The sequence below is a fragment of the Oncorhynchus gorbuscha genome, linkage group LG13 (genome assembly GCF_021184085.1).
Source record: "Oncorhynchus gorbuscha isolate QuinsamMale2020 ecotype Even-year linkage group LG13, OgorEven_v1.0, whole genome shotgun sequence".
NCBI classification, from domain to species: domain Eukaryota; kingdom Metazoa; phylum Chordata; class Actinopteri; order Salmoniformes; family Salmonidae; genus Oncorhynchus; species Oncorhynchus gorbuscha.
In genome coordinates, this window is record NC_060185.1 from 69,364,562 (window position 1) to 69,477,165 (window position 112,604).

Below are 112,604 nucleotides of genomic sequence, written 5' to 3' on the forward strand. Positions count from 1 at the left end.
CATGTTGAAAGACCCAGCCACGTTTCATCTTCAATGAGGTTGCTGATGGATGGAGGTTTTCACTCAAAATCTCACGATATAGGGCCCCATTCATTCTTTCCTTTACACGGATCCGTCATCCTGGTCCCTTTGCAGAAAAACAGCCCCAAAGCATGATGTTTCCACCCCATGCTTCACAGTAGGTATGATGTTCTTTGGATGCAACTCAGCATTCTTTGTCCTCCAAACACGACGAGTTGAGTTTTTACCAAAATGTTATATTTTGGTTTCATCTGACCATATGACATTCTCCGAATCTTCTTCTGGATCATCCAAATGCTCTTTAGCAAACTTCAGACGGGCCTGGACATGTACTGGCTTAAGCAGGGGGACACGTCTGGCACTGCAGGATTTGAGTCCCTGGCGGCGTAGTGTGTTACTGATGGTAGGCTTTGTTACTTTGGTCCCAGCTCTCTGCAGGTCATTCACTAGGTCCCCCCGTGTGGTTCTGGGATTTTTGCTCACCGTTCTTGTGTTCATTTTGACCCCACGGGCTGAGATCTTGCGTGGAGCCCCAGATTGAGGGAGATTATCAGTGGTCTTGTATGTCTTCCATTTCCTAATAATTGCTCCCACAGTTGATTTCTTCAAACCAAGCTGCTTACCTATTGCAGATTCAGTCTTCCCAGCCTGGTGCAGGTCTACAATTTTGTTTCTGGTGTCCTTTGACAGCTCTTTGGTCTTGGCCATAGTGGAGCTTGGAGTGTGACTGTTTGAGGTTGTGGACAGGTGTCTTTTATACTGATAACAACTTCAAACAGGTGCCATTAATACAGGTAATGAGTGGAGGACAGAGGAACCTCTTAAATAATAAGTTACAGGTCTGTGAGAGCCATAAATCTTGCTTGTTTGTAGGTGACCAAATACTTATTTTCCACCATAATTTGCAAATAAATTCATAAAAATCCTACAATGTGATTTTCTGGATTTTTTTCTAATTTTGTCTGTCATAGTTGAAGTGTACCTATGATGAAAATTACAGGCCCCTCTCATATTTTTAAGTGGGAGAACTTGCACAATTGGTGGCTGACTAAATACTTTTTTGCCCCACTGTAATCCAGGTTGTATCAGGAAATTGTAAATTGTATAATGGCCTTAATTTTGCTGGACCCCAGGAAGCGGCAGGGTAGCCTAGTGGGTAGAGCGTTGGACTAGCAACCAAAAGGTTGCAAGTTCATATCCCCGAGCTGACAAGGTTAAAATCTGTCGTTCTGCACCTGAACAGGCAGTTAACCCACTGTTCCTAGGCCGTTATTGAAAATAAGAATTTGTTCTTATCTGACTTGCCTTGTCAAATAAATAAAAAATAGTAGCTGCGGTCTTTGTCGTATGATCTAAAATAAGGACACGCGACAACTAGGTTATATCTCCAGCCTGTTTATTAACCTAACCCCTGCATGTCATACATAGGTACGGATACCCCCTACTACAGTCTTGGCAGCAGCTAATGGAGATCCATACTAAATATTGTTTTGTCAGAGGACAAACCATTCACAGAGACAAACTGATATCTTTCCGACATATAAGATCTAAACCAGGCCAGAACTTGTCCGGGTAGACCAATTTGGGTTTCCAATCTCTCCAAAAGAATGTGGTGATCGATGGTATCAAAAGCAACACTAAGGCGTAGGAGCACTAGGACAGATGCAGAGCCTCGGTCTGATGCCATTAAAAGGTAATTTACCACCTTCACAAGTGCAGTCTCAGTGCTATGATGGTGTCTAAAATCAGACTGAAGCATTTCGTATACATTGTTTGTCTTCAGGAAGGCAGTGAGTTGCTGCGCAACAGCCTTTTTTGACGACACGCTCTTCAAAACGCCTGCCATGCGGCATACTCCTAGCCAACATCTCTCTCCGATATCCCTCCTCAAACTGCTGCATCAAATCCCAGATGGTTTCTGGCTCTCGCCTCTGCCGACCGCCCCTTGTACCCCCCCTCTAAGGTCAGGGCGTGACATTCTCCTAATTTCGTCAGAACTTTCATTCATTTTACAGCAGGTTTGCAAGTCACACAAATAAATACAATTACATTGTAGTATGGATAAATCCTTCCTTCACTCTTTCCCAAGCCAAGCTTGTCCCAACCTCCCATTCGAGATTTTTATTCATATTATTATTATTTTTATTTTTTAATATTCATAAATAAATTGGAGGTCTTCGGGGGGCCAAATATCACCAAATTAATTATGAATATTTTTTTCATAATTTTAAAAATATTAATAATAACAATCTCAAACCCGTCGGACTCACATATGATGTACGTGAACGAAGGAGAATGGATGAGTAAGCCGATGTATGGCTGGGTGTAAATGTGTCTGAGAAGAAGTTAGGGTGCCAAAAGATGGGAGGTTGGGACAAGCTTGGCTTCGGTGGGAAAGGATGGGAGATTGGGACAAGCTTGGCATGCTGTAGTCTTCAAATCTGTCTCGCCTACAATATTGTTTGACCCACAAATTAATTTTGAATATATTTTCATAAAAAAACAATATATTCATAATAAAATATCGGACCCGAGATGAAAAACTCCCAAATCCAATGTCCCAAGAAGGAAGTTATCCTACCTAAATAATGCAAAAGTTATATTTGAATTTCATTCATGAGGAAAGAGAATGCAGGAGACAGTCAACTAATAATGCAGGCAGCGGACTATTTTGTGGTGCTGAAACATGAAGCTGCAATCACATCGCAATCAATAGGAGGTGAACAGCGCCTGGTGCTGAAAATATAGCTAACTTGTTATGCAGGTGTTGCACAGCAACAGATGGAGAACACCTACAGCAGTCGAGTAAATCATTTCAACAATACTTTTCAATTTTTAATTTGACTTTACAAACAACAGGAGGACTTAATTGGAGTCTATTTATTCCTAGGTCTACTGTATATAAAATAACAACTGGCTGAGCTAGGTTATAAGGCTTAACAGCATCTTTCACAATAAAAAAATATGTCCGGAGTCTATATTGCGTTCATATAGGAAAATGATGAATCACAGGTGTAAGTCGATCCAAACATTGTTAGCACATAAAATGCATGTTTCTTTATTGTGATGTATTTCTCTGAGCATGACACCCACAACGTACACAAGGACTCAGCACTCCTGAGCGCATCCCTGATTTGTCTCGATGTCTGGAATTCAAATCAGCTCAGTTTGAATTGCGGCCTCATCCAGCGTGGGTATAGTTTTCTCAGCAAGGAGGGAGAACTCTCCACCTGGGCATCTGTGAGAGGATCACGTACAAATGCAATGATATCACTGGGCATTCTGTAGTCTTCAAATCTGGTTGAAAAGTTGTCCCTCAGCTGCTTGATGAAATCTTCCATGCTGCGGCCTGGTCCCTCTGCCTGTCGTTTCTTCAGTGTGCCGAAGTACAGTAGATGTCAAGTCCAAATCGAACAACTCAAGCTTCCCAGTAAAGGCCTTAGGTTTTTCCACCATGTCCACCACTGTTTTCCCTCTTTCTTGTAACTGGAGATTTCACCCGAATATGTCAGCAAAAAAATCTGTGTGTGTGGATTGCAGTTAACGCTTAGTATTTATTCATTTCTTTGGCACATTTTTAGCAGTTTTATTTGAGTGCCTTATTGCAAACAGGATGCATGTTTTGGAATATTTTTGTTCTGTACAGGCTTTCTTCTATTCATTCAATTAGGTTAGTATTAGGTTCATATTGTGGAGTAACTGCAATGTTGTTGATCCTTCCTCAGTTTTCTTCTATCATAGTAATTTAACTCTGTAACTGGTTTAACTCTCCTGTTGAGTTCGTTTAAAAAATGACTGCCCCATTATAGCTGATATAGCTGATCCATAATAATACCATAATAATACATGTATTATCACCACACAATCTTGTGTTCTGTTTCGTTGTGTTCTTGAACATAGCCCTGTTTCTTTGTGTTCTTGAACATAGCCCTGTCTTTCATTTTTGTTCATTGATTTCACCTGCGTTAGTTACTCACCTGGTCTCATCAGCTCCTTTTGTAAAATCTATCATACATAAATCCAGTGTCTTCCCTCAGATAAGAGCACCATACACAAATCCAGTGTCTTCCCTCAGGTAAGAGCACCATACACAAATCCAGTGTCTTCCCTCAGGTAAGAGCACTATACACAAATCCAGTGTCTTCCCTCAGGTAAGAGCACCATACACAAAACCAGTGTCTTCCCTCAGGTAAGAACACCATACACAAATCCAGTGTCTTCCCTCAGGTAAGAACACCATACATAAATCCAGTGTCTTCCCTCAGGTAAGAACACCATACACAAATCCAGTGTCTTCCCTCAGGTAAGAACACCATACACAAATCCAGTGTCTTCCCTCAGGTAAGAACACCATACACAAATCCAGTGTCTTCCCTCGGGTAAGAGCACCATACACAAAACCAGTGTCTTCCCTCGGGTAAGAGCACCATACACAAATCCAGTGTCTTCCCTCAGGTAAGAGCACCATACACAAATCCAGTGTCTTCCCTCAGGTAAGAACACCATGCGCATAAAACACTTTCAATCACTTGTCACCCAGTACCTCAGTACTGACTTGGTTCATCCTAATCTATAACCAAGTTCCTCACACAAGGTTCCATTAGACCCTCAGGAATTTCTAACTATTACACCTGGGGTTCTGTGTCATTTATCACATATACACCGTACAGAGTTTCACATACAGAGTACCTCAGTAGTCTATAATAAAGATCTGTGTGGCGAAACAGGAGACAATGCTCCTTATACTAGTGGGTGTAGGCAACCTACCGTCAATCATACCTTAACATTGTTGCAATGGATTAGATACAAAGTATCAAAGATGAGAAAAACATGTCTAGACTGTGGTTTCTCACTCTGCTATATCAGCCTTGAGCCTGTGTGACTATCAGCAGGTGCAGACAATTCTCAGCCTGAGAACTAAAGCACTACATCTCCATTTACCCAGTACCTTCCCATCATTGCACTTTGCAAGCATACATTACATTACATTTACATTTAAGTCATTTAGCAGACGCTCTTATCCAGAGCGACTTACAAATTGGTGCATTCACCTTATGACATCCAGTGGAACAGTCACTTTACAATAGTGCATCTAAATCTTAAAGGGGGGTGAGAGGGAATACTTATCCTATCCTAGGTATTCCTTAAAGAGGTGGGGTTTCAGGTGTCTCCGGAAGGTGGTGATTGACTCCGCTGTCCTGGCGTCGTGAGGGAGTTTGTTCCACCATTGGGGGGCCAGAGCAGCGAACAGTTTTGACTGGGCTGAGCGGGAGCTGTACTTCCTCAGTGGTAGGGAGGCGAGCAGGCCAGAGGTGGATGAACGCAGTGCCCTTGTTTGGGTGTAGGGCCTGATCAGAGCCTGGAGGTACTGAGGTGCCGTTCCCCTCACAGCTCCGTAGGCAAGCACCATGGTCTTGTAGCGGATGCGAGCTTCAACTGGAAGCCAGTGGAGAGAACGGAGGAGCGGGGTGACGTGAGAGAACTTGGGAAGGTTGAACACCAGACGGGCTGCGGCGTTCTGGATGAGTTGAAGGGGTTTAATGGCACAGGCAGGGAGCCCAGCCAACAGCGAGTTGCAGTAATCCAGACGGGAGATGACAAGTGCCTGGATTAGGACCTGCGCCGCTTCCTGTGTGAGGCAGGGTCGTACTCTGCGGATGTTGTAGAGCATGAACCTACAGGAACGGGCCACCGCCTTGATGTTGGTTGAGAACGACAGGGTGTTGCTCAGGATCATGCCAAGGTTCTTAGCGCTCTGGGAGGAGGACACAATGAGTTGTCAACCGTGATGGCGAGATCATGGAACGGGCAGTCCTTCCCCGGGAGGAAGAGCAGCTCTGTCTTGCCGAGGTTCAGCTTGAGGTGGTGATCCGTCATCCACACTGATATGTCTGCCAGACATGCAGAGATGCGATTCGCCACCTGGTCATCAGAAGGGGGAAAGGAGAAGATTAGTTGTGTGTCGTCTGCATAGCAATGATAGGAGAGACCATCTGAGGTTATGACAGAGCCAAGTGACTTGGTGTATAGCGAGAATAGCAGAGGGCCTAGAACAGAGCCCTGGGGGACACCAGTGGTGAGAACCGCGTGGTGAGGAGACAGATTCTCGCCACGCCACTTGGTAGGAGCGACCTGTCAGGTAGGACGCAATCCAAGCGTGGGCCGCGCTGGAGATGCCCAACTCGGAGAGGGTGGAGAGGAGGATCTGATGGTTCACAGTATCGAAGGCAGCCGATAGATCTAGAAGGATGAGAGCAGAGGAGAGAGAGTTAGCTTTAGCAGTGCGGAGCGCCTCCGTGATACAGAGGAGAGCAGTCTCAGTTGAATGACTAGTCTTGAAACCTGACTGATTTGGATCAAGAAGGTCATTCAGAGAGAGATAGCGGGACAGCTGGCCAAGGACGGCACGTTCAAGAGTTTTGGAGAGAAAAGAAAGAAGGGATACTGGTCTGTAATTGTTGACATCGGAGGGATCGAGTGTAGGTTTTTTCAGAAGGGGTGCAACTCTCGCTCTCTTGAAGACGGAAGGGACGTAGCCAGCGGTCAGGGATGAGTTGATGAGCGAGGTGAGGTAAGGGAGAAGGTCTCCGGAAATGGTCTGGAGAAGAGGGGAGGGGATAGGGTCAAGCGGGCAGGTTGTTGGGCGGCCGGCCGTCACAAGACGCGAGATTTCATCTGGAGAGAGAGGGGAGAAAGAGGTCAGAGCACAGGGTAGGGCAGTGTGAGCAGAACCAGCGGTGTCGTTTGACTTAGCAAACGAGGATCGGATGTCGTCGACCTTCTTTTCAAAATGGTTGACGAAGTCGTCTGCAGAGAGGGAGGAGGGGGGGGGGGGAGGAGGATTCAGGAGGGAGGAGAAGGTGGCAAAGAGCTTCCTAGGGTTAGAGGCAGATGCTTGGAATTTAGCGTGGTAGAAAGTGGCTTTAGCAGCAGAGACAGAGGAGGAAAATGTAGAGAGGAGGGAGTGAAAGGATGCCAGGTCCGCAGGGAGGCGAGTTTTCCTCCATTTCCGCTCGGTTGCCCGGAGCCCTGTTCTGTGAGCTCGCAATGAGTCATCGAGCCACGGAGCGGGAGGGGAGGACCGAGCCGGCCTGGAGGATAGGGGACATAGAGAGTCAAAGGATGCAGAGAGGGTGGAGAGGAGGGTTGAGGAGGCAGAATCAGGAGATAGGTTGGAGAAGGTTTGAGCGGAGGGAAGAGATGATAGGATGGAAGAGGAGAGAGTAGCGGGGGAGAGAGAGCGAAGGTTGGGACGGCGCGATACCATCCGAGTAGGGGCAGTGTGGGAGGTGTTGGATGAGAGCGAGAGGGAAAAGGATACAAGGTAGTGGTCGGAGACTTGGAGGGGAGTTGCAATGAGGTTAGTGGAAGAACAGCATCTAGTAAAGATGAGGTCGAGCGTATTGCCTGCCTTGTGAGTAGGGGGGAAGGTGAGAGGGTGAGGTCAAAAGAGGAGAGGAGTGGAAAGAAGGGGCAGAGAGGAATGAGTCAAAGGTAGACGTGGGGAGGTTAAAGTCGCCCAGAACTGTGAGAGGTGAGCCGTCCTCAGGAAAGGAGCTTATCAAGGCATCAAGCTCATTGATGAACTCTCCGGGGGAACCTGGAGGGCGATAAATGATAAGGATGTTAAGCTTGAAAGGGCTGGTAACTGTGACAGCATGGAATTCAAAGGAGGCGATAGACAGATGGGTAAGGGGAGAAAGAGAGAATGACCACTTGGGAGAGATGAGGATCCCGGTGCCACCACCCCGCTGACCAGAAGCTCTCGGGGTGTGCGAGAACACGTGGGCGGACGAAGAGAGAGCAGTAGGAGTAGCAGTGTTGTCTGTGGTGATCCATGTTTCCGTTAGTGCCAAGAAGTCGAGGGACTGGAGGGAGGCATAGGCTGAGATGAACTCAGCCTTGTTGACCGCAGATCGGCAGTTCCAGAGGCTACCGGAGACCTGGAACTCCACGTGGGTCGTGCGCGCTGGGACCACCAGATTAGGTGGCCGCGGCCACGCGGTGTGGAGCGTTTGTATGGTCTGTGCAGAGAGGAGAGAACAGGGATAAACAGACACATAGTTGACAGGCTACAGAAGAGGCTACGCTAATGCAAAGGAGATTGGAATGACAAGTGGACTACACGTCTCGAATGTTCAGAAAGTTAAGCTACGTAGCAAGAATATTATTGACTAAAATGATTAAAATGATACAGTACTGCTGAAGTAGGCTAGCTGGCAGTGGGTGCGTTGTTGACACTACACTAATCAAGTCGTTCCGTTGAGTGTAATAGTTTCTGCAGTGCTGCTATTCGGGGGCTAGCTGGCTAGCTAGTAGTGTTGTTTACGTTACGTTGCGTTAAAAGATCGACAATAGCTGGCTAGCTAACCTAGAAAATCGCTCTAGACTACACAATTATCTTTGATACAAAGACGGCTATGTAGCTAGCTATGTAGCTAGCTACGATCAAACAAAGCATACAAAGGTCATCACATATATACAGTAATCATGGCATTGATGTAGCCCTACACTCGACACCCAGGGTAACCCCCAACACAGGCAGTGATGCAACTGGTCAGGATGCTCTCGATGGTGCAGCTATAGATCTTTTTAAGGATCTGGGGACCCATGCCAAATCTTTTCAGTCTCCTGCGGGGGAAAAGCTGTTGTCATGCCCTCTTTACGACTGTCTTGGTGTGTTTGGACCATGATAGTTTGTTGGTGATGTGGACACCAAAGAACTTGAAACTCTCGACCCGCTCCACTACAGCCCTGTCGATGTTTCCACTGCTGTTGTGGTTAAAGCACAATAGCGATACCATGTTCCTCAAAAACAGATAGGCTTTTCCTCGGCTGTAGATCACAGCTGAAGAACAATCAGTTACTATAGTGCATGTAGGTGAGGACCTCCATGCTGTTGAAGAGACTTATAGAGCTCGCCAGCTTGTAGTCCTAAAAACCAGACATGAGTTACTCCTGGTTCATTCGGCCATTCCTATGGGGGAAATGAATGGGGAAAGAATTGGGTTTTGGGATAAACACCGAAAATAAAGTCTGAGGTTAAAACAGGCTAAGGATATCTTATACGTTTTGTTATATGAGATATCAGTCAGTTAACATGACCTTTATGAATTATGATTCCTTTATGCACTTTATGTTCCTATTTTGATAACATAAATGCTTCAAATTCACAAAAGGTGACATGAGCTGGTGTAGACTCTCATGGAACACGTTCATTTTCCCATACGCTTTGGCCAGCAACGAGCCATGGCGGAGTGCCTACAAAAAGACACCATTACCGAAGATTTTTATAGCTAACCCAAGATAGACCACAACCTGTAGTTTCCAATGGGAGCAAATTAATCATAGTGGGCTGATCAAGCACGAGTTAGCGAGGTCCTATTGGTGTGTTCTAGCATGTATTTGCATATTTCCATTAGGGAACTGTCACGCCTTGGTCATTGTATCTTGTGTTTTTGTTATATGTTTGGGTAGGCCAGGGTGTGACATGGGTTTATATGTTGTATTTCGTATTGGGGTTTGTATTAATTAGGAGTGTGTATTAGTAGGGGTGTGTCTAGTTAGGCTTGGCTGCCTGAGGCGATTCCTAATTGGAGTCAGCTGATTCTCGTTGTCTCGGATTGGGAACCGTATTTAGGCAGCCTGAGTGCGCGTTGTATTTCGTGGGCGATTGTACCTGTCTTTGTGTTAGTCACCAGATAGGCTGTAAGTAGTTTCACTCGTTTGTTGTTTTGTATTCTCAGTTATTTCATGTACAGCATTTTCTTCATTAAAAGTCATGAGTAACCTACACGCTGCATTTCGGTCTGGATTCACAGACCGAGCAGCGTGTGAACTGGCAGGAGCTAAAGGAGGACGATATGGACGGCAGAAGCAGGGATTATAGGACGGATTATAGGACGTGGGAAGAAATCGACAGGTGGGCGGCAGACCCAGAGCGAGTGCAAGAGCCCGCCTGGGATTCCCTACAGCAATGCGAAGAGGGCTATACACGGATGGAATCGAAAAGGAAAGCACGGCTATACAGAGCGAAAACCGCAGGTAACGGGGAAAGCGCAGTGAGAGTGGCAGAGTCAGGAGTCAGACCTGAGCCTACTCTCCCTGTTAATTGTGAGGAGCAGCAATATGAGGACTTCTGGTCTTGGGAGATGATATTAGACGGAAAAGGACCCTGGGCGCAGCCGGGAGAATATCGCCGTCCCAAGGAGGAAATAGAAGTAGTAGCTAAAGCGGAGAGGCGTGAGTATGAGGAGGCAGCACTGCGATGCGGTTGGAAACCGGAAAGTCACCCCAAAAAATGTTATGGGGGGGGCTAAAAGGGAGAATAGTTATGCCAGGTAGGAAACCTGCGCATACTCCCTGTGCTCACCGTTGGGCTAGAGAGACCGGGCAGGCACTGTGTTATGCTATGGAGCGCACGGTGTTTCCAGTGCGGGTGCAGAGCCAGCTGCGACTCATACCAGCCCTTCCTATTGGCCGGGCTAGAGTGGGCATCGAGCCAGGTAAGCTTGGGCAGGCTCGGTGCTCAAGAGCTCCAGTGCGCCTGCACGGTCCGGTCTATCCAGAGCCACCTATACACACCAGTCCTCCGGTAGCAGCTCCCCGCACCAGGCTTCCTGTGCGTGTCCTCGCGCCAGTACCACCAGTTCCAGCACCACGCACCAGGCCTCCAGTGCGCCTCGCCTGTTCAGCGCAGCCAGTGCTTTTCTCCCCTCCTGCGCTGCCGGAGTCTCCCGCTTGTTTAGCGCAACCAGAGCTGTTCTCTTCTCCTGCGCTATCGGAGTCTCCCGCCTGTTTAGCGCAGCCAGAGCCTTTCTCCTCTCCTGCGCTGCCGGAGTCTCCTGTCTGTCCAGCGCCACCAGTGCTCCCAGTCGGCTCAGCGCGTCCAGTGCGCCTCGCCTGTTCAGCGCAGCCAGAGCCTTTCTCCTCTCCTGTGCTGCCGGAGTCTCCTGTCTGCCCAGCGCCGCCAGTCGGCCCAGCGTCACCAGTCTGCCAGGATCCGCCAGAAGTGCCAGTCTGCCAGGATCCGCCAGAAGTGCCAGTCTACCAAGATCTTCTAGATCGGCCAGACAAGCTTAATCATCCAGGTCCACCAGCCAGCCAGGATTTACCGGAGCCTACTACCTGCCTGAGCTTCCTCTCAGTACTGAGCTTCCTCTCAGTACTAGGCTCCCTCTCTGTACTGGGCTCCCTCTCAGTACCGAGCTTCCTCTCAGTACCGAGCTTCCTCTCAGTACTGAGCTTCCTCTCAGTACCGGGCTTCCCCTCAGTACCGGGCTTCCCCTCAGTACCGGGCTTCCCCTCAGTACCGGGCTGCTTCGGTCCCGGGCTGCCCCTCTGTCCCGGGCTGCCCCGCTGTCCCGGGCTGCCCCTCTATCCTGAGTTGCCCCTCTATCCTGAGTTGCCCCTCTATCCTGAGTTGCCCCTCTATCCCGAGTTGCCCCTCTGTCCCGAGCTGCCCCTCTGTCCCGAGCTGCCCCTCTGTCCCGTGCTGCCCCTCTGTCCCGAGCTGCCCCTCTGTCCCGAGCTGCCCCTCTGTCCCGAGCTGCCCCTCTGTCCCGAGCTGCCCCTCAGTTATGGTCGGCGGAGAAGGTGGATTATCCTAGGATGCGAAGGGGAGGAACTAGGACATTTATGGAGTGGGGTCCACGTCCCGAGCCAGAACCGCCACCATGGACAGACGCCCACCCGGACCCTCCCTATGCTCTTGAGGTGCGTCCCGGAGTCCGCACCTTAGGGGGGGGTTCTGTCACGCCTTGGTCATTGTATCTTGTGTTTTTGTTATATGTTTGGGTAGGCCAGGGTGTGACATGGGTTTATATGTTGTATTTCGTATTGGGGTTTGTATTAATTAGGAGTGTGTATTAGTAGGGGTGTGTCTAGTTAGGCTTGGCTGCCTGAGGCGATTCCTAATTGGAGTCAGCTGATTCTCGTTGTCTCGGATTGGGAACCGTATTTAGGCAGCCTGAGTGCGCGTTGTATTTCGTGGGCGATTGTACCTGTCTTTGTGTTAGTCACCAGATAGGCTGTAAGTAGTTTCACTCGTTTGTTGTTTTGTATTCTCAGTTATTTCATGTACAGCATTTTCTTCATTAAAAGTCATGAGTAACCTACACGCTGCATTTTGGTCTGACTCACTTCAAACAACAGACGAACTTCATTACAGGAACAGCCAACACTACAGATTCTAGTTTTGGGAACAGAAAATTGCATTGAGATAAAATGTTTCATCGATGAGGAAATTAGCAGTATAAAATACATCTCTCTCCATCTCCCACTTCGGGTCTGTCACGTCCTGACCTTTGTTCCTTTTTTATGTCTCTATTTTGGTTTGGTCAGGGTGTGAGTTGGGGTGGGCATTCTATGTTTTTTCATTCTATGTTTTGTTCTGTGTGTTGTATTTCTATGTGTTTGGCCTGGTATGGTTCCCAATAAGAGGCAGCTGTCAATTGTTGTCTCTGATTGAGAACCATACTTAGGTAGCCTGTTCCCACCTGTGTTTGTGGGTAGTTGTTTTCTGTTTTTGTATTTTGTACCAGACAGAACTGTTTCGGTTTCGTTCATTCTCTTTTGTTGTTTTTCCATTCAGTGTTCAATTGATAATTAAAGATGAACACGTACCACGCTGCACCTTGGTCCTCACCGTCTTCAATCCACGACAGCCGTTACAGGGTCACTGGGCTTCCTCTCATCAGCATATTTACTGGTGAGTGGAAACACCAACCGGATGCTTCAATTTATACGTCCAGTTTCACTTCTGGCTTATTGTTCTAGGTAGCTCATTACTATTGCTCTCTTTAAGTTCAGACATGCAGTTGTTGCAATACCATTTCTGGCTAGCAGGTGTCACCCAGGTCTCATGGACCAGGCCGCACAAATCTACACCATTTAATTGGAAGGGTACACAAAGAATGTTGTTAGTGATGTTAGGATATATAAGTTATCTTGTATAAGCTTTTGTGCTGTATACATTAAGCTGTTACAGGTGTGAAGCTTATGGGCATGTAGCAACAGTGTGTAGGAGGGATGTTCCTAGGTGTGATAAGTGTGCAGAAGGGCATGAGATAAAAGAATGTGGAGCATTGGGGAAAGTAGTGATATGTGTTAATTGTAGTGGTGTCAATGGGGCTGGGGATCAGAAATCCTGTGCGAGAGAGGCAGGTTGAGGTGTCCAGGGTTAGAGTAGTGCAGAAGTCATATGCTGGGGCACTGAAGAAAGTAAGGAAGATGGGTCAAGGGGGAGGGATCCTGAGAGGAGTGATGTGACTAGTAGATATGTACCAGTATATAGGGATAGGCCAACAATTGATATATTTGTTTCAGTAAGATTGGATTTTTAGCATTTATAGCAATGGTTATCAACTGTACTGCAGGGATGGAATGTAAGTTGCAGAAAATTGAGGTTGTGGTGGCAGCAGCAGAGAGGTATTTGTCTGTGTGTAACAGTATAACTTTAGACCGTCCCCTCGCCCATATCCGGGCAGTTTTTTTTTGTGAGTGTAGTGTTAGATAATCGATATTTGTCGATTTTTTTTTTCAAGCAACGTATAAGGGATTTATACTCCAGTCTACTAGGAGGCAGTAATGCAATATTTATTGGATGCCAACCGCCGTTAAACCTAATCGAAGTAGACCGAAGAATGTCGTGGCACCGGCAGTGGCAGTTGTTCAACATTGTAACATGACTCACAGATAGAGGTGAACATATGTGAAACGTAATGTGTTAATGAAACGTATTGAACCCATATCACCCATTCTAATATATGTATAGTTTTATTATTTTAATTTCGGGGGGTTCATGTCAAGAACTGAACATCGTCTTCCTCTCTCCTCACTCTCACCTTTTCATCATTGCCACTTTCCAGTAGGCTAACCTACAGGTAGCGCGGGTACCCAACGTTAGTCCTCGCTGGTAAAGCCATGACCCAAAGCAAAAATGTGACCAGGTGACAAAGGGGGCGGATGGTTAGGATTCTAGGAAGAGAAAATACTGAGGGAGCGAGTTACGAAGTCAATTTGGAGAGGGAGGGAGGAAAAGGAGAGAGGGAGTATACGAAAAAAGTGTACATTATACGGTGCAAGTAACTACACGCGAAGAACACGGGGTAGGCTTGATATAAATCAGTCGTAATTTGCTTTAGGAGGGGAAGAGAATAAATCGAAATCGTAGAGAAGTGTTTCTACAGCTACAAGAAACGTTCTGTCAACGTTGTGTCATTTATTTTTCAAAAGAAAAAGAGCTGAAGTAAGTCATATTTTTTTATTAGAAACTTCAACACATTTTTGTTGACTTTATCTAAAAATTACACTAAAAGCTAGTAAGTGCCAAATATACCCACAAAGGCAAGCACCAGATGACGAATGGATGGTGTTTTAGTTACTTTCAGAGATATATGTGCTTGTTAATGCGTTATTGCAATGATAATAATCGATTTGTTATGTTATATTTTCTTGTTGTTGTTTGTTTTGATGACAATAAATATGGCGGTTAATTAGGGCAGGACTATATTTTAGTAGTGATGTTCAGTTTGCGATTGATTCGTTCTTTTTGAATGACTCTTTTTACTGACACGAGGGTCATTATTCATTTTTCCGAGTGACTCGTTCATTTTCGTCGTTCGTTTGACCTGCTGGCCCTTTGGAATTTTAAACAATTCAAAATTCAACTATAGAATACACATTATATAAGGACAACGGGGTGCAAGTCACACATAGTATAATGAAAATTCGAAGTCTGAGTTCACAGTAACGAGCGTAACGACCACGGAGCGTTCTGACGCGCCAACGACGAGCTTGTCCTGTGGCTGAAAACCATTGTTTTTGCGAACGAATGGTTATTTTTGAACGGATCTTTTTGGCGCAAGTCGCGAATCGCATCGGTGAAAGATAAAATATAGCTGTTTTAAAGCTGATTTCCTGCAATTCTACACATTTAGCGATGGCATGTGCTTTCTGAGTGACACAAAATCAATGGGGGCCCCATGCATGACAAAACTCCTGAATGCATATTTTTTAAAATATTTTTTTATTTTTAGATTCTCCCCGACAGTTTGGCTTTTATTTTGGTAATAGTTCTGAAAGATGATCTTTTAAAAATATATATAGATCCATTATCTTTTCTATATTATTTAGGTCTGGTTTTAAAGCTGCAGTATGTAACTTTGGGGCTATGACCAAATTTACATAGAATGTGAGTTATAGATCTGTCATTCTCATTGAAAGTAAGTTCTATGTGCGCTACTTCTATGCTTCCCATCCTTAACTTTCGGTTTTCAAACAGTTTTACACCAATTTCAAACAGCTGAAAATACCATATTTCTGGAAATTAAAAATAATTTCACAGCGGTTTAAAAGGTAGAATGATTTTCTACAATTTACCTGCTAGTTTTAACCACATAAACGGAGATTAGGTGAACTATTAGAATTTCAGCAACCAGGAAATGGTGGAGCGATTTCTGCATATTTAAAACCAAAAATGTTGATTTATTTTTACTGTTTGGACATAGGCGGCACAAAATAAACCAATAATGTTCTATGCAGAAAAAAAACCCTGCATTTGAAAGAACAATAATATATGAATACATATATATACATATAGAGTCCCATAGGGCGGTGTGCAATTGGCCCAGCGTCGTTCAGGTTTGCCCGGGGTAGGCCGTCATTGCAAATAAGATTTTGTTCTTAACTGACTTGCCTAGTTAAATAAATAATAAAGGTCAGCAAGAGTGGACTTCCTAACAGTGGTGGAAAAAGTATCCAATTTTCATACTTGAGTAAAAGTAGAGACACCTTGTAACGATCGCTGTTGGAAGGATAGTCGGACCAAGATGCAGCGTGGGGTAGGTTAATCATTTTTATTTATGATAACCGACACAAAACAAGAAAGAGGAACAAACGAAACGTACAGCTTTGTGGGGCTAAAAAGCAACAATACAAAATCAAGATCCCACAAACAACAGGTGGGAAAAGGCTGCCTAAATATGATCCCCAATCAGAGACAACGATAGACAGCTGCCTCTGATTGGGAACCATACCAGGCCAACACAGAAAATAAAAAGCTAGACTACCCACCCTAGTCACACCCTGACCTAATCAAAATAGAGAACTAAAAGGTTCTCTAAGGTCAGGCGTGACACATCTTCATAGAAAATAACTCAAGTAAAAGTGAAAGTCACCCAGTGAAATACTACTTGAGTAAAAGTCTAAACATATTTGGTTATATATTATACTTAAGTATCAAAAGCAGAAGTACACATCATTTCACATTCCTTATATTAAGCAAACCACACGGCATGATTGTCTTGTTTTTTAAATGTATGGATAGCCAGGGGCACACTCCAAAACTCAGACATCATTTACAAACTAAGCATTTGTACTTACTGAGTGAGTCTGCCAGGTACAGTGCCGTTCCAAAGTATTCGGCCCCCTTGAACTACAAATAACTAAAGAGAATTAGTTTTAAAAATGCTATGTAATAATATCCATTTCATAACGCTTTGTAATAGGCTACCACACATTTTCAAACCTCTGACCTACACAGAGCTGAGTAATATCAGGTAGAAGTTAGTTACAGCATTGCATCATTCAGCTGTATCCTAGCTAGGATAGGGTTGTACAGTAGTCCCCACCCACTTTGCAAAAGCACATCCCCCAAACCAATAGAGGGTTATCAGCAGACCACCAACCTACTACCCAATTTAAAGGCAATGCTACCAAATACTAATTCAGTTTATGTCAACTTCTGAACCACTGGGAATGTGATGAAAGAAATAAAAGCTGAAATAAATCATTCTCTCTACTATTATTCTGACATTTCACATTCTTACAATAAAGTGGTGATCCTAACTAACCTAAAACAGGGAATTTTTACTAGGATTAAATGTCAGGAATTGTGAAAAACTAAGTTCAAATGTATTTGGCTAAGGTGTATGTAAACTTACGACTTCAGCTGTATGTATGGCAGGACCATTGTTGTTTGTGGAGTGTTATTGTCTCTGCCAGTCAATGTCTTCTATTCCCTTGTAATCACAGATAGAACACATTTGCAGACATATGTTGCTAAGTGCCTTTAAAGATGTTTCTCATTGTTGAGAGGGTTAAGGGAGCCGTGTGTGTCCAGCATGGGGTGTCAGTTACAAGAGAAATACCCCTCTTCAGATACTTTCTTGGCACAAAGGAGTGCGCTGGACTATGCCTAATCCCATTACACACAGTCACACACACTCCCTCTCTTTCTCCCCCCACACACACTTTTCTCTCTCAGCCATCTCTCAATAAAACACTCTCTGTATGTCCTTCAGACAAACATGCCCAGACTACACAGTCACAGACAGGACCCCCTCATAAAGTCTGTTGAATGGATATCCTGTTCACATCTGTCCCCCCCCCCCCCGATCATGACCGGACAGTTGGCTATTTGATATTGGCTTTTGGTCATGTCAGAGACTGAGGTCACCTGTCCTCTGTTGTGTGTGTATGTGTGTGGTAGAGGCAGACTGGTGTCTCCTCCTGGTTTGAACTAAAACTGCTATTTATTCTGAAAAAGGACCAGGGGGTTTGGTGGGTGACGTTCCATGACCTAGTTTGGTCAGAGCTGTTCTGTTTTTTGAACTCTTTCTGATTCCAGAGAGGTGACTCACTGGATCCTAGCCAGTGTCCCCTTGTCAAAGTGACATGCTGGCCTATTGCTGGAAATGTGTAGTCTAATACTGTACTGTTGGCTGTAACATCTACATGTATTGATTAAACTCTCTCTCTCCCTCTCTCCACTTTTCTACTTTCTCACACACTCTCTTTCTCTGCATTTTTTCTCTCTCCGAGCAGCAATGGCGCCCTCTCTCCTCCAGGCCTATAGTAGGCGCTGGTGGATGGCTGTGACGGCGGTGTTGGAGAACCTGCTGTGTTCTGCCGTGCTGCTGGGATGGGGCTCCCTCCTCCTCATGCTGAAGGGCGAGGGCTTCTACTCACACCTCTGCTCAGGTAGGATATACACCAGGGTTTCCGTTAGCCGGTAATAGCCGGCTTTTGGCCGATAAAAAAAAATGAAAAGCCAATAAATATAATTGCAGCCAGCCAATTGTCTGGGGAAAAAATCCCATTGAGAAATAATGCATTTTAGCCTATTAATTGATTGAGATAGCAGTGGGTGTAGCGCAAGATCTGCTGATACAGCTTAAACAGACGTTTGTTGCTGCTGTAGGGAAACGTGCTTTAATAAGCCCAATCATTGCGCAACGATTCTAAAGGCAATCACATGTATAACATTTTTTTTAAACAATGGCCATGATTAAAAAGAGCTACCTTTTCTTAGCTGGTAATTGAAGCGTGCTTCCTATTCACCATTCAAGTGCATGGGTGTCACGCCCTGACCATAGAAAGCTGTTTATTCTCTATGTTGGTTGGGGCGTGATAGTGACTAGGGTGGGTCATCTAGGTGAATTTGTATTTCTATGGTGGCCAGATATGGTTCCCAATCCGAGGCAGCTGTTTATCGTTGTCTCTGATTGGGGATCATATTTAGGTAGCCATTTCCTCATTTGTGATCTTGTCTACAGTTAGTTGCCTGTGTGCACACCAGTAGCGTCACGGTTCGGTTGTACTTGTTTGTTTGTTTGTTTTTTTTTTTTTTTGAGTTTCGGTTAATTAAAATATGTGGTACTCTACGCACGCTGCGCTGTGTTTACACACCACTTTGCAATGAACTACAGCTGGTATGTAGTTAGAAAACAAACTTAATTGTTTGAAACCTGAACATTTTACTTCAAAGTAACCTAGCCAAACTCCAACCAAACTGTGCAAGAACAATTATTTTATAGACTTAGTGGCCGGGGACTTTAATGCAGGGAAACTTAAATCTGTTTAACCTCATTTCTACCCGCATGTTAAATGTGCAACAAGAGGGAAAAAAACCCGAAAAAAAAGCTCTCCCTCACCCTCCATTTGGCAAATCTGACCATAATTCTATCCTCCTGATTCCTGCTTACAAACAAAAACAAAAGCAGGAAGCACCAGTGACTCTGTCAATAAAAAAGTGGTCAGATGAAGCAGATGCTAAGCTACAGGACTGTTTTGCTAGCACAGACTGGAATTTGTTACGGGATTCTTCCGATGGCATTGAGGAGTACACCACATCGGTCACTGGCTTTATCAATAAGTGCATCAATGACGTTGTCCCCACAGTGACTGTACGTACATACCCCGACCAGAAGCCATGGATTACAGGCAACATCCGCACTGAGCCAAACGGGTAGAACTGCTACTTTCAAGGTGCCGGACTCTAACCCGGAAGCTTATAAGAAATCCTGCTATGCCCTCAGACAAGCCATCAAACAGGCAAAGCATCAATACAGGACTAAGATCGAATCGTACTACACCAGCTACGACACTCATCGGATGTGGCAGGGCTTGCAAACTATTACAGACTAAAAAGGGAATCACAGCCGCGAACTGTCCAGTGACACGAGCCTGCCAGACAAGCTAAATTACTTCAAGTAACACTAAAACATGCATGAGAGCATCAGCTGTTCCGAACGACTGTGTGATTACACTCTCCGTAGCCGATGTGAGTAAGACCTTTAAACAGGTCAACATTCACAAGGCAGCAGGGCCAGACGGATTACCAGGACGTGTATTCCGAGCATGCGCTGACCAACTGGCAAGTGTCTTAACTGACATTTTCAACCTCTACCTGTCTGAGTCTGTAATACCAACATGTTTCAAGCAGAACACTATAGTCCATGTACCCAAGAACACTAAAGTAACCTGCCTAAATGACTGATGACCCGTAGCACTCAGGTCTGTAGCCATGAAGTGCTTTGAAAGGCTGGTCCACACCATTATCCCAGAAACCCTAGGCCTAGACACACTCCAATTAGCATACCGCCCCAACAGATCCACAGATGATGCAATCTCTACTGCACTCCATACTGCCCTTTCCCGCCTGTACAAAAAGGAACACCTATGTGAGAATGCTATTCATTGACTATAGCTCAGCGTTCAACACCATAGCGCCCTCAAAGCTTATCACAAAGCTCAGGAGCCTGGGACTAAACACTTCCCTCTGCAACTGGATCCTGGACTTCCTGACGGGCCGCCCCCAGGTGGTAAGGGTAGATAACAACACATCCACCACGCTGATCCTCAGCACGGTGGCCCCTCAGGGGTGCGTGCTCAGTCCCCTCTTGTACTCCCTGTTCACTCGTGACTGCATGGCCAGGGACGACTCCAACATCATCATTAAGTTTGCTGATGACAAAAGTGTTAGGCCTGATCACAGACTACAATGAGACGGCCTAAAGTGAGGAGGTCAGAGACCTGGCCGGGTGGTGCCAGGACAACAACCTCTCCCTCAATGTGATCAAGATAAAGGAGATGATTGTGGACTACAGGAAATAGTCCACAATAGTCCCCATTCTCATCTACGGGGCTGTAGTGGAGCAGGTTGAGAGATTCAAGTGCCTTGGTGTCCACATCACCAACAAACTATCATGGTCCAAGCACACCAAGACAGTAATGAAGAGGGCATGACAAAACATACTCCCCCTCAGGAGACTGAATTGATTTGGCATGGGTCCTCAGATGATCAAAAAGTTCTACAGCTGCACCATCGAGAGCATCACTGCCTGTTATGGCAACTGCTCGGCCTCCGACCGCAAGGCACTACACAGGCTAGTGCGTACGGCCGAGTACATCACTGGGGCCAAGCTTCCTGCCATCCAGGACCTCAATACCAGGCGGTGTCAGAGGAAGGCCCTTAAATTGTCAAAGACTCCAGCCACCCTAGTCATAGACTGTTCTCTCTGCCACTACATGGCAAGTGGTACCGGAGCGCCAAGTCTAGGTCCAAAAGGCTTCTCAACAGCTTTGACCCCCAAGCCATAAGACTCCCAAACAGGTAATTATTAAATGGCACCCAGACTGTTTGCACTGCTCCCCCCCTCTTTGACACTGCTGCTATTCTCTGTTTATTATCTATGCATAGTCACTTTAAATCTACCTACATGTACACATTACCTCAATTACCTCGCACATTGACACATTCACAGTGACCCCGCACATTGACTCTGTACCGGTACCCCCTGTATATAGCCTCGCTATTGTTATTTTACTGCTGCTCTTGAATAATTTTGAAACTTTTATTTCTTACACAAGCCTTATTTTTTACTTACCTATTAATCTATTTGGTATTTGCCACTCGTCCTGCCCAAATTGCGGACCCTTCCAACTCTAGGCTACGAGATTTAAAACAATCTACAGTGTTTTTTAAGAAGCTAATAATCCTCTTTGGCCAAATCATTCTTTCTGATCTAGTAGCCTATTTTAAGTTATTTATTTATGTATCAACAGGAGTAAGCGAATTAGGCTGTATAATTTTGGCTATTTCGTTCAATTTACTTCCTTATGGAAGTGCCGCCTATGTATTCTAACATCGGAATTCGGTAAGAATGACAAATGCTGTTGCATCCGAGTTGCATGTTCTGTTAAGATAATTTACCATAAACTAAATGTGATTTCTGTCATTCTGAGAACCGTGGGTGGACGCCCTAATCAGATTACGCAACCAATAGATACATTTCTTAAATGACGGGTAAATTAAAATGTTGCCAGTCAAATGTCCTGCGCAACATTTTCCTAATGGAAACCCAGATACACAAACATACACTATCAGAGGAGGAAGACTTACATACACAGAGGAGGAAGACTTACATACACAGAGGAGGAAGACTTACATACACAGAGGAGGAAGACTTACTTACATACACAGAGGAGGAAGACTTACATACACAGAGGAGGAAGACTTACATACACAGAGGAGGAAGACTTACATACACAGAGGAGGAAGACTTACATACACAGAGGAGGAAGACTTACATACACAGAGGAGGAAGACATCCAGTGCATTCAAAGTATTCAGACCCCTTGACTTTTTCCACATTTTGTTACGTTACAGCCTTATTTTAAAATTGATCAAATTGTTTTTTCCCCTTATCAATCTACACGCAATACCCCATAATGGCAAAGCAAAAATGGGTTTTTAGAAATGTTTGCAAATGTATTACAAAAATAAAACCGAAATATCACATCTACATAAGTATTCAGGCCCTTTACTCAGTGCTTTGTTGAAGCACCTTTGGAAGGGATTACAGCCTCAAGTCTTGGATAGATATTACAAGCTTGGCACACCTGTACTTGGGGAGTTTCTCCCATTCTTCTCTGTATATCCTCTCAAGCTCTGTCAGGTTGGACAGATATTTGGGTTCAAGTGCCTGGGCCACTCAAGGACATTCCCGAGGCTTGTCCCAAAGCCACGCCTGCGTTGACTTGGCTGTGTGCTTAGGGTTGTTGTCCTGTTGGAAGGTGAACCTTCGGCCAAGTCTGAGGTCCTGAGCGTTCTGGAGCAGGTTTTCATCAAGGATCTCTCTGTACTTTGCTCTGTTCATCTTTCCCTCGATCCTGTCTCCTAGTCTCCAGGTCCTTGCTGCTGAAGCATCATGATGCTGCCACCACCATGCTTCACGGTAGGGATGGTGCCAGGTTTCCTCCAGACTTGACGCTTGGCATTCAGGCCAAATAATTCAATCTTGGTTTTATCAAACCAGATAATCTTGTTTCTCATGGTCTGAGAGTCTTAAGGTGTCTTTTGGCAAACTCCAAGCGGGCTGTCATGTACCTTTTACTGAGGAGTGGCTTCCGTCTGGCCACTCTACCATAAAGGCCTGATTGGTGGAGTGCTGCAGAGATGGTTGTCCTTCTGGAATGTCCAATCAATTGAATTTACCACAGATGAACTCCGATCAATTTGCAGAAACATCTCAAGGATGATCAATGTAAATGGGATGCACCTGAGCTCAATTTCAAGTCTCATAGCAAAGGTCTGAAAACTCATGTAAGTAAGGTTTTTTATTTTTAATCTACACACAATACCCCATAATGACAAAGTGAAAACAGGTTTTTAGACATTTTTGTACATGTATTAATGAGAAGAAGAAAAAATGTATCCATTTTAGAATAAGTCTGTAACGTAACAAAATGTGGAAAAAGTCAAGGGGTCTGAATACTTTCCGAATGCACGCCACAGGATGTTGATGGCACCTCAATTGGGGAGGACGGGCTCGTGGTAATAGCTGGAGTGGAATGGTATCAAATACATCAAACACATGGTTTGATGCTGCTCTATTCCAGACATTATTATGAGCAGTCCTCCCCTCAGCAGCCTCCACTCATGCATGCTGTTCCTCATGGACGCATACACTCTTCCTCAGCATAAACTGCTATCAGGGATGAGCGGTAACCTTTCCATCTCTCCCATAGAGAACGACACGATGGCCCACTTGCTGGTGATGGGCAACCTGACTTCCTGGGAGAGTGGTATCTGGGTGAGCTGTGTGGACCAGGAGGAGATGCTCAACCTGGGCTTCACCATCGGCTCCTTCCTCCTCAGCGCTGCCACCCTGCCCCTGGGCATCTTCATGGACAAGTACGGCCCGCGCCCACTACGCCTTCTCGGCAGGTAATTCTATAACATTATAAACTGAGTGGTTCAAGCCCTGAATGCTGATTGGCTGACAACCGTGGTATATCAGACCGAATATCACAGGTATGGCAAAACACTTTGTTTTCCTGCTCTAATTACGTTGGTAACCAGTTTATAATAGCAATAAGGCACCTCTGGGGTTTGTGGTGTATCGCCAATATACCACAGCTAATGCTGTATCCATGTACTCTATGTTGCGTTGTTGCCTATGAACAGCCCTTAGCCATGGTATATTGGCCATTTACCACACCCCTTCGTGCCTTATTGGTTAATTAACTAGTGGTTAGTACCAATAGCGATAATTCAATATGATATGGATATAATTTGATATTCATATGAGCAAGGCATATCGGGATATCCGTTTATCCTTGGTGTTAACGTACACTATTCTGTAAAAGAGTACACGTTACTGGTGGAGCGGCGGAGGTCTCCGGAGGTCTAAACTACTGAACCAGTTTGAATACAATGGGGAGCCCGTTGATGCCCATCAGCAGGCAGTTAAGTATGCTTAAATGTAAAATGTCTCGAGTTTAGAGAAGCTGGCCAGTAACCAGAGGGTTGCCAACTCGAACCCTGAGTTGCCTGCTGTGTAATCTGCAGGGAGTGAGCCGCAGCCGGAGGATTACCGGGTTCAATATCTTGCATACTATCTAACGCTGTTGTGCTCTTGAGCAAGGCACTTTACCTCTAAGTGCTCCAGGGCTGCTGCTTGACAATAAAGCAAGTATTGTATGGTAATGTTCCTGCAAGCACAAGAGCCTTTCACAGGTTCTCAATTTAGCATACGTTTACTGCCTGCTGATGAGCCATCAACAGACTTCCCATTGTATTCAAACTGTTTGGGTAGGTTAGGACCCCGGAACATTCACACCTGGCCTAATGGGAAATCAGCAAGCAGTTGTCAGATCTTTGCAAAGCCATGAAAGTTATTCATTCAAACCGAGATTTTCCATATCAGTGGCCATCATGAATATTAACGATTGTCAAAACGAGTCATATAGCTCTAATTGAATAGTTTCTCCCACCAAAGTACTTTCGCTGTATCGACATTTTCACATTTACATTTGAGTAATTTAGCAGACGCTCTTATCCAGAGGAACAGGAGCAATTATGGTTAAGTGCCTTGCTCAAGGGCACATCGGCAGATTTTTCACCTGGTGAGCTCAATGATTAAAACCAGCAACCTTTTGGTTACTGGCTCAACACTCTTAACCGCTAGGCAGTCCCCCAAAAAATTGAAATGGGAAATAGTGGTAAAGCCCAAAAAGTTAATATCAGACTGCTTAAAGGCAGAGGAAGTCAGATTATGCCAGATCACATACCCAGGGCGGGTGGAGGGGCATTTAGTCTGTCTCCTCAGTGAACATGGGTGGGGCTGTGTGTGTGTGTGTTTGTCTTTTTGTGTGTGTGTGTGTGTTTGTCTTTGTGTGTGTGTGTGTGTGTTTAAGGGAGTGGTTCTCAACTGATTTTGCCTTGGGACCCAAATTGAACCAGGTTGTCTCAGTAGCGATCCAATATTCTCATTGTAATTCTTTGGGCCAAAAAGCAATCTGGAAAACTATTTTTAATGCTTTATTGATATTTATTGTACCAATTATATGACAAGGGAACAACAGTCGCACCTTTTTCATTGTCAATAATTCCATTTGGCCCATATTCTCAATGAAGAATGTTAAGCTCACTAAAATCAACAAAATCTGCTAAATGGCACTGCTAATAACTATATATTGAAAATACTGTGATTGAAAAAAAGGTTCATTATCATTTTTAAACACTTTATACCTGGTTTGAGTCATTTAAATTCAGACTGGAGTATTCGTCACCCATTCAAAACCTCCCACCAGGTGAGAATCGCTGGTTTAATGTACACGTGTCAATGTGTTCCCGTATGTGTGTTTTAGGTTTACCATAGGGGAGGTTTGAGTAATGAGGAACGTGTGACAGACAAAAGAGGTGTGTGAATGCTGTAATGACAGACACATGGCTCGAGGAGAACCTCTGCCTCGTTGGAATCTCTTCCGGCAAAAAAGGGAGAGAAAGAAGCTAATAGAGAGAGAGAGAGATTTGACTGGTACACCTCTCTCATCTCCCTCCTTGTCTTGAAATGTACCGTTGTTATCTGCTCATGAATGTATAATAATGTATTTTTTTTAGGTCTGGATGTCCATCTAAAAATGAAACTTCCTTTTTTGCAGTTTTTGTTTTGGTCTCTCTTGTGCCATGATGTCAATATCAGCGTACGATCCTCATCGTAAGTCACAGACATTATCACCAACACAGGCACGCACAAACACAGACTCACACACACACACACACACGCTGCCACTTGTCGATACCTGTAGACCAGGAGTCTCCAACAGGTCGAGCACAAGCTACCAGTAGCTCACAGCCCACCTATGAGTAGCTCGCCAATCAATTCTGAAAGTACGTGCATTTTTTTCACAAGTTCCATCGCAAACTGTCATAAACATAAAGCTCCCAGCTACTATCCAATCAAAGCATTATCCCAACCCCGGTTAGCCACAATGTCTGTCAATTAATTTCCGCCAATATTGCCCCTGTCTGTCTGTTTGGTGTGCGTAGCCAGCTATTTTGCGTGTAGCCAGTTAGTGATGCTAATGATAACCGTCTTGTGGGTAGACAGAAAGACATTCCCCCCAAAACATTTTCAATTAAAGGGAAAATCTACTCAAAAATGATATTTTGGTATTTTAGTCCACTGTTGATACTGTCCCAAAATGTTTTCAATTGAGTGGCGATTTGTTTGCAAACTCTGCCATGACGTGCTGCAGCAGTAGGCCTAACAGGAGAAATATCACTCGACTGACACATTCCTCTGTTGCTAGATGCACACTGAGGAATTACACAAAATAAATTCAATTTGCTCGTTTTTTCCCCAGACCTCACAAATAGTCTTCTGATGTGATTTAAGCATGGGCATGGACTCAGAAAAAGGAAAATAAAACAGAGAACTGAATTCAGGAAAATATAAAACATTATTTTACGTGGGCCCCTTAGTTTGTTTGTTAGCCATTATTTTACCAAGTATATTAACAGAAAACACCAAGGACCCAGGGAAGAGTAGCAGGGGTGAAGAGGAAAATAACTTGCCTATTTGAATGCTATAAAAAAAATGTGTAGCTTGCGACATGTTAGATTTTGTTAAAGTAGCTCTCATGCTAGAATAGATTGGAGACCCCTGCTGTGGACTATACACATATTTATACACCTAGTCAACAGTGTTTAAAGAAATAATTGACTCAAACTATATGTTGATATTTGTTTCATTAGTCCACATTTGCCCCAAAATGTTTTGCATGTCAGCAGTCAGGTTTTCAAGAAATGTGACTTTCAAGAAGCAAAGTGTAACTTGCAAAACACGTCATCATCATGATGTCCCATTACTTGAAAATGGTATATATTTAAAACACACTGACATGCGAAACATTTTGTGACTGTATCAACAGTGGACTAATGAAAAAATACCAAAATATCGGTTTTTTTGGATGATTTCTTTACCTCCTCTATCTCATTTCCTCTCTCCAGGGCTCTCTGCTCTCATCTTTCTGGCACTCTCCTTCAACGGCTTCGGAGGAATCTGCTTGACCTTCACCTCCCTCACGGTGAGACACACACACACACACACACACACACACACACACACACACACACACACACACACACACACACACACACACACACACACACACACACACACACACACACACACACACACACACACACACACACACACACACACACACACACACACACACACACACACACACACAGAGAGAGAGAGAGACTAGTGACACCTCTAGTCCATCTGGTCTAAGTTTGTCAAACACACCAGTCAATATTTGCTCTATTGAAGTGGTTGATAAAACAGCACATCCTCACATCTGTTTACCTCGGATCAAAAAAATCAGCAAACACGGTTGTCCTTGAAGACCTCGATTACTGGATGTTGGCTTCCCATGTCACTGAAAAACCAATATCATTCTGTTTTGTCCTGTTTGGCATATGACATGAGTTACCTTGCCTGTGTTAGTCTGGGGCCACCTGTGTGTGTGTTATAATTACTGTACAGTAGGCCTGTGTTACCATACACTACCTTTCAAATGTTTGAGGTCCCTTAGAAATGTCCTTGTTTTTGAAAGAAAAGCATATATTTTTTTACCAGTGAAATAACATAAAATTGATCAGAAATACAGTGTAGACATTGTTAATGTTGTAAATTATTGCAGCTGGAAACGGCTGCTTTTTAATGGAATATCTACATAGGCGTACAGAGGCCCATTATCAGCAACCATCACTCCTGTGTTCCAATAGCATGTTGTGTTAGCTAATCCAAGTTTATCATTTTAAAAGGCTAATTGATCATTAGAAAACCATTTTGCAATTGTTAGCACAGCTGAAAACTGTTGTTCTGATTAAAGAAGCAATAAAACTGGCCTTCTTTAGACTTGTTGAGTATCTGGAGCATCAGCATTTGTGGGTTCGATTACAGGCTCAAAATGGCCAGAAACAAAGAACTTTCTTCTGACACTCGTCAGTCTATTCTTGTTCTGAGAAAAGAAGGCTATTCCATGCGAGAAATTGCCAAGAAACTGAAGATCTCATACAACGCTGTGTACTACTCCCTTCACAGAACAGCGCAAACTGGCTCTAACCAGAATAGAAAGAGGACTGGGGGGCCTTGGTGCACAACTGAGCAAAAGGATAAGTACATTAGTGTCTAGTTTGAGAAACAGAGGCCTCACAAGTCCTCAACTGGCAGCATCATTAAATAGTACCTGCAAAACACCAGTCTCAGCGTCAACAGTGAAGAGGCGACTCCGGGAGGCTGGCCTTCTAGGCAAAGTTGCAAAGAAAAAGCCATATCTTAGACTGGCCAATAAAAATACAAGATTAATATGGGCAAAAGAACACAGACACTGGACAGATGAAGATTGGAAAAATGTGTTATGGACAGACGATTCTAAGTTTGAGGTGTTCGGATCACAAAGAAGAACATTTGTGAGACTCAGAGAAAAGGAAAAGATGCTGGAGAAGTGCTGGACGCCATCTGTCAAGCATGGTGGAGGCAATGTGATGGTCTGCGGGTGCTTTGGTGGTGGTAAAGTGGGGGATTTGTACAGGGTGAAAGGGATCTTGAAGAAGGAAGGCTATCACTCCATTTTGCAACACCATGCCATATCCTGTGGGATGGCACTTAATTGGAGCCAATTTCCTCCTACAACAGGACAATGACCCAAAGCACAGCTCCAAACAATGCAAGAACTATTTAGGGAAGAAGCAGTCAGCTGGTATTCTGTCTATAATGGAGTGGCCAGCACAGTCACCGGATCTCAACCCTATTGAGCTGTTGTAGGAGCAGCTTGACCGTATGGTACGTAAGAAGTGACCATCAAGCCAATCCAATTTGTGGGATGTGCTTCAGGAAGCATGGGATGAAATCTCTTCAGATTACCTCAACAAATTGACAACTAGAATGCCAAAGGTCTGCAATGCTGTAATTGCTGCAAATGTCGGATTCTTTGATGAAAGCAAAGTTTGAAGGACACAATTATTATTTAAATTAAAAATCATTATTTATAACCTTGTCAACGTCTTGACTATATTTCCTATTCATTTTGCAACTAATTTCATGTATGTTTTCATGGACAACAAGGACATTTCTAAGTGACCCCAAACGTTTGAAAGGTAGTGGATGTTAGTCACCAACAGGTTTTGTGGGAGGGTAGCTTTTAGTGTTTATGGATGTGAAATTGTTTACGTGGTGTGAGTGTGTGTGTGTGGGGGTATTTTGGCGCCTGAGTTGCACATGCCTTTTCCCAGATGGAAATTGTCCAGCTTGGGCCTCCACCAATCACAAGTCCTGACTCGTCACACACCCACCTTTACCCAAAACACACAAGGGCACACTCACCCTCTCTCTAACCCCCTTCCTCCCTCTCCTTCTTTCCGCAGTTCTTATCTTACTCTCTCTGTTCTAGCTGATATTAGTCAGCTGGAAAAATCCAAAAACAAACACGGAACTGCCTTGATCCCCATGTGTGTGTCCTCACACAGAAACCCCCAGAAACACTAGGGGAACACATAGACAAAATCACAATGCAGACTGAGAGAGGTCTAGTCAGCTACTGTTGACCTCAGGCAATCCTGTAACCTCTGACCTTTCTCCTGGCTTTAGACGACAGACCAGTTAAGCCACCTCTTCGTGAGGTATATTTACTGTAACACTCAATCCAAAACATTCACATACCCCTTCAATCACGCTCACAAATGAATGACCTGCTGCACGCTGTCACACACGTCAAACGACAGTTTGTCCTTTCGCTCTCTGTTGTACACACAACCCTAGTGCCTCCCACATAGTTTGCCACAAACTCTAATAAACCCAGGGAGAAGGCACACACTGTTCGGCATGTGTTGTGTCCTCCTGCCACCCCACCCCTTCTCAGTGGCATGGCTTTATAATAACACACACACTTAATTGACATTCACTACTCTCCATTTGTCTCTTAGAACTTATGTCAGCACTGGGGCACAAGGACACACGCAGACATAGACAGCCCTTCTCTTTGAGTGGTTGTAGTGGCAACACTGCCCATGTTGTTGTGGTTGTAATGTTTTAGTCCTGATTAGGGAGGTCACTTCAGTTTGGTTTGTTGAACAAACTCTTCATTCTATCCTGATGTCATTGTTTTTCTAGTCGAGCCCAGGGGATTGCCATTCAACATTTAACACTTAGCTCTGTTTTATTGTGAACTTTACAGACAAAACCTACATTGGATTCAGACCACATATTCTCAGCATTGTGGGTAGATAGATGTCATGCGGCTTGATTTAGGACATTCAATGTATTTAAAGACATTCAATTTATTTAGGGACATTAGATTTATTTGGGGACATTAGATTTATTTGGGGACATTAGATTTATTTAGGGACATTAGATTTATTTGGGGACATTAGATTTATTTAGGGACATTAGATTTATTTGGGGACATTAGATTTATTTAGGGACATTCAATTTATTTGGGGACATTAGATTTATTTAGGGACATTCAATTTATTTGGGGACATTAGATTTATTTGGGGACATTAGATTTATTTGGGGACATTAGATTTATTTGGGGACATTAGATTTATTTAGGGACATTAGATTTATTTGGGGACATTAGATTTATTTAGGGACATTAGATTTATTTGGGGACATTAGATTTATTTAGGGACATTCAATTTATTTGGGGACATTAGATTTATTTAGGGACATTAGATTTATTTAGGGACATTAGATTGTAAAGGTACACTGCTTGCTTGCTTGTAAAGTTTCACTTTTCTATTTCAAATGCAGACACCTTGTTCTACCAACCTCCGTCAGAGTTTTGGTTGACAGATACTGTAGATGTTGAAGGGGTGATATTGAGTTATGGTTAACCTTATAACCTTGTGGGAATGGGCTTTTATTGATAGGGTGAAATTGAAATGTTTTTCACAGAATAAATATGAAAAGCGCATGCCGGTCGGAAGCCGAGCAGTTGCCATACCAGGCGGTTGCATCACTGCCTGGTATGGCAACTGCTCGGCATCTGACTGCAAGGCGCTACAGAGGGTAATGTGCACGGCCCAGTACATCACTGGGTCCAAGCTTCCTGCCACCCAGGACCTATATACCAGGCGGTGTCAGAGGAAGGACCTAAAAATGTAACAGTTAATCAAATGGCTACCCAGACTATTTGCATTGACCCCAATCCCCCCCTGTTTTATTTTACGTTGCTGCTACTCTCTGTTTATCATCTATTCATAGTCATTTTATCCATACTTACATATACATATTACCTTGAAAAACCTGTACACCCACACATTGACTCAGTACCAGTACCCCCTGTATATTTTATTCTAAAATGGATTTAGTTTACATATACTTAGGTTGGAGTCATTAAAACTAATTTTTCAACCACTCCACAAATGTCTTGTTAACAAACTATAGTTTTGGCAAGTCGGTTAGGACATATAATTTGTGCATGACACAAGTAATTTTTCCAACAATTGTTTTCAGACAGATTATTTCACTTAAAATTCACTGTATCACAATTCCAGTGGGTCAGAAGTTTACATACACTAAGTTGACTGTGCCTTTGAACAGCTTGGAAAATTCTAAAGTCATGCCTTTAGAAGCTTCTGATAGGCTAATTGACATAATTCGAGTCAAATGGAGGAGTACCTGTGGATGTATTTCAAGGCCTACCTTCAAACTCAGTGCCTCTTTGCTTGACATCATGGGAAAATCAAAGTAAATCAGCCAAGACCTTGTAGATCTCCACAAGTCTGGTTCAACCTTGGGAGCAATTTCCAAACGCCTGAAGGTACCACGTTCATCTGTACAAACAATAGTACGCAAGTATAAACACCATGGGACCACGCAGCCGTCATACCGCTATATCGTCATAACCTGAAAGGCCGCTCAGCAAGGAAGAAGACACTGCTCCAAAACCACTATAAAAAAAGCCAGACTACGGTTTGCAACTGCACGTGGGTACAAAGATCATACTTTTTGGAGAAATGTCCTCTGGTCTGATGAAACAAAAATAGAACTGTTTGGCCATAATGACCATCGTTATGTTTGGAGGAAAAAGGTGGAGGCTTGCAAGCCGAAGAACACATTCCCAACCGTGAAGCACGGGGGTGGCAGCATCATGTTGTGGGGGTGCTTTGCTGCAGGAGGGACTGGTGCACTTCACAAAATAGATGGCATCATGAGGTAGGAAAAAGATGTGGATATATTGAAGCAACATCTCAAGACATCAGTCAGGAAGTTAAAGCTTGGTCGCAAATGGGTCTTCCAAATGGACAATGATCCCAAGCATACTTCCAAAGTTGTGGCAAAATGGCTTAAGGACAACAAAGTCAAGGTATTGGAGTGGCCATCACAAAGCCCTGACCTCAATCCTATAGAAAATGTGTGGGCAGAACTGAAAAGGCATGTGCGAGCAAGGAAGCCTACAAACCTGATTCAGTTACACCAGCTCTGTCAGGAGGAATTGGCCAAAATTCACCCAACTTATTGTGGGAAGCTTGTGGAAGGCTACCTGAAACGTTTGACCCAAGTTAAACATTTTAAAGAATGCTACGACAAGGAATTTTTACGAGGATAAAATGTCAGTAATTGTGGAAAAACTGAGTTTAAATGTATTTGGCTAAGGTTTATGTAAACTTCTGACTTCAATTGTATATAATAATTAATCAATCTACACACAAGCAAAAACAGGTTAAGAAATTGTATTAAAATAAAAAACAGAAATACCTTATTTACTTAAGTATTCAATTCCTTTGCTATGAGACACGAAATTGCACTCAGGTGCATCCTGTTTCCATTGGTCATCCTTGAGCTGTTTCTACAACTTGACTGGAGTCCACCTGTGTTAAATTAAATTGATTGGACATGATTTGGAAAGGCACACACCTGTCTATGTAAGGTCCCACAGTTGTCAGTGCATGTCAGAGAAAAAAAAACAAGTCGCAAGGTCAAAGGAATTGTCCGTAGAGTGCCGAGACAGGTTTGTATCGAGGCACAGAGCTGGTGAAAGGTACCCAAAGATTTCTGCAGAAGGTCCCCAAGAACACAGTGGTCTCCATCATTCTTAAATGGAAAAAGTTTGGAACCAACAAGACTGTGGAAAAAGTGAAAGGGTCTAAATACTTTCCGAATGCACTGTACACCATGATAACCATGGTAGCAATTGAAAGGGAACAGTTTGGCGATTATGTGAAATGATTAGACCAAAAGAGGAGGACACAACAGTTCACCTGACACAAGGCTGAATCGAAACATTGTTTATTTGATGTGCATTTTATATTTACAGGAAATCTGAAAGTACTCTGATACATTCAGTAACATGATAAGCATATTCTTGGAAAATGTGGGGTAGGTGAAACGAAAGTAATTTCGATGTACTTTTATGAGTCAAGGGGTCTTGAACGATAAGTTTGTTTTTTGAAACTTTTTTTAATTTTTAGCTCTCCTTGCTGTGTAGTTGAGGAACTAGAGCAAGCACACTTGCAGTAGTTTTGGTTTGAACAAAAACCTGCATCCCTGCCTTCACACAATTACTGTTGTTTTACGCAATCTCGGTCAGGTGGGAATCATTTGAAAGCTTGTTCTAAAGCCAACATGACTGGCTATGTTATAACATATGATATTACGGTGTTAGGCTTTCACAATGCCGGTCAGAGAAACAGATTGTAATTCTGGTGAGCAAAGAAAGGACTCGTGTGCATTCAGGTGCTTGTGCCGCGGCGAATCTTCTTCACAACAGACAAACATGTGCTCAGTCTGTTCAGAACAACCCAGGGTATGACGCCATGTCATCTTGTAACTGTACATCAAACACAGTGATCATAAATGTTGACACTGTATATGACATGAGTTTCAACTCTTCTGCCTTATTATTATTGGACCATGTTGGTCATTTATGAACATTTGAACATCTTGTCCATGTTCTGTTATAATCTCCACCCGGCACAGCCAGAAGAGGACTGGCCACCCCACATAGCCTGGTTCCTCTCTAGGTTTCTTCCTAGGTTTTGGCCTTTCTAGGGAGTTTTTCCTAGCCACCATGCTTCTACACCTGCATTGCTTGCTGTTTGGGGATTAGGCTGTGTTTCTGTACAGCACTTTGAGATATCAGCTGATGTACGAAGGGCAATATAAATACATTTGATTTGATTTTTATGATATGGACTCATCTTATCAAAATACATAGTCCCCTTAATCTACAGCATTTCCCTCACACAGACAACAAAACATTGGCAAAAGTGTCCTAATTATCACTAGCAGTAGTGTTGTCACTAAGCCAGGATCATGATACTAGGAAGCAAAGGAAACAAAACATGAAGCGGACAATTTGTTTTTAGGAAAACAGTCCTAATGTTGGAAAAAAACTGCCTTATATTGTCACCAAGAATAACATTTGTTTATTTTGCAAGCTATTGCACACACTATTTTATAAAAGTAGGTTTTAAAGGACCATAGACCATGTGTTTCCATTTTTGTGACGGAAAATCTGGTATCGTGACACCACTAATTAGCGGGAGGGATGGGGACAACTTTTGTCGCACGAGGTACCTAAGTTCAGAATGGCTGTCAGTCAAAACCCATACAGTGCTGTGAAGCGCAGAGACCGAGCTCTGATGTCATGTAAAGCATGTCGCTGTGTTCCAATTCAGGTGTTTATCCGTGCTCAAATCTGCCATTTTTTGTGCGATTCTACATGTAAGACCGGTTTGCTCAGTTCGCAAAGTACACTCCGCAGGCAAACACTATTGGTGTGTCTGAGCCCTTGGAGAGAAAGGATGAGACTACTAATCAGCCATGGTTCAGTGCTTCCTGTAAACTCTGGAGAGAGAGGAGGCCTACAGCTGTATATTCTCGTTTAGGAGCCTAACATCGCCTCAAGTACACGGTTTGTCTCTCACTCCATCTTTCTCCCCCCTCTCTTTCTCTTTGTTTCTCTCAGACACATTTGTTTTGTCTCTCCCTCCATCTTTCTCCCCCCTCTCTTTCTCTTTGTTTCTCTCAGACACATTTGTTTTGTCTCTCCCTCCATCTTTCTCCCCCCTCTCTTTCTCTTTGTTTCTCTCAGACACATTTGTTTTGTCTCTCCCTCCATCTTTCTCCCCCCTCTCTTTCTCTTTGTTTCTCTCAGACACATTTGTTTTGTCTCTCCCTCCATCTTTCTCCCCCCTCTCTTTCTCTTTGTTTCTCTCAGACACATTTGTTTTGTCTCTCCCTCCATCTTTCTCCCCCTTCTTTCTCTTTGTTTCTCTCAGACACATTTGTTTTGTCTCTCCCTCCATCTTTCTCCCCCTTCTTTCTCTTTGTTTCTCTCAGACACATTTGTTTTGTCTCTCCCTCCATCTTTCTCCCCCCTCTCTTTCTCTTTGTTTCTCTCAGACACATTTGTTTTGTCTCTCCCTCCATCTTTCTCCCCCCTCTCTTTCTCTTTGTTTCTCTCAGACACATTTGTTTTGTCTCTCCCTCCATCTTTCTCTTTGTTTCTCTCAGACACATTTGTTTTGTCTCTCCCTCCATCTTTCTCTTTGTTTCTCTCAGACACATTTGTTTTGTCTCCCCCTCCATCTTTCTCTTTGTTTCTCTCAGACACATTTGTTTTGTCTCTCCCTCCATCTTTCTCTTTGTTTCTCTCACACATTTGTTTTGTCTCTCCCTCCATCTTTCTCTTTGTTTCTCTCAGACACATTTGTTTTGTCTCTCCCTCCATCTTTCTCTTTGTTTCTCTCAGACACATTTGTTTTGTCTCTCCCTCCATCTTTCTCTTTGTTTCTCTCAGACACATTTGTTTTGTCTCTCCCTCCATCTTTCTCTTTGTTTCTCTCAGACACATTTGTTTTGTCTCTCCCTCCATCTTTCTCTTTGTTTCTCTCAGACACATTTGTTTTGTCTCCCTCCATATTTCTCCCCCCTCTCTTTCTCTTTGTTTCTCTCAGACACATTTGCTTTGTCACTTGTCATCACACACTTTTCACAGCTCTTCTACCCATTCTATAATGTCTTTTCATATCCGTGTAACATTTCCAGTAATTCCCATGTACCTGACAGTAAAACCAGCTGGGTCATTCCTCTCTCCTAAATTCACGTGTTTCCACGGACCCTGGCTGGCCAAAAAGGGAAGTCACATGTGCTTGAAGGACATGCGTTAAATGTGTGCTTTCTAGGCTCCTGTCAGAGAACCGATGGGAATATCGCCTCCTGCAGACACACACACACACACACACACACGGAAGCCAAGACGCTCTGTCTCACTGTGCTGTACAGTTACAGGCAAACGTCAAGGCGGGAATTTAACACGGCTATACTAACTTTACTTTGACATTTGTAAGAGATACAATCTTCTCTGTGTTTTTTTAGCATATGGCCCCTCTCACTGGCGTTCCCAAAAATCCGCCAGGGTTCATCCTGGTATACATGTTGTCTGCGCCAGAATGTGAAATATTTGCCTTCCAGGAACCAGGTTTCAGGTGTCTTTTTACTAGTCCAGTGTCATGTCGGAACACTGCCAGGAACATTTTTACCATGTGCTTGCCGGCAGTGGAGGCTGAGGGCAAGACGGCTCCTAATAATGGCCAGAGTGGAGCGAATGGAATGGCCTCAAACACATGGAAACCATTTGTTCGATGTGCACTACCGGTCAAAAGTTTTAGAACACCTACTCATTCAAGGGTTTTTCTTCATTTTTACTGTTTTCTACATTGTAGAATAATAGTGAAGACATCAAAACTATGAGAGAACACATATGATTCCAGAGCATGTACAGAGCATTGTCGATAATCACATGGCTGATGGATGGTGGACTAGTAGAGAAAGTCTGCTGAGAATGGCCCAGCTCATGAACAGTACTCTGAATGAATATCATTGGGTCTCAAAAAAGTAGGTAATAATGCTTGAATCCTTCTGACTCTATGAAATGTCTATTATTAACTTGATTAAATGATCAGACGTATTTTCAGTATGATAAAACTTCCTCTGCCAAAGTGGTTCTGTAGATACTGTACTGTAGTAAACCTGTGTTGGGCTTATATTTTACTCAATACCTTTGTGCTCTCTGCTGGTGAGCTTGCATTACTGCACTCCTAATGCACTCAGTCAAGACTTTCCCAAGGCAGTGTGTCTGTTCTCCTATTGCATCAATATGTATTGATTGTGGTCAAATGATCAATGTTTGAGACTGTTCATGAATGTATCCCTCCCTCTTTCTTCCTCATCCCCTGTTCCCCACCCCCTGTTCCCCACCCCCCTGTTCCCCATCCCCTGTTCCCCATCCCCTGTTCCCCACCCCCTGTCCCCCCCCCCTGTTCCCCATCCCCTGTTCCCCACCCCTTTCTCCCTCCAGATACCCAACATGTTTGGCAGTCGGACCTCCACCATCATGTCTCTGATGATTGGCTCCTACGCCTCTTCTGCCGTCACCTTCCCTGGAGTCAAGGTAAACACGATGATGTCGTCAGAGAAGGACACACATTTGTGACTGTTGCCTCGTATCACTCATACAAATAGAATACATGTTCAGCCTTCATATGTTACGTGAAGAGGTCAATGAAGTGTCCAAAGTAAGTTCTGCTTTTCTCTACTAATAACACCCCATGTTCTCTCCCTCTCTAAGCTGATCTATGATGCAGGCGTGTCGTTCCGGGTGATTATGTGGGTGTGGTCGGGTCTAGCAGGCGTCGTCTTCCTCAACTGTTTCTTCAACTGGCCAGGGGAGGCCTTGCCCACGCAGGACGAGGTCGACTACATGTCAGTACAACACTGAAACAACATTACTACAATGTCAGAGCACTGATTTAAAAAGAAATAATGGCTATTATAATATTTTTACCATAACACTTCCACAATGCTAGAACAATATAGATACAGTTGAAGTCAGAAGTTTACATACACCTTAGCCATATACATTTAAACTCATTTTGTTTTGGTACAATTCCTGACATTTAATCCTAGTAAAAAAAATCCCTGTTTTAGGTCAGTTAGGATCACCACTTTATTTTAAGAATGTGAAACATCAGAATAATAGTAGAGAGAATTATTTATTTCAGCTTTTATTTCTTTCATCACATTCCCAGTGGGTCAGAAGTTTACATACACTAATATGAGTATTTGGTAGCATTGCCTTTAAATTGTTTAACATGGGTCAAACATATTGGGTAGCCTTCCACAAGCTTCCCACAATAAGTTGGGTGAATTTTGGCCCATTCCTCCTGACGGAGCTGGTGTAACTGAGTCAGGTTTGTAGGCCTCCTTGCTCGCACACGCTTTTTCAGTTCTACCCACAAATGTTCTATGGGATTGAGGTCAGGGCTTTGATGGCCACTCCAATACCTTGACTTTGTTGTCCTTAAGCCATTTTGCCACAACTTTGGAAGTATGCTTGGGGTCATTGTCCATTTGGAAGACCCATTTGCGACCAAGCTTTAACTTCCTAACTGATGTCTTGAGATGTTGCTTCAATATATCCACATCATTTTCCTATCTCATGATGCCATCTATTTTGTGAAGGCCCTCCTGCAGCATACCGTGCTTCACAGTTGAGATGGTGTTCTTCGGCTTGCAAGCCTCCACCTTTTTCCTCCAAACATAACGATGGTCATTATGACCAAACAGTTCTATTTTTGTTTCGTCAGACCAGAGGAAATTTCTCCAAAAAGTATGATCTTTGTCCCCATGTGCAGTTGCAACCCGTAGTCTGGTATTTTTTATGGCGGTTTTGGAGCAGTGTCTTCCTCCTTGCTGAGCGGCCTTTCAGGTTATGTCGATATAGGACTCGTTTAACTGTAGATATAGATACTTTTGTACCTGTTTCCTCCAGCATCTTCACAAGGTCCTTTGCTGCTGTTCTGGGATTGATTTGCACTTTTCGCACCAAAGTACGTTCATCTCTAGGAGACAGAACGCGTCTCCTTCCTGAGCGGTATGACGGCTGCTTGGTCCCATGGTGTTTATACTTGCGTACTATTGTTTGTACAGATGAACGTGGTACCTTCAGACGTTTGGAAATTGCTCGCAAGGGTGAACCAGACTTGTGGAGGTCTTGGCTGATTTCTTTTGATTTTCCCATGATGTCAAGCAACGAGGCACTGAGTTTGAAGGTAGGCCTTGAAATTGATCCACAGGTACATCTCCAATTGACTCAAATGATGTCAATTAGCCTCTCAGAAGCTTCTAAAGCCATGACATCATTTTCTGGAATTTTCCGAGCTGTTTAAAGGCACAGTCGACTTCTGACCCACAGGAATTGTGATAAAGTGAATTTCAAGTGAAATAATCTGTCTGTAAACAATTGTTGGAAAAATCACTTGTGTCATGCACAAAGTAGATGTCCTAACCGACTTGCCAAAACTAAAGTTTGTTAATAAGACATTTGTGGAGTGGTTGAAAAGCAACGTTTAATGACTACAACCTAAGTGTATGTAAACTTCCCACTTCAATTGTAAGTGAAAACATGATCATGTTACCATACTGAAAGCAAATAAACAACTTTATTTATTTACCTCCTCAGTAAGCAGTTAGCGTTGACTGATGTGTCTGGAGACCATAAGGGGGTGGGGGAGAGTTTGAGTCAGAAGAATGGAGACCTGAAACACTCCACTGAGAAACTCCCAGCCGTAACACCGAGTGAGTCAAGAACACACACCGGAAAACAGAACGTTGCCCTTATTTACATCTCATATACGCATATTAACTGTCTGCCCATCTCTCTCTCTCTCTCAGACACCATCCCATTCCGTAGGTCCGTGTTCTCGCCCATCTTCCTGTGGAGTTTGGTTACCATGGGGATGACCCAGCTCAGGATCATTTTCTATATGGGTGCCATGAACAAGATGCTGGAGTTCCTCGTCACCCATGGCAACCCTTACTGTGAGTGACAAACAAACCACACCTACTGACAATCAACGTACTGACAAACCAGACCGTGACAGTCAACTGACACACCGGGCCGTGACAGTCCACTGACAAACCAGGCCGTGACAGTCAACTGACACACCGGACCGTGACAGTCCACTGACAAACCAGGCCGTGACAGTCCACTGACATACCAGGCCGTGACAGTCCACTGACATACCAGGCCGTGACAGTCCACTGACATACCAGGCCGTGACAGTCCACTGACAAAGCGGGCCGTGACAGTCCACTGACAAACCGGGCCGTGACAGTCAACTGACAAACCGGGCCGTGACAGTCCACTGACATACCGGGCCGTGACAGTCCACTGACATACCGGGCCGTGACAGTCCACTGACATACCGGGCCGTGACAGTCCACTGACATACCGGGCCGTGACAGTCCACTGACATACCGGGCCGTGACAGTCCACTGACAAACCGGGCCGTGACAGTCCACTGACAAACCGGGCCGTGACAGTCCACTGACAAACCGGGCCGTGACAGTCCACTGACAAACCGGGCCGTGACAGTCCACTGACAAACCGGGCCGTGACAGTCCACTGGCAAACCGGGCCGTGACAGTCCACTGACAAACCGGGCCGTGACAGTCCACTGACAAACCGGGCCGTGACAGTCCACTGACAAACCAACATACTATCATGATTCCCTCCATGTAAATGTGTTCTAATAAAGTTGTCCTGTCCTTTCTTTCCTTAGCCTCTGTTTTGATCGCCGAGGCAGAGGAGAAAGGTGAGAAATGTCTCCTGGTGAAGGTGCGCGTCCTTGTCGTGTGTGTGTATGGGTGTGTGATGATCAGCCCATGTCCTCCATCACTTGATCTAAAGCTATTATGAATAACAAGACACTGACAATGACTTACGGTGTATGAGAATCAGTATTTATTGGCCCTTTTTCAGGACCCTGTCTCTCAAAGATCTTCATTGTAAAGGGTTTAAACACTGTTTCCCATGCTTGTTCAATGAACCATAAACAATTCATGAACATGCACCTGAGCAGTCGCCCCCCTCCCTTTTCAGGGACACATTATTCAATTTCTGCTTGTCACGTCTGTGGAACTTGTTCAGTTTATGTCTCAGTTGTTGAATCTTGTCATGTTCATACAATATTTACACATGTTACGTTTGCTGAAAATTAACACAGTTGACAGTGAGAGGACTTATTTTTTTGCTGAGTTCATATCCTCAGGAGTTTGAGTTTGGAGCGTCGACAATTGGTTTGGCACCGAAACCTATTGTTGTGCGTCTCCCGGTAAAATTGTTCTCTTTCTTATCATGTATGTAAGAATCAGAAGTTACCTCTGTAACGTGATCACGTTTAGCATGTGAAACATTAAGGTGAATATTCAAAAATGTAAGTAAATGTACCTTGTTGTCCTCTGATGAAAGAGGGTTCTGTTCCAGCGCAACGTTTTTCATTAATGTGGTAGTAGCTTATCCGTTAAAATTATATTATTTATGCTCAGGCAATGATAGAACCTTTATTGATGTGTCTGCTTAAGGTTATTCATGTTTATCATCTGAGGATGTGCATATTGAAATACAAGTATCCTGATGTGAAACTGGTTCTCATTGGCTGTTGCATTTGTATTTAAGCACCTGCGACTTCCTTGTTTGTCGAACAGGACAGGGAACAGGTTTGCATGCTGCTGGGTTTTAAAGTTTTGTTCCAGTTTTTCTTCTTTCTGTTAATACTTGTACGCCGGCTATTATTGTATTCACTTGCAAATAAAAAGCCTACTCTGGGCAAGAACAATCAGTTCTGACTTGTTCCCTCCTCAGTGTAAAATCATACCGCTGGGTCTTTCTCACAGGGTGTCTAAATGTGTGTTCCCTTCTCTCTCCAGTCAGTTTCTACTCGTCCATCTTCGGCTCCCTGCAGCTGCTGTGTCTGGTCACCTGTCCTCTGATTGGCTACATTATGGACTGGAGGATGAAGGACTGTGTGGACGAGACCAGAAAAGACACAGAGAAGAGGTGTGAGAAAGAGAGAGGGGGAAGCTGAATGGAAGTAAGAGGTAGATAGATAGATGTCTTATCTCATTGTCCCCTGTCCAATCCCACTCAGACCAGCAGACGGGCTGTCGAGAGACAAGAAGATACAGAAAATCACTAATGCCATGAGAGCCTTCATCTTCACCAATCTGCTATTGCTGGTGTTCGGAGTGTGCTGTCTGATAGACAACCTGCGGCTCCAGGTACACACACACACGTTTTTTTCTCGTTCATTCGTTACCAAACACACACAAATGCACACACTACCCCACCTCCAAATGTCAACACACTCCTTCCCTCTTCCTCTCTCTGTAGATCCTGACCTTCATCCTCCACACCATTGTCAGAGGGTTCATCCACTCCTGTTGTGGAGGCCTGTATGCTGCTGTGTAAGTACTCAACTTCGTCATCATCTTTACATACAGAAATTGACTTGAGAAATAATTGCCCATTCTCTCTCAGATACCCCTCTAACCACTTTGGAACTCTGATTGGGCTGCAGTCGATGATCAGTGCTGTGATCGCCCTGCTGCAGCAACCCCTCTTCATCGTCATGGTGGGATCCCTGCACGGAGATCCCTACTGGGTGAGAGACACACGCTCAGTTTTCCAGTGCAGTTACCCATACTGTACAGGACTTTGTAACCCCTCACTTGTCTAACTTCTCATATCTCTGTACCTTTATCAGATCAACCTGGGCATGATCCTCTTCTCATTGGCTGGCTTCTTGTTGCCTGGATACCTTTTCTACCATCGCAGACACCTGATCCAGGAGAAGGAGGCTCAGGACAAGAATGCCATTGGCCAGGAGAGAGAGGCTCTCAACCACTCAGAGATCAACGGCCTCAAACACCATAGCAATGGTCACAGCATCCAGTAAGCCGAGGAAGTGGTTCTGGAGCAATGCTAAGGATTTTGGGAACTGTAGGATTATTTGTATCTATGTTCATATTATCCACCCAATCACTAACCACAATATCGTAAAGTAAATGTTATTTTTTATGCATTGTTAGCATTATTGCTGTTTTTGTTGCCTCATGGCTTTATTCAATCTGTATCGTGGAAGTTCAACGCTTAAGCCCAAATGAAATTTAAAGGCAATGTTCCCACGTTGGCGGAGACTGCATTCACGGTAAACGCTGCGTATGTCGGCTCAATAGGAAATGACCATGACTTTTCTAGCGCTTCAGCGATGCAGATTGAATAGAGCCCTAAACCATAGAACTTCCAACCATGATCCACTAACATGTCAGGACTTGAAGTCAATTACTAGTCAATGGAGTTGCTTGAATTGGAATGTCTTGATAAGTTATCAGAATTGTTTTGTTGTTGATTTATTTGCTGTGTGGCTAGTCCAAGACTTCTATGGTACTTGAAGGACCCTTCAGGGGCATGTTACTCCTTTAATATTTCTCAATCCATGTTGACAAAGAACACACGACACCAAAGAATGATATTCAGATATGAATTGTGCAGCTTCTACTGAAACAAAACAACGATAGTGTTTCTGTTTCGGTTAATCAAATATGCTGAGTGTCACAGACGAAGGATGTATCAAAATGACATGTAAGAAAATGTGAATAGCATAGTTAAGGTTGTACTACGAGGCTTGGGTGAAATCAGACACCCAGTCAGGAAGAATGCTACAGTTTGTTATACCAAATATTATGCCATTGCTTTTTGTATTGCAATCATATTTTTCTTATCGCATAAACTAACATGCATACAGACACACACATGTGCTGGCTCTTGCGCTCACTCTCTTTCACAGACAGACTGACTGTAGAGACACTAACTACCTCTTCTATTCCCTAACCGTCTCTCTACAACCCAAGACCCATTTGTGTGCCTGTGTGAGAGTGTACCGTGTGTGTAGATTTGTCTTTTCATTGGTCATTATCACTCATTAGCCATGTAATATGTAAATGTTTTATTTTTTGGCATGATAGTTTTATTTTTTTCAAACAATATAAACATATACAGACAAAAGACAACGTAGATTCTATGCCTAGATTGTTTAAAGATTGACGAAGTGGAGTCAAATTGGTCATTCTCCACTGGACTCGCATTTCAAGATTTTGTTTTAAAACATGAAAACAGTGTGACACTTGACACCCAAAGCTGAGACTGATTTTGAAAAGTAGACAGATGCAAAGGTAATGTATCCAATGTGTCAAATACCTTTACAGCTTTGTGACCAGGAATTAACTTGTGTGTAAAACAATATGTATTTACTGTCTGTTTGTACCTTTTATATGCAGACATGTCACAAAGGGGATTGTTATTATTACCCAATGTTTTCATTGTAATGCCATGATTATAACTGCTATTCTGATTATGTATGCTTTCTGTGTTCTCTACCCGGTTAGTGTAGAGTGTACAAAACATTAAGAACACTTTCCATGACCTTGTCCAGGTGAAAGCTATGTCACCTGTTAAATCCACTTCAGTCAGTGTAGATGAAGGGGAGAAGTCAAATAAGTATTTGTGCCTTGAGACAAAGATTGTGAATGCGCAAGCAAAGATATTTAAGTGCCTTTGAACGGGGTATGGTAATAGGTGCCAGGCTCACTGGTTCGTGTCAAGAAGTGCAACGCGGAAGGGTTTCACGCTCAACAGTTGCCCGTGTGAATCAAGAATGGTCCACCACCCAAAGGACATCCAACCCACTTGATACAATTGTGGGAAGCATTGAAGTCAACAATGGGCCATCATCCTTGTGGAATGCTTGCGAATTGAGCCTGTTCGGAGGGCAAAAGGGGGCCGTGCAACTCATTCTAAGGAAGGTGTTCCTAATGTTTCGTACACTCCATGTAAGTTGAGCGAAGGTTTTTTTTTCTCATGCAAATGTGTAATGGTGTAATGCTCCACATTGAGATGTGTAACAACACGGTCTAATGTTGAAAGACAAGTTCTCAATATAAATAGTCTTGAGGCTTTTGTATTATGCATCTGTTAATGTCAATCATTACCCTAGAGTGACAAAGGGGGATGGAAATGTTGTTTTTGTACCTGCCATAGAATTGAATGTAAAACCACAGCGACAGACTGTACCAAACTTCACCTGGGAAACCAACGCCATGTCGAGGGTGGCTACAACATAGAAAAATAATGTGTGAGGCTTTCTACTTCTATGGGCTGCAAAGCCATGTTTTACATTTTTTTAAAAGTGTACAGTACTTTTCCTCAGGGGCATGTAGGTGATATATATCATAACGATGAAATGTATTGTATTCCCTCCCCATCACCCTCTTTCTATAGCTTTGTTGTGTCAGAAGTGATATGCAATTTCTTTCTGCCATCTCTCATCTGGGGACTAAGTCTCATCAAATAAATAAACAAATATGTAGGAAACTGTCCTGTGACTGTGTTTGCCCGTTGATATTCCTGACAGTCTAACAAATGAGTACTTGGCAGAATATTCGTATATAAATTAAATTGTTGAATTGATGTTTTCAGATTGCAAACACATGACGCTGCATTTTCCTGACCACGACTTCGCTAGTCACACTTTAGCTGGATGAGAGACCATATGCCCAAGACTGAATCAGCATGTCACTCAAGACAACCTTTCAGGCACAAGGGAGAAGACCATACAACAGAAAGAGGAGCAACGCAGCACGGACAATAATAAAAGTTTATTGGAATATAATTTGTAGTCAGAGAATATCCCAAACAAATGAAAAAGGGACACTCATCATATACAGTGTCTTCGGAAAGTATTCAGACCCCTTGAGTTTTTCCACATTAAGTTGCGTTACAGCCTTAATCTAAAATGGATTCAATCAAATAAAAAATCCTCATCAATCTACACACAATGCGCCATAATGACGTGAAAACAGGTTTTTATATATGTTTGCAAATGTATTTAAAATAAAAAACAAATACCTTATGCAAGTAAGTATTCAGAACCTATGCTATGAGACTTGAAATTGAGCTCAGGTGCATCCTGTTTCCATAGAAACAGCTCAAGGCTGATCAATGACTTGACTGGAGTCCACCTGTGGTAAATTCAATTGATTGGACATGATTTGGAAAGGCAAACACCTGTCTATATAAAGGTCCCACAGTTGACAGTGCATGTCAGAGCAAAAACCAAGCCATGAGATCTAATGAATTGTCAGTAGGGCTCCGAGACGGGATTGTGTCGAGGCATAGAGCGGCAGGGTAGCCTAGTGGTTAGAGCGTTGGACTAGTAACCGGAAGGTTGCAAGTTCAAACCCCCGAGCTGACAAGGTACAAATCTGTTGTTCTGCCCCTGAACACCCACTGTTCCTAGGCCGTCATTGAAAATAAGAAATTGTTTTTAACTTGCCTAGTTAAAAAAAGGTAAAATTTAAAAAAATGTAAAAATAGATCTGGTGAAGGGTACCAAAAAAATGTCTGCATCATCAATCAGAAGGTCCCCAACTACACAGTGCCCTCCATCCTTAATAAAAGGAAGAGGTTTGGAACCAACACAACCTAGAGCTGGCCGCCCAGCCAAACTGAGCAATTGGGCGAGAAGGGCCTTGGTCAGGGAGGTGACCAAGAACCCGATGGTCACTCTAACAGCTCTCGAGTTCCTCTGCACTCCACCAACGAGGCCTTTATGGTAGTGACCAGATGGAAGCCACTCCTCAGTAAAAGGCACAATGACAGCCAGCTTGGACTTTGTCAAAAGGAAACTAAAGGTGACTCAGACCATGAAAAACAAGATTCTCTGGTCTGATGAAACCACTAATTAACTCTTTGGCCTGAATGCCAAGTGTCACATCTGGCTGCCAAAGGTGCATCAACAAAGTATTGAGTAAATTGTCTGAATACTTATGTAAATGTTATATTCCCGTTCATTTTGTATACAGTAATCAAATATATTTATAAAGCTCTTTATACATCAGCAGATGTCACAAAGTGCTATATAGAAACCCAGCCTAAACCCCCAAACAGCAAGCAATGCAGATGTAGAATTACAGTGGCTAGGAAAAACTCCCTAGAAAAGCAGGAACCTAGGAAGAAACCTAGAGAGGAACCAGGCTCTAAGAGGTGGCCGGGTGGAGTCCATTTGAGGCCAGACTGAACATCTTGAAGAACAAACGTTCATAGATGACCTTTAGGGACAAATAATAATCACAATGGTTGCAGAAAGTGCAACAGGTCAGTACCTCACGAGTAAATGTCAGTTGGCTTTTCATAGCCGAGCATTCAGAGGTTGAGAAAGCAGGTACGGTAGAGTCGAAAAGAACAGGTCCGGAACAAGGTAGCACATCCGGTGAACATGTCAGGATTCTGCCGCTGGCAGAATAATTTTAACTGGAGCAACAGCACGATCAGGTTGACTGGAGACAGCCAGTACAAGTCAAAAGTTTGGACACAGCTACTCATTCAAGGGTTTTCTTTATTTTTTACATTGTAGAATAATAGTAAGTACATCAAAACTATGAAATAACACATATGGAATCATGTAGTAACCAAAAAAGTGTTAAACAATTCAAAATGTATTTTATATTTGAGATTCTTCAAAGTAGCTACCCGTTGCCTTGATGACCGCTTTATCCACTTTTGGCGTTCTCTCAACCAGCTTCATGAGGTAGTCACCTGGAATGCATTTCAATTAACAGGTGTGCCTTGTTCAAAGTTATTTTGTGGATTTTTTTCCTTCGTTTGAGCCAATCCGTTGTATTGTGACAAGTTAGGGGTGGAGTACAGAAGATATGGACTTGGTCTTTTACCAAATAGCACTATTATGTCAAGAATAGCTCAAATAAACAAATAAAAAACAACAGTCCATCATTACTTTAAGACATGAAGGTCAGTGTAACCTGGAACATTTCACAAACCGCTAAGGTTTCTTCAAGTGCAGTCTCAAAACCCATCAAGCGCTATGATGAAACAGGCTCTCGTGAGGACCGCCACAGGAATGGAAGACCAAGAGTTACCTCTGCTGCAGAAGATAAGTTCATTAGAGTTACCAGTCTCAGAAATTGCAGCCAAAATAAGAGTTCAAGTAACAGACACATCACAAAATCAACTATTCAGAGGAGACTGCAAAGAAACCAATACTAAAAAAGGACACCAATAAGAAGAGACTTGCTTGGGCCAAGAAACACAAACAATGGACATTAGACCTGTGAAAATCTGTCCTTTAGTCTGATGAGTGTAAATTTGAGATTTTTGGTTCTAACCGCTGTGTCTTCGTGAGACGCTGTAGGTGAACAAATGATCTCTGCATGCGTGGTTCCCACATGAAGTATGGAGGAGGTGGTGTGATGGTGCTTTTCTGGGGACACTGTCTGTGATATATTTACAATTCAAGGCACACTTAACCAGCAAGGCTACCACAGCATTCTGCAGCGATACGCCATCCCATCTGGTTTACTCTTTGTGGGACTATCATTTATTTTTCTACAGGACAATTTCCCAAAACACAGGCTGCATAAGGCTGTATAAGGGCTATTTGACCAAAAAGAGTGATGGAGTGTTGTATCAGATGACCTGGCTTCAACAATCACTCAATTGAGATGGTTTGGGATGAGCTGGACCACAGAGTGAAGGAAAAGCAGCCAACTAGAGCTCAGCATATAAATTAACTCCTTCAAGATGGTTGGAAAAGCATTCTAGGTGAAGCTGGTTGAGAGAATGTCAAGAGTGTCCAAAGCTGTCATCAATGCAAAGGTTGGCTACTTTGAAAAATATAAAATACAAAATGTAGTAATACTTTTTTGGTTACTACATTAATCATGTGTTATTTCATAGTTTTGATGTCTTCACCATTATTCTACAATGTAGAAAACAGTAAAAATAAAGAAAAACTCTTGAATGAGTAGGTGTCCAAACTAGTGGTCGACCGATTAATCGGAATGCCCGATTACAAGTTTTCATAACAATTGGAAATCGGTATTTTTGTACACCGATTTGATAAATATATATATATATTTTTTTTACACCTTTATTTAACTAGACAAGTCGGTTAATAACACATTGTTATTTTCAATGACGGCCTAGGAACGGTGGGTTAACTGCCTTGTTCAGGGGCAAAACGACTGTTTTTTACCTTGTCAGCTCGAGGATTCAATCTTGCAACCTTACGGTTAACTAGTCCAACTCTCTAACCACCTGCCTCTCATTGCACTCCACGAGGAGCCTGCCTGTTACGCGAATGCAGTAAGAAGCCAAGGTAAGTTGCTAGCTAGCATTAAACTCATCTTATAAAAATCAATCAATCATAATCACTAGTTAACTACACATGGTTGATGATATTACTAGTTTATCTAGCGTGTTCTGTGTTGCATATAATCGATGCGGTGCACATTCGTGAAAAAAAGGAGTCTTGCTCCAACGTTTCCCTAACCATAAACATAAATGCCTTTCTTAAAATCAATACACAAGTATATATTTTTAAACCTGCATATTTAGTGAATATTGCCTGCTAACATGAATTTCTTCGTCACTTCTCTTGCAACAGAGTCAGGGTATATACAGCAGTTTGGGCCGCCTGGCTCGTTGCAACTGTGTGAAGACTATTTCTTCCTAACAAAGACAGTCAACTTCGCCAAACGTGGGATGATTTAACAAAAGCGCATTTGCGAAAAAAGCACAATCGTTGCACGACTGTACCTAACCATAAACATCAATGCCTTTCTAAAAATCAATACAAAGAAGTATATATTTTTAAACCGGCATATTTTGTTACAAGAAATCCAGGTTAGCAGGCGACATTGTGTCACTTCTCTTGCGTTCATTACACGCAGAGTCAGTGTATATGCAACAGTTTGGGCCGCCTAATTTGCCAGAATTTTACGTAATTATGACATAACATTGAAGGTTGTGCAATGTAACAGGAATATTTAGACTGATGGATGCCACCCATTAGATAAAATACGGAACGGTTCCGTATTTCACTGAAAGAATAAACGTTTTGTTTGAGATGATAGTTTTTGGATTCGACCATATTAATGACCTAAGGCTCGTATTTCTGTGTGTTATTAGGTTATAATTAAGTCTATGATTTGATATAGCAGTCTGACTGAGCGATGGTAGGCACCAGCAGGCTCGTAAGCATTCATTCAAACAGCAATTTCATGCGTTTTGCCAGCAGCTCTTTAGAATGCTTCAAGCATTGCGCTGTTTATGACTTCAAGCCTATCAACTCCCGAGATTTGGCTGGTGTAACCGATGTGAAATGGCTAGCTAGTTAGCGGGGTGCGCGCTAATAGCGTTTCAAACATCACTCGCTCTGAGACTTGGAGTAGTTGTTCCCCTTGCTCTGCATGGGTAACGCTGCTTCGAGGGTGGCTGTTGTTGTGTTCCTAGTTCGAGCCCAGGTAGGAGCGAGGAGAGGGATGGAAGCTATACTGTTACACTGGCAATACTAAAGTGCCTATAAGAACATCCAATAGTCAAAGGTATATGAAATACAAATCGTATAGAGGGGCTAAATATTATAATATGATGTACTATATTAAGTTAAAATAAGTGTTCATTCAGTATTGTTGTAATTGTCATTATTACAAATAAATAAATACAAATTAAAAAATTGGCCGATTAATCGATATAGTTTTTTTTGGTCCTCCAATAAATCGGTATCAGCGTTGAAAAATCATAATCGGTCGACCTCTAGTCCAAACTTTTGACTGGTACTGTAAATTATCAAAAATGTCTAAAAAGCTGTTTTTGCTTTGTCATTATGGGGTATTGTGTGTAGATTGATGAGGGAAAAAACAATTGAATCACTTTTAGAATAAGACTAACGTAACAAAATGTGGAAATGGTCAAGGGGTTTGAATACTTTTCCGAAGGCACTGTACTCAGTCAGAACATCAGTGACCTTCTGTCTGTCATACTGTAACAACATTACTCTACCATGCTCACATCCAATCTTCCACCCACACACTTTCTCACAAACTCACATACTGTACAAACAGACATTTGCGTATGCCTCTCTCACAAATGCATAATCTCTCGTATCTGCATACATTCTCACAAACAGTTCCTGATTCTCTTCAAACACACTCACACGCTGCTCCTCACACACACACCGTGTCTGTCTGGTCTATCGGAGGCTGTTGCTGTTGGGCTGAGAGCCAGCCAAGCCAGGGTGGTCCGGACTGTGGCGGTTCTGCAAGAAGAGGCACAAACACTATAGAAAAAGTCCCAACCCATAGCCATTGGCTTCAGCTCTAAATCAATCCCCTCCCTCCTAACCCCTATGCCTCCTACATCCAAACGTCAGTGAAAGAGGTGGATAGTGGGTCAGGACAGTAAGTCTTACCTTCTTCTTTTTCTTGTCCTTCTTTTTCTTCTTGCGATCGGGGTCGTCATCCCTCTTTTTCTTCTTCTTCTTGGGGTCAGAGTCTGACGGGGTTTCTGTAAAAAAACACAAGGAAGGGTTTCAAAGGATGTGGGATGGTGTCAGTACCTGTGTGTGTGTGTGTGTGTGTGTGTGTGTGTGTGTGTGTGTGTGTGTGTGTGTGTGTGTGTGTGTGTGTGTGTGTGTGTGTGTGTGTGTGTGTGTGTGTGTGTGTGTGTGTGTGTGTGTGTGTGTGTGTGTGTGTATGTGTGTGTGTGTGTGTGTGTGTGTGGTGTTACCTTGTGGTATGGGATCTTGTGGTCGGTGGTGTTTGTGCTTGTTTTTGCTCTTCTTCTTTGGGGGCTGTATGTGCATCAGTCTGTACTGCTCTGGTAGCTGGAACACAAACACAGAGTTTATACCATCTTCACATCTTCGTTAGCAATACATAAATTATACAGCCAAATGTTGATTAATAAAGTTCCCTAGAATGTGTGAGCTGTGTTGGGTAGGTTACTTTCTAAACATAATCCATTCCAGTTAAATGCACAAATTTGTAATCAGTAATGGAACTGTTCGATTACCTAAACTCAATAACGTAATCAGATTATTTTAAGTTACTTTTGGATTACTTTCCCCTTAAATTAAGAAGTATTAGAAGAAGACAAAAAGGATCCATCAAACGCATTTCATGTTTCACCATTGTGGTATCTGACTTGTGGCCAGACTCAGGTGGAACAAACTTAAACCTGTGTCTTTTTTCAATGCTGAATTGAATATCTCTGAGAAAACAGGAAGGTGTGAATTTATTTTTTTGCAAACATTCTTTCTGAATTTAAAAGTAGTCCAAGAAGTAATCTAGTTTTTCAAAAGTATCTATAATATATATATATATATTTTTTTTTAAATAGTCTGGTAAAGTAACAGATTACCTGTAATCAGATTACCTGTAATCAGTTACTCTCTGTGTGTGTGTGTGCGCATGTGCATGCTTGTGTATGTGTTTACAGGTCCGGTGTGTAGTCTGAAGCCGGTGAGGCTGGCTCCGGTCAGAGGGCTGAAGGAGTTGCCACACACTGGAGGCTTCTCTATCAGAGAGCGCAATGAACTGCCATCCTGGGTGCCAGGACAGTCTATCATACCTAGAGAAAAAAACAAAGTTATATTTTCACAGACTGGATAGGTGCAGTGAAATGGGAGTCAGCTGTAGTAGTACGGCGTCCCTTGAGCAAATTAGGATTAAGTGACTTCTTCAAGGGCACATTAAACACCATGTCTCCTCGGGTATTTGAACCAGTGACCTTTCAGTTACTGGCCCAATGCTCTAACCACTAGGCTACCTGCTGCACAGAAGAGAAGTGAAAACAGAGACACTGATTACATAGAGACAGAGGAGAGATGGAGAAGAGGAAAGTGTGTGAGGTATGAGAATAATCAGTGTGATGGGTCCACAGAAAATCACTGACATGCACAGACAAAAACACACACAAAGTAAACAGCGCAACTGTGCTGTGTGTGTAGTTCACCTGGTAACTCTGGCAGGAAGTTGCTGAGCTTCTCCTTAACCTTCTTGCCACAGAACTTGTTGTAGGCGTGTTCCAGGTTGTAATGGGTGATTAGGTTGGTGTTGCCCGTCAGCTCATTGCCCACTGTGGGGCAAACACAAAGGATAAGACACTGTCAATACAGTAACAAGATCCATACAGACGTCAATGTCCCATTCAACGGTCCAGAGTGAGTAACTTGTTATGGCTAATGTAGAAACTAGGAAGTGTACCTAAAAATGGATAAAGCAAAGATAACACTATCTGCTAGAGAAATTAGATTACATTCCATACTGACCACGGCACACACTTGGGCTAGGCCTACAGAATGCACCATCAATTAATATACTACCCACTGGGCTAACTAGTCAGTAACCAGCTTGCTCTAGAGCGGGGTTTCCCCAAACTCGGTCCTGGGTCACCCCTTGGGTGCACGTTTTAGTTTTTGCCTGAGCACTACACAGCTGATTCAAAGAATCAAAGTTTGATGATGAGTTTGTTATTTGAATCAGTTGTGTAGTGCTAAGGCAAAAACCAAAACGTGCACCCAAGGGGGGACCCAGGACCGAGAATGGGAAACCCTGCTCAAGAGAACCCAACGGAGTAAACTGTTTACAGCCGGCCCCCCTTTACAGGTCATTCATTAGTCTATTGAATGGACTAGTAACTAGCTACCACACATGTTAGTTAATATTAGAAAATAACATGAGGTAGCAAATAATAATATTCCACTGAAGTATGAATAAACACATTACGTAATGCCTACACTGAAATGTTAACTTTACCTGGTAGCTCTCGCAGTAAATAAAAAGGTTCGTTCATTGCTCCCGGCTTCCGTAGAGCAGGCCCCTCATCCCCGTGCTGAGGTGGCATCTGAGCCGCCATTGTGACTTGATTTGGCGGCAGAGGCGGTGGTGGTTTTCCCGGTCCGAATCCCAAAGACGATGATCCGGGTGGTCCCTGAGCTTCATTTTGCCCATACAGATTTGAAAACATTTCCGTCATGTCTATTGCGAGTATCTAATATATATATATTTTTAAAGACATCGATTTCCTCCCCTATACTTTTAGTTTTGTACACATTGAGCCACGATTGTCTGACAACAACTTGTCTCGACTTCTTTGTGGCATAGTCGGCGTAGTACCGTAATACCAGCAATATATTTGCCGGTTAAATTGTATTGACAATGGTCCCGATATGAAAGTGTTCGTTTCAAAAGTCAATCTTGTATATTTGAATTATGTACTGTAGCTACTAAATGAAAGCAATGCGTTTGTGTTGCGTTTTTGTATTTTGAGTTTATTTAATAACAAAAAGCGCAAGGCAGACATTGGAATAAAATAACTGGTATACTCCTTACAAAAATGCACAGTTTACAGATGTCAGGGTTAGAGTTATGATTCAAATTGGTCAAATCCATTCTGCTTTAGAACAGGTCATTACTCAGGGTTAAACATCAAAGGTCGCAGGAGGGCAGAGGGAGGAAGAGAGCGCTTGGAACTCGGCAAAAGCTGTCAGTGCAGGTGCCTAGAGATGCAGGAAGAAAAAGAAACAATGAAAACATAATATTGCTAAACCAAAGCCAAAACTGACACATTCCATATACAGGTTAGAGGACTTGTGCAGCTCTGTGCCCCCCAATGCAGTGATTCTCCATCTTGCTCACCTTCCACTCGTCCACAGCTGTTGCGATGCGCTGTTCGGTCTGAGTGATGCCCTCCCTGCCTGCCTGCACCCTCTGAGCCAGCACAGCATTCTCCTGCAGAATCTTCTTCAGCTCCCTCCGCAGGTAAGCCTCCTGCTTCAGGTAGTATGGTGTCACAAAACTACACAGGTCCTGCTCAGGCACTCCACTGGGACGCCTGGGGGACATGAAGAGGAGTAGGGTGAACAGAAGTGGCCCTGGACACTGATCTAAGGTCAGATCTTACAAGGTGAACACACATAAATGGATGTAATGGCATACAGGACAATCCAAGATGGAGGAAGACACTAGGCACAGCAGCATACAGACACAAACAAAGAGACCAACATCCTCTTTGATGGTGACAGTGACTAACCATGCAGGGTCTTGGCTGTCCTTAGCAGCTTCTTCCAGTTTGTTCAGCTCATCCAGTTTGCACTGTAGCTCCCCCTCTTCGATCAGTTTATTGATGTCATCCTGTATAAGTGCCACACACACACAGTCAAAATTCTAACATTCCCTCATATGAAGTGTACTTAAGGGATGGTGACCAACCTGTATAGTCCTCTGTAGGTCTTCTATGAACTGCTTGTGGATGTTCTCTGTCACCTGTGGGTTCTTCTGGTAGAACGGATGGAACGTGTGGGCAAATCTGTGAAAACTGACGACAGGTTCAGACAGATTTAGCTGTCTAGTATCCCAAGGGTGCAACATTGTTCATCGTAACGTAATATATAGCCAAATGTATCATTCACGAATTACTTACCTTGCATCGGATATAAACTTCTGTAGGCTCTTCTCCATTACTTTGTTGAACAACAATAGCCTGTTCCTCCGGGGCTCGGCTCCGTCTGACCGGCGAGAATCATTTCCATGACCCGACGACGGAGACGAAACATCTCCTGTTGCATTACTAGACTGATCCTCCACATTATCTCCTGAACTTTTAGCACCTTTGTGACGAATTTCCTCCTGAGTTGTTTCACCAGTTTCTTCCATGTTCAATTATTATTATATATTTTTTACAGTACCCGCCAAAGCGCTAGAAACCTACAAGAAACGCCCATCTACGGAACGCCAACATGTACAAAAAGTTACTGTGTCATTGTACGCACGCGCAGATAGGTATTCTATGTTACGTACATTCACTTTGAGCAATCTTTGGTTGAGCTTTTGCTGCATCAACTGTAATTTTCCTCAAACTGCTTTCTTTCTCTTCTCTATGTTGCATGTTGTGCGAACATGGGGTTGATCACCGAAGTTATTGCTTTCTTTTACCACTTACCTCAAATATACAAATGGCTCTTCAAGCCTTATTACATATTGTCTACATTGATGTCCACTGCATTCCTAATACTTAGGAAGTGTCCTGGACTTTGCGAAAACCTGAACACTGAACGGGAGGACCGGAACCCATGCGACTTTGACTTGGTCAGTATCAGGGTAGCGTTGCAGCGCTGTTGCGCTAAATCTTCTGGGTTGTGGTGTTACTGTAAATATTTATTTTACAATACTTTGTATGTAATATTGTGGGGCCTGTCTTACAGAGAGAAGTGGATATTCTTATGTTTATCGGTGCGATTGTCATGATGAAGAACAGGAGAGACAGTAAATTCTGAATGAATGACACCGGTTTGGCCAGGTGGCAGGTGTGAGCCCATTGTTGTCACTGAAAATCTCTCATATGTTTACAGTATAAACAGTAAACATCAGAACACACACATGCACAGGCAACTTGCCGACAAACCCTCACATACCATAAACCACTTAAGGAGATGTTGATCTGCTGAGGATGGGTTTGCTCTTGACAATCTGTTTGTTTTGTAAACATGAGAATACAGTTGGTTGTAATGGCACTGCTTATTTCATTCACTCATCCTAACCCCCCTACCCGCTTTTCTATCCATTGAGTTGTATTATTCCTCTCTCTACTCCACCCCCTTATCTCTCTGTTATGAACCCTAACCTTTATCCCATTCTCCAGTCACCATAGAGCAGCATGCAGGGAACCTGTTTATGTTCAGTAAGGTGGCCAATGTTATCCTCTTCTTCAGGCTGGACATCAGACTGGGCTTCCTCTACTTCTTACTGTGCATTGGTGAGCTGACATACTGTCATACTACCCTTAATGTCACTGCTATCAGTTATTATGCATTATAACTAGTGCCCAGAGGAAGTTGTACTCCTTGTTAAGACAAGACAATGCATGCTTCAGTGTTTCAGTTGGACTTTGACTTTGTTAGTCGAAACCAACTAGTCTGTCTATGCTCTGTGAGTGATCTTGGCAGCATAGGTTAGGAGTTAGAGTTAATACCAACTATACTGAACAAAAATATAAATGTTACATGACTGGACAGGGGTGCAGCTATGGGTGGGCCTTGGAGGGCATAGGCTCGCCCACTTGGCAGCCAGGCCCACCCACTAGGGAGCAAAGTCCAGCCAATCAGAATTAGTTTTTCCCACAAGGCCCACCCATGGTTACACGTGGTCTGCAGTTGTGAGGCCGGTTGGACGTACTGCCAATTCTCTAAAGAGACATTGGAGGCAGTTTATGGTAGAGAAATGTATATTAAATTATCTGGCAACAGCTCTGGTGGAAAATCCTGCAGTCAGCATGCCAATTGCACGCTCCCTCAGAACTTGAGACATCTGTGGTATCTGTGTTATTGCACATTTTAAAGTGACCTTTTATTGTCCCCAGCACAAGATGCACCTATGTAATGATCATGCTGTTCAATCAGCTTCTTGATATGCCACACCTTTAAAAAAAAAATATTTAACCTTTATTTAACCAGGTAGGCAAGTTGAGAACAAGTTCTCATTTACAATTGCGACCTGGCCAAGATAAAGCAAAGCAGTTCGACACATACAACGACACTCCAGTTACACATGGAGTAAAACAAACATACAGTCAATAATACAGTATAAACAAGTCTATATACGATGTGAGCAAATGAGGTGAGATAAGGGAGGTAAAGGCAAAAAAGGCCATGGTGGCAAAGTAAATACAATATAGCAAGTAAAACACTGGAATGGTAGATTTGCTATGGAAGAATGTGCAAAGTAGAAATAAAAATAATGGGGTGCAAAGGAGCAAAATAAATAAATTAATTAAATACAGTAGGGAAAGAGGTAGTTGTTTGGGCTAAATTATAGGTGGGCTATGTACAGGTGCAGTAATCTGTGAGCTGCTCTGACAGTTGGTGCTTAAAGCTAGTGAGGGAGATAAGTGTTTCCAGTTTCAGAGATTTTTGTAGTTCGTTCCAGTCATTGGCAGCAGAGAACTGGAAGGAGAGGCGGCCAAAGAAAGACTTGGTTTTGGGGGTGACCAGATAGATATACCTGCTGGAGCGTGTGCTACAGGTGGGAGATGCTATGGTGACCAGCGAGCTGACATAAGGGGGGGACTTTACCTAGCAGGGTCTTGTAGATGACATGGAGCCAGTGGGTTTGGCGACGAGTATGAAGCGAGGGCCAGCCAACGAGAGCGTACAGGTCGCAATGGTGGGTAGTATATGGGGCTTTGGTGACAAAACGGATTGCACTGTGATAGACTGTATCCAATTTGTTGAGTAGGGTATTGGAGGCTATTTTGTAAATGACATCGCCAAAGTCGAGGATTGGTAGGATGGTCAGTTTTACAAGGGTATGTTTGGTAGCATGAGTGAAGGATGCTTTGTTGCGAAATAGGAAGCCAATTATAGATTTAACTTTGGATTGGAGATGTTTGACATGGGTCTGGAAGGAGAGTTTACAGTCTAACCAGACACCTAAGTATTTGTAGTTGTGCACTGTGCAGTGCAGTGCACTGCCATTTAGCAGACGCTTTTATCCAAAGCGACTTACAGTCATGTGTGCATACATTCTACGTATGGTTGATCCCGGGAATCGAACCCACTACCCTGGCGTTACAAGCGCCATGCTCTACCAGCTGAGCTACAGCTGAGCTACAGAAGGACCACCACGTATTCTAAGTCAGAGCCGTCCAGAGTAGTGATGTTGGACAGGTGGGTAGGTGCAGGTAGCGATCGGTTGAAGAGCATGCATTTAGTTTTACTTGTATTTAAGAGCAATTGGAGGCCACGGAAGGAGAGTTGTATGGCATTGAAGCTTGCCTGGAGGCTTGTTAACACAGTGTCCACAGAAGGGCCAGAAGTATACAGAATGGTGTCGTCTGCGTAGAGGTGGATCAGAGACTCACCAGCAGCAAGATCGACCTCATTGATGTATACAGAGAAGAGAGTCGGTCCAAGAATTGAACCCTGTGGCACCCCCATAGAGACTGCCAGAGGTCCGGACAGCAGACCCTCCGATTTGACACACTGAACTCTATCAGAGAAGTAGTTGGTGAACCAGGCGAGGCAATCATTTGAGAAACCAAGGCTGTTGAGTCTGCCGATGAGGATGTGGTGAATGACAGAGTCGAAAGCCTTGGCCAGATCAATGAATACGGCTGCACAGTAATGTTTCTTATCGATGGCGGTTAAGATATCGTTTAGGACCTTGAGCGTGCATATCCATGCATCCTCTACTGACGGGATGAGATCAATATCCTTCCAGGATACTCCGGCCAGGTCGATTAGAAAGGCCTGCTCGCTGAAGTGTTTCAGGGAGCGTTTTACAGTGATGAGTGGAGGTCGTTTGACCGCTGACCCATTACGGATGCAGGCAATGAGGCAGTGATCGCTGAGATCTTGGTTGACGACATCAGAGGTGTATTTAGAGGGCAAGTTAGGATGATATCTATGATGGTGCCTGTGTTTAAGGCTTTGGGGAGGTACCTGGTAGGTTCATTGATAATTTGTGTGAGATTGAAGATGGAAGTTTATATTGTATTATATTTATATTATTATATTATATTGGCAAAGAAGAAATGCTTACTAACAGCTAATGTAAACAAATTTGTGCAAAACGTGTGTATGGAAAGTGATTTCTGCTCATGAAACATGTTTACTTTACATATTGCATTTATATTTGTGTTCAGTGTATCTATTCTACAGTATCATATACTAAAAATGTTGCTGTTTCCTATCCTATCCCAGCATTCGTCATGACCTGCAAACCACCACTCTACATGGGCACAGAGTACATCAAGTATTTCAGTGAAAAGACCATAGACGTAAGTGTGGTAATCCAAGCCTTGCCTGCCAGGCTAATGATGGTACTTTTAGTAGCAGAAGACACCCACCCACCTGGGAACCAGACTACTATTCCAGTGATCTATTATAGGTAATCTAATGTAACCTAATGTAATCTGGTCTCATCCAATTGGACATGAGGAGTTTAATCATGATACTCGCGTGACGTGGATCGTTGAGTTCTATGCTAACTAGGCTCCTGAGTGTCAGTCCTTCGCTGACCTCTGTCTCACTTATTTGCTTTCTCCATCTCCTCTTCTCTGTGTACATTTACCCCCTCCTCTACTCTTATCCCAGTGAAACACACTTCTCTAATGTTGTTGTGTTAACTAAACATGACTGTCTCCTGTTCTCCTCGGTTTTTCAGGTATAACTGTTGTCTTTGGCGATGCCAGATTAAGTGATATGACATGCTATTCTATAAAATAATTTATCCGTAATTAATATTACCTGATTGAGCTACTCAGGTAAATGTAATTAACTAGAGAGTCGGGCACCACAAAATAATATTTATAGAGCTGTTATCTTCCGTATAAACTCTGAAAGACCTAGTAATATTTTACATCAATAGCAGTCAATATTAATTGTCACCTTAATTCAGTCTCATCTGAAAGTTGTAAATTCTTGGTTATCTGCACGAACCCTGGCTAACAAGTTGAATCAGCAATGCAGAATTGGGTTTAATTATTTATTTACCAAATACCTAACTAATCAACACAGAATTACACATACACATAATTAATCATAACTTGATTACAAATTACGTCATAAAGGAAAACGTCCCTAGCGGTAGGAACAGGCATGACATCTTGTTACACAAAAGAAAAGGGCTGGGCTTGAGTGAAAGAGCGGGAAGACTGAGGAACAAAGGTCGAAGCTGTGCTATCGTAAATAGAGTATCTTATGCATTCTAGATTACCGCCCATTTGGAAAAGGAAAATTCAATAAATATTTACTCTGAGCTGCGCTTCAGTAGGTTGGTGGTAGATGGAAGGCCGTGTTGCCAAACCGAGTCCTTTGAAGAATGTCTCTGGGTGTCAATTGTATACGTTGTAGTAACGTCGTTGTGTGATAGACGGGATACTCTGTCTGTTCCTTCCCAACCCTCGTTTGTAGCTGCTGTTGCTAACTCAACGGCTAGGAGGTATCACTTCTGTAGTGAATAAGAGTTCAAAGTTCATACCATTCGCAACCAAAGCTCACGCTGATGTTGGCTTCGTTCTGTAGTTATTATCTGAACCATTCTGACATCGGACTGTCGTCCTCACATCCTCGGAACAGGAAGTTATATTGTCATTAAGGCTTTATATAGGAAGGGAGAGGAGGGCGTGTTTGAAAAGTTTAGAGCCCATGTCCCTTCACAGGTGCGGGCCACTGATTGAGCAGAGCCCTCACCTTATGAAAACCCAAATCTCACATTTTAGAAGCTAAAATCACATTTCATCCCATCACAAATAATTTCATATTCAAACATTTAAATTGAACAACAATTCCATGTGAATCCGATAACTCTGATGTGTAGACTTTCCACTGTAGAGTTTGTCATCTTATCATTGATGAGAATGTCTCAGATGACAACCGAGCTGACATCATATTCATTAAGTACCACTGCATATGTTCAATTGGTCGGATTACCAGAATATAGTTCATTTCCCCCCACCTTCTGATGTTCCCAGAATCTCTTATGTTAACCAAGGGGTTTGCAAATGTAACATCAGTAGGGAAGAGAGAGGAAAAAGGGGGGTTGATGTATTTATGACTGTCATAAACCTACCCCCAGGCCAACGTCATGACACTGTACTGGACTGCGGTTTGGGAAGATAGATGCTGGCCGGTAGGAGAGGTGGCTCAGAGGTAAGACTTTCCCTTATGGACATTGGAAGTGTTTCTGACAAACTATATTTTCACGAGAATGCTCCATTACATTTTTTAATTTAGATTCCAAGACCCTACACTGCATGTCAGTCTGTCTAAATTTAAGACAATAAGGAACTGCTTATTTCCACAGCCTGAATTGTATTACTGCCGTGTGCTGACTATGTATTTTTCTACAGGTACAAGGTTAGCACCTCCTCTCTGGCCAAGCAGCTCCCTTCATTGGTGCTTTTCCAGTCAGGGCGGGAGGTCATGAGGCGTCCAATGGTGGACAATAAGTTTCGAGCTGTGTCCTGGACTTTCAGCGAGGTGTGTGTTGTGGGGAATCATCGGTCTGTGTGCGGGCTTGTGTGTGCGTGACACCCCAGCAGAGAGCAAGAAAGACCAGTAGTGACGAAGGGACAACAGGGACTGGATTGTTCTACTGCACACAGTTCACTGCTCGTCACACAATCGCTGTCAGTTATCACTGGTTGTATTACCAGACGACCAGGATTCAAGTTATTTCACGAGCTTGGGCTTGTGGAAAAGCTGCTGCACGCAAACCAAAAGGGACAGAATGAGCTACACTACATGGCCAAAAGTATGTGGACACCCCGCTCGTTGAAAAATCTCAATCCTAAATCATGGGCATTAAAATTGGAGTTGGTCCCCCTTTGCTGCTATCAAATCAAATGTTATTTGTCACATGCACCAAATACAACAGGTGTAGGTAGACCTTACAGTGAAATGCTTACTTACAAGCCCTTAACCAACAAGAAGTTAAGGAAAAATCTTAAGTTAAAAAAATATATAAATAACACAATTAAAACAGCAGCAGTAAAATAGCAATAGCGAGGCTATATACATAGGGTACCAGTAGAGTCAATGTGTGGGGGCACTGGTTAGTCGAGGTAATATGTACAGTGGCAAGAAAAAGTATGTGAACCCTTTGGATTTATCTGGATTTCTGCATAAATTGGTCATAACATTTGATCCGATCTTCATCTAAGTCACAACAATAGACAAACACAGTCTCTGCGGCAGCAGACGAGGGTTGACTAGGGTTATAACAGCCTCCACTACTCTGCATAGGCTTTCCACTTGATGTTGGAACGTTGCTGCGGGGAGTTCCTTCCATTCAGCCACAAGTCCATTAGTGAGGTCGGGTACTGACGTTGGGCGATTAGGCCTGGCTCGCAGTCGGCGTTCAAATTCACCCCAAAGGTGTTTGATGGAGTTGAAGTAGGGCTGGGTGATATGGCCTAAAAGTAATATCTCCATTTTATTCAGAGGTTTGGACGATTCACGATATATATATTATATATCTCAAGTTCTTGTTTTTCTCTAAACAAATTAAAAAAGGTCCAGACATAATTCTTAATTAAATTTTCTTAATTAAAATTAATATACAAGGCATCAAGGCCTATTTGTGCAAAACAAATGAACACACCAACACATCTATTGTTTAGGAATATTTGACCACTAGCTATTCGATTATATATTTATAAATACACATTTTGAATGAACATTTATTCATTTAGTTAATTTGTTGTTATAATTAAACCAGCCTGTGGTTATTTGCTATTGGATTGGCAGAATGACACAACTACTAACACATTAGCCTACAGCTGGCCTGAACATAACCTTTTTTGAATGCACTTTAATTCTACAATGTCACACTTACCGATGGCGAGGTGAAGCCTGTGCCCAAAGCACTGCAGGCGGGTCCAGTTGTTCAAGCGCAATGCTTTTTTCATGTTGCTCCCGATGACAATGCCAAAGAGTCTTTGAGACCCTGGGCTATTACTTCACCCGTATGATGATCGGGGAAGTATGGAACTCTTACCCCGCTACACTTCTCTGGTGTGGTTACAATTTGTGAAAGGTTGTGATTGGTGGATAACCTCTGTGCACGTGTTGTCACGCAATTGGGATATGATTCGACATTGGGCTGACAGAGAAGACACAGTGAGATGCTGCATTTATGAAACATTACAACATTATAACAGAACCTCGATTCTTGTAATACAGGCATTTTCCATATCGAGCCAAAACAAACTCAAATATATAGAAAAAACTATATATCGCCCAGCCCTAGGTTGAAGTCAGGGCTCTATGCAGGCCAGTCAAGTTCTTCCACACTGATCTCGACAAACCATTCCTGTATGGAAGTCGCTTTGTTCACAGGGGCATTGCCACGCTGAAACAGGAAAGAAGCTTCCCCAAACTGTTGCCATAAAGGACAGAATCATCTAGAATGTCATTGTATGCTGTAGTGTTAAGATTTCCCTTCACTGGAACTAAGGGGCCTAGCCCGAACCATGAAAAACAGCCCCAGACCATTATTCCTCCTCCACCAAACTTTACAGTTGTCAGTATGCATTCAGGCAGGTAGCGTGCTCCTGGCATCCCCAAACCCAGGTTCGTCCGTCCGACTGCCGGATGGTGAAGCGTGATTTATCACTCCAGAGAACGCATTTCCACTGCTCCAGAGTCCAATTGTGCATGGTGAGCTTAGGCTTGTGTGCAGCTGCTTGGCCATAGAAACCCATTTATGTAGCTCCCAACGAAGTTCTTGTGCTGACATTGCTTCCAGAGGAAGTTTGGAACTCGGTAGTGAGTGGAGTGTTGCAACCGAGGACAGACGATTTTTACACGCTTCAGCACTCGCCAGTACCGTTCTGTGGACTTGTGTGGCCTACCACTTGGCGGCTGAGCCGTTGTTGCTCCTAGATGTTTCCACTTCACAATATCAGCACTTACAATTGACCGGGGCAGCTCTAGCAGGGCAGAAATTCAACAAACTGACTTGTTGGAAAGGAGGCATCCTATGACAGTGCCACATTAAAAGTCACTGAGCTCTTCAGTAAGGCCATTCTAGTACCAATGTTTGTCTACGGAGATTGCATGGTTGTGTGCTCGATTTTAAACACCGCTCAGCAACGGGTGTGGCTGAACTAGCTAAATACACACATTTGACTAGTTCATGGAAATATCGAACCTTCCCAATTATCGATGCCTTACGCCGCCATCTCACTCATTCATCCATAACAGTTTTACTGTGACTGCAGTGAGTTTGTTTTACTTTTACTTTCATGTTCTGATGCCTTTTGGGTCACATTTCACACCAAAGTATGGAGTCAAACTGACAGTTGGTATAATCGGTTCTGCCAAAAGTGAAATAAAACTTTTATCCTCCCAGACCCCTGCCATACTCTTGGCTGATTTTTGATTGAAGACAGACACGTTTTTCCATCAGGGCAACCTTTTAATCTGAGAAGACATCTTTAAAAAACACTTCATAAGGCCATTTTGGAACTGTCTTTTTCATATTCATCATTGAAGTAATTTGTGACACTCTTTCCATTCAGCACAGCTTACAACAATAGTATTCTAATTTACTCATGTATATTCACTTCTTCACCACCAAAGTAAGTCAGACTTTCTCCAGTCCTGTATGTCTGACTTTTTGTGCCATTATAATGCTTAACTATTGTCATCATACATATCAACCGGGTGTGCATTTGGCAAGGATATATTCTCTCTCACACACACACACACACACACATCTAAACGAGGGGGACGCACACACACTGACTGGCCATGCTGCTGTTTGATTGGTTGGTGGGATAGTCTACTTTGTGTGCTTCAGAACATAACATGTTATATTCAGCTAGCTTTGACATTCCAACTCTCATAATTTTGGATTAAACATAACACCACCTCTCACCCACCTGTGTTCCTGACCATACCTTCCTAAACGTATTTGTGGCCAAAATGTTAAATTGTACCATAAAGAGATTCAAAATAAAGAAAATCAAGAGGCCAGAATATCTACAAAACAAACTCAAATATAACATTCTTATCTGGCTGTAGTCATACGAAATACTGTAAAAAACAAAATGCTTAGTTTTACTACAAATGGTATCAAGGCAAAAAAACAATCAAAACAGTCCTCAATTTTAACCCCCCCCCCCCCCCCCCAAGACACATCATACATTTCTATTAACAATCAGACATTACTATAGAATATCTATAATTATACCATTATACCATCTATAAATAAACCACCCCCCAGAATTTGATTTCTTGGAATTGTCCAAGTACATTAGAATTTAAGGACAAGGCACTATGACAGCAATGTGGGCTCTGGGTTATAAATGACCCTTCTGAGAACAAATCTAGGATAATCTTAACATCCCCTAGTCCTAACCTTAACCATTAGGGCCAAAAAGCCCCATTGTCTAGGGGCAACTTCATCCAACTCCAGGACGTAGAGATCAGTTTACGCTCTTAACACAATTCCAAAGGTTTCCCTGTGTGCTCAAATAAATAAGCCCCTCCCACCCTAAATCCATTTGGCTAGACATCTTTATAAGGTTTTTCTAGCATTCGATTGACAGAAAACATTTAACATCAAAAGGACAATCATTTAAAACTACAAACAGAGAATTTGAATAATGTATCAATAAAAAACATTGTGTACATTCCACAAAGAGGCTTGTGCTGTATTTGTGATTCAGAATTTCTATTTTCTTTGTGGCTTTCAACATCCTCAGTGATGTCACTTCAGCTGTCCGTCAGAGAGGATCATCACATTGGATGAATATTCCATCAAGATCTATGACAGGCTGAAGCAGCCTTCAATCAAAACAAGCGACCAGTCTAACTCACTCACATTAACAGTTTGTCACAAAGCAAAATAAACTATATCTTCATCATCTGACCCAATAATTCTTAAAGATTTTTTTAGACATTTATATAAAACAATTAAATAAAGCTTTGGTTTTTTAGAAAACTAAAATGAAATTATAGTGGTTGAGGCATCATCACTGCAGACTAACTAATTAATGACTACTGTGTAGTGGGGATCCATTGTGATTGATCCATCCATATGATGGAGCAGGAAGTCTTGAACCACAGAGTGCCACGATTGGTCACCAGTCCATATGCGCCCTCTCAGGCACCATACTGATTGGTTAAAAAGCCTTCCTTCCAGGATGATATTTTATCGCATAAATTCTCCATGTGTTAATGTACCAAAACAAATCATATTTTTATACAAGTGTTATAGAGAGAGTTTAGTACCCAGCAGTCATAATAGCATTTATGTTATACAGTCTATGGCTCACAGAGAGGCCGAGGTAAGGTTGTCCCATTCCAACACTGATCAACATCCAATATGAAAGATTGGCAGATAAAGATGGCCAGTTGCACTATAAGGATAGGATGGTAATTGAAATACCAGTGAGCCAACACACTTCTATTCCACTATCCGACTCCATATTGACCATTGTGTGGGTGCATTTTAGTGAACATCCATCTTGAAGCTCCTCAGAGTAAGAAATTTGGAATCTGTCCAGTGGAACAATCTTCTTTCTATCATTGGCCGGGGCGGACGTCTGTCACTCAAACCGATATCTCATAGGTTGTGCCTCCGACGCCAGTCACCTTTTTCACCCCGCCCCCTGGTTTAGATGTACTGTGATTGGCCAAGCCTGGGCGAGATGTGGATCTGATTGGAAAGTCGGCGGGAAAAGGGGGGGGGGGGGTAAGGATGCAGATGGGATGACGGAGTGAGAGAGAAGAGGTGAGTAGATCCGAGTCAAAAATAGACTGTAATAACAAGACTTACGATAAGGTTACAAGAGTAGAAGGCTCATTGGGTGGAGGAAAAGGGCACAGAACAGACAGGAGTGAGAAGACAGTAGCAGTAGACACAATTCAAACAGATATACATCCCACTACAGTTACACCTGAGCATAGTTCTTATAGACATTAAAAACACACTCCAGCAGAAAAACTTACCGATACCAAGAGGAGAAAAAGACTCACACAGATCAGGGAGGAAGAGGGTTCACATAGATCAAATCAGGGAGGAAGAGGAGGAGTACGAAGAGTACCAGGCTTGTGGCTCAGATCTCTACTCACTGTGGAGCCTGGGTCACTCCGATTCCGCCCCCTCCCGACAAACCACCTCCTCCCATTGGCCGAGCCTTGTGCTGGAGCCCTGCCTCTCGGGTGTAGGAGAGAGACTGCTCCAGGGAGGGGCCTCGGGGCAGGGGGGACACAGGGGGGTCAGGGGAACAGGCACGGGGGGAGGACGGGGAGGGCTGTTCAGAGACGGGAGGAAGGGGGTGAGAGGAGGAGGCACGGAGGTGTGGGTGTCTGGTGTCCTGGTGGAGGAGGTGCGGTGTCTCGGGGTGAGCAGTGTGTGGGGGAGGAGTCGGCAGGGGCGGGCTGATGGCGCGAAGGTACGCCCTGTGGGGGGAGGAGAAAGAGGCAGAGCCCTGGAGCAGCTGGCCCTCTCTCTGCTGGGCCATCTGTGCAGAGAGGAAGGGCGAGGTGTACCCCTGCAGGGGCGCGTCCCCGACACCGGGGGCCGGCAAGGAGAAGGTCGTCGCCGGGGGAAACGCTGCGGGGGTGTGGGGCTTCTGGGGGGACAGCTCATGAGCAGCCGATTCAAACTCTGGGCTCTCGGACGGTGTCAGCAGGCTGTCGTAGGACAGGCTGCCATTCCGAGGTGTCTGATTGGCCAGGCTCTTGTAGCTGGTGTCGGTGGTGCCCTCTGATTGGAGCGTGCCCAGAGTATTGTGGTGCGTGTGGGCAGAGCGCATGCTGGAGGAGAGGGAGCCACCGGTGGACAACACAAGAGATGAGGGGTAGGAAGTGTACGACCGCCCCCCTAGGGAGTACCCGGAGATGCCCCCCGAGACGCCACCACCCGTCCCGCTGGTTCCCCCGGGGCCCTCGCCCCTTTCCCTTCCCCCCTTATGCACCCCCACACCTATTATCGACCCCCCATCAAGGGTGCTGGGCTGGCAACTCGACTGGAGGATGGAGGGAGAGTCCAGACTGTCCCCACGAATCATCTGGAGAGAGAGAGAGAGAGAGAGGAGAAAGAGGTGGTGAAGGTAATGATAGGAGAGAAGAGCAGTAAGCAACAGTGAAGGTAAAATGAAGAGCGTGAAGGAGGATGGGAACGTATGTTACAAAGGGATTACTTTGAGGAGACATTCCTCAACAGAAGACAACATAGAAATTTGTACAGATCACAGGTTCTACAGAGAGCCAGCAGGGGAGGATGAAGGTCTACTGGTGCATCACATTACCAAGAACACTCACCCTGGGGGGGGGTCACAAGCATACACCTTTTTACAGACATAAATGGACACACCACACACACACACACACAACACTAACTGAGACTTACTGATCAACTGATGGCCACTGAGTGATCAATTCAGAGTAAAAACAAAAAAAAGAAGGGGATGGAATTAAACACAAAGGAAAGAAGAAAGGCTCGAACCTCAGAGAGGTGTCTCTGCTAGTCCCACCTGGATGCCCTAGGCTTAATCCCACCTGGATGCCCTAGGCTTAATCCCACCTGGATGCCCTAGGCTTAATCCCACCTGGATGCCCTAGGCTTAATCCCACCTGGATGCCCTAGGCTTAATCCCACCTGGATGCCCTAGGCTTAATCCCACCTGGATGCCCTAGGCTTAATCCCACCTGGATGCCCTAGGCTTAATCCCACCTGGATGCCCTAGGCTTAATCCCACCTGGATGCCCTAGGCTTAATCCCACCTGGATGCCCTAGGCTTAATCCCACCTGGATGCCCTAGGCTTAATCCCACCCAGCCTTCTATAGCTGAGCTATCAACTGATTTGACCCTGTGTTTAGGAGAAGATTATAAACTAAAGGAGTAGAGCTACGTCATCTCAGGGAATGGATCTCACGATGTCGGTCATCTCAAATGTTAAAGGTCTGGACTGCGTAAGAAACGTGTCGGTGTGTATACACTCCTCTCCATATGCATTTGGACAGCGTAGCTAAATGGTTACATTTGGCTCTATACTCCATCCAGCATTATGGATTTGAGAATAAAATGGTTCATATGAGGCGACAGTACAGAACTTTTATTTGAGGGTGTAACTGACAGACTATGTCGTTGTTTTCTGTTCGAATTGTTTACGTGTTCACTATGCGGGGGAAATGACAAGCGGAACGACGTAGCTAATAACTGTTGGAACGGGAATTATTATTGTAGCAACACACCTTTGGAGGGAAGACAATCCCACACTGTGTTAGCTAGGTTTTTCATGTCTTCGGGTGTAGTTCGTAACGGTTGAAGCGTGTATGTTAGGATGGTAACGTTATAATAATTAAGGATGAAGCGTATGTTAGGATGGTAACGTTATAATAATTAAGGATGAAGCGTGTATGTTAGGATGGTAACGTTATAATAATTAAGGATGAAGCGTGTATGTTAGGATGGTAACGTTATAATAATTAAGGATGAAGCGTGTATGTTAGGATGGTAACGTTATAATAATTAAGGATGAAGCGTGTATGTTAGGATGGTAACGTTATAATAATTAAGGATGAAGCGTGTATGTTAGGATGGTAACGTTATAATAATTAAGGATGAAGCGTGTATGTTAGGATGGTAACGTTATAATAATTAAGGATTGTATGTTAGGATGAAGTTATAATAATTAAGGATGAAGTTTTTAGGATTTCGTTATAATAATTAATAAGCAGCCAATGAGGTATTTTAGGATGGTAACGTTATAATAATTAAGGATTAAACGCGTGTATGTTAGGATGGTAACGTTATAATAATTAAACATGAAGCGTTCATGTTAGGATGGTAACGTTATAATAATTAAGGATAAAGAGGTTCTAAGTATGTTAGGATGTAACGTTATAATAATTAAGGATGAAGTCCTGTTAGGATGGTATAATTATAATAATTAAGGATGAAGCGTGTATGTTAGGATGGTAACGTTATAATAATTAAGGATGAAGCGTGTATGTTAGGATGGTAACGTTATAATAATTAACGATGAATAATGTTAGGATGGTAAGTTAAATAATCAAGGATGAAGCGTTGTATGTTAGGATGGTAACGTTATAATAATTAAGGATGAAGCGCGTATGAGGATGCTACAGGATGGTAACGTTATAATTTAAGGATGAACGTGTATGTTAGGATGGTTTTACCATTTATGAAATTTAATGTAACGTTATAATAATTAACGATGAAGGTGTATGTTAGGATGGACGTTATAATAATTAAGGATAGTGTATGTTAGGATGGTAGTTATAATAATTAAGGATGAAGCGTGTATGTTAGGATGGTAACGTTATAATAATTAAGGATGAAGCGTGTATGTTAGGATGGTAACGTTATAATAATTAAGGATGAAGTGTGTATAAGAAGCGTGAAGTTTTGGATTTCCTCCCTTCTGTAATAAGCAGCCAATGAGGTATTTTTCCTTTATTCATGCGTTTAATCTGATACTGTTATATATCCGGCTAAACACTTCAGAGTTATATCAAGCTAATAAGTCACTCGTAAGATAAGGAGGTTCTATGAGTGTGTTCAACTGTATTTTCATTTACTTTATAGTCCTCACGGAAGGTGATAATTCTGACTAAAACTACAGAATAAAGCCGCCAGTTAAAATCAAGGAACGGTTGTGCTCGTGGTTGCCGGAGGGAGCTACAGAGGGTATTTTCATACATGTCCATTTTTTACCATTTAGAAATTAATGTACTTCATATCATTTGAAGGTGTCATAAGTAGTTGGACAAAACTCACTTATAGTGTATTAAAGTAGTCTAAAGTATATTTGGCCCATATTCCTTGGACACTGACTTCATCAAGCGTGTGACGCTACAAACTTGTTGGATGCATTTACAGCTTGTTTTGGTTGTGTTTCAGAGTATGTTTTGTCCAATAGCAAGTGAATTGGCAATAAAGTGCTTTAATTTCTAAACGGTAAAACAGTCATTATTAAAATATAAATTGATTTTGTATTATATTAAGTATAGAGCCAAACTAAACATTTTAGCTTCAGCGTCCAAATACATACAGAGTAGGGCCAGGATCGCGATACTCGTTAGTATCGTGGCAAGGAAACAAAACAAAGCGGATTTAACCCCTTTAGAAAAACAGCCCTAATGTTGGAAACAAACATCATTATGTTGTAAACCAGAGTCACATGTATTTATTTTCCAAACTATAGCACACAATATTTTACATCCAGCAGGTTTTTAAAGGACCAAAGAGTGGTCTGCTTCGTGTTTTAATTTTTGCCATGGAAAATATATTGTGACAGTGGTATGTATCATCACAGCCCTAATATGGAGGGGAATGCATGCGTGCGTACCTTGTTTGGGTGTGTTAGAGCTGTGTGGTTCATCTGTGGGCTGCTATACGCCGGCCGGTACTTGTACATAGATGGAGTGGGCGGACCATCAGACAGCAAGCTGCTCTCTGATTGGAGGAAAAAAACAACAGTGTTTAAAATCTACACAACGCCGTGGGATACGGGAGTGCTTGTGTGTGTTCACTGCTCACCCTCGGTGTCAGCGCGGGGCAGACCAGGGTAGCGGAGCTCCGGTTTGGGAGGAGGTGGAGGCTCTGCATCAGCTGACTGGCTCTCCATCTGCTCTAAACTGCTCTTAGACTGACAGGGACAGGAAGGAACAAGACTGTTCATACACACGAGAGACGGCTAAGAGTTTATTTTGTGTGTGTGTGCGTGTGTGTGTACCCTAGTGCTGTGGCAGTCGTTCTGGATGCCATTGTCCAGGACTTTGGCTTCTAGCTGGGCCTCGGAGAGAGGAGGGCGGAGGAAGGGAGGCTGCACCTCCGCTGTCTGTTTGCCCCGCCACCTCCCCACATACCTGACAGAGACAGCAACACACACACATGAATGACTTCCCTGAAACATACACCAACTTCATACTACATTACACAGTAGAAATATTATTATATAGATATTTAGTTAACCACCATAACAGTGAGGCTATACTGAGTTCCTTACCCCTGAGGGTCTTGTTCAACCATAAGCTGCAACAGCAGAGGAAATGAGGAGGCATGAAGGAGAGACGGTCGCTAACCTGGGAGCCTGAGCGCTACAGAGCACGTGTGAGATGTTCCTCAGACAGCCATTGGTGAAAGGGTTAACGCCGCCCCTAAACTTCCCTGTGACCTAGAGAGAGAGAGGTCTATTTTTAGATCATGTCAGCCCTTTCAGAGGAAAACACACCAAGACCCACACAGACAGCTGTACCTGCTCGTTAGTGGTCCTACCCCGAGCTACCAGTACCATGTGGAAACCAGTAAGACCTGCTACTGGGATGAAGAAGAGGCCAGCAACACACATTGTAGCCATACTGGGAACACACAGTTAAGGACACAAACACAACAACTAGCGTGTGTGTGTGTGTGTGTGTGTATGTGTCAATAAGGATACGTGACAGCGGAGTGAACCCTGTCCAGCTGGTGCTGGTGGTGGAGGACGTAGAGCAGGCCGAAGCCGAACACACCCATGATGTGGATCGTCAGGGACAACAGGAACAGGAAAAAGTGACGGTAGTTCCTGCGCCCGATACAGTTGTTGACCCATGGGCAGTGGTGGTCAAAGTCCTGCCAGGTCACACACAGGTCAAAACAGTCACAAAAGGGTCAATAGAGGAAAAAAAACAAAATTATAATCAAATAACTGATGTTTCTCTGATATTTCTACTGTTGCCACGGACAACATGTTATAACACAGTTGTCACCCGTTATACCACCTGTAGTGTGAGCTAGGTGGCAGTCTGTAGAAGTACAGGTCTGTGTGTTTACCTCCACACAGTTGTCACACACAGAGCAGTGTGAACAGCGGGCCGGTCTGTAGAAGTACAGGCCTGTGTGTGTGTTTACCTCCACACAGTTGTCACACACAGAGCAGTGTAAACAGCGGGGCGGTCTGTAGAAGTACAGGCCTGTGTGTGTGTTTACCTCCACACAGTTGTCACACACAGAGCAGTGTAAACAGCGGGGCGGTCTGTAGAAGTACAGGCCTGTGTGTGTGTTTACCTCCACACAGTTGTCACACACAGAGCAGTGTAAACAGCGGGGCGGTCTGTAGAAGTACAGGTCTGTGTGTATGTGTTTACCTCCACACAGTTGTCACACACAGAGCAATGTGAACAGCGGGGCGGTCTGTAGAAGTACAGGTCTGTGTGTGTGTGTGTGTTTTTACCTCCACACAGTTGTCACACACAGAGCAATGTGAACAGCGGGGCGGTCTGTAGAAGTACAGGTCTGTGTGTGTGTGTGTGTGTGTGTTTACCTCCACACAGTTGTCACACACAGAGCAATGTGAACAGCGGGGCGGTCTGTAGAAGTACAGGTCTGTGTGTGTGTTTACCTCCACACAGTTGTCACACACAGAGCAGTGTGAACAGCGGGGCGGTCTGTAGAAGTACAGGTCTGTGTGTATGTGTTTACCTCCACACAGTTGTCACACACAGAGCAATGTGAACAGCGGGGCGGTCTGTAGAAGTACAGGTCTGTGTGTGTGTGTGTGTTTTACCTCCACACAGTTGTCACACACAGAGCAATGTGAACAGCGGGGCGGTCTGTAGAAGTACAGGTCTGTGTGTGTGTGTGTGTGTGTTTACCTCCACACAGTTGTCACACACAGAACAATGTGAACAGCGGGGCGGTCTGTAGAAGTACAGGTCTGTGTGTGTGTGTGTGTTTACCTCCACACAGTTGTCACACACAGAGCAATGTGAACAGCGGGGCGGTCTGTAGAAGTACAGGTCTGTGTGTGTGTTTACCTCCACACAGTTGTCACACACAGAGCAGTGTGAACAGCGGGGCGGTCTGTAGAAGTACAGGTCTGTGTGTATGTGTGTATTTACCTCCACACAGTTGTCACACACAGAGCAATGTGAACAGCGGGGCGGTCTGTAGAAGTACAGGTCTGTGTGTATGTGTGTATTTACCTCCACACAGTTGTCACACACAGAGCAATGTGAACAGCGGGGCGGTCTGTAGAAGTACAGGTCTGTGTGTGTGTGTGTGTGTGTGTGTGTGTGTGTGTGTGTTTACCTCCACACAGTTGTCACACACAGAGCAGTGTGAACAGCGGGGCGGTCTGTAGAAGTACAGGTCTGTGTGTATGTGTGTATTTACCTCCACACAGTTGTCACACACAGAGCAATGTGAACAGCGGGGCGGTCTGTAGAAGTACAGGTCTGTGTGTGTGTGTGTGTGTGTGTGTGTGTGTGTGTGTGTGTGTGTGTGTGTGTGTGTTTACCTCCACACAGTTGTCACACACAGAGCAGTGTGAACAGCGGGGCGGTCTGTAGAAGCGGCAGCTGGAACACCACTTCATCCGGACCTGAATGCCCTTGATATCCACTGTCTTATAGAGCGGAGCGCGGAAATCATCCTCTTTATCCTCATCCTCTTCCGCTGTGAACACACACGCACAAACCTTACACACTTTCTTCACACCCAAGTCATTTATCTTCAACACTCTCCTTACCTCTGGGAAAGACCCCTGGGTCCATAAACGTGGCCATGCAGAAGTTGGCGAGGGTGAAGAGGAAGACCACAGCGTTATAGATGGGAACGACGGAGGAGACATGCTCTGACAACCACGGACACCTGGAGGGAAAGAGAGATACAGAGATATAACATGGAATCTAATATGTGTGTGTGTGTGTGTGTGCGTGCGCGCGTCTTACTCACGTGAAGCAGAAGAAGAGTGTGGTGGAGGTGACCAGAAAGGTGGTTGCCGCGGAGACGGGTACATAGCGGCTGGGGTGGAACCGACGGGGAGAAGAAGAGGCGGGGCCACCCACTTCTCCCCCTAGCCCCCCACTACTAAACCCCGGCATCAGAGGGAGAGAGAAAGAGAGAGGTAGAAGGCGTATATCTAAAGAGAAGGGTGGTGGACGGGTCAGAGAGAACACCTCGGTGTCCGTATGGGATAAGGGAGCATGATGGTAGAAGGGAAGGATCTTAGGGACCAGCACTTGTAATATTACACAAAGCAGTCATTTGGGAGAAACATCTTAGAGAAAGCTAGCCAGATATTTGCACTTCAGCCAATAAAACCACTTAAAAACTAAAATAATGATTTTATAGTAAAGTCTACACCTTTGTTTACATGTGTGTAGAACTTTACAGGTACATATTAGACTATATAACTTTTACACATCTTAAAAACGTTACAAAAATAATTGCGACTCTTAGAAATATTTTTATATGGCTTCATGTAACCTTATTTGGTTCAACAATATAAATAAATCAACTAAATCTCTCCTGTGTAGCGCAACACCCACCCACAAGGACATACACAACGAACTGCTTGAACAACCACTTTCTGACCTGGTGAGACAACAAACCAACCCTCCACAGGCATTGAACACTAACTTGCTATAACGCCTCAGCTATTACTCAGTGCTTGAGTGTTAACAGTTGTCCATTTACAAATTCTGGTAAGGGAAATGTGGGGCAGAAATGAGGAGGTAGTAACAGGACATCCTATGAAACGGCAGAACAGGGTTCTCTAGCAGAGCAGTGACCATCGACTGAACTCTGGTCTTAGAAAAGGTGTATCTAGGCACTGAAATGTGTGTTTGTGAGATAGCGAAAAGTGCGACAGAATGCTTGCAAAGGGGAGAGTTCAAGGCTCTATATCCTGCGGAGGCAGCAGCGGTTGAGACAAACAAAAATCTCAACTTTAAGCCAGTCTTAAAGCTGCCCAGCAAAAATCCACTTGCAGCTTTTTCAAACATTAAAACCTGTACACAAAAGCTATTTAAAATGTTGTATCCACTATTTCAGTACTCCGTCAATATGAAAGAATGGTGAGATCAGTCTTGTTGGGTCAACTGGACCAATTAGCTGTTTATCTAGCGGTTTTGTTCAGTCTGTGACAATGCAGGTCAAATCAATTCATCCCAAACAGAGCCTAAATCTGTGTCGCCATGGTTTCGCCGTAAACATGCCTCTTTTCCAATGATCCCTTTGAAATAGAGCCCCGCAGAAAGAAGAATAAGCCACTCAGACAACTGCAGGTCCTCTTCTTTCTCGCCCTCTTTATTTCTTCGCACACACTCAAGTGTTCTGTCACACACCGTCGTTGTCTATTAGGCCAATCGGAGGACACCTCCTGAAACAGAAAGAAATGGAGAGCATGTTACACAACTACTAGATTACATCAATAACATTAACCAACACCACAAGCTTCAAGCATTAGTAATTACACACACACACAAACCTCACACCATCACTAACACAAATGCAGCCATGAAAAACATAGTAGTGGTGCAAGGTATGACAATAATTCTTTACATACTGTAGCTAGTTGTTGCAAGCCAGAGCAGAATTGTGCATGTCTCGGGAGTGGCAGGTTGTGTGTTGAAACCTGACCATTTCGTCAACTCTACTCCATTTTCATTTTACAACACTGACTAACCAGAAAAAGGGTGTGTCTAAAAGCATCTTTCTTCCTTACACACAAACACAACGTTTCTCTCACACACACACACACACACACACACACACACACACACACACACACACACACACACACACACACACACACACACACACACACACACACACACACACACACACACACACACACACACACACACACACACACACACACACACACACACACACACGTATTCATAACAGAACCTCCTATCCACACAGATCTCATGTAACACCTGAGGGAAAAGTCCTGTTCCATTAGAACACTGAAAACAGATCTTAGGTAATAGAGAGCAATAGTAATGGCGTGTTTTTGTAGGCCCTAACGGAGGCTAACTCTGCCATGGCTTGTTGGCCAAAGCCTACAAAGCCTGGTAAACACAGGCTTAGGAGAACTTATACATTTTGTTCTGAGAATCTTCATCAGCTAACATTACTTTTTGCTAATTTTGATGCATAAGCACATAAAGGCTTCATAATTCATACATGTCATGTTAACTGTCTGATATTATCTCATAGAACAAAATGAACACAACCATAAGGTTTCATTTCCTTTTTTCTAGGACTACAAACTGGTGCATTTTATGGTATAATGATCAAACTCGGTAAACTAATACTATAGTAGATAGCTTAAGGAACATTGAAGATTGGAGGCAGTCTGGGGAGCCTGTCAGTCAACCAGGGTGGCCATTTTAAAGAAATGGCTGCCAGTCAGACCCCATTTAATCAACTAGTTGATTGTTCGGTCGATAGGCTGTTGGTCAAGCAGTAGCAACAATTTATTTTTGAATTTCATGGTGTACAAGACACCAGTCTGATTGGCGCCTGTCCGAGTGGACTGATCCATTGTGGAGGCCGTGGGGATGGCACAGTCCATCACTAAGACATGTGCTACTGAAATTGTATATGGTTATATTACGTAAAAACAATAAAAATTATATTTTATAACTAATGCACCTTCTCCCGCATTGGATAGCGGTCATTCTGAACGAATCAGAGCGCTGTTGAATTGGCACCTAGTCCATGTTGCTATGTGCATAATAGCAACGTTATCCAGCATATTGGTGTTGAGAACAATGCGGCGGAGGCAGCAGCTGAGTTAGGAGAAGAGAAAACAGCTCTTAATTGTCTTAGCATAGTGAGGAGAGAGGAAACACCAACTTAATTAGGTCTATAATCAATAGCCGAACTGTTTATATATCCTGGCTTTATAAAACTTTAAGCATCAGCAACCACATGTCGGATAAACAATTATACAAATGTGGCTGTTTTTCCATCTTTTCTATGTTGTAAAGTCTTTACACTTTTGATGTTGTTTGTGAGAGCAAAATTGAAAGATTGTTTTAATACTTTTATTGCATCAAATGGTTGTTTTATGCAACAGAAGAGAGTATTTAGTTAACTATTGTGTGTGTCTGTTCCACTGAGGATGGGCCTCTGGGAGATAAATATCCTCAGTCAGTATTACGATGTCTTTTCGGTGATAAAAACTAAAGAGCATTCCAGAGTATGAGTTAATGTTTCTGTTCTATACCGTACCAGGGAGAGATGGCTCCAGTTTGGAGTCGGAGGGACAGACACTGGTCTCTATAGAATCAAAACTGTTGACACAGCAGATACTGTCTGCTATGTATTAGTGCGCGATGAGACAAGGATATCCCTGCCGGCCAAACCCTCCATAACCCGGATAACGCTGGGCCAATTGTGCGCCGCCCCATGGGCCTCCCGGTCGCGGCCGGCTGCGACAGAGCCTGGGCTCGAACCCAGAACCTCTGGTGGCACCTGGGAGGCCCTACATACGTACGTTTTGAGTTGGTATCTTTAATGGATAATTTGATAGAGATTAGATTTAAGCATTATTAAACTGTCTACAAAGTCTGGGCAATTGTGCTCTAGAAACTGATTGGAGTGTGTCCACTTTTGGTTAATTTACCCTGACGATGTTACTATAAAAAGCTTTTTGGATTCTCTCTGTCTGGGTACTACATTTGAAATAAAACTGCCCTAAAGGCCTGAAAATGTGTTTTCTTTTTTTCATCCCAGTATGAGAGGAGTTGCTGGATTTATTGAAAAAATTTTTCCATAAAGTTAGAGTGAATTAAGATGGAATCTCGACGTAATTTACAACGTCGTACAAAGCTTATGGTATCCATCAAAATAATTATCATTGCGTGATTAATGTGATGTAAAGTAATACTTGGCACGAGAAAACAATCTAGTTTTATTAGAAAGCGCAAGATGTGTTTAGTAGTCAATGAATGTAGATTTAACTCTGACTGCTAACCTATTCCTTTGGCATGTGAGAATATTTCCAGAGAAACGCTTGGACCTTTAATTAAGGCTATTTTCTGGGAATTGTGTCGTTAGTATGTGTCGGATTTTACGACTACAGACAATTGTAAATTGGGTTATTTGCAGGGTTTCTTCATCATTTCAATAGCATTGGGTCTATGGTATTGACTAAAATCTGGGTTTCTGATTGGAATTCAACTATTGGCATGTTTTGCCTGGAAAGACACGGCCGCTAGTGTTTAAGATATAAACTGAACGTTTTAACAGCTTGCTTAGTTCAAATTGAAAGTCTAATTTATTCAACATAAATAGCGAGGCAATTTCGATGAAACACGCTGTCTGTTCTCTAAATGGTCTGCTGGAATAACATATTGAGAATGGAGTCGTATTTAAATAACTGAATCAAAGAAGAGACAGTTAGGTAATTGCAATAGAGTTGTGCCCACCAAAATGTGTTTTTTATTCTTATGGATTGACTGATTTATTTTATAAATTTGGCGCATTACATGTTATTTTTAAGCCGAAAGAGAAGTTGTAAAGTTTGTTTTTAATCTTACGATAGAGGTAAACGCCGAACGTTATGGATTATATTTTTTCCCTACTGGTAAGAATTGGAGTGTTAAGGGATTCAGGTCTGAATAGTTGAATCGGAAACATTTTGTGATAGTTTCTGAATATTGTTGCTTTGTTTTATTGTTTAGGGAACACCAGTGAATTTGAGCAGGAAGTTAATGTATTCTAAAATTATAATCTGTTTCTATTACGTGGTACAATGTCCTGTCATTAAAGTGGATTGCAGTTTGAGTTTGATTTGATGTTTACATGGACAGTGCACATGTAATCACAGTTGTGTGTGTCTAATGGCAGGGTAATCCAGACATGGGAAGCTCTCACAGAGAAAACAGATTGACTAAAGGTGATTTTCCTTATGGGAACTATACAGTCACCTCTCATGGTAGACCTTGTGGTTTGGGTTTTCTGTTTAACAAAAGTACTGAGTGTAGGGGGAGCCTGGTCATTTAGAATCTTGAATACAAGACATGCGTCAGTGTATTGCAAAATATTTTTCCAATTTAGGAGCTCATGCTTTCTGAGGATATAACAGTGATGATGGCTATTGGGTTTCCTATCAAGCACTTTGAGAGCCTGTTTTCAGACAGACTGAATGGGTTTTAATGTTGCAAAGCAAACTTGGGCCCAACTAGTCAGGTAGTATAATAAGTGGGGGAGTATCAGATTTGAAGTACAGTTTTACTACCTCTGTCTTCAAACAATTCCGTATGTATTGGAAATTAACTAGGTTGAATTTGGTTATTTGAGTTACCTTTTTCATTTGCTTTTTTAAAATAGAGATTGGAATCAAGTATGATAACGTGGTACTTAAAATAGTCTACCACCTGGAGCTTTTCCCCTGACACAGACATCTGGCTCAGTGGCATCAGTTGTCCTCTTTGTGAGGAACATGCAGACTGTTTTTGTTTTTGTTTTACATTGAGATGCAAACATGAGTCCCTGAGCCACTTTGTCACCTGGACCATTACAGTAGTGAATTCTTGTGAAGCTTGTTGTTTGCTCTTTGCATGCACATATATCACTGTATCATCTGCATACATTGGAACTTCAGACCCTGTACAGACAGAAGGTACATCATTAAAGCTGAACAGTATTGACCTTTGGGGCATGCCAACATCATAGCCAAGAGTGGGAAAAAGTTTGTTTTGACTATTATGCTGATGAGACAGCACCAACTTTTTAAAGGTTTTAGATTTGTTAAACAACAGGTTTATATTTTTCTAACTTTATGCAACAGGTTAAAATGATTAGATTACTGGAAAGGGGTTGTGGGTTTCTTTATTGGTTATTGTTTATTTTAGCTGTCAATTTCATTTACTGAAATACTGTATTATCTGATGTGTTTTGAGTAGGATTCTTTCTTCCGGGACTGAAGGAAGTCACCTACAGTATGTATGTTAAGGGAGACGTAGGAGAACACGTCTCTAACAAATTTTTATTAAATATCATGGATTCCTTACGCCGAGTTATTTACTACAGAGGGGGAAACAACTACATGTAGAGGGGTAACAGGAACAATCTAAGACGAAACAGCTATCACATCATTTGTTGGAAATTGGTCTAGTAACGATACCAGGATAATTATGTCTAAGGGTAGCGCATGTTAGATTAAGCACATAAACATTGAGGAAGTTTAAAACTAATGATTTGTGATTTGAGGGAGTACAGTGGACTTATCATTATTAATCAGGTTTTGTTTGTAGTTAACTTTTGGTTTGCTGAATCGGTGTAGAGTGAATGCTGACAAAATGTTTTGTGTTTTTTTCTGGGAAAATGTGGGTTTTATTGTCTCTCTTTGAAATGTTTCCTGGAGCTATAATCTTAGGAAGAGTGAGTGAGTTTAAGGCTGTAAAATACCAAATGATATAAGGCCTGGCCATTTTTTGTTTGTTTTTATCTTAAAGTTTGCAAATACCCACACACAAAACACTTGACTATTTGTTGGTGTTTTTAAAATATTATGTTTGATGTGTGTTCTATTTCCTTCGGTTTTCGTGAGTTTTCCATTTGTTTTAGTGCCAAGGTATCTTAAAGGCGCTCACACATGGAATTTTCAGAAGTTTTTCATTTTCTGAGTTTGAATTTATCACGTGAATTATTTTGATAAAAAGGAATGTACTGGAAACGTGTGAAACAACATGTATGAAATGTTTGACTGTTTTTCATTCATTTGTGTAATATAGTAAGAAACACTTATTTGAAGGGTTTGTATGACCTCGGTCATGACTGTCCATTGTGGTTTGATCACCCTCATCATTGGAAATCCATTTGGACAATGAATTTAAGGTCATTTGTAACACTGATTTAAAGGTATTTTGTAATATTGATAATTATGATGAAGTTTATAGTTCTTAGCCATATTTGTAATTTGGACCAATGTGAAGAAGGAGAGGGCGTTTCCTTTGACTAAGGGTAGGCTGCCTTAAGTTTATTTTCCTATGACCATATGGGCACAATTATTTTTTCTTTATGGAGTTCTTAACCTCTTCAGTCTACCCTCTACTTTTTCGAACATTCTGTAAAAAATCTCGCAACATTTCAGCGCCCTGCTACTCATGCCAGGAATATAGTATATGCATATGATTAGTATGTATGGATAGAAAACACTCAGACGTTTATAAAACTGGTTAAATCACGGCTGTGACTTTAACAGAACGTGCGTTTCATTGGAAAGTGCAGGAAAATATGATCACTGAAAGTGGAAAAATACATCCATCCGCCGCTTCAACCCATTGTTATGGGTGAAAGACATTAAATATGGCTGAGGTTGCAGTACCTACAGCTTCCACACAATGTCACCAGTCTTGTTATTTGCCTAGGATTTGTTTCTTGGTCAAACGAACAAGAGACAGCCCATTTCTTCCGGTCTCCGACCGGGTATTTTGGTTGAGAAATACACGGACAGTATTTCAAGACGGACCCCTATAGAAAACACTAAGTCTCGTGATTAATTTGATCGCTTATTAACGTTTACTAATACCTAAAGTTGCATTACAAACGTATTTCGAAGTGTTTTGTGAAAGTTTATCGTCGACTTTTTGAATTTTAAAAAATGACGTTACGTTATGAAACGCTATTTTTTTTCCATTTATCACACAGTATTCATAGATCGATATCTAGGCTATATATGGACCGATTTAATCGAAAAAAAGACCCAATAGTGATTATGGGACATCTAGGAGTGCCAACAAAGAAGATGGTCAAAGGTAATGAATGTTTTATATTTTATTTGTGCGGTTTGTGTAGCGCAGACTATGCTAATTATTTTGTTTACGTCCCCTGCGGGTCTTTTGGGGTGTTACATGCTATCAGATAATAGCTTCTCATGCTTTCGCCGAAAAGCATTTTAAAAATCTGACTTGTTGCCTGGATTCACAACGAGTGTAGCTTTAATTCAATACCCTGCATGTGTATTTTAATGAACGTTTGAGTTTTAACTAATACTATTAGCATTTAGCGTAGCGCATTTGCATTTCCAGAGCTCTAGATGGGACGCCTGCGTGCCAGGTAGGAGCAAGTGGTTTTAAGAGTAGTGATTTTAATTTGATTTGTTTTTTGTAAAAAAAAAAAAATATATATATATATATATTAAAAAATAATAATAATAAAAAATAAAAATAAAAATCGCCCAGTAGTGTTTATTTACACATTACTCATATGGGGAGTTGTGTCACAAATGGGGGAGGGAACAGTCCTCTGAGGTTTTGGATTGAAGTTTACACAGCTTGAGTGATGTGTAGGAGTGTATGAAGTGATGTGTGAAGGAGTGTATTGTTGCGTTGTTTGTTCTGTTCTATTCCCGATGGGTTCGAGGTTTAACTTCCTGATCCCGTGGCTCTGCGATAAGAGTTGACAGTGTGATGGGGAGTATAAGCCAAATTGAAAGAATAATGTGTTGTTATTCTCCTTGACATATGTTTAGAATTTTGTATTAAGAATAATTGGTCAAATTAATCATTTATCATATAGATTAATGAACTGAACTAAACTGTTGTTCTGATCCGTCCTCTCGAGGTTATCATGAAAAGTGACATCAGACGGTATCTTAATGCATGGAAGAGATAATCGGACCGAACAGTGTGTGTACCTCAAACCCCCCTCTAACTGGCTGAAGAAGAGCGACAAAGGCGTTCAATACGGCCCTGTCCGCGCCACTTCCACCGAGAGAAATGAGTCCAAGCCAGAAACCGGTGTACAGCATCCCATCTAAGCTATCAACTGCTTTTCTCTCATGACTTTTCTCAGGAGTGTGGGAGGAGTCCACGCGGAGTGGGCATGGGGAGAAATCTGTTCTAAACTTCTCTTATGTTTCTGGTAGACGAAAGGACAAGACATAAATGGGTGGTAAAGGTGAAAAGCGGCTCAGGTGAGACATTGAAATTGGGACATTATCATGGCCATCCACTGTAAAGCTATCTGAAGTCAACGAAAAGGACGCCAGAAGAATACATTTCACTTTAACCAGGAGTCACACTACCTGGATTTGTCTAACAAGCTATGCTAATTTTACTTTCTGGGATGGAAATAGTAATTTCCACCATACCATGCTGATCCATTAAGAGTGTGATGGATAACTAAAGCTTATTTTATTAAACTCCATTGTTGCATGCACTGCACTATGCATTACATATGTGCTTTACAATGTCTTTGAACATATAGCTTTGAATCTCAAACTGTATGCATTTTTTGTTTTTCTTCATGGGTTCGTGCAGGTGACTGTGTATCATAACCTATGCAGACAAATTGCGAGTGTGCTTAGAAAATATGTTGGAGGTTGAAATGGGAGACAGTGCTAAGTTTCTTGGAAGATGGCTGAGGCAGTGCTATAGCAGCTGGTCACATGCAGGAACCCATACAATATTACCGGTATCTTTCATACAAATCTTAACCTTGTGACCCATTCTATATATCTGTTGTTCATCATGTAGGTTAAAAAGGGGTGTATCTTGGCTATAAAATACCTTTGTACTTTTGTCTCGGGGCTCTCAACAAATCATCTAAGTGTGATTCGTCGACCAGCCATTGCAAAGCTCTCACTAATAAAGATTCAGTTTAAGTATAACTCTGACCTGTGTGATCGGTTTGTCTCTCATTTGATAATACAGAAATTAACCACCATGTGTTATTATTACTTAAAATTTATTTAGTGTTGTTTACACTCTTTACTCCAATACTTGTATAGGCTACTGTATCAATCAATCAATCATTCATCCGTACATGTCATCACACAGCATATGAGTCATTCATGTTTTGAAATGCAATCAAGCATGTTATAAAATAATGCGACCCTTGAATAATTAACACACCACACAATACCCCATAATAACGAAACAAAAACAGGTTTAGATTTATTTTGCAAATGTATTAAAAGTACAAAACAGAAATAAGTATTCAGACCCTTTGCTAGAAGACTCGAAATTGAGCTCATGTGCATCCAGTTTCCATTAATCATCCTTGAGCTGTTTCTATGACTTGACTGGAGTCCACCTGTGGTAAATTCAATTGATTGGACCTGATTTAGAAAGGCACACACCTGTCTATGTAAGGTCCCACAGTTGACAGTGCATGTCAGAACAAAAACCAAGCCATGAGGTGGAAGGAATTGTACATAGAGCTCCGAGACAAGATTGTGAAGCTACACAGATCTGGGGAAGGGTACAAAAAAAAAATGTCTGCAGCATTAAAGGTCCCCAAGAACAAAGAGGCCACTGTCATTCTTAAATGGAAGAAGTTTGGAACCACCAAGACTCTTCCTAGACCTGGCAGCCTGGCCAAACTGAGCAATCGGGTGAGAAGGGCCTTTGTCAGGGAGGTGACCAAGAACCCGATGGTCAGCCGAGCGGAAATGGAGGAAAACTCGCCTCCCTGCGGACCTGGCATCCTTTCGCTCCCTCCTCTCTACATTTTCCTCTTCCGTCTCTGCTGCTAAAGCCACTTTCTACCACTCTAAATTCCAAGCTTCTGCCTCTAACCCTAGGAAGCTCTTTGCCACCTTCTCCTCCCTCCTGAATCCTCCTCCCCCCCCCTCCTCCCTCTCTGCAGATGACTTCGTCAACCATTTTGAAAAGAAGGTCGACGACATCCGATCCTCGTTCGCTAAGTCAAACGACACCGCTGGTTCTGCTCACACTGCCCTACCCTGTGCTCTGACCTCTTTCTCCCCTCTCTCTCCAGATGAAATCTCGCGTCTTGTGACGGCCGGCCGCCCGCCCAACAACCTGCCCGCTTGACCCTATCCCCTCTCTTCTCCAGACCATTTCCGGAGACCTTCTCCCCTACCTCACCTCACTCATCAACTCATCCCTGACCGCTGGCTACGTCCCTTCCATCTTCATGAGAGCGAGAGTTGCACCCCTTCTGAAAAAACCTACACTCGATCCCTCCGATGTCAACAACTACAGACCAGTATCCCTTCTTTCTTTTCTCTCCAAAACTCTTGAACGTGCCGTCCTTGGCCAGCTCTCCCGCTATCTCTCTCTGAATGACCTTCTTGATCCAAATCAGTCAGGTTTCAAGACTAGTCATTCAACTGAGACTGCTCTCCTCTGTATCACGGAGGCGCTCCGCACTGCTAAAGCTAACTCTCTCTCCTCTGCTCTCATCCTTCTAGATCTATCGGCTGCCTTCGATACTGTGAACCATCAGATCCTCCTCTCCACCCTCTCAGAGTTGAGCATCTCCGGCGCGGCCCACGCTTGGATTGCGTCCTACCTGACAGGTCGCTCCTACCAGGTGGCGTGGCGAGAATCTGTCTCCTCACCACACGCTCTCACCACTGGTGTCCCCCAGGGCTCTGTTCTAGGCCCTCTCCTATTCTCGCTATACACCAAGTCACTTGGCTCTGTCATAACCTCACGTGGTCTCTCCTATCATTGCTATGCAGACGACACACAATTAATCTTCTCCTTTCCCCCTTCTGATGACCAGGTGGCGAATCGCATCTCTGCATGTCTGGCAGACATATCAGTGTGGATGATGGATCACCACCTCAAGCTGAACCTCGGCAAGACGGAGCTGCTCTTCCTCCCGGGGAAGGACTGCCCGTTCCATGATCTCGCCATCACGGTTGACAACTCCATTGTGTCCTCCTCCCAGAGCGCTAAGAACCTTGGCGTGATCCTGGACAACACCCTGTCGTTCTCAACTAACATAAAGGCGGTGACCCGTTCCTGTAGGTTCATGCTCTACAACATCCGCAGAGTACGACCCTGCCTCACACAGGAAGCGGCGCAGGTCCTAATCCAGGCACTTGTCATCTCCCGTCTGGATTACTGCAACTCGCTGTTGGCTGGGCTCCCTGCCTGTGCCATTAAACCCCTACAACTCATCCAGAACGCCGCAGCCCGTCTGGTGTTCAACCTTCCCAAGTTCTCTCACGTCACCCCGCTCCTCCGCTCTCTCCACTGGCTTCCAGTTGAAGCTCGCATCCGCTACAAGACCATGGTGCTTGCCTACGGAGCTGTGAGGGGAACGGCACCTCAGTACCTCCAGGCTCTGATCAGGCCCTACACCCCCCAATGGTGGAACAAACTCCCTCACGACGCCAGGACAGCGGAGTCAATCACCACCTTCCGGAGACACCTGAAACCCCACCTCTTTAAGGAATACCTAGGATAGGTTAAGTAATCCTTCTTAAGATTTAGATGCACTATTGTAAAGTGACTGTTACACTGGATGTCATAAGGTGAATGCACCAATTTGTAAGTCGCTCTGGATAAGAGCGTCTGCTAAATGACTTAAATGTAAATGTAATGTCACTCTGACAGAGCTCCAGAGTTACTCTGGAGATGTGAGAACCTTCCAGAAGGACAACCATCTCTGCAGCACTCCACTAGTCAGGTCTTTATGGTAGTGGCCAGATGGAAGCCACTCCTCAGTAAAAGACACTAAAGCCTGCTTGGAGTTCGCCAAGAATGTTAGGTGTCACATCTGGAGGAAGCCTGGCACCATCCCTACAGTGAAGCATGGTGGTGGCAGCATCATGCTGTGTGGATGTTTTTCAGTGGCAGGGACTGGGCGATTAGTCAGGATCGAGGAAAAGATGAAAGGAGCAAAGTACAGAGATCCTTGATGAAAACCTGCTCAGGACCTCAGACTGGAGGCAAATGTTCACCTTCCAACAGGACTACGACCCTAAGCACACAGCCAAGATGGTGCAGGAGTGGCTTCGGGACAAGTCTCCATGTCCTTGAGTGGCCCAGCCAGAGTTCAGACTTGAACCCAATCGAACATCTCTGGAGAGACCTGAAAAAGCTGTGCAGCAACGCTCCCCATCCAACCTGAGAGCTTGAGGGCCTGCAGAGAAGAATGGGAGAAACTCCCCAAATACAGGTGTGCCAAGCTTGTAGCATCATACCCTCAAGGCTGTAATTGCTGCCAAAGGTGATTTATTCCGAGTCACTATTTCTATTATCCTTAACTCTGCATTGTTGGAAAAGGACCCGTAAGTAAGCATTTCACTGTTCGTAAACAAAATGTGTAGACTAAGCATGTGACAAATAAAACACATTTGATTGGCTTGACGTGTTGCGAGGCATCACTGATTTACAGGGTTCCGACCCCTCTTTAGCTCAATTCTGCCATAATATATGCCATTTAGCAGACGCTTTTATCCAAAGCGACTCACAGTCATGTGATTTACAGGGTGGTCCGGGATCGAACCCACTACCCTGGCGTTACAAGCGCCATGCTCTACCAACTGAGCTACAGAAGGACCAGCCACGAAAGCTGGTTTGCAACAAGGCTAGGCTGTATGCACCAATTAATTATGGAGATATGGCCAAGTTGAATCTAGTCCAATATGGCCACATGCAGCTGGTTGGCAGCCATAATATAAATGGCAGTCAGGGATGTAATGGACAAAATCAGTGATGCACTATAGCCAAAAGTACTTCTTTTGACATGCCCTAGCAGTGTGTGAAATCAAAGTCAACCATTTTTTCCCCACGTAGTCGCTGTCCGTGATTCAACCCCCAATCACGGCCGGATGTGATGCAGCCTAGATTCGAACCAGGTACTGCAGTGATCCCTCTTGCACACTCAGGAGCCCTTATGGTCAGAAATATTGTCTATATGATTTGTGTAGTTTATTTAGTAGGTAGATATCATTACAAACAATATCAAAATGACTAATGTTAACACCCTTTTCTTCTAACAGAAAATCCAAATGACAGCAGCCATTTAATTAAAATGGCCACCCTGGTTGAATGATAGGCTTCCCAGACTGCCTCCAACCTTTAAAAGGTTCCTTAAGGTATTTAGTATTTGTGTACCAAGTTCACTAATTGTATCAAATGCACGATTGAGTACATATTGTTCTTATGCGCTGGACTATATAATGGAACCTGAGCACCACAATCTTCAACAACCCAGCTAGTTGGCGAAAAACTCTTCACCCCCTATGACAGAGGTGCAAAGGTACATACCGATACAATCAACACCTGACATAGAAAATATTATATAAGATTTTGTAAGTGAACACCGCCCATATTAGCACCAGAACAGCCCTACCTTCTCTACACACTATCTGTGAAAGGCTGCTGGAGGTTGATGAACGAGGGTATGTGCCCCACTCAATTAGCAGACGACTAATAATCTTTGTAACACCCAGTAAATCTCCCCTTCTTCAATGGCTGTTAATCCTGAAATCTCCCCGTTCAGAGTACCCTGACTCTACTCCAGTCAGTGTCAGGCCATTGTCACGTTAGCTAGCAAGCCATCTTTTTCAGCATTGCCGTACACCTGACCATAATCAAATTTCCAAACATACTGACTGTGAGTGACGTCGAGTCTGACAGACAGCACCTCTCTTCTATCAAGTCTGTTCGATTACATGTTCCATCAATGTTAAACACAGTTAGATAACGTTGGACTCAGCCGTGTATGCTAGGTAACTAGCTATCAAGATATTGTACTTGTCCAAACCTGCAAATGTAACAAAATGACAAGAGGCTAATTTAACGTATTGAGCGCCGTTGTGAAACTGCAAGAAATCCAATGCATTAACGTTAGCTAGCTAGCTAACTTAAACCAAGGCAGGGTAAGTTTGTTTGATCACCGCTTGAGACAGTACAACTATAAACTGTCAGTTAAATTATCTACTTAGATATAATTGGAAGAAGCAATTCACCAAATAAGCCATACCTGACGTCCAGGGCTGATGTTTTCAAGTACTTAAGAGTGCGTTTCGGTCCCGCGGCTAGTTGGCTAATTGCTAGGCCAATGTTGGAATCCCGGAACTGCCCTCGCTCCATTAATTTGGGACATTTGTCCAATCAGTGATTGAGATTAGCGTCATTCCCGGTGAGTCTGCGCTCCTTGTTCTATCTGTGGAGTCGGTGTGGCCTTGGGCGGGGATTACAGACATATTTTGAAAGCTTTCAACATGCCAGAGGTCGCTCGGGACAGTGGTCCCGTTATCTAAAGCAGGTTACAGCTTTGCAACAGAGGCACATCTACAATAGTCTGTCTGAGTACCAGGCTGTATAGCTATCATTCCACTCCTGTCATTTGCGAGAGACTGGCCTTTCAACGTTTAATATCTAGCTATGCATCCTGATTTCCAACGGATTTGCTCATTGGTTGTTGGAAATAACATTAATAGTTTACATGGCAACATGTGGAGCCTAGAAAATAGAATTAGCATTATAAAGCCCCCCCACACACAATTTGTTTTTAGCTGTTAACCACGCAAGTTGTTGTATTTTGAGGCTTAAAATCAAAGTTAATACGTTTTGTGATTGGAATTGTAGTATGTCCTATAGGGCGGCGCACAATTGTCCCAGCGTCGTCCGGTTTAGGGGAGGGGAGGACCGGGGTAGGCCGTCATTGTAAATAAGAATTTGACTTGCCTATTTAAATAAGTCGAAATAAATACAAATGCACAGTGCCTTCAGAAAGTATTCAGACCCCATGAATTATTCCACATTTTATTATGTGTTACAGCCTGAATTCAAAATGAATCCAAAAATTTTTCCCTCGCCTATCTACACACACTACCCCAGAATGACAAAGTTAAAACATGTTTTTAGACATATTTGCAAATGTATTGAAAATGAAATGCATAAATATCTTATTTACATAAGTATTCACACCCCTGAATCAATACAGGTCATCTACAAGGTTGCTAGGTAAAGCCCCGCCTTATCTCAGCTCACTGGTCACCATAGCAGCACCCACCCGAAGCACATGCTCCAGCAGGTATATTTCACTGGTCACCCCCAAAGCCAATTCCTCCTTCAGCTGCCTTTCCTTCCAGTTCTCTGCTCCCAATTACTGGAATGAACTGCAAAAAAATCACTGAAGCTGGAGACCCATATCTCCCTCACTAGCTTTAAGCACCAGCTGTCAGAGTAGCTCACAGATCACTGCACCTGTACATAGCCAATCTCTAAATAGCCCATCCAACTACGTTATCACCATATTGTTATTTATTTTGCTCCTTTGCACCCCAGTACTGCTACTTGCACACTCATCTTCTGCACATCTATCACACCAGTGTTTAATTTGCCATACTGTAATAATTTGCCACAATGACCTATTTATTGCCTCACCCCCCTTATCCTACCTCATTTGCACACACTGTATATATACATTCTCTATTGTATTATTGACTGTATGTTTGTTTATTCCATGTTTAACTCTGTGTTGTTGGTTGTCTTGCACTGCTTTGCTTTATCTTGACCAGGTCGCAGTTGTAAATAAGAACTTGTTCTCAACTAGCATACCTGATTAAATAAATAAAAAAATACATGTTAGAATCACCTTTGACAACGATTACAGCTGTGAGTCTCTAAAAGCTTTGCACCCCTGGATTGTACAATATTTGCACATTTATTATTTTTTTAATTCTTCAAGCTGTCAGGTTGGTTGTTGATCATTGCTAGACAGCCATTTTCAACTATTGCCATAATTTTCAAGCCAACTTAACTCATACAGTGGGGCAAAAAAGTAATTAGTCAGCCACCATTTGTGCAAGTTCTCCCACTTAAAAAGATGAGAGGCCTGTAATTTTCATCATAGGTACACTTCAACTATGACAGACAAAATGGAGAAAAAAAAATCCAGAAAATCACATTGTAGGATGTTTTTATGAATTTATTTGCAAATTATTGTGGAAAATAAGTATTTGGTCAATAACAAAAGTTTATCTCAATACATTGTTATATACCCTTTGTTGGCAATAACAAGAGGTCAAATGTTTTCTGTAACTCTTCACAATGTTTTCACACACTGTTGCTGGTATTTTGGCCCATTCCTCCATGCAGATCTCCTCTTGAGCAGTGAAGTTTTGGGGCTGTTGCTGGGCAACACGGACTTTCAACTCCCACCAAAGATTTTCTATGGGGTTGATATCTGGAGACTGGCATAGCAGTCTCTTTCTGCTGTAAAGCAGAGGCTTACTGAACAGGTGGTGCAGGTGATGGGGCATTTCATGTGACGAAGGGCACAATTATGTCTCCCTACTGTGCCCTTTTTGCCCTGAGGCACATTTATGCCTGCAGAGATGAATCTGGGCAGGTGAACACCACTGGTTGGAGCAGAAGGGACAGAAGGTGCTACAGTGGACTTGCTGTAGCTAGCAAGCTCCTAGATGAGCAGCACCCTGAAGGCTAGCTGTGAGATGGGGGGCTGTCCACAGCTCTTGGCCATTTCCTTCTGGAGGATGAAGGCATTCGCCACAGCAAAGTCAATGAAATGATAGAAAAATGTCTTGTACCATTTCATGGTCTTGTGGAGAACATTGTAGTATACAGGTCCACACCTCCCATGCCCTTGTTGTAGTCCTTCACAGCAGCTGGAATGGGGACATTTTTTTTGTGGTCCATGCCCCGCTACCGTCCTTCACACGCCTGACTACGTGATCACCACTGAAGGACTTGTGGATAGTTGTGCACATGACCACCTCTCTGGTATCCATCCACTTTACAAAGAGCAGGCCATCTTCACGAATCCATCGCATGGAACCCCGCTCAGCCCACTTAGGCATGTCGTTCACCTTTGTTTTTGGAAAGCCCACTCTGTTGGTCCGAATGGTGCCACAAGCCCACACATCCCGCTTCCTCAGCTCTATAAACAGGGTAGGACTTGTGTAGAAGTTGTCCACAATCAGTTTGTAGCCCTTCCCCAGCAGTTGAAAATCCAATAGCTCCATAACGGAATCATAACTCAGTCCATTAACAGTAGCAAAACTGTTTTCCCCTCATAAACAAAAACATTGCAAGTGTAGGCGCACACAGAATCAGCCAAAACAAACCGTTTGTAACCCCATTTGGTTGGTTTGTTACGTATGTATTGTTTGATGCTGATTCTGGCCTTTGAGGCTACCATCCTCTCAGCGATGGACAGGTTCTGGGCAGGCTGAAAATAGGTATTGCAGGCCTCAACAATGCTGGGGTAGAGAGGTTTGATTTTGCAGAGCCTATCAAACCTTCCTGTGCCTCTCTTCTTGTTATTCTGCCCATCAACTTCTGGGTCACTGATGTGAAGCTCCCGTGAGATAGAAGACATGCCAGTGGTGGGGAAAGGCAGTTGATAGAGAGCTGACGTTTACCAGTATTCCCTCAGAGTTTTCAACTTCACCAGCCCCATGTAAATGACCAGTGAAAGAAAGCAGAAAAGGTCTGACATGGTAATGGTCTTCCATGCCTTTTTCTTTCCTGCCTGCTTCTTAGCCCCATACTTATTGGTGTTCACCACCAGGGAATCAACAACTGACGAGGTGAAAAACAGATGAAAAAATTGAAGGAGGCTGTACTTTGCAGTCACGGCTAGGTGAGGTCCTGGCTGCCTTTTTGGTCTAAAAACTAGTGGAATTGGTTCCACATCATCTTCCAACACAAAGTGTCAATGACCCTCTGGCCCTCTGTTTGCAGGTTTCTGTCTTCCCCACCTCCGCTTCTTTGTCACTGACTTCAAACCTCTAGATGGCAGGGTAGTGGTGGAGCCAGAGACAGCAGGGGTCCGGCTGGTTGAACAAGCTTCAGAGGGGGATGGACAACTAGACATTGTTGGCGCATAATCAGAATCACTGCCACTGTTGGGAAAAAAAATAGTTTCAGTAAGAATACTTTCACGTATGAGCCATGTATCAACACGTAAAATAAACAGATGTATTAGTACAGGGAACATAATCACTATGGTGAAGTGCTGTTTCATTCCATGTTTATATAAAAATACATTTTCAAATATATATATCACATACAATGTATAGCCAATATGTACCTTCAAAATCTCAGTAATGGAATGTGTATATTATGCAAATAAAATAAGAAAAAATATATGTATATTAATTTCAAATAACAACATTGGCATGAGAATATTTTACCAGTCCAGCATGGCATCCTCTCCGTACAGAATCATGTCTTCTGCCTGAGAGTCAAAATTTGCCTTGCTGAAAGATTCATATTCCTGAAGCAACTCGGTCTCGCTTTTTCTGTCAATTTCTTCTATAATTTGGGTTACATCTGTATATCTAGACTTTGTTTTAGCCTTTCCTGATTTTTTCACCATAATTTAAATATATACAATTGCTGAAAATGCTCTTCACTATATACTGCTATGCGTAAAACTCGTGGCTCCGTCAAGTAGGATTTGCAACGGCGAATAAACCTCTTTTACGCCAGAGTTTACGACAAAGGCTGGTCTTCAAACGTATAACCATTACATATTGCCGTTTACCTCAGCTCATTGGCTATCTTCCAAGCTAGATTTCAAGATGATCAGTGGTCATTGTGCCAAAATAGACAATCAACGATAGGCCGCTCCTTCCATTTGTGCGCAATGTCATTGATTGGTGTCTTCAAATCGGGTTTGTTTCAGTCAATACGTCCCGGGAAAAGAGCCATCAAGTGTGACTGTGTTACTAACAAAACAGGATTGCAATGAAACCAATCATGACTGGATAAACGTGTTTAGTGTGTGTTTACCGTGAATGCTTCGTCCAAATTTGAATGAGACCGAAATCACGACGCAAGTTGTTTACAAATGTTTTGTGTTAGTTTTGTTTATAAAAATCATTTTTTATAGCCTAACATTCACTGTGGAGTTAGGACAATTAGCATTGCCACCAGAGGAATATTTTCAAAGGTAAGCAATTTAGTTTTTTCTGACTTTTGTGATGCTAATGCTTGGTTGGAAAATGCTAGTAATACTTTTGTTAGCTGGGGGCTCTCCTCAGATAATTGCATGGTTTGCTTTAGCCTTTTTGAAATCTGACACAGCGGCTGGATTAATAAGATGTTAAGCTTTTAAATGATGCAAGACATGTATTTACAATAATATTTAATATTACAAATGGTGTATTTAGAATTTTGGAGAATCTCTCATAAAATGGGTAAAAGTCATGTACAACAATCCTTTATGTAAAACCATAAATAACAGTTATGTCGCTGAGAACTTTGAATTGTCAAGAGGCGTAAAACAAGGTTGCCCTCTGACACCATACCTATTTATTATGGTCATTGAATTGTTAGCTTCAAAATCTAATGATTAAGGGCCTACAAATGTAAAGGATTAGAGATAAAAGTATCAATGTACTCTGATGCTTTGTCAAACTTCATCCTTGAAGGGCCTCATTGAGGACCTGGATAATTTAATTAATGATAGAAAATATTTGAGGATTGAAGAAAGACCAGTCTTTGGAATATGGCACAGAGTACAAGGAATGGAATGTTCGCTAAGACTGGTACCCAGGTTCAATCTAAAACAATGCTGGAGCGAATGTATGTAGCTACACACCACAGAGGCAAAATAAGATGCAACAGAGGCACATTTTATTAAAATCACAATAAAAAACATTTATAACCAAACAGTCTCGTGTGGAAAACAACTCTTGATAGAACATGTAGAAAAACACTCACCAGTTTCTGTACATTGCAAATGATAAAGTTGAATTGAAAAAATATATATTTACAGACATTTTCCTCCTCCCTCAGCGCCATTCAGCTCCACCGACTCTAACCACCTCTCGCCTCCATTATACTCACTCTCTGCCCAACACTTGTCATCTTCTCTCTCTCATCAGTTGAGCGTGAAACCAAATATTGTCAGAACATATACTGCTCTGCTACCCCAAACTCAGTGCCAATGAAATTAAACTCCTCTTGACAAAGCCATCAGGGATTTCAGCCATTCAGCATTTCTCTGTCTTCCCATTGCCTTTTCCCTCTCTCCTCCTCTATTTGAGGTCGATGAAGCGAATGTCCATGATGAGCAGTGTGTGTCTGGGGAGGGGTCTGGGGGCGGGCGAGAGCACGGTCATCACCTGTGCCTGTGTGTCCACGTTAGTCACCACAACGAAGCCACACACTGGGCTCTCCAGCACACCCCTGCGCACCCCTCCAGCCCCCTCATCAGCACAGCTTACGCTCAGCACGTGGTGTGTGAGGTCACGACCGGGCGTCACAGGGACTAGCTTCAGCTGGGTGTCGTCCTGCGACATGCCAAGCGGCAGGCATGAGTCCGGGATGGAAGGCGCTCCGATCTTGTAGATGCGCACATCAGAAAAGCGCACATCGAAAGCGTGAGGGAAGAACAAGGCACTGCGAAAACCATAGAAGTACTCCCGGATCTTCTCGTCCCGAGATTCACGCCGGCAGTCTTTAGAGCGCTCCACGACCCCTCCGGATTTGGGTAGCAGCACAACTCGGACGAAGTGCGGTAGGTCCCGCTTCAACTCGTTGTAAAGCCTCTCCTGGTCCAGCACCAGAACCACATCCACCTGGAAGGCTGAGGCACAGTGGACCAGGGCCTGGTAGCCAGAACCCTTCACCCAGCCACAGGTGTTGATGATGCAGCCGCCCACACTGGCCTTCCTGTTTTCCTCACAGCGCTGGGAGAACACTTCGGCCAGACACGACGTCAACTAGCAGGGACAGTGGGAAAGATGGAGAGAAATGGAGGGGGAGTGAGAGAAAGGTAGCAATGGGGAGGGGCGAGAGAGATTATACGCCAGGCAAAATGTCAACTAAAAGTTATGGTTTAATAAACTCAGCAAAAAAAAAAAAAGAAACGTCCTCTCACTGACAACTGTGTTTATTTTCAGCAAACTTAACGTGTAAATATTTGTATGAACATAACAAGATTCAACAACTGAGACAAGCTGAACAAGTTCCACAGACATGTGACTAGCAGAAACTGAATGTGTCCCTGAACAAAGAGGGGGGGGTCAAAATCAAAAGTCAGTATCTGGTGTGGCCACCAGCTGCATTAAGTAATGCAGTGCATCTCCTCATGTACTGCACAAGATTAGCCCATTCTTGCTGTGAGCTGTTACCCCACTCTTCCACCAAGGCACCTGCAAGTTCCATACATTTCTGGGGGGAATGGCCCTAGCCCTCACCCTCCAATCTAACAGGTCTCAGATGTGCTCAATGGGATTGAGATCCTGGCTCTTGGCTGGCCATGGCAGAACACTGACATTACTGTCTTGCAGGAAATCATGCACAGAACAAGCATTATGGCTGGTGGCATTGTCATGCTGGAGGGTCATGTCAGGGTGAGCCTTTTTGTTTAAGGAAAAAAATAATTTCACCTTTCATTTACTAGGCAAGTCAGTTAAGAATAAATTCTTATTTTCAATGACGGCCAGTGGGTTAACTGCCTTGTTCAGGGGCAGAACGACAGATGTTTTATCTTGTCAGCTCAGGGATTCGATCCAGCAACCTTTCGGTTACAAGTCCAACACTCTAACCACTAGGCTACCTGCCGCCCCAAAGGGTACCACATGAGGGAGGATGTCTTCCCTGTAACGCACAGCGTTAAGATTACCTGCAATGACAAGAAGCTCAGTCCGATGATGCTGTGACACACCGCCCCAGACCATGACGGACCCTCCACCTCGATCCCGCTCTAGATTACAGGCCTCGGTGTAACGCTCATTCCTCTGGCAGTTGTTGCCATCCTGAACCTGTCCCGCAGGTGTGATGTTCGGATTTACCGATCCTGTGCAGGTGTTGTTACACGTGGTCTGCCACTGCGAGGGCGATCAGCTGGCCGTCCTGTCTCCCTGTAGCGCTGTCATAGGCATCCCACAGTACGGACATTGCAATTTATTGCCCTGGCCACATCTGCAGCCCTCATGCCTCCTTGCAGCATGCCTAAGGCACATTCATGCAGATGAGCAGGGACCCTGGGCATCTTTCTTTTGGTGTTTTTCAGAGTCAGTAGAAAGGCCTCTTTAGTGTCCTAAGTTTTCATAACTGTGACCTTAATTGCCTACCGTCTGTAAGCTGTTAGTGTCTTAACGACCGTTCCACAGTTGCATGTTAATTAATTGTTTATGGTTTATTGAACAAGCATGGGGAACAGTGGTTAAACCCTTTACATTGAAGATCTGTGAAGTTATTTGGATTTTTACGAATTATCTTTGAAAGACAGGGTCCTGAAAAAGGGCCATTGCTTTTTTTTGCGGAGTTTATAACCTCTATGGTTAAGGGTATTAGGTTCTGTCTCATCTTTCACCTTGTTGTAGAGTTTGATGTTGGTTCCTGGAGTGGTGGAACCAAAGTGGTAGACCAGCGGCGCCTGTACTGAGTACCCCTCCTCCACGTCAGCCGGACGCTCAATACACAGTGCTGACATTGTGCCCGGGACTGACACCTGAAGGGAATGTATCATGGTCATCAACATTACTAACCTTAGACACTGCCAGTCAATACAATCACTATATGGAATTGTCCTTATTAGCATAATGGCAGTGATAGTAGAGGCAACAGTAGCAATATTGTATCTACACCACCATCCACAAACACAAAAGGTGAATCTGCCTATATACTATTCTCTGTGCATAGTCATTGGTGCTGATGTAGTTGCTTTGTTGATCTCACCCCACTCTGGCCCACATCCAGGTCCACCAGTGTGGGCCTCCTGCCCAGCCTGACAGCGTAGCTCAGCAACAGCCTGCACACAGTCGACTTCCCCACATCTGTAGGCCCCACCACCATTACCTGGGGCACAACGTTGAAGCAACTTTTACACAAGAGAGTGTACAGTGTGTCTCTGACCAAGGTCCACTTCTCACATACACACACTAACCCAAGTCCACCTCTCACACACACAAACACTGACCTAAATCCACTTCACTCAGACAAAAATACACACACACACACACACACACAGAGATGAACACTGACCCGTGGTCCCCTCTCATTGTCTCTCTCCGCCTGTCGTCTCATCTGTTCCAGTGCAGTGTGTGCGTTCAGGTAGAGCAGCATGGGTGTGTCCTTTGATATGTACGCCACCTGGGATAGAAAGATTTACACATTTCTGCATATGTCACTCCTATCAGTTACAGATAACAATAACAGATGCTTCAGCCAAACACATATCCCTCTCATCCATCTGTTACTCCTCTACAGCCTCTCACCTCTGTCTTCCCCGAGAGAGAAACACTACAGCCCTGCCAGGTGAACACAGCAATCTTGGAACCTGGTCCAAATGTGTACTTCTTGTTGCGGTTGAGCTCAGAGCCAAAGACCTCCGCCAATCCTGTGAGCAGCTCCAGATGCATTCTCCCCGGCCTCCACCTCGAACCGCAGCTCAGTCTCCTTCTCCAGGTCAAACCTCGTCCCCCCGCCACCAGCACCAGTCCCCACTCCCTCCTCACCAGTCATCTCTGGGCCCTCAGTCACCATGGCTGTACAGAGACAAAGGTCAGATTTAGCCTGAACAACATTTAATACCTCACCGACATATCCGTTTCATCTCTGCCATGTAATAAACTCACTCTGGACAGGATTTATGTGACTGATTATTAGATGCTGCAATGTCAGATTTCAGTGATGGTCTCTCACAAGTCACGACACAGGATATGAACATCCCTGGAATGACCTTTGATAGGACAAGCATAGTGCAGAGTGCTTTATTTATAAAAACACTACATGACCAGTTGTATGTGGACACCTGCTTGTCAAACATCTCATTCCAAAATCATGGGCATTAATAAGGAGTTGGTCCCCCCTTTGTTGCTATAACAGCCTCCTCCTGAGAAGGCTCTCCACTAGATGTTGGAACATTGCTTTGGGGACTTGCTTCCATTCACCCACAAAAGCATTAGTGAGGTCAGGCACTGAGGTTGGGCGATTAGGTCTGGTTCGTAGTCGCCGTTCCAATTCATCCCAAAGGTGTTTGATGGGGTCGAGGTCAGGGCTTTGTGCAGGCCAGCCAAGTTCTTCCACAATGACCTCTACATTCCATTTCTGTATGGACCTCACTTTGTGCATGGGGACATTGTCATGCTGAGGAAAGGGCCTTGCCCAAACTGTTTCCACAAAGTTGGAAGCACAGAATCGTCTGGAATGTATGCTTTGTACAGCATTGTATGCTGTAGCGTTAAAAAAAATAATAATAATATATGCCATTTAGCAGACGCTTTTATCCAAAGCGACTTAGTCATGTGTGCATACATTCTACGTATGGGTGGTCCCAGATCATTATTCAAGCGCCATGCTCTACCAACTGAGCTACAGATGGACCACAGTGTTAACATTTATCTTCACTGGAACTAAGGGGCCCGAACCATGAAAAACAGCCCCAGATCATTATTCCTCCTCCACCAAAATGTACAGTTAGCATAAGCATTCGGGCAGGTAGCGTTCACCTGGCATCCACCAAACCCAGAATCGTCCGTTGACTGCCAGATGGTGAAGCGTGAGTCATCCCTCCAGAGAACACGTTTCCACTGCTCCAGAGTCCAATGGCGGCGAGCTTTACACCACTCCAGCCGAAGCTATGCATTGTGATCTGAGGCTTGGATGCGGCTGCTCGGCCATGAAAAACCCATTTCATGATGCTCCGATTAATAATTATTGTGCTGACGTTGCTTCCAAAGGTAGTTTGTTACTTGGTAGTGAGGGTTGCAACTGAGGATTTGTACGTGCTATACACGTCTGCACTCCCGTTCTGTGAGCTTGTGTGGCCTACCACTTTGCGGCTGAGCAGTTATTGCTCTTAAACATTTCCACTTCAAATTAACAGCGCTTACAGTTGACTGGGGCAGCTCTCACAGGGCAGAAATTTGACTGACTTGTTGGAAAGTTGGCATCCTATGATGGTGCCATGTTAAATGTCACAGAACTCTTCCTTAAGGACATTCTACTGCCTGTGTTCCCATGGAGATTGCATGGCTGTGTTCTCGATTTTATACACCTGTCAGCAAAGGGTGTGGCTGAAATAGCCGAATCCACTAATTTGAAGGAGTGTCCACATACTTGTATATATATAATGTAGAAGGCTCTGGTATAGGCCATGGCTGGAGGGCACTGTGCCAATCCAATCATTATTCAGCACTTACCATACATGTTGAGAAGCTACAAATGCGTTGATCAAGAGGGGTTTTTCTTTCTACCTTTTTATAGTAACTTGAAAAGGCTAAAGTTAGGTACAAACTCCAATATCATGCGAAAAGTAAACACTCGTGCTCAGACCTAGATAGATGCAGATGCAGTTCAATTAGCTAGCTAATGTTAGCGTGTAGGCTAGCTATCTGACAATGCCTGGTTAGAATGGTACCGGCGATAACCTACTGAATACTAATAGCTATTTAGATATTTGTTTGTGACCGCCTTACTACATTTGTTACTTACTTAGAAATGGGTACGTTTTATAGTTCGTCCTAAGTGTTCAAACTTTCCGCGACAGACGACAAATATCGCACAAATATGACGTCATGTTTTAAAGAACCAATTAGCGTTTGCAATTGCTTAGTTAAATCATAAAATTGAAAATATTGGTTAAATTTCAACAAAGTATGGAATCAGGTTGATTTAAAATGTAGAACATTTATTTTTGACAGGCACAAAAGTTTATGCACATATTCCATTACTTTTCTAAAAAAAGAATGAGACAGAAGAAGAGTATAGAAACATGAGTGTTATTCTCCATAGAAAAAATATTAAAACACATGAGACATAACATAGGAAATTAACCAGAGAATACTCAGCAACAAATATATTGTTATCCAGTGTTTCCCAAACGGTTAAAGAGTAAACCCCCAGTGTAAACAAGCCAACTCAATGCGTGTGTATCAAGCCACTTTGTCACAGTGTGGTCATTATTATGGACAGATATTATTTTTTAAGGTGATACTCAGGGAATACACTGACAGTATACTGAAAATATTTTGTGAACCACCACTGTACAGTAACCGAATAGAGGGAATGTGTTGCACTTCAGAGAGATACCACTAGATGTCACCATGTATCCAGGCCAGAGGAGCTTGACGCTTGGGTCATCAGAGGACAGACTGGGAGCAACCCCGTTGGTCAGTCCCCATCATTCTGCGTCCAGTTTCCAAAACCAAGAGGAACAGCTGGAAACAACAAGAACAAAGTATAAACTAAAATTGTTTACAAAATAATATTTGGGAAAGGTGGTCATTATCATAAGTTGAGTTATGTAAAGCCATCATTGTAAATAAGAATTTGTTCTTAACTGACTTGCCTAGTTAAATAAAGGTTGAATAATATAAAAATCGGGGCAGTCCAAAATACAGACCTTCACTGGGTCTCTATTCATTTTTCAGTGCCTCCTCCAGGGCTGCAACCACAATGGCAGGCTCAGGGAACTTCAGCCTGGCAGGTGGGCCTAGCTTTATGCCTGTCCAGAGGCACACCTCTACAGGAAGGAAAGAATGCTTAGTACAAAATAAAGGACAGCTTCTGGTTGTCTCTGTGTCATGCCAAAACTAAACAATATGCTCTGTATTCCCAGACACCTAATCTGTACTTTAAATTACAATTCTGTGTCCAGGAAACAGGACCCATGAGAGTAGAACTGTTCATAACATGACCTGGAGGAACACACCTTTCTCTCCCTCCACAAGTGTGACCTCCAGGCTTTTCTTGCGGGGTTTCTGGGGGTTCAGAACCACGAGGAGGTCTGGGCGGGCAGCCAGGAGGGCATCTCGCACCCCCTCAGCACACCGTCTGTACACGTATCAGCTCTTACTGCAAAATGAAAGTTTTTATTTTCAGAGGCAATTTGTCTAAAGACTTCTAAGTGGTCAGTTCCTTTCCTGTATATTGAGATTATCCAGATTGTACCGATAGAAGATAGGCAATTGTTTGGTGATGGGAATAAGGTTATGTGAATATGGAACTCTGACTCAATGCATTTACCTAAATTGGTGTGTGTGTGTGTGTGTGTGTGTGTGTGTGTGTGTGTGTGTGTGTGTGTGTGTGTGTGTGTGTGTGTGTGTGTGTGTGTGTGTGTGTGTGTGTGTGTGTGTGTGTGTGTGTGTGTGTGTGTGTGTGTGTGTGTGTGTGTGTGTGTGAGAGAGTGAATATTCTTTAGGGGGTGCCTGTGGATATTCCAGTACTCACCAGTGTTCAATGACCACCCTCTGGCCCTCTGTAGCAGTCTCCGTTTCCCCCTCCTCTCTTTTACCCCGCTTTCGCTCGATGACTAAAGTCTCCTCCTCAGTCTCTGCCTTGTTGTTTGCCTTGCGCTTCGATCCTCGACCTGTCCAGAACAAATAAATGGTTAGTACTTTAATAAAATAATCACGGCACATCGATAATTAGGCTACTTCCTTACTACTGGTTATGAGGGAAATAATCAAATGGAATAGCTGTCGCCCGACCTGTTTTAAAACGAGCCGCCATTGTTGACATTGATTCAGCTTGCGTAACATCAAACTTCGGAGTGCATGTTGCGCTTCTTTTGTAATGGACTATTCCAAAATTCAATCGAAGGGGTTCAACATTTTGGACGACAAAAACCCATTCATTGAAAGGGGCGATCAACTTCAGATTTTCAGCCAAAAAAGCTATTTACAGTGCAGATTTTCAGCCTTATTCTAAAATTCCCCTCATCAATCTATACACAATACTCCATAACTACAAAGCAGAAATATCGTATTTACATGAGTATTCAGGCTCTTTGCTATGAGACTCGAAATTGAGCTCATGTGCATCCTGTCCACCTGTGGTAAATTAAATTGATTGAACATGATTTGGAAAGGCACACACCTGTCTATTTAGGGTCCCACAGTTGACAGTACATGTCAGGAAAAAAACAAGCCATGAGGGCAAAGGATTGTGTCAAGGCACAGATCTGGGGAAGGGTACCAAAAATGTCTGCAGCATTGAAGGTCCAAGAACACAGTGGCTAAAAAATTGGTACAACCAAAACTCTTCCAAGAGCTGGCTGCCCTGCCAAACTGAGCAATCAGGGGAGAAGGGCCTTGGTCAGGGAGGTGACCAATAACCTGTTGATCACTCTGACAGAGCTCCAGTTCCTCTGTGGAGATGGGAGAACCTTCCAGAAGTACAACCATCTCTGCAGCATTCCACCAGTTAGGCCTTTACAGTGGTGGCTAGATGGAAGCCACTCCTCAGTAAAAGACACATGACAGCCTGCTTAGAGTTTGCCTGAAGGACTCAGACCATGAGAAACAAGATTCTCTGATCTTAAGAAACCAAGATTGAACTCTTTGGCCTGAATGCCTAGTGTCACGTCTGGACGAAACCTGGCACCATCCCTACAGTGAAGCATGGTGGTGGCAGCATCATGCTGTGGGAATGTTTTTTAGCGGCAGGGACTGGGAGACTATTCAGGATCGAGGGAAGATGAACAGAGTAAAATACAGCGAGATCCTTGATGAAAACTTGCTCCAGAGCTCTCAGGACCTGACTGGGGTGAAGCTTCACCTTCCAACAGGACAACAACCCTAAACACACAGCCAAGACACCGCAGGAGTTGATTCAGGACAATTCTCTGAATGTTCTTGAGTGGCCCAGCCAGAGCTCGAACTTGAACCTGATCGAACATCTCTGGAGACCTGAAAATGGTTGTGCAGTGACAATCCCCATCCAACCCAACAGAGCTTGAGAGGATCTGCAGAGAAGAATGGGAGAAACTCCCCAAATACAGGTGTGCCAAGCTTGTGGCATCATACCATATATTTTTTATAAATTTGAAAACATTTCTTAACCTGTTTTTGCATTGTTGTGGGTAGACGTCTGTCACGTGCTCAGTGTGAACCTGCTTTCATCTGTGAAGAGCACAGGGCGCCAGTGGCGAATTTGCCAATCTTGGTGTTCTCTGGCAAATGCCAAACGTCCTACACGGCCCGACGTCCTACGTGGACATCGGGCCCTCATACCACCCTTATGGAGCCTGTTTCTGACCGTTTGAGCAGACACATGCACATTTGTGGCCTGCTGGAGGTCATTTAGCAGGGCTCTGGCAGTGCTCCTCCTGCTCCTCCTTGCACAAAGGTGGAGGTAGTGGTGCTGCTGCTGGGTTGTTGCCCTCCTACGGCCTCCTCCATGTCTCCTGATGTACTGGCCTGTCTCCTGGTAGCGCCTCCATGCTCTGGACACTACGCTGACAGACACAGCAAACCTTCTTGCCACAGCTCGCATTGATGTGCCATCCTGGATGAGCTGCACTACCTGAGCCACTCGTGTGGGTTGTAGACTCCGTCTCATGCTACCACTAGAGTGAAAGCACTGCCAGCATTCAAAAGTGACCAAAACATCAGCCAGGAAGCATAGGAACTGAGAAGTGGTCTGTAGTCACCACCTGAAGAACCACTCCTTTATTGGGGGTGTCTTGCTAATTGCCTATGATTTCCACCTGTTGTCTATTCCATTTGCACAACAGCATGTGAAATTTATTGTCAATCAGTGTTGCTTCCTAAGTGGACAGTTTGATTTCACAGAAGTGTGATTGACTTGGAGTTACATTGTGTTGTTTAAGTGTTCCCTTTATTTTTTTGAGCAGTGTGTATATATAGCAGTTGTTAATCCCAAATGACTAGTTAAATAAAGGTTCAATTAAAATATAAATCCATTCACAGCCAGCCGGGCACTTGGAATGTGTCAGACTGAGTGCATGTGTTACATAATCCAAAAGATTCCATGATGCCATACTTTGCCAAGCCAAAACATGACACACTGAAGAACATGTGTAGAAACCATTTTAATTCTTCATCGACAAACATAAAAGCAGATGAAAAATGTTAACGTTATTGAATAATACGAATAATACGAACAATATTGTAGAAGTGTGACTGTGAGAGACACCATTAATGTCACCATGTACCCAGGCCAGAGGAGCTTGACTCAGTCTCATCAGAGGAATTACTGAGGCGCAACCACATTGGTCAGTCCTCATCATTCTGCAACCAGCTGCTACAAACCCTTGCTGACTGGCTGCAAAGAACAAGAGGGAGAATTCACTATTTTAGCAAATCATTTTAATGGGATATTTATTCCAATCAAATAAGTGGATTGCCTTAATTTAGTGTTTTTCTCTTGGTCTCACTGTTTACTCTCTTGAGTAGCCAAACCCTCTCAACCAGTCTGTTTATTTCAACGGATTCCTTTCTATTACAGTTTGGGTCAATCTGATTTGAATTTAGTCATTTGAATTGGACACGGAACGACAACCCCCTGAGCTTACACTGGTTGAATCAACCTTGTTTCCATGTCATTTTGTTGAACCACTGTTGAATAGACATCTGTGTCCAGTGGGAACTACTAAGATTGTGCCTATGCATACTTCCCTCAAATGTTTATTCAGTCTTCAGTGCCTTCTCCAGGGCAAGAACTTCAGGCTCAGGGAACTTCAGCGTGCGAGGTGGACCTTTCTTTATTCCCGACCACAGACATACCTCTGTAGGAAAGGGAATAATTAGACAACAGACAAGACCAACAGAGAGAAAGACACTTCCCATAGAGGTGTATCCCTGGAGGACAGTACTCCCCTTTCTCCCCAGCATCACTTCAAACTTTTACTCTGGGGATTCTGAACCACAATGAGACCTGGGCGGGCAGCCAGGAGGGCAACTCTGACCCCCTCGACATTACACCCATAAACTCGTCAGATTTTACTGCAGAAAGACAATAGAAAAGTGAGGTTTTGCTGTTGATGCTTTTCTGCAGCAAAGATGTAACTTTATCCCTTTGTACTTTAAATTGTGTTAACTGGGTAAATGTTGTTAGATTACAATATGCTATATGCATATGCCACATTATGCAATTTGACTGACTGGGTCCAATGAATTAATCTTTTGTCATCTTGTCACCCAAATACATTGGGTCTTGTACGTGTGGGTTCAGTTCCAGTTCCCACCAGTGTTGAATGACCACTCTCTGGCCCTCTGTGACAGTCTCCAGGTAGTCTTCCTCTTCTTTTTTCTTTTTTACCCCTCTTCACCTCCACGTCCATGGTCTCCTCTTCTGTCTCCACCTTGGCGCTCGCCGTACACGTTGAACCGCAACCTGTACAACAGCAGGCAGTGGTGTTAGCTAGATGGAAGTCTAGCAGTTAGAGCAGTGGACCAGTAACCGAAAGGACGCCAATTTCAAATAGCAGAGCCGGGGTGAAAAATATGTCAACGTACCCCTAATTTGCTATAGGGGCGCCGTAATACTAAGACGGAACCTGTAAAACAACACATTTCAATGTACCTATCCGGTGTATGGGACAATACATCATTACATGTATTTACATTTTTTCTTATATAGCTAGCTACAGGCATTTGTGTTTTACGTTAGCTAGCTAGCTACTGTAGAAGTTAGCAAGCTAACCTGTCCTTACATGTCATAATGTATTTCGGAGTTTTGTGTCTACTTTAGTGTCTAGCAAGTTATTTTGTAATTCGGAGACACTTACAGTATAACTCATTTCATCAGTGCGATTTCATGAATGATCTAGATTTTAAAAGCTTTTGATGTTGTAGGGGTTACCTGCTTTTGCAAAGGACGTTACTGTTGATCTTGCGTAATGATCGAATTTCGGTACGTTTTGTGGGCATGGGAATGGGCTATTCCATTGCGGGGTTGTTCATTTTGATGGCAGACAAAACCATTCCAGAAAGTGGGGTTGTGAACTTCGGCTAAGATTCATGGAGGTTGCTTCTGTCACCTAAAATAGAAGTTGGCTGACACATATGGGGGCACAAAAATGATCTTGGATTTGGCAAATATTTTGAATATCTATAAAGGAATATAAGTGCACAGATTGGCAACACAGGGGAGAGGATCATGTCTGGGAAAAAAAGATTGAGGAGGAAAAAGAGAAGATGGACATTAATCTCAAGTGGAGAGCATCCAAAACAAGAGAATGGAGGTAAGCCTACAGAAACATGATAGAGTGAACCCGATGGGTGTGTTCGTGTCCTCTTTCTGCTAAATTGAGAGTAAATATAATATCACAGGAATAGCAGCCCAAATCCCAGAGCCAAACACGTTTCCATTCTTACTCAAACAAAGGCTGTCTCAGATCGAGAGCGTCACTTCCACGAATGCCAAAAAATAAGGGAGTCTCACAAAGAGCCGAGGCGAGGTGAGAGTGACTCATTTACATTCACGGACCCACACTCTGTCATAGTCATACATTCTTTCTATCTCTCTCAAACACACACAGGCTACTATTTCTTTCTCTCAAACACACACACACACACACTCGGTGTTCTCCTCAGATCCCAGTCTGTCTTCGCCGTCTGGGGGTCTGTATTTTTAGCTCTGAGATGAGCCGGAGAGGGGCGTACAGAGCCTCAAACAGATGTACCCTCTTCTCTTTCTCCATCCTTCGGTACCCTCTTACCTCACAATGTGACGCAGGACGATGGAGCGAGTCCCTCCCACCGCTATCCTCCTTTTGAGTATAGGCCTAGGACACACACAAAACACAAAAGCATGCTGCCCACAGAAACGCAAAGAAAGCGGATCCAAAAGTTGTTCAATACCTAGGGACGGACACACACCACCATGCTATACATGTGGGTATGTGTGTGTATTCTCATTTGCATGCCTACGTACAGTTCATGTGTGCGTAAGATATGCCAGTGATTATGATCCAGAAATACACTGAAGATCTTCACACTTCCATCTCACCTCTTTTCTCTCTTCCTCCCTTTCGTCATCATAGACCTGCACTATCTGAACTGAGACTGACTGTGTTGTTATCACATCTGGATTTGAATGTCACTTACATAGAGCCTCATCCTCTCTATCCAAAGACATGGCAGCCAGTCACAGCATGTTCAGGCAGCCTCCTGTGGGGTGCAAAAACCTCAGAATTCCTCTCACTCACTCACTCGCTTTCTTTCTTTCCACTTGGTGATCTGTCCGGAGGGAGGTCACTGACCTGACGGTGTCATGTTTTGTCATAGATTGTCATGTCTTGTCCCTGTGCTTTCTCTTCTATTCGTTTCCTCCTGCTGGTCTTATTAGGTTCTTTCCCTCTCTCTATCTCTCTCTCTCACTCTCTCTCTATCGTTCCGTTCCTGCTCCCAGCTGTTCCTCATTCTCCTAACTACCTCGTTTACTCTTTCACACCTGTCCCCTATTTTGCCCTCTGATTAGAGTCCCTATTTCTCCCTCTGTTTCCGCTTCTGTCCTTGTCGGATCCTTGTTTGCTGAGTGTACTAACGAGTATCAGAACTTTAAAGAGGAGATGATACGGGTTTTTGATCATTCAGTTTTTGGGAAGGAGGCTTCCAGGGCCCTGGCTTCCCTATGTCAAGGTGATCGATCCATAACGGATTACTCTATAGAGTTTCGCACTCTTGCTGCCTCCAGTGACTGGAACGAGCCGGCGTTGCTCGCTCGTTTTCTGGAGGGACTCCACGCTGAGGTTAAGGATGAGATTCTCTCCCGGGAGGTTCCTTCCAGCGTGGATTCTTTGATTGAACTCGCCATCCGCATAGAACGACGGGTAGATCTTCGTCACCGAGCTCGTGGAAGAGAGCTCGCGTTAACGCTGTCCCCCCTCTCCGCATCTCAACCATCTCCTCCTACTGGCTCAGGTATTGAGTCCATGCAGCTGGGAGGTATTCGCATCTCGACTAAGGAGAGGGAACGGAGAATCACCAACCGCCTCTGCCTCTATTGCGGTTCTGCTGGACATTTTGTCATTTCATGTCCAGTAAAAGCCAGAGCTCATCAGTAAGCGGAGGGCTACTGGTGAGCGCTACTACTCAGGTCTCTCCATCAAGATCCTGTACTACCTTGTCGGTCCATCTACGCTGGACCGGTTCGGCAGCTTCCTGCAGTGCCTTGATAGACTCTGGGGCTGAGGGCTGTTTTATGGACGAAGCATGGGCTTGGAAACATGACATTCCTCTCAGACAGTTAGGGGAGCCCACACCCATGTTCGCCTTGGATGGTAGTCTCCTCCCCAGTATCATATGTGAGACACTACCTTTAACCCTCACAGTATCTGGTAACCACAGTGAGACCATTTCCTTTTTGATTTTTCGTTCACCTTTTACACCTGTTGTTTTGGGTCATCCCTGGCTAGTATGTCATAATCCTTCTATTAATTGGTCTAGTAATTCTATCCTATCCTGGAATATTTCTTGTCATGTGAAATGTTTAATGTCTGCTATCCCTCCTGTTTCTTCTGTCCCCTCTTCTCAGGAGGAACCTGGTGATTTGACAGGGGTGCCGGAGGAATATCATGATCTGCGCACGGTCTTCAGTCGGTCCAGAGCCACCTCCCTTCCTCCTCACCGGTCGTATGATTGTTGTATTGATCTCCTTCCGGGGACCACTCCCCCCCGGGGTAGACTATACTCTCTGTCGGCTCCCGAACGTAAGGCTCTCGAAGATTATCTGTCTGTTTCTCTCGACGCCGGTACCGTTGTGCCTTCTTCCTCTCCCGCCGGAGCGGGGTTTTTTTTTTGTTAAGAAGAAGGACAGTACCCTGCGCCCCTGCGTGGATTATCGAGGGCTGAATGACATAACGGTTAAGAATCGTTATCCGCTTCCCCTTATGTCGTCAGCCTTCGAGATTCTGCAGGGAGCCAGGTTCTTTACTAAGTTGGACCTTCGTAACGCTTACCATCTCGTGCGCATCAGGGAGGGGGACGAGTGGAAAACGGCGTTTAACACTCCGTTAGGGCATTTTGAATACCGGGTTCTGCCGTTCGGTCTCGCTAATGCTCCAGCTGTCTTTCAGGCATTAGTGAATGATGTACTGAGAGACATGCTGAACATCTTTGTTTTCGTTTACCTTGATGATATCCTGATTTTTTCACCGTCACTCCAGATTCATGTTCAGCACGTTAGACGTGTCCTCCAGCGCCTTTTAGAGAATTGTCTCTATGTGAAGGCTGAGAAGTGCGCCTTTCATGTCTCCTCCGTCACATTTCTCGGTTCTGTTATTTCCGCTGAAGGCATTCAGATGGATCCCGCTAAGGTCCATGCTGTCAGCGATTGGCCCGTCCCTAAGTCACGTGTCGAGTTGCAGCGCTTTCTCGGTTTCGCGAATTTCTATCGGCGTTTCATTCGTAATTTCGGTCAAGTGGCAGCTCCTCTCACAGCCCTTACTTCTGTCAAGACGTGCTTTAAGTGGTCCGGTTCCGCCCAGGGAGCTTTTGATCTCCTCAAGAAGCGTTTTACATCCACTCCTATCCTTGTTACTCCTGACGTCACTAAACAATTCATTGTCGAGGTTGACGCATCAGAGGTGGGCGTGGGAGCCATTCTGTCCCAGCGCTCCCATTCTGACAATAAGGTCCATCCTTGCGCGTATTTTTCTCATCGCCTGTCGCCGTCGGAACGCAACTATGATGTGGGTAACCGCGAACTGCTCGCCATCCGCTTAGCCCTAGGCGAATGGCGACAGTGGTTGGAGGGGGCGACCGTTCCTTTTGTCGTTTGGACTGACCATAAGAACCTTGAGTACATCCGTTCTGCCAAACGACTCAATGCGCGTCAAGCTCGTTGGGCGTTGTTTTTCGGTCGTTTCGAGTTCGTGATTTCTTATCGCCCGGGTACTAAGAACAGCAAGCCTGATGCTTTATCCCGTCTCTTCAGTTCTTCTGTAGCTTCTACCGACCCCGAGGGGATTCTCCCTGAAGGGCGTGTTGTCGGGTTGACTGTCTGGGTAATTGAGAAACAGGTAAAGCAAGCACTCACTCACACTCCGTCGCCGCGCGCTTGTCCTAGTAACCTTCTTTTCGTTCCTGTTTCTACTCGTCTGGCTGTTCTTCAGTGGGCTCACTCTGCCAAGTTAGCTGGCCACCCCGGCGTTCGGGGTACGCTTGCTTCTATTCGCCAGCGGTTTTGGTGGCCTACTCAGGAGCGTGACACGCACCGTTTCGTGGCTGCTTGTTCGGACTGCGCGCAGACTAAGTCAGGTAACTCTCCTCCTGCCGGTCGTCTCAGACCGCTTCCCATTCCTTCTCGACCATGGTCTCACATCGCCTTAGACTTTATTACCGGTCTGCCTTCGTCAGCGGGGAAGACTGTGATTCTAACGGTTGTCGATAGGTTCTCTAAAGCGGCTCATTTTATTCCCCTCGCTAAGCTTCCTTCCGCTAAGGAGACGGCACAAATCATCATTGAGAATGTGTTCAGAATTCATGGCCTCCCGTTAGACGCCGTTTCGGACAGAGGTCCGCAATTCACGTCTCAGTTTTGGAGGGAGTTCTGTCGTTTGATTGGTGCTTCCGTCAGTCTCTCTTCCGGTTTTCATCCCTAGTCTAACGGTCAAGCAGAACGGGCCAATCAGACGATTGGTCGCATATTACGCAGTCTTTCTTTTCGAAACCCTGCGTCTTGGGCAGAACAGCTCCCCTGGGCAGAATACGCTCACAACTCGCTTCCTTCGTCTGCTACCGGGCTATCTCCTTTTCAGAGTAGTCTTGGGTACCAGCCTCCTCTGTTCTCGTCCCAGCTCGCCGAGTCCAGCGTTCCCTTCGCTCAGGCTTTTGTCCAACGTTGTGAGCGCACCTGGAGGAGGGTCAGGTCTGCACTTTGCCGTTATAGGGCGCAGACTGTGAGAGCCGCCAATAAACGTAGGATTAAGAGTCCTAGGTATTGTCGCGGTCAGAGAGTGTGGCTTTCCACTCGTAACCTTCCCCTTACGACAGCTTCTCGCAAGTTGACTCCGCGGTTCATTGGTCCGTTCCGTATTTCTCAGGTCGTTAATCCTGTCACAGTGCGACTTCT

The 112,604-nt window shown here is 43.7% G+C and overlaps 6 protein-coding genes and 1 long non-coding RNA gene across 17 annotated transcripts; 2 read left to right on the plus strand and 5 right to left on the minus strand.

Annotated features, from left to right (window-relative positions):
* Positions 1-14,022: 14,022 nt before the first annotated feature.
* slc43a1a (solute carrier family 43 member 1a) lies at positions 14,023-45,387 on the plus strand. The gene is made up of 15 exons (XM_046295554.1): positions 14,023-14,269; positions 17,848-18,003; positions 23,335-23,533; positions 25,753-25,808; positions 27,104-27,180; positions 37,474-37,566; positions 37,744-37,877; positions 39,637-39,752; positions 39,849-39,995; positions 40,739-40,771; positions 41,886-42,015; positions 42,107-42,236; positions 42,349-42,422; positions 42,496-42,619; positions 42,722-45,387. Exons 2-15 carry the CDS (start codon positions 17,850-17,852, stop codon positions 42,911-42,913), a joined length of 1,659 nt encoding a protein of 552 aa, XP_046151510.1. The 5' UTR covers positions 14,023-14,269; positions 17,848-17,849; the 3' UTR covers positions 42,914-45,387.
* A 2,315-nt stretch (positions 45,388-47,702) lies between these two features.
* On the minus strand, positions 47,703-53,988 carry med19a (mediator complex subunit 19a). Of its 5 annotated transcripts, none has more exons than XM_046296583.1 (7): positions 53,631-53,988; positions 52,828-52,950; positions 52,310-52,443; positions 51,601-51,697; positions 51,284-51,378; positions 51,051-51,130; positions 47,703-47,953 (listed from the first exon to the last, which is right to left on the minus strand). In XM_046296583.1, exons 1-6 carry the CDS (start codon positions 53,848-53,850, stop codon positions 51,065-51,067), a joined length of 735 nt encoding a protein of 244 aa, XP_046152539.1. In that variant the 5' UTR covers positions 53,851-53,988; the 3' UTR covers positions 47,703-47,953; positions 51,051-51,064. The 5 variants fall into 5 exon arrangements, with proteins under 5 accessions (XP_046152539.1, XP_046152536.1, XP_046152538.1 ...); XM_046296580.1 differs by having other exon boundaries at positions 47,703-47,956; XM_046296582.1 differs by having other exon boundaries at positions 51,029-51,130.
* Positions 53,989-54,124: 136 nt separating this feature from the next.
* Positions 54,125-55,625, minus strand: si:dkey-6i22.5 (polyamine-modulated factor 1). The gene is made up of 5 exons (XM_046295555.1): positions 55,297-55,625; positions 55,086-55,191; positions 54,907-55,007; positions 54,513-54,708; positions 54,125-54,373 (listed from the first exon to the last, which is right to left on the minus strand). Exons 1-5 carry the CDS (start codon positions 55,527-55,529, stop codon positions 54,296-54,298), a joined length of 714 nt encoding a protein of 237 aa, XP_046151511.1. The 5' UTR covers positions 55,530-55,625; the 3' UTR covers positions 54,125-54,295.
* tmx2a (thioredoxin-related transmembrane protein 2a) lies at positions 55,193-62,283 on the plus strand. 3 transcript variants are annotated; one of them, XM_046295556.1, is made up of 6 exons: positions 55,193-55,961; positions 56,078-56,138; positions 56,515-56,628; positions 59,573-59,649; positions 61,449-61,522; positions 61,723-62,283. In XM_046295556.1, the coding sequence occupies exons 1-6, from the start codon at positions 55,773-55,775 to the stop codon at positions 61,901-61,903; spliced, it is 696 nt and encodes a 231-aa protein (XP_046151512.1). In that variant the 5' UTR covers positions 55,193-55,772; the 3' UTR covers positions 61,904-62,283. The 3 variants fall into 3 exon arrangements, with proteins under 3 accessions (XP_046151512.1, XP_046151514.1, XP_046151515.1); XM_046295559.1 differs by having other exon boundaries at positions 55,952-55,961; positions 56,078-56,179; positions 56,585-56,628; XM_046295558.1 differs by having other exon boundaries at positions 55,820-56,179; positions 56,585-56,628.
* Positions 62,284-65,508: 3,225 nt separating this feature from the next.
* Positions 65,509-90,126, minus strand: LOC123993428 (palmitoyltransferase ZDHHC5-B-like). 5 transcript variants are annotated; one of them, XR_006831448.1, is made up of 13 exons: positions 89,822-90,126; positions 76,338-76,501; positions 75,073-75,207; positions 74,867-74,988; positions 74,636-74,793; positions 72,797-72,969; positions 72,614-72,716; positions 72,441-72,532; positions 72,092-72,224; positions 71,896-72,004; positions 71,705-71,811; positions 67,334-68,397; positions 65,509-67,040 (listed from the first exon to the last, which is right to left on the minus strand). XR_006831448.1 is itself a non-coding variant. In XM_046295560.1 (13 exons), exons 1-13 carry the CDS (start codon positions 89,831-89,833, stop codon positions 66,935-66,937), a joined length of 2,355 nt encoding a protein of 784 aa, XP_046151516.1. In that variant the 5' UTR covers positions 89,834-90,124; the 3' UTR covers positions 65,509-66,934. The 5 variants fall into 5 exon arrangements, 4 of the variants coding, with proteins under 4 accessions (XP_046151516.1, XP_046151518.1, XP_046151519.1 ...); XM_046295560.1 differs by having other exon boundaries at positions 67,457-68,397; positions 89,822-90,124; XM_046295562.1 differs by having other exon boundaries at positions 67,457-68,397; positions 75,073-76,501; positions 89,836-90,121.
* A 5,323-nt stretch (positions 90,127-95,449) lies between these two features.
* On the minus strand, positions 95,450-99,677 carry LOC123993429 (polyribonucleotide 5'-hydroxyl-kinase Clp1-like). Its single transcript, XM_046295564.1, is given in 6 exon segments — positions 95,450-96,556; positions 98,155-98,292; positions 98,520-98,639; positions 98,826-98,933; positions 99,059-99,203; positions 99,205-99,677. Coding segments are annotated over 6 exon segments (1,320 nt in total). The 5' UTR covers positions 99,327-99,677; the 3' UTR covers positions 95,450-95,869.
* A 1,774-nt stretch (positions 99,678-101,451) lies between these two features.
* Positions 101,452-103,470, minus strand: LOC123993430. The gene is made up of 5 exons (XR_006831449.1): positions 103,274-103,470; positions 103,014-103,152; positions 102,496-102,638; positions 102,187-102,306; positions 101,452-102,001 (listed from the first exon to the last, which is right to left on the minus strand). It is a non-coding gene; the product is annotated as an uncharacterized LOC123993430 (long non-coding RNA).
* Positions 103,471-112,604: the final 9,134 nt, after the last annotated feature.

What these genes read in the sequence shown, in the direction of transcription:
- slc43a1a (XM_046295554.1), top strand. Translation starts at nt 17,850, where the DNA reads ATGGCGCCCTCTCTCCTCCAGGCCTATAGTAGGCGCTGGTGGATGGCT. An exon ending in CAGGACGAGGTCGACTACAT is followed by an intron (nt 37,878 to 39,636) that starts GTCAGTACAACA and finishes TTACCTCCTCAG; the next exon opens with TAAGCAGTTAGCGTTGACTG. An exon ending in GGAGGCCTGTATGCTGCTGT is followed by an intron (nt 42,423 to 42,495) that starts GTAAGTACTCAA and finishes ATTCTCTCTCAG; the next exon opens with ATACCCCTCTAACCACTTTG.
- med19a (XM_046296583.1), bottom strand. Translation starts at nt 53,850, where the DNA reads ATGACGGAAATGTTTTCAAATCTGTATGGGCAAAATGAAGCTCAGGGA. An exon ending in CTTCCTGCCAGAGTTACCAG is followed by an intron (nt 52,444 to 52,827) that starts GTGAACTACACA and finishes TTTTTTCTCTAG; the next exon opens with GTATGATAGACTGTCCTGGC. An exon ending in TCAGACTACACACCGGACCT is followed by an intron (nt 51,698 to 52,309) that starts GTAAACACATAC and finishes TTTGTGTTCCAG; the next exon opens with CTACCAGAGCAGTACAGACT.
- si:dkey-6i22.5 (XM_046295555.1), bottom strand. Translation starts at nt 55,529, where the DNA reads ATGGAAGAAACTGGTGAAACAACTCAGGAGGAAATTCGTCACAAAGGT. An exon ending in ACCTACAGAGGACTATACAG is followed by an intron (nt 55,008 to 55,085) that starts GTTGGTCACCAT and finishes GCACTTATACAG; the next exon opens with GATGACATCAATAAACTGAT. An exon ending in GACAGCCAAGACCCTGCATG is followed by an intron (nt 54,709 to 54,906) that starts GTTAGTCACTGT and finishes CATGTCCCCCAG; the next exon opens with GCGTCCCAGTGGAGTGCCTG.
- tmx2a (XM_046295556.1), top strand. Translation starts at nt 55,773, where the DNA reads ATGGGGTTGATCACCGAAGTTATTGCTTTCTTTTACCACTTACCTCAA. An exon ending in ACCCATGCGACTTTGACTTG is followed by an intron (nt 55,962 to 56,077) that starts GTCAGTATCAGG and finishes CCTGTCTTACAG; the next exon opens with AGAGAAGTGGATATTCTTAT. An exon ending in GTAGGAGAGGTGGCTCAGAG is followed by an intron (nt 61,523 to 61,722) that starts GTAAGACTTTCC and finishes ATTTTTCTACAG; the next exon opens with GTACAAGGTTAGCACCTCCT.
- LOC123993428 (XM_046295560.1), bottom strand. An exon ending in GTAGGACCACTAACGAGCAG is followed by an intron (nt 72,533 to 72,613) that starts GTACAGCTGTCT and finishes CTCTCTCTCTAG; the next exon opens with GTCACAGGGAAGTTTAGGGG. An exon ending in GGAGTGACCCAGGCTCCACA is followed by an intron (nt 67,041 to 67,456) that starts GTGAGTAGAGAT and finishes CTTTCCAATCAG; the next exon opens with ATCCACATCTCGCCCAGGCT.